The sequence below is a fragment of the Pinus tabuliformis genome, chromosome 5_2, assembly GCF_031772625.1.
Source record: "Pinus tabuliformis cultivar Carrire ecotype Pingquan chromosome 5_2, CPIR1, whole genome shotgun sequence".
Taxonomy (NCBI): domain Eukaryota; kingdom Viridiplantae; phylum Streptophyta; class Pinopsida; order Pinales; family Pinaceae; genus Pinus; species Pinus tabuliformis.
In genome coordinates this window covers 373,007,993-373,152,171 of record NC_142306.1, presented here as the reverse complement: position 1 = coordinate 373,152,171, position 144,179 = coordinate 373,007,993, and the positions used below count along the sequence as shown (strand labels likewise).

Below are 144,179 nucleotides of genomic sequence, written 5' to 3'. Positions count from 1 at the left end.
GACCTTAGTTGAAAACTTAACTGAAGCGTTAGCAGTAGAAAAACGCGTAGTTGCCCTAGAAAAGAGATCTGCAATAGAAGAACGCAAATCTAAGAAAATCTCTTTCAAAGAAGACACCAAGAAGAAGCAAATGAAAGATCCTTTCGATATGGAAGGATTACAAAAGGTGTTAAAGGCCATGTCCAATGAGATGATTGACATAAGAAAACAAGTAGCAGAAACTTCTTCAAAAAAGCCCTACAGGTCTTTTAAAAGAAATCCTCCCATGGAGGTGAAACCACCCAATGTTGTCTCAAACGTCGAATCAGAAGAAGAAGAAGAAGAAGAGAATACCACTGAAGGGCAGACCGATGATGAAGAAGTTGTGGAACTACAAGGAATGTGGGATTTCATCCTCCCACAAGAAGAGGATCAAGAAGCATTTCTGGTTAGCACACGAAGCAAATATCAACTTGATCCTCCCCAAACTACCCCTAAACAGAAGGGCGCAAGCCCTGCAACAAAAGATAAGGTCGCAACAAAGAAAACAACTGCTAGAGCGACCCAATTTAGCCCAGTCCAATCAGATCAAGCACCTCCATCAAGAACACTGATAGTGTCGGATGAAATGGAGTATAACATTATCGATGACATGAAAAAGACTAGGGCTAATATCACTCTTTACGAATTGAGCAAATTGAAACATCAACAGAAAATAATGATGAAAGAATTACATGCCGTGCCTACTACATCTTTGCCTACAGCTGTAGCTTCCCACAACATGGGAAGACCTCCAACCAACATGATCAATAAGATTGATCCGAATGACATTGCTTTGATTGGAGGAAGGTCAAGATCCCATACTCCTCCTTTTCTTCTCACTTATGAAATTTTCAATAAGAACGTGCACAATTGCTTGGTTGATTCTGGTGCTTCAACGAATATTCTACCCAGATCAATATGTGCCAAATTGAATGTTCAGCCTCAGAAATCCGCAGTGCGCATAGTTCAACTTGATCGATCTCAAGTCGAAGTGATTGGTGAACTTAACCTGGTGACCATAAGATTGTCGTCTAACCCGAAAGTATGCCAGGTTATCGACATTCTAGTAGCTGATATCCCTGAATTTTATGGTTTAATTCTTAGCAGGGATTGGTCCGAAAAACTCCACGGATATTTCTCAATCGACTGGTCGCACATGTGGTTACCCTACAACGGTAAACCCAATCAAATAAAGGTTGAACGAGAGTTGCACCAAAAGTACATAGTGACAGAATTGGAAGGAGAGAACGAAGCAATAGCATACAACAGCAGTATCATAGGCAATTACTCGGTAGATTCTTTCCTCGGCAATTTCAATGCTCACACTTCACCTTACTTAGAAAATTCAGTTGTGTCCCAAGTTGAAAATTTTTCCCAAACTGATGATTCAAAGTGTTTTAATTTTTTAGATAACTCTGTAAATACATCTTTATTTTGGAAATTATATTTTGATGGCTCTAAATCTAACGAGGGAGCAGGAGCAGGATGCGTTCTGATTAACCCAGACGGAAACAAGATCATGCTTACATGCAGACTTGAGTTCGATTACACAAACAAAACAGCGGAGTACGAAGCCTTGGTGCAAGGCCTATACAAAGCAATCGGGTTGAATGTTAAGTATCTTCAAGTCTTTGGAGATTCCGAAATTGTCGTCAAACAGGTACGTAACACCATACATTGCCTGTCAAGTCATTTAAAGCACTATCAATCTTTAGTTCAAGATCTGACTTCACATTTCATAGCATTCAATATTTCGTCAATCCCAAGACTCCAGAATGCGAGCGCAGACCTGTTAGCTAATGTAGCCTCTAGACTTATTCCCTCTGAAGATTTTAGTCCCGATAGGTTTTCAATAGAATTAATCTTTAGACCATCCATCCCTGACAACATCACCAACTGGAGAGTATTCAACGACGATCCAGACATTGTAAGTTTCCTCACTTCTGAAGGATCCTACTCAAATCAAATAATTGACGAAGACCATCATGATTACCAAATTCACCAAAATAGCACTGATAATGCTATACCTAAATCGGTGGTTAAGTTAGAAGATTTATATGATTTGAAAAGTCGGTTTACAAGGTCTGCCAATTCTAAACTCCACAGTTCAACTCTGAATTATGAATTAGTGAACCTAGGGACCAATCAGAAGCCGCAAAACGTTAATCTGGGCCACGGCCTAGCCCCTGAAGAAAAATCAGCATATATCCATCTTCTGAGACAATACAAAAACGTTTTTGCAAAACATACAACACTTCTATCATTCAACACACTATCCATATGATTGACAATGAAAAACCTGTCCAGCAGAAGCTCAGAATAATCCACCCCAACTTAGAAGATCAGATAAAGACTGAGCTAAATAAATTGTTGAGAGCCAGAATAATTTTCCCCTTCAGACACTCCAAATGGGTATCCAATATGGTGCCTGTTAGAAAGAAAAATAGAGATATTAGAATCTGTATTGATTTCCGGAACCTCAACAAAGCCTGTCAGAAAGATAATTTTCCCCTCCCACCTATGGAGCAAATACTACAAGCAGTAGTGGGCTCAGAATTAATGTCTTTCCTGGATGGATTTTCAGGATACAATCAAGTGTTGGTACATCCCGATGATCAGTTGAAAACCACATTCCGAACCAAATGGGGCACATACGCATATCGGAAGATGCCATTTGGTCTGATCAATGCCGGCGCTACCTTTCAGAGAGCCATGGACATCACGTTTAAAGGTTTAGTCAATAAATCGGTAGTGATTTACCTGGATGATATAATAGTGTACTCCAAGAAGCGAAGCGACCATCTCAAAGATTTGAAACAAATCTTTCAAAGATGCTTAAGGTATGGAATTTCACTTAACCCAAAGAAATCTTTTTTCGCATTAAGTGAAGGGAAATTGCTTGGATTCATAGTGTCGAAATCTGGTATTCACATTGAACTTGACAGAATCAAAGAAATTTCCGAAATATCCATACCCTATAACAAAAAGGCCATGCAATCATTCCTTGGACAGATCAATTTTGTAAAAAGGTTTGTCCCGGATTTTTCACGTATTATTTCTCCTTTACAAAAAATGATAAAAAAGAATTCAAATTTTAAATGGGGTCAAGATGAGCACGAAGCGTTCAACTTGATCAAACAAGCTATCATCAACGCTCCATCTTTAGCTACCCCAAATTTTTCAGAATCTTTCATCTTATACACTTTTGCCTCAGAGAAATCTTATGCCGCGATTTTAACTCAAGTAAATCAAGAGAAGGCGGAAGCTCCAATCGCATTCTTTAGCTCGAACTTACAAGGTGCTGAACTCAATTATTCAGACGTGGAGAAACAGGCATATGCCGTTTTCAAAGCGATCAAATATTTCAGACCTTTCTTACTTAAATCCCATACCAAAGTCGTAGTACCGTTTCCAGCGGTAAGAAACCTTTTGATACAGAAGGACGTGGGCGAAAAGAGAGCAAATTGGATTACCGCCTTACAAGAATACGATCTTGAGATCAAACCAGCAAACATCGTAAGAGGTCAAGGCTTCTACAAGATGTTAGCTGGAGCGTCGCAAATTCATGAGAACTCATCTGAAGAGGTACACACGTATGAGGTAAGCCTAAACGACACAGAATCATTATATGCGGACACCATTTATTATCTTAAGAACGGGTATGCTCCATCACACCTGGATCACACCAAGAAAAGAGCTCTGAGGTTGAAAGCTAAACAATACCAGCTCATAAATGATGTTCTGTTTAAAAGGAATTACGATTCTGTACTTCTTAGGTGTCTTGAGAAAACTGAAGCCGAAAAGGTTTTGCAGGAACTCCACGATGGACCAGCAGGTGGACACTATGCTGGAGAAGCTACTGCGCATAAGATATTACGTGCAGGATATTATTGGCCCACGCTGTTCAAAGACTCATACAATTACGTAAGGAAATCCCAAATCTGCCAGACTGCTGCAGGGAAACAAAGGAAATCGTCCATGCCACTACAACCGGTTAACATCGAGCAACCATTCAGCCAATGGGGCTTGGACATAATAGGTGATATCGTTCCTCACTCTTCTAAGCAGCATAGGTATATCCTCACTGCAACAGATTATTTTACTAAATGGGTAGAAGCAGTTCCTCTCAAGACAGTTAATTCTGAAAACATTATTGAATTCATAGATCAATTTATCATCACTAGGTTTGGATTGCCAACGGCCTTAATGTTTGATAATGCATCATACTTTTCTGGAAATGCAATGACTGAGTTTGCACTAAAAAGAGGGTTCAAACTGAAATATTCTTCCAATTACTATCCGCAAGGTAATGGGTTGGCTGAATCGACAAACAAAAACCTAATCAGGATTATCAAAAGAACAGTCGACCAAAACCAAAAGAATTGGCACAAAGCGCTGGTAAATGCTTTATGGGCAGATAGAATTACGAAGAAAGCTTCAATCGGCACTTCTCCCTTTAATTTAGTTTATGGGAAGGAAGTGGTTCTTCCAACTCACTTAATCATTCCCTCTTTGTCTTTAGTACAACACATCGATGAAGTATCTACTTCCTCTTTGCAATTGAGACAAATGGAGATAATCAAACTAGAAGAATGCCGAGAACAAGCTAAGAAAACCCATGCTCATCACCAAGCGCTAATAAAATCCTCTTTTGACTCAAGCATCATAACCAGAAAGAACTTTCAGATGGGAGATTTAGTTTTGAAATGGGATAAGGCTCATGAAGAAAAGGGCAAACATACGAAATTTCAGAAGCTGTGGCTTGGTCCTTTTCAGATTGTAGAAGTCATAGGCCCATCGACGTTTGTGTTGCAGGATTCGGAAGGTAGAAGAGATTCTTTGCTTGTGAATGGACAGATTCTTAAAATGTATTTTCCATAGAAGATCATTCTTCTATTTTTGTAGGATAGTTTTAGTTTCTTTTATTTTGTTTTTCTCTTTCTTATAAATAAAACCGGTTGTAAATGATCATTGAAAAAGATTCATGAAAGAGCACACCAACTCTCTATCAGATTTTGATTTCACTTGTACAAATAGCAAAAGTTTTCGAAAAATCTGATTTTTATTATTGACAAATAGAGTTAACTTTAACCTGAATATGATATTAGTTTCAACCTCTCAAAAACTTTGATGAAAGCAACCTTTGGTAAAAAATTGTTTTATGCCAGCACAATGAAAGGTATCATCAATAATAAAATAAATATTCTCTGTAAAGCTGTTGTTTTCAAACTCTATTATTGTCGTCCAGAGCTTTCTTAAGGAAAAACAATGACTTCCTCCCTGCTAAAGGAAACCGCAGCATTCAGAGAAACAATCCGAGAAAACACTATATCTCAAAGAATGAGAGGTCTCATCACGAGTCGGCTTATCATGATCACAGATATTATAACTTGCTGACTTTGCCAATACTGTCTATCAAAACAGAGCAACGACTCAAGATTGTTGCAATCAAAAAACAAGGGGTCTCATCACGAGCCAGCTTGTTCAGCAAAAGTGTAAATCAAGTGAATGACTGTGTCATAATTTGGCCACCAAACCAAGACATTGTTCTTTAGAGAGTAAAAAAAAGGAAAAAGTAAAAAAGGATTTTTCTCTGAAATGTTGTAAATAACCTCAAGTAGGAAAAATGATCATTGCTGGATAACATGGTAACCCTGTCGAGGCTATGGACGCTTGCGGGCAGCAGAGGCTCTACCTACGACAAATGAGCATATTTTAAAGCCAGTACGCAGAGAAGACCTTATTTTATCTTTAAAAAGGACCAAGTAATGTCTGGTATGAATGCAAGAACTAAGCCTAAGGAAGCAGACAATTGGAATAAAATAAAGGTTGAGACAAAGTATCATTGACAGGATAAGGGGTAATCTACTCTATTTGTCCATAACAAAATTTAGACATATGAAAATTTTTCTGTTTCGGAAGTGGAAATGTCAATAGAAAAGCAGAGATAACTGGTTCTTCACAGTGAATCGCCATTGTTGTGGTCACCAACAACCCCCCTCTTTGTTTGGTATTAGCAATAACATCAAGCAAAGGGGGACCCTTAACTAAAAATCCCAAAAATATTTTTATCAAAATTTTGTATTTAACTCCCTAAAAGCTATATCGCATCGCAAAGAGAGAGTGAAGCGTTTTTATATGCGCATAAATTAAGCTGCAAAGAAGCGATGCGACATTCATCGCATCGCATATTTTTGAAAGCGCCTTTAAAAGAAAATCTAAGGAATCGCCGACGGCCGATATGCGACGTCGCATATCGCAACGTCGCATAAGCAGCGCACAGTGATCAAATGAAAAATGCGATATTGCGATCTGCGATCTTACAAATCTGCGATCTTGCGATTTGCGATCTGCGATGAATGAGACTATCAATTGCTGCGATGCGAATCGCAGAAACCACTCATCGCAAAGTTTCTTCGGCATGATCTGTAAACCCAAAATTGAGCGTGCACCTTAAGGAAAATTAATGATTGCACGCCTGAGTATCCAAAGATGATCGTGTTGCGTTTTTCGAAGAGTCAAGTCATTATGAGTGTCATGATTATGCATTCATTAGAACTTAAAGCTTTCATGTCAATCTTTTCGTCATTTTCTCTTTTCCTTTGCGTAAACTGCAAGGCAGCAACTAATATAAATCTATATGCAGGAAACATCTAAGGAAAAGGGGAAAGCGCCAATACTAGAAGAACATAGAGGAGATGCCTTCGCAGATGGATGCCGCATGCAGCAGGGCCGCGGATTCCAGAGTATCACTCAACAGACACTGATGAAAATAGACTATCCAAGACTCAGAGTCAAAGGCGCACAAAAGCAGCATGTTTGCAAAAGATCCTGGAGCTCAGATTGGATAAAGCAAAAAGAAAAACGCTGAAGAGGGAGGACGCTCCAGAAAAGCCTGGAACAAAGAACGGAAGCAATTTTCAATACGGAAGATTGTCCAGGCAATGAAATCCCTAACTCATTGAGTCATTCGCACGGCCGGAAACTGAAATAGCAACAACACAATCAGTTTGAAAGAAGTCTGGGTTATACTAAGTATACACACAGCAAATACACCCAGCCAGAGGAAGATTTTCAAAAATATCTTCTAGTTTGTCAGAAAGAGGTGCCAGCTTTTGTTATTTCTACTTTTATCGCTCGAGCAAAGGAAAAAGACAACCAGCCGACTCTTTCCAGGCGAACCTTGCATTGCTTACAGCACTAAGGAGCAGATACAGAAACGGTTAGAAATTAGATTCAATTTTTAGCAATAAATTTGTTTTAGTAAAAGGGCGGTCATTTAAAGCCGTTTCCTAAATTTGTGTAATTAAGATTAGTTAGTTAGTAGTATTTAACCCTTCTCATGGAATTTGGAGAAGGGCCCGGAAATTTGTCAAAAAACTTGTCCTCAGAACATGCACTTTTGCACCCTCGGAGGGGGTTTTTGATGAATGGATGGATCGAGGTTTATTTATGTTTGCATTTTAATGTCTGCTACTGATGTTGCACTTATGTACTCTTAGTAGATGTTAGAAGTAAGTAGAGATAAATCGTTATTGCTTGAAGTTTGTGAGTGAAATCAGTCATAAATGGTACTTTTATCTCTTGATTAATTTCTGCTCATATTCTTAGAGTGATATACAGCTGACTTGTTTATATGTTAATGTATGAATGTGTGGGTTACCATTTGGCACTTTTGTACGATGGATTCATTTGTTTGTGCTTGACATATGAATAACTGATTATGCGATATGCTATTCACAACTGTTTTGCCTAACTTCTTATGCAGAATGGTTTATCTTAATTGATTTATATTCTTATGATAGCTGAATGATCTTTATTACCAGTTGTTGTATGAAATCTTTTTAGATCGCATAATGAAAGAATTTTACCCCGGGTTAGTATAGATTATATGTGCTGTTTTTGTTAGATTACAGTAGCATAGAGTCAGTTTAGAGTCTAGAATTAAATTAGCTTAAAATTACCTTTAGATTAGCATCATCAAAATCTACACACACACATCTTTTAGATTGGGAAGCTGGTCCCATTATCCCCAGTCGGACCCGCTACACCAAACGGGCAAGGAGCCGCCAACTAGGTTCCCGACCGGGTGGGTATCCCCCTTGTTGTTGACCCGATTTCGGGGCCCTCAACATTTCCTTCCGCACAAAATTTCATGAAATTTTCTTGAAAATTAAAAGCTATTGTACCCAAGGATTGTAGCCATTGGACTCTTAGTATAACATCAGCACCACCCATTGGAATGGAAAGCATTGGGCTATTCAATACATATTCTCCCATGGATAGCTTGATATTATAGCACTTTCCAGAGAAATTTGTGGTTCCTCCACTTGTAACCATCACTTGAGATTCTGGTGCTGGATATAGGAAGCAATTCAACTCCTTGGCTATTTTACAATGAATAAAATTATGGGTACTTTCCGAATCAATCAACACTATTATCTTTTTCTTCTTGATATGTCCTTCTATCTTGATAGTTTGAGGAGTGGTAATTCCACCCAATGCATTACAAGATATAGTCAGATCCATTTCTTCTTTATCTAGGGTTTGTTCCTGGAGTATATCCTCTTCTTTTAACATTTCTTGTTCCTTCTCTTCCTCCTCTTCACAATCTATGTAGAATAATTTCTTCTCAGCACACTTATGACCTTTAGTGTATTTGCTATCACAATTGTAATAGATCCCTTTTTCTCTTTTTTCTTCCAATTGTTGTGGTTTCAACCTTGTAGGTTGTGGAAGGCTAGGGGCAACAACACTTCCATATTTATAGTTGTGAGTGGTAGGCTTCCTGGTTGCCATAATTTTGCTTTCCATTTGTCTTGCTAACCTGAATGCCTTCTCCAATGAATCAGGTTCCCAAAGGCGAACCTCATGTTGGATATTATCCTTTAAATTCCCTATTAACACATCAACCCTATGCTCCTCTGGAATATCTTTTACCTTATGTTCAATTTTTAGAAGTCCTCAATGTGCTCCATCATTGAACCCTTTTGTTTGAGATTTATCAATTGGCTAAAAAAGGTGTTGCTTTTTGTATCCTCATAATGTGCTATCATTTCTTCTGTAAAAATTGTCCAAGTGACAATTTGTTTACGAGAGCAAAGCCATCGATACCATACAAACTGATTTGGTTCCAAATATAAAGTTGCAATACGTACCTTTTGTGTGTTTTGCACATTATGGAGATCAAAAAATTGCTCCATTTGTAGTATCCATGTTCCGAGATCCTTGCCATCAAACTTCCTCATATCAATTTTTGGAACATGGTGGGTCTTCAATTCAACATGAGAGTCTATGAAATCATGATTAACATTTCTTTTGTTCTCATCATGAGTTTCCTTTACTACCCTTTCACCATCAGTAACCATTTCTTGTAGCAACTTATTCAAATTTATCTTTCATTCTTCCATCTTAGCATCCATGCCATTCATCTTAGCGTCCATGCCATCCATCTTAACTTGCATGCCATGCATATTAGTTTCCACACCATTCATCTTGGCTTTAGTTACCTTTTGTGAGAGTGAAATTTATTGTACTTGGTCTTGTAATTTTGATATATCATGTTGCATTTCTTCCTCTTCTTCACGAGTCATGCTAGAGCTTTCAGATTTCTTACTAGGTGTTTCCATTTTCCTTCTTTAGGGCATCAATAATGCCAATAATCCTTCATTATTCCCTTTGAATTCCTTCAAACTAATTTTTCAAACTAATCTTATGCAAAATTTAAAAAAAACTACACACATTTTTTCACTTTGTAAGAGCTCGATATTGAATATGTTCTATCTCTGTAACTGCAGATCTAGAATATCCAAAATCACGTCCTCCAGTAGCCCTTTGAGTCCTCTTTCTAACCCCGCAAGTCTGATCAATATTGGATTCTTCAAGGAAGAGTTATGCCAAATCTCCCACGGTGACCTGATTATAGACTAGTTTAGTAGAGCGAACGTGTACAAAGTGCCACATGTCACTGTTTCGACCTTAGTACCTAAAAATGATATACATAAAACTACAGGTCATCCTATTTCTAAAACTTCTTATGAAATTTCAATCTGATGCTCAAAAAAAAATTTATGATAATTTTCCCCAGGTCACTTGTTTGGAATGTAACTTAGGAGTCTAGAAAAACCCTAACTTCCTCAGATCATATCTCCGAAAATATAGCGAGACAAGCTCTGAAATGTGGACCCAAAGTTCAGAACTATTTCGGCTCAAATGGTTTTTTTTTTAGCTTCTGAAACATTGCATAAAAATAGTTATAGAAAAAATTCCATGATGACCTGTTTGGAGCAGCGAAACCCTAGAATCCAAAGCTCTAATACCAAATGTCAGGAAACTAGCTCACAAAAAGATAGAAAAGATAGATCAACACCTTAGAATTCAGCCTCTTCGAGGGGGAAACCTCCTTTACATTACACAAATGAACAATTCTTGGATGATACAAATGATTAAACCTCCCTTCTATATATAGGAGTCTGGGGTCACAATATAATCAAGTTGACCTAACAGTAATAACATAAGGGCACAACAATAACAATAGTGGGTTTCTATGGGGCACACTAATAACAATATGGGGACAATAATAACAATAAGGGATATAATGACAATAGTAATGGGGGAATCACTAGTATTATAGGGACCTAACAGATTCACTATGGTTGTGGGTTGGGATAGAATCTCTAGAGCCCTGGAACAACTTGGGTTCCCTAGAGGTTATGAATTGAGATGGCAGTTCTCTAGAGCCCTGTAACAACTTGGGTCCCTAGAGGCTGTGGGTTGAGATAGGAATCTTTGAAACCTTGGAAAAAATGTGAAGATATTGATCTGGTTTGGTATTAGTGATTTCTGGACCGTTTAGGTGAAATCACTATGGTTGAGGGTTGAGGTGGTTTGGCCTCTGGAAGCCCTGGTTGGTTCTATTTTGGTTTAACACATATGATCCCACGTTCATGCTTGGAATATAGCACGGGGGTGATTGGATTGAAGAGAGATTTGGTTCAGCCCAAGCTATGGTCAAGTGGTACATGGAAGTCCCTAACTTGGTTGGAATTTTCATATGTTAATATGAGTTATTTCCTTATTGTGATTAATGAGCACATGTATTGGTTATTATGTTGATCTTATGGTTGATTTTTCATGGTTTCTATTTTGGTTATATGCTAGTTATATGCATGGTTATATGATTTTATCTAGCTATAGATGGTGTTCGTGATTTGATAAGTGATTGAATGGTTGATGAATGCATAGGATAACAAGTGTTGCTTTAGCTACCTTGAGAGGGAATTGGACCTTCTTGATAATTCTCTAATGAAGTTCAAAAGTTTATGATCATATATGCATTCATGACTTGTAGTTTCTATGCTTACTATTTGTTTGACGAAATTTGTATCATGTATTAGGCATGTTTGGTCAATATCTTGCTTGAGTATTGGTTGTTTAGACTTGTTATTACCTTAGACATGATTCTGGAAAGTTTTGGGCACTTTTGGGCAGTGGTCTATAGGCCAGCCCTGAAAAAGTGGCACAAATCTCGCGACCATTGGCACAAAACAAATAAATTTCGGTCATAACTGCATGGAGACAAGCTTGTGCATGTGGTTGTAGCCTTTCAACTGCATGCACAACTTGGAAAGGGTATGGATTGTTGAGAAATATAGGGCATAGAAATTAGGTGATTTCTCTTCTATTGATATCTGCCTATGAATTATTTTTACTTCTTAGATTAGGATCTTATTTTACTTATGTTATTATAGTGTTATTCTGCATCAAATAACTACCAATGCATAAACCATAAAGAGACAAGAGACACACAATATAGGTTATCAACAAGGGCCAAAACCTCTCCCACTTGAGAGGAAAACCTATACAAATTCTTCTTCTTATAGAGACTCCAATTGACAACTACCAAGACCCATACCCTTAACCTATTTTCCACTCCAGGACCAAGACACAAGATCCTTCCTTCTCTTTTATTCCTTCTTCTTAACCAAGTCAATACTAGTCCAAACTTCTTCTTTCTTCTACACTTCTCGGCTACCTTGAAACTTCGACCTCTTTCCCAAAGATCTGTAATTCATATTGTTGTGATTCCACACGTGTGAGGATTAGGACCAAGATTAGAGGTGTTTCCTTCCTTCGTTATACTTGGAGGATTCTCTAGATGAACTTGGTTAGAAATAAGACTAATTTGGAGACCATTTTCTCATCCTTTACTACAACATATGTACCCACTGCAAAAACCCTAGTTTTTGCCACGTGTGTGAAGGAGTTTACCCAAGAAACAATTCCAAATAGGCTTGATCTTCCTCTTCCCTTCCTCACTTATTAATAGGTTGCCTTCTTGTGAAATTCACACTTTTTCTATTTCAAAATTTAACTGAAATTCATCACTGAAAATGTCTCTGAAATAAGGCTGAGTTGCCCTATCTATAGTTGTTTCCCATGATAATAAACCTACATGACATGTAGGTGAGCCAACGTGTCCTTTGGTGAAGATATTATTCTTCTTCTTGAAGCCAAATTGAAGGAGGTGATTTTACTTGGTTTCGGAGGGCCTTCTTATATATCAAATGACTTATACAAAAATGTAACATGCCCAAGAAGGGTCATTCATACATGAAATTGACTCAAATTGACTTATGACTAGATGAAAAAACCTAAAGGTTCACAATGGGAACCTTAATTAAAAACAAAATTCCTTGATCATGAAACCCGTGATTCAAGTACTATAAAAATAATTTTATTTTCTTATTTTCATCAATTACATAAAATCACAATTTACATATGTCATTATGAAGACTGAACCTAGTTACACTTTTCAACGTGGTTGGGGTGTTAAGCTTGTGAAAAGAAGTTTTAGCTCAGGATCTACTCATCAAAGGTTGTTGGCTGACTTATGGGTGATTTGGTCTTTCTAAGAAGTATCAGTAAGCTTTAGGTTTATAGGCCCCACTTCCATAACTGGAACTTGGAGGTCAGGTCATGTCATAGTAATAATTAGCTCATGTTTACCTTGGAGAGCTTGTAAAAGCGGGTAAATGTGGGAGGAGGTGTTACAATATCATCTCCAAAACCCAATAGTTTGAGAAGATCAATTCATATCATCTCCAAAACCCAATAGTGGGATGAGATCAATTCATAACATATCCAAAACATAACACTAGCCTCACAATCCCTCCACCTATAAGCTACCAAGATTGAATACTTTCAACTCTCTAAGTACAAAATACAAATCTAATTTCTAACCTAACTTAAGTGCTAAAAGTCCCCTTGAATGAGGCACAAGGGAGCATTTATAGACGTGGGAGGTGTTCTTTTATCTTCCTCATGACCTTCCAATGCCCCATGGCTCTTCAACTTCTCTAAGACCCTTTAGAATTCCTCATGACCTTTCATGTTCCCTAGGACCTTTGATGCTCTTTTGTCCTTTTCCATGATTTTAATATTTGTCATTTTTGTAATAAAATAATATATTTACAATATGATATGAAGAAATTTAACAAGCTTTGACGTAGTATCTTGTAGGAAGGCATTAGACTTGAAGAAACTAGGTGATGTCTTTGTCAAATCCTAGTATAACCCTAGTGCTAGTTGAATCATCCAATAGTTGTCATGGATGGAGATCATACATCATGCAACATTTAAACCAACAATCTTTATGTAGCCTCAGTCCTGAAAACCCACAATTAATAGTCACATCAAAATATTATAAGATTCTAACTTAACAAGATAAGAAACTAGTGATATTTATACTTCATTTATTATAAATGAAATTTCCCGATATAAATTAGTAGTGAGAAAATTTAATCCTTATTAGTCCCTGCCGAGGACTATATGCGATCGATAGATCGCTGACCGCGCGTTGACCTAGCGAATTTTGCGAAATATTAAGGCAATTTCCTAAGTCGGACTAAGGTTTTGGGCGAGGAAAGGTTTTGGGGTCTTATTGCTGGCTTCGCGTGGTTCGAGGTGGAGGCCACATGGTCGCGCGGCTCCCACGCGGACGGCATGCGCTATGGTGGTCTTATGGGCGGACACCTGTCGCAGGTACGCGGATGGCATGTACTGTCGCCTTGGGTTTTACCCTGTTCGCGGCGTTTGGGTTGTTATTGTTACTTGGCTGTTTATTGTTTAGCTCTGCAGTCTCTGCGATTTTTCCTTTCTGTCTGTTGTATTGTCTGCGGTGAAAACAGAATGCGGTTAACTGTGTAGCAAACGTTTGGTTGTGGTTCTGTTTTTCCAGGTCCGGCTTGTATCGCTCGAATGCCTGGTGTCGCTTCGGTAAGTTCGGATACTGTATTGTTTAGATGTTTGTTCCTCTGTCGTTTGGCGTTTTCCAGTGGTTAGTCCCTGCCGGGGACTATATGCGATCGATAGATCGCTGACCGCGCGTTGACCTAGCGAATTTTGCGAAATATTAAGGCAATTTCCTAAGTCGGACTAAGGTTTTGGGCGAGGAAAGGTTTTGGGGTCTTATTGCTGGCTTTGCGTGGTTGGAGGTGGAGGCCACGCGGACGGCATGTACTGTCGCCTTGGGTTTTACCCTGTTCGCGGCGTTTGGGTTGTTATTGTTACTTGTTGTTACTTGGCTGTTTATTGTTTAGCTCTGCAGTCTCTGCGATTTTTCCTTTCTGTCTGTTGTATTGTCTGCGGTGAAAACAGAATGCGGTTAACTGTGTAGCAAACGTTTGGTTGCGGTTCTGTTGTTCCAGGTCCGGCTTGTATCGCTCGAATGCCTGGTGTCGCTTCGGTAAGTTCGGCTACTGTATTGTTTAGATGTTTGTTCCTCTGTCGTTTGGTGTTTGTCACAGTATTGAGGGTTTATGTTAGCTGCATGGGTTTTATGGAAATTTCCGTAAATGTCCTGCAAAGTTACTCGGCTTGGGTTTTACCCTGTTCGCGGCGTTTGGGTTGTTATTGTTACTTGGTCGTTTAGCTCTGCAGTCTGTGCGATTTTTGCTTTGTGTTTGTTGTACTGTCTGCGGTGAAAACAGAATGCGGTTAACTATATAGCAGACGTTTGGTTACGGTTTTGTTGTTCCAGGTCCGGCTTGTGTGGCTCGAATGTCTGGTGTCGCTTTGGTAAGTTCGGCTACTGTATTGTTTAGATGTTTGTTCCTCTGTCGTTTGGCGTTTTCCAGTAGCGTTGATGTTTGTCACAGTATTCAGGGTTTCTGTTAGCTGCATGGGTTTTATGGAAATTTCCGTGAATGTCGGTTTCGACCACCATGTGACTTCGTTGTCATTTGGGCCGAGACGATGTTGCAGATTGAGCGGCACGTGGTCCCGCGACTTCCAAGCGGACGACATGTACTGTGGTGATGTGCCTGCTCGAGATCCTGGAAAGCTATTCAACTTGGGTTTTACCCTGTTCGCGCCTTTTGGGTTATTATTGTTACTTGGTTGTTTAGCTGTGCAGTCTCTGCGATTTTTCCTTTGTATTTGTTGTATTGTCTGCGGTGAAAACAGAATGTGGTTGCTACCTGCTCGGTTAACTGTATAGCAAACGTTTGGTTGCAGTTCTGTTGTTCCAGGATCGGGTTGTATGCCTCGACTGTCTGGTGTCGCTTTGGTAAGTTCGGCCACTGTATTGTTTAGATGTTTGTTCCTGTGTCGTTTGGCGTTTTCTAGTGGTGTTGATGTTTGTCACAATATTGTGTGTTCGTTTTCCTCAAGCGTCCATGGTTATTTGAGCATTATAAGTTAATGGCATTTCTCTTACCTGCATGGGTTTTATGGAGATTTCCGTAAATGTCGGTTTCGACCACCATGTGAGTTGCGTGTCATTTGGGCCGAGACGAGCTGGTTGAAGTTGTGGTTCTTGGTACAGATTGGGCGACAGTCTTTTGTAGTTTGAAGGGTTTTTGCACATGAAGATGTAAACAAATTGAGGTTTTTGAACTATTTGAACTGTTTGTGCGGCATATTGGGTTTTTAATGGAATGTATTGTGGTTTGGAGAGAATTAGGTACTCCTCTGTTAAATTCAAGGTTCTGGTGCTGGGTTCTGCATGAATATGATCTAGACGAGAAGGAATTCGAACTCTCGGCTTCGTTGCAAGTACGACGTTGTTCTGCTAATTGGTTTTTGTCAAATTTTCTATTAATTGCTTTTTGTCAATTTGTTAGGCTTTTAATTTTTTCATTGTGTAGGTTTATGGTCCAGTTACTTTAGGTTTATAGTCCAGTTACTGCGTGGTCCCTGCCGGGGGCTATATGCGATCGATAATTTTTCCATATATTGACAATGTAAGCTAAGTCGAACTAAGATTTTGGGGATGGAAAGGTTTTGGGGTCTTATTGCGGGCTTCGCATCGTATTTGTTGTATTGTCTGCGGTGAAAACAGAATCCGGTTGCTGCCTGCTCGGTTAACTGTATAGCAAATGTTTGGTTGCGGTTCTGTTGTTCCAGGTCTGGCTTGTATGCCTCGACTGTCTGCTGTCACTTTGGTAAGTTCGGCTACTGTATTGTTTATATGTTTGTTCCTCTGTCCTTTGGCGTTTTCCAGTGGTGTTGATGTTTGTCACAGTATTGTCTGTTCGTTTCCCTCAAGAGTCCAGGGTTATTTGAGCATTATAAGTTAATGGCATTTTGGTTAACAGGGCGGACATAGGAAGAACGTTGGCATGTACTGTGGTGGTCTTATGGGCGGACAACTGTCCCTCCTCGAGATCCTGGAAAGTTACTCGACTTGGGTTTTACCCTGTTCGCGCACTTTGGGTTATTATTGTTACTTGGTTGTTTAGCTTTGCAGTGTCTGCGATTTTTCCTTTGTGCTTGTTGTATTGTCTCCGGTGAAAACACAATGCGGTTCCTGCCTACTTGGTTAACTGTACAGCAAACGTTTGGTTCTGGTTCTGTTGTTCCAGGTCCCGCTTGTATGCGTCAACTATCTGCTGTCGGTTTGGTAACTTCGGCTACTGTATTGTTTAGATGTTTGTTCCTCCGTCCTTTGGCGTTTTCCAGTGGCGTTGATGTTTGTCAGAGTATTGTCTCTTCGTTTCCCTCAAGAGTCCATGGTTATTTGAGCATTATAAGTTAATGGCATTCTGGTTAACAGGGCGGAGATAGCAAGAAGGCTGGCATGGTTTCTGAGAAGGACAGAAAACGAGAGCTTACCAATTGAATTGGCTTAGTTTGCTGTTGTTTATGTATTGGATCAAATGCTTCCTTTGCGAAAATTATAAGCTTTTCCCTGATACTGAGGGTTTTTGTTACCTGCATGGGTTTTATGGGAATTTGTGTAAATGTCGGTTTGGACCACGATCTGACTTCGTTATCATTTGAGCCAAGACGACGTGGGTGAAGATGTCATTCTTGGTACAGATTGAGCAGCAGTCTTTTGTACTTTGAACTGTTTTTGCACATGAAGATCTAAATAAATTGGGGTTTTTGAACTGTTTGTGCCGCATATTGGGTTTTTAATGGAATGTATTGTGGTTTGGAGAAAGTAATAAAGACCTGCAAGTATTTATGTGTCGCATATTGCCTTTTTTTTATTGATGGAATGTATTGTTATTAGTGGAATGTGTTACTGTGTTAAATTCGAGGGTCTGGGCTTGAGCAGACTGCTGTCCCTTAGGCGTGTATTCAAGGTTTTTCGCTTGTATAATTTATGTGTATGCTTACATTGGTGCATAATGTTATTTTAAGTTTGTAATTCTGTTATGGATGTATGAATATTCGACTCTGACATTACTCCTAGAGCGGAAGCAGACTGCTGTTCCTTAGGCGTGTATTCAAGGTTTTTCGCTTGTATAATTTATGTGTATGCTTACTTTCGTGCATAATGTTATTTTAAGTTTGTAATTCTGTTATGGATGTATGAATATTCGACTCTGACATTACTCCTAGAGCGGAAGGTTCCTTTGTTAAGAACTCTGTTAAGTTCATTTAGTTACTGTTAAGTTCATTTGCTTTGTTAAGAACTGCTGAATTGAAGGTTTGCTATACTGGTGCTAGATGTTCTTCGTTTGTTGTTGTTTATATATTGGATGAAATGTTTCCTTTGCGAAAATTATAAGCTTTTCCGTGATGCTGAGGGTTTCTCTTAGCTACATGGGTTTTATGGAAACTTCTGTAAATGTCAGTTTCGACCAGCATGTGACTTTGTTGTCATTTGGGCCGAGATGACCTGGGTGAAGCTATGATTCTTGGTACGGATTGAGCGCCAGTATTTTGTAGTTTGAAGTGTTTTTGCACATGAAGATCTAAATAAACTGCGGTTTTTGAACTGTTTATACTGTTTGTGACGCATATTGGGTTTTTAATGGAATGTATTGTGGTTTGGAGAAAGAAATAAAGACCTGCAAGTATTTATGTATGTGGTGCATATTGCCTTTTTATTAATGGAATGTATTATGGTTTCGAGAGAGGAATAAAGAGCTGCAAGTATTTTTCCAGGCAGTTCTGGAGACTTCGTTAACCAATTTCGTCATTTGCATATTTTCTCATGTACTGGTACAGGCTGTGTTGTGCATGAATATGGTCTAGACGAGAAGCGATTCGAACGCTTGGCTTCGTTGCAGGTACGGTGTTATTCTGCTAATTGCTTTTTGTCAATTTTTCTATTAATTGCTTTTTGTCAATTTCTTAGCATCCCCCCGGATGCGGGTGTCTTTGATGTGTGAGAGGCAGGTGGCTCGTCACATGGGCAGCTGTCAGCCCGGACAAGCCACGACATACCAGGACACTGGTGCATTAACTCTGACGGACGGTGAAGCCATCGGGATGATAAGTCTGGTTCAAGCGCCATTCAATGCGGAAGGTGAATTCAATGGGATGTTAAGTCTGGTTCAGGCGCCATTCAATGCGCAGCATCGGACGAGGAGAATGGAGCTCAATAAGCTCGAACCCTATGTCGCTCTCCCGCATTCATTCAAGCGGTCCGAGCAGACATTGGCAGAGACAGAACATTCTCTGGCTCATTGTAAGATTTCTCAAAGGGATTCTGTTACGGGAGTTAATCGACGGATGCCAATAGAAAGGCTCAGGATGAGTAGTCGCCACGACGGTTCAAGGGGTCGTTCTGCCACTCAGAGGCCTACCATTTCGCCCTCCTCCTCAGTGGAAATAACTTCCGAGCAGAACAGAATTCCGAGCGGACTAGCAGGCCGTAGAAATGAAAGAGGTAGGGGAGAAATTATGGACTGTGGTCATGTGGAGCATCCAACAGTTCGCTATAGGATCCCCTGCACGCTGGAGAACAACACTCTCATCGTCTCAGTCACCGTGGAGCATTGCAGCAATCTCAGGGGGCAACTTGAAGACCTGTCGGTGCCAAGGGTTGACATGCAAGTCCCCAGAGTTGATATGAGGCGACCAATTCAAGCTGATGAAGCTGGCCCCAGTGAACCGGTCCAGAGGTTACTGCGCTCAGAAACGGAGGATACCAAGAAGCTCAAAGGTCTTGCGACGGATGAGCCTCACACCACCGATGAGGAATAGCTCAGAAGCCACTCTGTTTTCGCGGCCAGGAATGCTACTCTCTATCCAACTCTTTCTGCTCACTTTGTATGCCTGTTATTGGGTCTATGTCCACCGTGAAGGTCTATATGTCCACAGTGTCAGTTTACGTGTCATCTATGTTAGCTTATGTGTCCACCGTGTCAATTTCTGTATCCACTGTGTCGGCTCAAATGTCTACTGTGTCGATTTAGATGTTGGTTATGTCGGAAGGAAGAAAACCTGGTTCCTTTTTGCACCAGTGTTGCTCTGAATGGTTAATCATGGGGAAAATCTCTCTGGAGATGCAGGGCCACGGCCCTGTTGTAAAATCTTGCTGTAATTTTGGCTTTTTTGTAATATAAATTAGCGTAGTCTTATGGAGAAAAAAAAATTTCTTAGCATCCAACTAGCTCCGTATAGTGATGTATCAAGACATTTTGTCTATTTAAACCTTAGATTAAAATCTCATGTTAGCTAGTTATAACCAAATTGATTCTGATATCATGTTCAACTACGTTATTCTCCTCAGAGAGAAAAAATAATTTTATTATGAAAACAAAATTACACTTACTATATATGTTTTTGCATTTCACACATATCCTTAAGCATAGGAAGTGATAAAAGTATTGCTAGCAACATATCTTGCTTCATAAACAGTTTTCAAAAATGTCAATATGACAGCCCTATCATAGTCATTCTAACATATATCAGAGCTTTGAAGCCAGTTTTGTCTCATAAGAAATTAGCTCCTAGATATGTCCATAAACAGTCCCATAAAAAAATTTAGATATAGAGATATCAATATGACAGCTCTATCATGGTCATTCTGACATATATTGCAGGTTTGAAACCAGTTTTGTGTCATAAAAAATTAGGTCCTAGATATGTTCATAAACAGTGCCATAAAAAAATATAGATATAGATATTCACATTTAAACAGTCCCATGATTATATCAAAAGTGTGTCAAGACATTCCATGAGCTGCCCTTCCACTTTCTCTTGAATGATCCAAGGTCGTGCTACCAAGTGTAATCTAGCTTTTGACAGTCCATCAGTTTCCATGTTCATGTCTTTGTAAACATGTTAAAATATAATGTGTTAAATACTCTGTTCAAGCAAGTTGAATCTGCTGAAATATACGGTGAAATTTATAATTATCCAATGAATTTGTTCCATTCATCCAATTCACCACAATTTGTGAATCATCAAAGATCTGTAATTTTTGGGCATCTTTTTTCACGTGTCACAATTGGCAACAGTCTTTGGACAATTTTCTCAAGCAGACTGTTGTTGTGTTTGCCAAAGCTGTCCTTTGAACATATTACATGTTCATCATTCATATGAATCATACCTCCAGCATTGTATAATAATGGATCTTCTTGACAAGGCTTATGGAACTATGCTTATGCACTACTCATATCTGGTTCTCAATGGCTTGTTTGGGTTCCTTGACCCTTGAATTCTGTTTAGATCCATATACTATAACCATACTGTGATATCGAATAGCAGGAAACTTTTTACCTTGAAGTAGCCTCACAATTATTTTATTTCACAAATGCAATTGACAATGATGTTAACTTTCAGAAATATTCTTAAACTTATGCTGCATTTTTTCATTTTGTCTTCCCATTGCTTCCTTTTGTTAACTTCATTTTGTCTTTCCATTCCTTGCTTTTGTTAACTTGCACAAATATTCTTAAAATTATGCTCTTGTTTTTCATTATGTCTTTGTTTGTTTCCATTTCCAGCTTCTTTGTTATTTATAAATATGGCTTCTTGGTAGAAATTTGATATTTGTTTAGCAACATAATGCAATAGCCTATTTTTTTAATATACATACATTTTGTTCAAAATAATCATGTTCAGTTTTTGCTAACTTCATCAATATTTTTTGCAAAGTTGTACAAGACAATTGCAAAAGGCAACTCTGGTAAGCAATTGCAAATGATGGAAGAAATAATAGATGTTGACAATTACAAATTCAAATTGCAATGCATTTTGCCTGAGAACATTGATATTGTATTAAAAAGAAATGGTCTTTATAGACTAAATGCATTTTCATATACTGTAGGAGATTGTCTATTTGACTCATTCGAAATGCTTCTACATTTTCGTTATACTTCAAATGAATTGCGAAATGGGTTAATAGACCACTTTCTTTTTTGCTTAAAGAACAATGACGTTGAAGCAATACAGTCATATCAGTATGAACTAGCACCTGATTTCCTATACGAGTTACATGGTGTTAATGATATTGGTACATATCTTCATAAAATGCGTTATTCTGCATCTACAAATATAAAGGAGTCTGACAGAGGTTTATGGGGTGATACCTTTTGTATACGTTGGTTAGCTAAATGACTAGATATATCAATTGCAGTTTGGTCATTGACAAGAAAAACAAGATATTTGCTCTTTAATCAACATGAAAATGCAATTCCATATTGCATTCTCTTTCATGATGCAAATCCTGTTAGTGGTCATTATGAACCATTGGTTTACCAAAAGTTTCCAATTTGCATTTCCAACCAGTCTAATATCTACTTGTCACCTATTTGCAAAGATATTGAAAGCCATTGGATGCAAATTGCAAATAATATGCTTTTTAATGCACTAACAATTGCAAAGCAAGTGACATCTAATTGTGGTGACAGTCTCTTTAATGCAATTTTCTATTTAGTAGCAACAGAATTCAATGCAGAGTCTTTGCGACTTTACATTGTGCAATCTTTTTGCAATGCACTTATGCATAAGGATCAAGAGGCATTGCATTGTTTAGAGAAATACCTAGTAGTTGACGTGCTACACTATACAATGAATAGCAACTGGCAATAGTATTTGATAAATATGGCAATGCCATATGAAAAAGGACAAGTGGAAGGCGGACCATTTTGTCTACAATGGATATCTGTCATATTCAAAGTCAATATCCAAGTATGGTCCTCTGTTGCTAATAACTTTGTCAATTACAGTTCCGCTTATTCGAGATGCAATGATATTGTTAACATCTTGTCATTCATGACAAATACATCACATATTCACTACCACGCATTGATACAACAATATGTTCACAATTCTCAAGAACTGGACATCGAAGCAAATGACGTTTCTAGTCAATTGCATCATAAGCATATAGTAGAAAAAGAGCAATGCATATCTCAAGTACATTTTAGCAATAATATTGCATTTGAGATAGCATGTCATTTAGATCAAATGCAACCAACTAAGGATTGTAGGCTGAATTATCACAAGCTAAAGCAATTCATACGTACAAAACGCATGATACAAGAATATGTTCACAATTCTCAAGAACTGCACATCGAAGCAAATGACGTTTCTAATCAATTGCATCATAAGCATATAGTAGAAAAAGAGCAATGCATATCTCAAGTACATTTTAGCAATAATATTGCATTTGAGATAGCATGCCATTTAGATCAAATGCAACCAACTAAGGATTGTAGGCTGAATTATCACAAGCTAAAGCAATTCATATGTACAAAACGCAAATGCAATGACAAATGCAAAAAGCGATTTTCTAATAAGAAGTCAAGAATTACAAGCAAGAAAAATGCAATACAAATTTATATGGAAAAAGTTGAAGACACGCCTAGGAATACATGTGCAGTTTGCAACAAATTGCATTTTGCAAAAAATACTAGATTCTTCAGTACAGATTTGCAACAAAAGCATATGAATTTGACATTGAACAATAGGACCTTTAGCAATGAAAACATATGTGTTTCTTGCAAGAAAGCGCTCGAGAATGGAAAGCTACCACAATTTGCAACACCTGAACAAATAAGACGTAACACTTCATTGCCAACTGTAAATATACTTTCAGACCTAGAAGAAAGACTTGTGTCATTGAGAATTGCATTTGCACAAATCAGACAATGGGGACATAGACGATCACAAATTGGCTTAACAGGATCAATTATCAATGTACCAGTTCATATGGACATCGTGCAAAGAGCGTTGCCACAATATCTAAATGATACAATGACAATTGCAGTTGCATTGAAAAGACGATTGCAATACAAAAATGCATACCAAACAGGTAAAGTACGTCCAATTATTGTCATGAAAGCACTGAACGAACTATGTTCTAGAAGTCTTTATAAAGATAGCAACATTTGTATAAATGAGAATTGGGCCCATGTTTTACAAGAGAATAATGAATACATTGTAGAAAATTCAAACAGTGACAATGAAAGTAATACAGATAGTGATGCAAATAATGAGACAGCTACTGAAACATTGGTACATGGATTAATAGAATCACAACGCATCTACGATTTGCAAGACAGGATTATTGAATTGGCACCTGCTGAAGGACAACGACCATTAGGCATTTTCAAGGACAAATATGCAGAAGAAATGAACTTTCCAACATTATTTTATGGCAATGCACGTGATCATGACATCACAAATAGGTTTAGTTACCAAAAAATTGTGCAATGGGAATTGTTACAAGCAAGTGGTGACTTCCAATATCATACAACAAATTTGTTTTTCAAGACAATGCGAATAATAATTGATAAAGTGCTTTCTTGCATATGGGTGCGAATAAGAAAAGGACAACTAAAAGGCAGGAAAATATTGGCAAAAGATGTCAATTATCGAGCAAATTTGGAAAAGTTATTGAAGTCTGACATTGGATACATAGATTTCAAAAACATTCGCATATCTTCTGACCATTTGGAACAAATTAGGAAAAACATATTTGCAATGATACGACAACTAGGGCCTCCAACTTTCTTTGTGACATTCACAAGTGCAGAACATCGATGGAAACCATTAGTAGATACACTTGTCACACTGTTTAGAAATAAAGGAAATAAAAATGCTATTGACATATTAGAGGATGATGACATTGACTACCTTATAAGAAAGTATCCAGTCACATGTAGCCAATACTATAGACATAGAATTAATGCTATAAAGCAACTGATATGTCAAGATACTACATTCTTTGGCAAAGTATCTGATTACTATTTCGTAACAGAATTCCAAAATAGAGGAACTGAACATGAACATGGACTGTTATGGATAGAGAATGCTCCAATATATGGAAAAGAAAGCAATTCAGAAATTGAGAAGTTTCTTGACAATTACATCAGTTGTAATACAGATCATCTGGAGCCAGATGTCGCTAAATTGCATAAACATCACCATACAAGAAGTTGTAAGAAGCGAAAAAATTCAAATTGCAGATACAACTTCCCCATGCCGCCAATGAAATCAACAATGATCATTGAACCAACCAATGCAGAAAATAAAAAAATCATAGAGAAATCAATATCGTTCTTTGCATTCTTGGAGGAAACAAACTACAATGATTCAACAACACATGACAGTTTCCTCCTAGAAATAGGGCTACTAGAAAATGAGTACATAAAACTATTACAACATACAATAAAGCAACCAACAATTTTCCTAAGACGAAAACCTTCTCACATTTGGAATAACAGTTTTGCAAAGGCTATTCCTAGTTTATGGAATGCAAATACAGATGCACAGTTTGTGCTAAATGCATATGCTGCAGCGTCATATTGTAGTTCATATATGACCAAAATCGACAAGTCTATGACAAATGCATTTAGAAGAATACGCAAAGAGCATCAGAAACATGAAATTGATGCTATGCAAATGATTCGTAAACTCGGAAATACATTACTCAATCTACAGCAAATGTCAGCTCAACAAGCAGTGCATATAGCACTTTCATTGCCATTGAATTCTAGTTCAAGGGAATGTATATTTGTAAACACGTCTCCAGTCGATGAACACACATTTATGCTTAAACCACCTATTCTTTTGAAACAAGAACCTGATGATTCGGAAGATGTTATGTGCCATTCCATTGTTGACTACTACATTGGACGACCAAGTTCCATTAGCAAAATTTGCCTTGCAGAATTTGTATCAAATTACAAGAAAGATGACAGATCCATATCTAAAAGGAAAAAACCAAATGTTATACGATTTTTCAAATATAACAAACACAATGATATTGAAAACTTTTGTCGAGAGAAATTATTGTTATATATGCCATTTGAAAATTGTGAAGATACGTTGAAACAAGAATTGCCTACATGGCTCTCTGCATATACATTACATGAAAAAACAATCCAAGTCAATGAAGTCAAATTTACATATAGCATCAATCCAACATGGGGTGATTTAGAAACTGCAACAAATGAGCAAATTAGTTCTTTGAATAATAATCAAATGAATATGCAAAACCAAGAGAACAATTCCCATTATGCGGAATATGATTTGCAATCGAACTTGCAATTTGCAAAACAATCTGAAATGAAGAAAAAAATCAATCTTGGATTTCAAATTACTGCCCATCCATTTTTAATGGAGAACAATGAATATTACAAACTTAGAAGAATCTTGAACAAAGAGCAACAAGCAATTGTAAAAGACATTGCAATTAAAAAAAAAAAAACTCGAAGGAACCGATTTACCTTTTTATTACAGGTGGAGCAGGTGTAGGTAAAACGCTCACAGCAAAAGCGATTTTCCAAATGCTTATACGAATTTATGATTCACAAAAGACAACTGATCCTATGAAACCAAAAGGTCTAATATTAGCATACACAGGAAAAGCTGCATATAATGCAGGTGGAACAACAATCCATTCTGCATTGCTAATGCCTTTTAACAAGTCTCAACTATTTTCACTAGGCAAAGAAGTATTGGACAACTTGTCAAAGCTATATCAAGAATTGCAAGTAGCTTTCATAGATGAGGTCTCCATGATTGGAAGTCGGTTCTTATATTCTATTGACAATAGACTCAGAAACATAAAACATGTCCAGACGAAATAATTTGGGAACATTGACATGATATTTTGTGGTGATTTCTATCAAGCACAACCTATTCAAGACTCTCTTATTTTTGAACAACCAACAATCAACAATCAAAAAATAACACATGATTTCTAGAAGGATAATGTCAAGTGCTTCCAATTGCATACGACGATGCGACAAACAAATAAGAGATTCATATCAGTGTTAAATAGAATGCGAACAAATTGTCAAACATCTGACGATATACCATACATGACTACAAGTTGCATGCCCCCTGTACCAAATGATCCAACATTTCCCTATTTATTTTACAAAAACAAAGATGTTGCAATGCATAACAAGAAAATGTTGATGCTGATGCCTGGCAAAGAAATTTTAATTAATGCAATTGACGAAAATGAGAAAAATAACGACAATTTCCCAACTCATCAACATACAGCTGTTTTGCCACCGCAGCTTTTGATAAAGTTGAACATGTTAGTTGAAATGTATGCTTGCAATTATGATGCACCAGATGGGCTAGTGAATGGTGCAGATGGAATAGTTAAAGCATATACCCGTACAGATAACGTCGATGTTCTATGGATTAAGTTCCATGACCCTAATATTGGTCATCGACAATCTAGAAAACTAGCTCATTTGTATAGTTCAGACATAGCATATGATTGGACACCAATATTGCGAATATCAAAACCAATGCCTATGACATCAAAGATGGTGCCATTGAAAATACGAAAACAATTTCCAATTCAACTTGCATGTGCATGCACAATACATAGATCACAAGGATTAACCTTGGATAGGGTTGCATTCGACCCTACTGGAGTACAAGTGCATGGCCTAGTATACACAGCACTATCACGTGTCAAAAACATAGAATCATTGTATTTGCTTAATCCTCTTAAACATAATAATTTCAAGGTCAAGCAAAAAGTAAATTGTGAGATGCAACGTTTGGAAACCACTGCAAAATGGCAATTAGAATATGACTCTTCATCAATACAATCATTGCAATCCATCTTTATTCTTTCATTGAACACTCGCAATCTTCATGCGCATCTTGCTGATATATGCAATGACTATGACACAATGCAATCTGATATCTTGTGCTTACAAGAAACACATATGTTGCTGTGTATGGAAAATGAATGCTTCAAAAATTTCAATTGCATCTCAAGTTGCATTAAGCATGGAGTAATGATATTGATAAAGAAAAATATCATTATCCTTGAACATACCCATTTTGAAGACTGCTTTGTAGAAGCATTGCTTGCAAAAATAAAAGTTCACACATTACAAATTGCAATACTCAATATATATGCATCGCCACGTGCAAACCTGAACAATATCCTCGATGTCATTGCAAAAGCTTTGTACCACTCAGATCTAAACAATATCATAGTTATATTAGGGGACTTCAATATTGATATGGTACATTGCAATCAAAAAACAAAGCAGCTAGAAACCTACATGCAAAACTACAATCTGCATTTCCAAAACTAATAGCATGCACAAATCATTGATTGACCATGTTTGGGCAAATCTGGATAATATAAAATATACAATTTTTGTATTGGATACATATTGGTCTGACCATGATACAATATCTCTTGTCCTTCAGCTATGATAACCAATTTCGCCATTTGCACATTTTCTCATGGTACTCGTACAGGCTGCGTTGTGCATGAATATGGTCTACACGAGAAGGAATTTGAACCCTTGGCTTCATTGCAGGTACGACGTTATTCTACTAATTGCTTTTTGTCAATTTTTCTACTCATTGCTTTTTGTCAATTTGTTACGCTTTTAATTTTTGCATTGTCTACGTTTATGGTCCAGTTACTCTAGGTTTATACTAGAGTTACTCCGTGATTGTTTTAAAAAATATAGATATTTAAGCTGTATTGGCTCATTTATATTTTTTCTCTCATTCAATTATATTGCAATTCAAATGTGGAATCGTCATTGTTTATTCTGTGTTTACATTAATATTAATATTAATATTATTAATTATTCCCTGCAACATTTTTCAACATTTGCCAAGAATTGCTCTACTGTCCCTCTGTTACATACTATGCATTCTATTGTACATTTATGGCTGCTGCAGTTTTAAATTTTTTGGTCAATGACTTAAGACTTTGAACGTAACAAGTTCTCGGAGATGGACAATGGAATGAAGAACATGCAGCAATGCTTGTTCTTGGTGACATAATCAGCATCAAACTTAGAGATATTGTTCATGCGGATGCACGTTTTCTTGAAGCAGATTGTTTAAAGATTGATCAGGTCTTAATCCAATCCTTTTCTTTACTTCTTATTTCTGATTACATTTCTTTAGAGATTTGATGATTTAGGGTTTCTTCTTCTGTAACGATAAAATTTACAAAGCTTTGCTATAATCCTTTTGAACCTCTGCGGTCTTTTGCAGGTATTCAGCTCACCTTATCTCAAACGCATTCCCTCCCTCAAGCCAGAAGCTAATTCAAATCTTTTTCTTACTGAGGTTACAACGTTTTTCATGTTTAATAAATTCCGCTAATCAACAATGAAATGCCCTCTGCAAATTTTGAGAAAATGAACCTCTCGAATCTTAAAGTCATTTTCTCCATGAAATTTTCCATTTACTTTACTTAAAGGATGTTATAATTTGTTCAGGACAGGCGAGGAGATCAGGCGAAATACGATGCTAGGAGCAAACGATTATGCCTAGTTCCTGTGTCGTGTACTCTCCATGTAGCCAACAACAATGGGACAGATTTCTCGACATCTGGTATTTGCTTTCTTCCTATTTTCTTGTCTTTATTTAATATCATCTTCGAACAATAATAATTTGCAGAAGAATGCTGTAAGTCATCACCGTATTATCTGCTTTGTTACTATTTTCTTGCATTTTTCGTGTCTTTATTTATATCTGTTGATGCTTCCGCAGGTTGATGAAGGATTTACTGTGGCTCTGCTTACAAACAACCTGAACTTGAACATGTTGTCATTGCTACTGGGATCCATACCTTTTTTGGTAAACCAGCACATATTGTCAACAGTACAAACCAAGTTGCCCACTTCCAAAAGCTTGGTATTTATTCTGGACTTCTGATTCTTCTTTTTGTCCTTTCTCTTATTTCATAAATACATAATTTTTGCCGATACTGCACTTGTACCAAATTGCCTAGTTAGAGTTCGTGGTAATATTCAATGATCCACTACTGTTAGCTTCCTTCCAACAACTATCAATTACTAATTGTTCTCATGAATAGGTTTTCACAAAAGGATATGACAAGGATGCTGTTGTCTTGCTGGTTGCAAGAGCATCCAGAACAGAGAATCAAGATGCCATTGATGCAGCAATTGTTGGGATGCTTACAGATCCTAAGGAGGCAAGTATTTTATTTATGTCATCATATTAAATTTTAGTCAATAAGCAGGGCTATCCTTATTTTACTGATTTGTATCTTTTGTTGTGCCTTTTAACATCCATGCATCTAAAAGACACATGCAACCATTCCAGACCTCCATTTTCTTCCTTTCAATCCAACTGACAAGAGGACAGCTCTCACTTATATTGACAATGAAGGGAAAATGCATCGAGTTAGTAAACATGCTCCAGAGCAGGTATTGTTCTTTGGATCAATTATTTTTATCTTTCACACACAAGTAATGAATAATATAAATTTTCACAGCAATGCTGAATAATATTCTTCTTTTTATAAAAAAAATCAATGAATTAGGGAGATAGATTTAACCCGAAGGTCAGTGTTTGGCTCTGCAGTTGTCGCTGTCTCCCACTAGAAATTTGTAGATAACATTATACATAAAACTACTAAGATTCATAGTACGTAGCTCTCTATTTCAGGTGAACGTGCAATGTTTGCATTACTCAACCATTAGATATCAGTTCCAGTCTTATTTCTATTTTTGCCCTAAACAACATAAATTCTCAACTGGGACACATGGAAATCTATTGGAATGCATACTTGCTCACCAGGATATCCAAGTCCTATGCAATAAAAACGGGCACTGCTCTCTATTTCAGGTGAACGTGTAATGTTTACATTACTCAACCATTAGATATCAGTTCCAGTCTTATTTGTATTTTTGGCCTAAACAACATAAATTCTCAACTGGGACGCATGGAAATCTATTGGAATGCATACTTGCTCACCAGGATATCCAAGTCCTATGCAATAAAAACGGGCACTACACAACCCTTTCCTCTATGCTGTCCTTGGCACATCCTAATGAAGCGGTTCCATATCCCCACTCGTGGAAGCTGCATTGTCTCTTACAGATCGCCTGATCGATCTCTCTTTCGACATTCCCTAACTGTTGGTTGGTATTTCTTTCCACACCAGCAAGTTTTTTTTGTCTTTTCCACCAAATTCATTAAACAGACCTTGTCTTCCGCATTTAGGGTCCTATCAAGAAACTACCTTTGGAGTTCTTCGGCAAGGGGACTTAAACGTTTTTCTGAAACCCATGCCTACAATTTCTACTTGGCTGTTTGCATTTTCTTGCACCATTTTGCCCATTTGTTCTATACTAAGACAATGGCAATGACATGGTGCTCGAAACCGACATTTACGGAAATTTCCATAAAACCCATGCAGGTAAGAGGAAATTTCCATAAAACCCATGTAGCTAACAGAAACCCTCAATACTGTGACAAACATCAATGCCACTGGAAAACGCCAAACGACAGAGGAACAAACATCTAAACAATACAGTAGCCGAACTTACCGAAGCGACACCAGGCATTCGAGCGATACAAGCCGGACCTGGAACAACAGAACCGCAACCAAACGTTTGCTACACAGTTAACCGCATTCTGTTTTCACCGCAGACAATACAACAGACACAAAGGAAAAATCCCAGAGACTGCAGAGCTAAACAATAAACAGCCAAGTAACAATAACAACCCAAACGCCGCGAACAGGATAAAACCCAAGGCGACAGTACATGCCGTCCGCGTACTTGCGAGCCAATGTTCGTATTAGATCTCGTTAAAAAGCATTACCTAGTTAGCGTGAATCTGAAGTTTGATGACACATACAGATCTGCAACCAGTAATAGGATTGCATCTGATAAAGTACCTTTGAACAGCTTGATCTTATTTTGAAATTTTGTTATCTAATTAGCAGCGCTGCTGCAGTGACTTCTGAAATCATGCACACAACAGCTGCCAATATTACAATATTACCAGGAAAAGACCTTTCTCGGTCTGCTTTCGAAACTGATCAATTGGTTCAGGTATATAGAATACTCAGTTTCTAATAAATTGTTTTTGCAAATTAAAAGAGATCTCGTCAAGATTGCAAAACTGCAACAAGTCATGTTACAGATCTGTTTTACTCTTATACAGCTTTAGTCAATCAAATACTGTTTTTAATGTTAAACAAGCTTTTGACACATTGTACATGATATAAGGACTGCACAAGAAGCTTTAGTTCACATAACTCCTTAAGATGTTTTGTCTCAAATATGTCCTCTCTTCAATTTACAATGTTATCATTTTATTCTAACTAACTGTTTGTTATGCAAATTACAAAATGCAGGAACATGATGGCCTTCACGTCTACAACAAATGCAAAAGTAATATGAATATGTTTCTTCATATTATGCTCTTACTGCAATACACGTATTATGGCTTTGTAACCTCACAGTTTTGGTGTCTCCTTCTGCATTGTCATGTTTAGCTAGTTAGCATGACTCTAACCAGTAATAGAATTGCATATGATAAACTACCTTTCAGCAGCTTGATCTTATTTTGAAATTCTGTTGTCTAATTGGCAGGGCTGCTGCACTGACTTCTGATATCAGCCACAGAAAAGTTCCCAATATTACAATATTACAAACATAAGACCTTCCTCGGTCTTCTTTCGAATCTGATCATTTGATTCAGGTATATACAATACTCACTTCCTAATAATTTGTTTTTGCAAATCAAAAGAGATCTCGTCAACATTGCAAAGCAATGCGAAACCCGCAATAAGACCCCAAAACCTTTCCACCCCAAAACTTTGGTTCGACTTAGCTTATAATCACTTGCTTATAACAATGTGTTAAATCGCTAGTGATTGATTGAAGCTCAATTGTTGATACCTTGCTATGAAGATCCTTTATTCATCAATCCCATTCATCATCAAGCTACCCGACTATGCAGTCTTCACCAGCCCCATGGTCATCAAAGGTCAGCTTTGTTTAAACATTTTTATTTATTTCAAGTGCATCCATTTTCTATGCAGTTCTTGATTTCTCTCCAACATTTTCTAACATTTGCCAACAATTCCTCTACTGTTCCTCTGTTACTACTTTTTCATTTTGATTTCTTAGAATAAAACCCCTGTAGTACTAACTATATGCTTTGTTTCAAAATTCAGTCAAATCGCGATATAAACAGTATTGGCAATTTCTCTGAGTTTGAGGAGCCAATTCTTCGTCAAGGGAGTTCTGCCAGATTTGGAAGGTAGACAAAATTTGCAAAACTTTGTCAATTGCTGCTATCATGGGGGGTTTTGCTGATCTCCATTTCTGTACTAATTTCCCTGGCATTGTATATCACCTTTGCCAGTGTCACAGCAGCTCATCAGCTTATCACAAAAACTACAGTTCAAGTTGTAATATCTGAACGCACAGTCGCAACCATTCTAGCAAAAGTCTCAAAATGCCGTTGTTAAAATTCAGCAGCTAAGCTCGTATAAAGAAGCATAAATTTCTGCAAATTCCATGGGATCCCCTTCAACTGAAACTTTTGAAACATGGAGACTTGGAATGAAGTATTGTCATTGCTGACAAAATGACATTGTGTTACAGCACAAAATTTGAGTGCCATTTCTTTGACTTGACATAAATGTATTTTGATAAACATGAATTACATTATATTTTGAATTTGGATTCTACTGCCACTGCTTACGCTCCAAAACCAATGTTCTCTATGTAAAAAATATATCTTTTTATATATATTCAATATATCATTACACAATGTATTAGCTTATCATTTTAAATTTTAAATTATATCTTTTAATTCGATTACTATGATATTGCAGAAAGCAAGAGTATAGAACACCAAAACATAATGGTGGATTTTTTCTTGGAGATCATGATCAATTTACATTTCAACTCGTAAACTTTAAATGTTTTTTTAAATTTAATTTGTTTATTTTAATTTTTATTTTACTAATTACAAATTACATCAATTACTAATTACAAATTACATCAATTACTAATTACTAATTACAAATTACTAATTACAAATTACAAATTACTAATTACAAATTACATCAATTTACATTTCAACTCGTAAAGTTCAAATGTTTTTTTAATTTTAATTTGCTTATTTTAATTTTTAATTTATAAAATAAACTTATCAAAATTAATTTATTATTGTACTTAGATGCTATATTTACTAACCCAAAACTATAAAACAGGCCAAAAGTCATGTCCTTTTGCATCACAACAAATCATTAATTAAATGCAACAAATTACTAATTACAAATTAGATGCATTTCAAGTCATAAAGTTTAAATGTTTTTTTAATTTTAATTTGTTTATTTTAATTTTTAATTTATAAAATAAACTTATCAAAATTACTTTATTACTGTACTTAGATGCTATATTTACTAACCCAAAACTATAAAATAGGCCAAAAGTCATGTCCTTTTGCATCACAACAAATTATTAATTAAATGCAACAAATTACTAATTACAAATTAGATGCATTTCAACTCATAAAGTTTAAATCTTTGTTCAATTTTAATTTGTTTACTTTAATTTTTAATTTATAAAATAAACTTATCAAAATTATTTTATTATTGTACTTAGATCCTATATTTACTAACACAAAACTATAAAAAAGGCCAAAAGTCATGTCCTTTTGCATCACAACAAATTATTAATTAACTGCAACAAATTACGTCCTTTTCTTTGCTAATTGGTAATTGGACAAATTTAAAGTTCACACTAAAGTTATGATAAACAATATTTTTAAATAAATAAATCTTTTGTTCTTTTGACCATGGAATAATTCCTCAATCATTGAGATTAACCTGAATCATATCATTTATGTCCAAATATGTTACTAGATATGTAATCTTTCAATCATGGCTTCAAGACTCCATAACTATAATTTTTAAATGCTTAAGTCCTTCTAATTTATATTCATAATAATGTTTATTTGGTCATCATCATTTTATCAATATTTCCATAATATTCAAATGTAAAAAAATAAGAAAATTCTATCTTTTCTGCACCATGGTTATTAAAATACATAACTTGCTTTAACACCTTCCTATTATTTTATTATATTTTAATTTTATTATATTTTAAAATAATGGTTATAAAATTTTTATTATTATTTAATTTTATTATATTTTAATTATTAATCCAAGCATTTTTTTAATCATGAGACATTGGAAAATTATATCTAAAACTAATCTTATTTTAAGAAATACAAACTCAACATTATAACAAGATATATCGCAAGTGTCTTTTGAAAATTACTTTTAATCATAATAACAAAATATAGGACCAATGCCTTTTAAAAATTACCTTATAATTGAAAATAATAAAACAAGTGATTATTTTAAATATAAATGTTAATGTATTAACATACAAATTAAATTATTATTTTAAACAGATGGATACATTTGTAATATCAAACAAAAAATTTGACATATAATAAAATTGTAACAAGCATTTATCAATTCAATGACATTTCTGACAATTCTTACTTAACAAAGCCAAAGTTCATTGCATTTCACTCTTCGCATAAAGTCAAAAAGTTCATTCAAACTCTCATGATAACACAAATTAAACCTCATAATAACAACACACCAAACTATTTTGTTAACCGACAGGGACTAGCGCCACAACAGTGGCTCCTTGTTCTTATAACACACGCGCGATTTTGTCTCTTTTTGATGGTGTGTGCAAGCTTAAAATTTTCCACTGCTCGACCAAGCCTTTAATATTATGCAATATGGCCTCATTTATCAATGTCTTCATTACATGCATTATTGTGGTCCTTCTTTAGCGTGAAATACTTTGTGGTATGCACCAATATGTATACTGTATTATCACCTTATATACATAACCTTTCAATGTTCTTCGTATGGTTCCCAACATGACAAATGCATAGTTTGTGATGGCCTTCCATTATATCATTTCTCGCATTTTTGGATGTTGCCATCGCAACACACACATATATAATATGTCGTGCATCAATCTTCCAACGAAACTTCTTATTATTTTACCATTGTGCATTATGATGCATATGTCGACACAAGATTTTATTGTAATTCTTCATCCCTTGTCTTATTGCATGGTTCCTTTTGCACATATTCTATAATGTGATTTCCCCCAGTGTACCAGCATTTTGATATTTCAATGCACCCTTTGGAAACAATATTAAGATATCTTTTGACAAAGTACCAACCTTATTTTGATTACCCCTCTCATAATTGTGTCATGTCAACTTCTTTGATTACCCCTCTCATAATTGTGTCATGTCAACTTCTTTGTTTAGTGCCTCATTGGAAGGTGAATCGACATCATATTAGTCGCAATTGGGTTGTGCAAATATGTGCTTGTCATTACAATCTGCGTTGGAATTTAATGGGCGACGAGATTTTTAGCAATGGGAGGTCTCCATTTATAAAATTAATTTGCGCTAGTGCAATGTGATTTAGAGGGGGTGGGAGTTTTTGCAATAGGAGGTCAAACTATGTTGCCTTAAATTGTGTGATTAGTTATAGGCCAACTATCTCTCTATCATGCAATTGTGCGATTATTCATTGTTTGCATTTACTTCGCCATTTAGTAACTCAGCACATGCTTTGATTATAATGTTATCACATTTGTTTTGATGGTTTCAATCACTCCTTTTGAGATACCTCTCATATCCTTATGCCAACATATTAGAAGGTTGGCCACAACGTTTATATCCAGTATTTAATATTTCCTTAAATCATGGTTCTATTGGATCCCAGCTCGTAGCATGCCTTGTTTGCATACATCGCGTCCTTTCCTGCACTTAACATAACCTTGGCATACACCAATGTATATGATCCTCTTCGACATAATTTTTGGCATCGCTTTTAATGCACGTATCATTTTTCTATTGCAACGCATGGTCCCAGTTGTCATTGTTTTGTATAGTGGTACATTATTGCATAGTCTGCATTATATTAATAAATGTTCGTCAGCTTTATCAAATCGCCGGTGTTATCAAATTCTCTTATCATTCCCTGATCACATAGTTTGTTGTATTCTTTTGAACGCACCTTAGAAATATCCCTTCAATGCCTTGTTATAATATCCCATCATAGGATTTAAATAATTGGTCAAGGCTCCCTTTGAATCAGTACAACACATCTTTTAAATTTTCTTCAATGCATGTACACAACTATCAATGCACTGTAATGCGATTTCAACACTCGTTTGATCTCATCACATCCTTTAAATGGTTTATCGCAATAATTCTCCAACGTATGGGCATGGTTAGGATTGTACCGTAGCCCTTTAACTTGGCGTCATCGAAAAATTTATGATCTCCAGTGTATTATCACATTCTCTCTTCAGTGTATTGTCGCATTCTAATAGCCTTTAACACCTGCGCTTTGTCATGGTGTGCACCTTCAATATATTCCCTTTATGATGGACTTTATTGGTAGCGTGTATATATTGCAATGAAGCGTTTGCATTTACACCATTTGTATACATCTCCAGCACATTGTAATATTACTATTCGCAACAAAGATATAGCCTTAGTATCATCAAACTTCCCAATGATGATGTATATGACTCTCACAACATTTTGACATGCACCATTGCAATGTTTTGTATTACATTGTCCCTTTTATATATATATATATATATCCTTGCAATTTCACATTGCATGTATGCTTGCAATGCATTTGATATAGTTGTGACATATGTCACTAACCTTTCGAATCCTTGCTAAATGGTGTAGTTTGAAATATTTTCTTACATGTCATAATTTATAATATAATATAAATTAGTGAGCTTATGAGTTTGTACAATAGATAAGGGAATCAAAAGTACGTCACTAACCTTTGGAATCCTTGTTAAATGGTGTAGCTTGAAATATTTTCCTACATGTCATAATATAATATAAATTAGTGAGTTTATGAGTTTGTACAGTAGATAAGGGAATCAAAATCACAATCTAATCAAACTAACTGGTTTTAATGCATTAGGTTTTGCAAAGTTCAATAGAAATTTATGTAATTTTACAAATATAAATAATAAGAATGCTTTAAAGATATTTCTAAAAAAAACAATATGTAATGCAAAAGATAGAGATTTGAAGACCTAATCTGGCATGCAATCAAACCTTTTCTTCAAATAAATTAACACTCGAGCATATGAACACTTAATGGGATTAATACACAATTCATCTTCTAATATAACAAAAAACGTTATGAAATGCTAATGATGGTCTCAGAGAGGCAAATCAAAGAACAAGAAACTAGATGGAATATGTCTAGCCACACCATATATATATATCTTTAATTTGAAATGCATACCATATGGATATGAAGCTTTCCAAAGATGTGAATGAAACAACACCTATGAAACCCTAATGTGCTGAGAAGAATGTAAACCAAGATGAAGTAGGTAGGAAATGTCATGAAGACATGATCATTAATAGGGTTTGATGATAGCTAAGTGATTGAAGTATCTTACCAATATAGAACACAACCATAACCCTTGGAACCTTGAAAAAGAAGAAGGGGGCACCCAAAATTTGAGTGCTAGGCTAAAATTTTGGGTGTTGTTGTAACAATTACAACACATGGCAAACCACTGGTTAAATCCAACATCTCTACCTTAGTCCCTTCAATAAATTGAATCTTAAGGTGATATTGAATTAAGTACCATGGGTACCACTTGAGTTACACCATTTATAAAAATTTCCATTCAGTTGTATTCATCCCTACGTCTTATTAATCTATAAACACTACATCAACATCTCACACATGTAAGTCTTCAACAATGACATAGAGAACATGATAGAGAGATTATTATATTTAGAATTTTAAAGTGATTTTCTCGTGTTGTTGCATTTCCAGCAAGCCTATTGATCTCCTCGGTGGAGTCACTCAAGAAATCACAAGCATCGCTTCGTTGTAGGCATGCCTATTCATTACCTCATCGAAGTTGCTTGCATCACTTCTTTGTGCAGGAAGCCTTTCTCTTCCTTTACCCTTTGTTTGATTATTTTTCTTTTAGATGCACTTTGGCATAATTTATTAAGGCGTTCATTGTTCCAGGGTAGAAGAGGGATCTTGACTTACTTTATGGGAAAGAGAGGTTTTTTCTTGTTTTACATAAACCGAAAGACATTCTGAATTAGGTTTATCCTCATCCTTATTTCCACATCACGTCTCCAACCGATAAGTGGACATTAGAGCATAAAATGAAATATCATGACCAATTCAAAAACAAACTTCAGGTTATGAATATAGGCCATAAAACTTATTAGAGTTCCCCATAGGTATTAAATCATATTTTCCTTGTTAATAAAGTAGACTCGTGTATAAATGATTGGGACCAGCTTTCAATACTAGGTCGACAAGATGTTACCTCTTGGAGTGACCACAAAAACCATACACGACCATAAATGAGATTTCTTGCAAGAACATGCCAAGAAGAAGGCTCAAATGGGAAGCGAATGCATTACACAAGGAAATGATTGAAAGGAAATAAAGCTAAATGAAATGTAATGCAAATAAGAAGCATATGTAAATCAAAGAGAAAATAATGCTAAAATGCAATAAATGAAAACAACCCAACAAAGAATGAAAAGTTTATGCAATGAAATGTAATGCAAGAACGTGTTAGAGTCGGTCCTTACAGCCCTCCGTCAGAGATCTTTTCGCTTTTGCATATTATTTTTAGGTGTCTCGCTTGTTCCACTTCGTTACATTCCGCTAGGGGCATGTCATTGACTGACAAGAGGGTCTCGTTGTCTTGTGTTTCCTCATGATTGTACCTGCAGGGTTAGTCCAAATTCCTAGAACAATCGCCAAAGTTCATCGTCATAAATAATTGGTTTCGTTAAAGAAGAGTCTTAGTCTTAGAGTCTAGGGTTTTTAGTCCTTTGCATATATGTAATAGAAGCCTGCAGGTCATGAGGTTTTTCAAAGATTTTCATTTTATATTCTTTCTCAAAAAAGCATTTAAGGGCATTTTTAGTCCAAAACTCTGTTTTGGAACTAAAAATTGATTTGTTTCATCATAAGAAGATTCAGATGCAAGCCTCTGATCTTTTCCAAAGCCAAATGCCATATCCCTGCAAAAAATCAACAAAAATGATCAGTCCAACCTCAGAAAAGCATGAAAAAATCAAAAAGCAGTGTTGTATGGAAAGACCAAAAGTGAAAAGGCCAAACCTTACAAAGTGGGTTTTGAAATCAAATTAAATCAAATGAGATATTTTGTTTACTTATAAAAGGGGAAAACAAGTTCATTTACTCACAAAATCCCAAAGCAACATCAGGGCTAGGTGTTTGAAGGCCAAATCCGTGAGTTGCATACTTGTAGACTGTTTTGGAGGGCGCGCTACGCATCGAGACAGTGCGCTACGCACCGGGCAGTGCGCTACGCATTGGGTTAGCGCGGCCAGTGTAAAAATACACGGGCGCTACGCATCGGACCGTGCGCTACGCGTTGAGATGGTGCGCTACGCACTCAGTCCAGCAAGTAATTTCTCTATGTTCATGCGCCCAGATCGTGTCTAATTGCCTCCAAATCTGCAAGTAGGTGTTCTATGTCCGGTTTAATCAATTTCATATGGTTTATAATGGGTTTGAAGAGAAATATGATGTGATGAATGTAAACAAAAAAAATTGAAACCCTAGGCCTCACCAAAATCTGCCTTAAGGGTATTTATGGATGATTGGTGAAGATTTTTCTGCCTTCCCTTGGTGAAACATAGCCTCATATCCATATGTAAGCTTTGAGCCAAACAATACTTCATATTTTGGTTCATTTGTCAAACTGTCCTTATGATTGTTTTATGCCCAATACACTAAAACAGAATGTCCATTATGGCATAAGTCTTATGATGTTTAGGTTGGCTTTTGAGTATGTGTTAAACTTGTGATTTCACCATAGCTACAACATACATCCTACATTTTGCAGACCTCCTATATATTGCAGTCATTGTGTTTTCAAAGTCATGTCAGATACAGATTCAGCTTATGAGCAGGATAATGATAGTGATTCTACAACCGAGGGTAATGTGCCTCAGAGGTCTCGCAAAGGTGGCAAAGGTGGAAAGCATCTCAGAGAAGAGCCCACTTCTTTAGCTCAATTGCAGGCTTGCCCGCTTGCAACGGATTGTTTTTGCCATCAGTCATGCTATCACTATTGCGAGCTAATTTCACAAATTCACCATCATCGTGAATTAGCTCGCCTGTTCGTTCTACATTTACATGATGGCCATGTAAACCTTGCTGGAGTTAATTTCATTTTGTCACCGGAGACTATTACAGAGGCCACCGGGATACCAAATATTGGAGAGCAATGGAATAAATGTCAGCAACTAGAGAATTCCTATTATGAACCATACATCAAACCTGGGTATATGAGGCATTTGAGTAGAGTTTTTCCTTTCCAGTACCTGAATGATCAATTTGCACCTTTGATGAAGCTCATCATTCGCTATTTCAGTTGTGAGGGCAGATTTTCCCGTCTTTATGCGTACCATGTCGGTTTGTTGATGCATTTTACAAGGGTACGTCTGATGAACATTCCATACTTCATGTTTCGTAACATAGAGAGGATGGTTGTATTAGTACAAAGGAAGACCCCAGTACAGCAGCACAGGAGTATTTATCATTATGCGCTGATCAAGATCGTAGTGGTTCATCAGCTGGCACAGCAGGGTATTACTTGGGAGGATTTCATTTCTCGCGACCTCTTCACAGTGCCACAGCCACCTCACGAGATTTTTCATGATGAGGGAGGCCCTTCACATCAGTTTGACATTCCTCAGACCGAGCATGTCAGCGCTCCAACATGTGTGACATATCAGCGAGGCCACAGGGCCTTATTTGCAGCTACACGGCGAGTATTATCTCCACATGGTGTGTAAGGGGTCTCGCCTTCTTCTTCAGTACAGGTACAGGTTCAGGACAGAGGCAAGGAGCCAATTTATGAGGAGGGCCATTCCGGTGGTCATGATATTGATGTTGCATTGAGTGATGTGGATAGGAGCTCTCCTAGCTCGAAACAAAAGACCGAGATTGATAGATTGAATGAGAAGTTGCTGAAGGCAGAATGTCGGATCAAATACTTGGAGCAGCACAATAAACAGTTAGAGGACGAGCACACACTTATAGAGCTGCAACGAATCCGTGAAGACCGTAGGTTGGCTCGTAAAAGACCGGGCGATTTGACACCTGTTGCACGGCAATTTGTGCTTGAGAAGGTCAACTGACATTTGGAGGGGTTGTTGGCAAAGGCCAATAGAGACAAAGACTTTCTTCGTCACATGAAGAATCATTACTGGGCTCGCATGCATGTTTGTAAAGCAAAAATGAAAATTTTGCAAAGGAGGTTGAGCAAAGCACTAAAACGGCGAAAGAGGCTAGATCCGCTTCGAGTTTTGGCCGAGGCTTTGCTGGTTGAGCATGAAACATGATGGAGGGTCTTCGCTCCGAATTTGAACAAATTTGGAGAAAATTTTGTCATTTTGAAATTTTTGGTCTCAAAAAACAGTTTTTTCCGCTCAATGGGTAGCGCGCCCGCGCGCTCGCTTTTGATTGGGTCACTTGCTGGAGAAAAATCTTATATTTTTGGGTTTTTCATGATGAAATATACATGCTCAGTTATTGCCAAGGCATTTCATCAGGTTCTGGATGATCAAAAGGCCTAAAAACACCATGAAAACCACCTTGCTGCCACCTTTTGCAACAGCAGGAAGTACTTCTGAGAGAACTCAGTTTTGGAGGGGCAAATGAGCTCCAAATTGGAAAATTCCACTTGGGTTGGAAAGTAGACATCCAGGGCTTTCCAACGAGCTATCATGAGCTCAATTTGGATGTCGGGAAGTGCCCCAAAAACAGGCTGAAATGTGCGCTACGCATTGGGATCAGGGCGCTACGCATTGGGGTTTTTGGTCCAGTTTTCATCCTCGAGCTCAGGAATTCGGCTACTTTTCACCAGTTTCACTCCTTGATGTAATTTTTGACCCAACATGATGTAATTTGCTGTATGCAAGGTAACATGGCACTTATCTACCTTCTTCTAGATGATTCATTCACAAATTAGCAAGCAATTAATGTAATGAATCAGTTTCTTTCTTTTTAGAGGCAGGTTGTTTTGGTCACCTAGATTCCTGCTCCATGTTTAGAATTTGTTGAAACTGCTCTTAGAAGGAGGAGCTCGACCCCTAGAGGGTAGGGAATGAGGTTAGCTTGATCTATATATGTAAATTTTCATTCAGTAGCACAGGTTGGACTCTTGGGAAGATTTTGCACACTGTTGTACATATTTTCATATTTTGGCTAAGGGAAGATCATAGATTTTGCAGCACCTGTTGGGATCCTTGTGGCTTTGTGTGTTGATGGTGTGTTTCTTTTGTAATTGTAAGTTGTTAATGTGTATCATTTTCCTTCTTTCATCTTCTGCAATTGAACAAATGAAGTGTTAAGGTAGAATCCATAGATTGTTATGCTCTGCCTTTAAGTTTGTTTGATTTTCCATGTTTTCGTCAGTTTGAAGAGGATCCAAATTATCTTTGCCCTCTTCAACTCCTTGTCAATCTAATCTGTCCATACACCTGATCAAAAGACATCAATACTATTGCCTACCTCGCCCCAACTCGACCTCTGCAAAAATCTGACCTCAATCCCCGCACCCAAAATTGGTTTTCCCATTTCTCCAACAAAAACTCAAAACTCTAAATCAAAAACTTTCCCATCTCTTTACTAGCCTAAAATCAGTATTCCTTATTAGTCATCTCAGTTCCATTTGAAAACCTTTTGCCGAGATAGACCCGGAGAGAGCCCTCTCCTGTCCTCGTAGGGCTAGCTACGAGGCTGAGCGTGGTTTGATGTTGCCTTGAGTTTTGCCTTCTTCAGCCTGAGGCAGATTCGAGCGATAACATAGTGGCGACCATACTGGGGAACGATTAGAATGGTGTGCCCGTTGATGTCATTTCTCTCATAAGCTACAGATGGAGCCTGAAGATTAGCCAGGTAGCCTTCGAAACGCTTTTGCTTTGCATTAGCGCAAGTAGATCAAAGCTACTTCAGTCAATCTCTGGTTTAGCTTTTGACCGTGACGTTTGAAACACCCCAGTACATTTTCAAACTCTGAGATTTTGGATGATTAGTTGAGAGTTTTCACAGGCTGACTAGCTCTTTGTTCCTTGATATTTCGAAAATAACAAGCTGGCTTCAGATCCTAGTCTCATATTTAAATCTCATTCATGTCCAGCTATCTTTAAGTATTTTGAAGAAATTGATTTTGACGAGAGGTTTGAACTATCACTGTTTAAAACTAAGTCTGAAAGTGCACTTGATTCTCTAGTTCCTAATCCTGATTTTGTTGTTGCCCTTAAAATTGAAAGAAACAATAAAGTGGTTGAAAATTTTATCCTACGACAACTTCAGACAGATATTCAAGCTGCAAATCTGGTTGATTTTCTAGAAGCCGCATCTGCCAAAATTGGATCTACTATCACGGCTTCTGCTTCGCACGAGCAGACCGAACCCCCTTTCATCTCCATTTCTCCCGTAATTACCTATCCAGAATCTACAGTTAATTCCCCTTCTTCATCCCACGTGGTTTCTCCTCCACATACACCCCTACATACTGCACATACTTCAGCTACACCCACTCCTCCGACTACCCCTAGACCAAATCCTCCAAAAGCAATGGCAGCTCGGTTTGCACCCCTCGCTTTGCCTCAAGTTTTGAATGACATGCCTGCAGATTATCAAAGTAAAATTCCTTTGTTTGATGGCACACCTCAAAATATCACAGCTCAACAACATGTGGATAAGATGGAGGATTTCTTTGATCTTCATGAAATCGATGAAGAAAATGTGACTATGAGGTTATTCGTGCAGACTTTTAGTGGAGAGGTAAGGAAATGGTTTAGAAATCTGCCAGCCAGAAGTATTCCTACATTAGATGATCTCAAAAGGCAATTTCTAGAATGCTGGGAAGTGAAGAAAGATCCGCTGCAAATCAATTCCGAATATACTAAGCTTAAAAGGAGTGCTGGAGAGTCTGTTCAAGACTATTGTATCAGATTCAATGCAGTATACAACGCAATTCCGGATGATTTAAAACCAACCAGAAAATCGGCGCTGCTCAAGTTCCCCGATGGTTTTGATCCAGATATGGCATATCAACTAAGGGAGAGAGATCCGGCCACCTTAGAGGAGATGCAGAAAATTGCAGTCAGTGTTGAAGCAAATTTGAATGATAAGAGAGCTAGAATGAAAGCTGAGAGGAAGGTTACTATAAAGGAAGAAGCTTCTACATCAGATCAAGTTCTTCGCAAGGTAGAAAAGATGATTGAAAGGTTAGCTATTGACAAGCCCGAAACGCAGATTCGGAATCCTAATTTTCGTGGTCAGCAACAACCACAATTTATGATCAAACAGTGTGAGCAACGAACACAAGACACACCATCACAACAGCAGCAAGTGAAGACACCTCTCCAACAGAATTTTGTTGGTCCAAAGTCAGATGATGATGATCAGGTAGTTGGAGAAGAAAATCATTTTTTTACTCCTGACGATATGCCTACATTTATCACTGAAGATGATGAAAAGACAGCAAGATCAACAGTTCAAGATGATGTAGATTTTATCTTAGCAAATGAGATCGCTTTGGAGGAAGAGTCAGATGAGTATCAGAGAGGTTATATGCATGCATTGTCCGCTCAGCAGCGCCAATTATCACTAAGAGGCAAAAATGTTCCCATAAATCCCATCCAAAAGAGAAAAGAAGTTCCAGCATCTGAGGAAACATCAGTAGCATCAAAGAAAGGTAAAGAGAGTGTTGACCCTATGACCATCAAGTATATTCCAGCAAATGAGATCCCAGCAGATGAAAAAGTAAATCAGGTCAACAGACCAAAGGATAACCCTGAAAAGAAAGATGTTCCAGCCAAAAAAAATGGACAAGATTTCTTCTTTTAATTTGGGGAATGAAATTTCTAAATTGAAGGTGTCTATTCCATTAACTGAACTCATGAAGAACAGCAGCTATAGAGGACAAGTTTCCAAAATTTTGAATTTTGACCCAATGTCTGATATGGTCAATGTTGAGGATGATCAGCCGGAATTGATATTTGGACCAGCATTAAGTGGTGAGTCGGAAGTCCCTCCTTTTTATATAAGTTTAAGGCTGCATGAGTTTGTATTGCATAATGCTATGTTTGACACTGGCGCTTCCCACAATCTTATGCCGAAGGCCATCATGGAAAAGTTGGGTTTGGATATCACCAGGAAATATCATGATCTCTACTCCTTTGATTCCAGCAGGGTGAGATGTATTGGGTTGATTAAAGATTTGGTTGTAAGTTTGGATCAGATCCCTGCAAAGAATGTCTTGATGGATGTTGTCGTGGCCGACATTCCTCCTCGCTTTGGTATGCTCCTTTCTCGATCTTGGGGGGCAAAATTGCAAGGAACAATTCAACTTGATTTCTCTTATGCAACGATTCCCGTGTTTGGCCAAATGAGAAAGTTGTACCGGGAACAGAAAATGAAATATATGATCACCAGCAAGGAGAAACCAATCAATCATCCTGTAAATTATGTACATACAGCTTTGGAGTCGTTTGTTTTGTTTGCTGATAGTTTTAATGAGATAGATAGTCAATTAGTTCAGGCAGAAGATATACCAGAAATCACTGAGAATTTTAGAGAAGTTCTGCAGAAAGAAAGAAGTAAAAAGCAGGCTATTATGGAGAAAACAACTAAAGATAATGGGCAGCAAACAGGAAAAACAGAGATAAAACATTTTCAGCATTTGGAGGAGGATGAAGATGGTCTTTGGACCATGGATTTTGATGGCGCCGTAGGTAGTGATGGTGCTGGAATCGGTGTGTGGATTCGAAGTCCATTTTCTGCTCAAGATAAGGTTCCAAGCAAGGTGAGAGTATGTTCCTACAAACTAGCATTTGATTGTTCTAATAATGAAGCGGAATATGAGGCTCTCATTGCTGGCCTTAAGATTCTTCGAAAGCTGAAAGCGAAAAGAATTGCAGTATACGGTGATTCTGAGTTGGTGATAAAGCAGGTGAAAGGTGAGTTTCAAGCCAAGCATCCTCGCATGAGAGCCTATCGAAATGCAGTTTTAGATATTTTGAAACTCTTTTCTGATCATACATTGACATGCGTGCCTCGCATACAAAATGGTGTTGCTGATGCACTGGCTAAGGCAGCAAGTAATTTAAAAATTCCAATGAATTCCAGCAACAAATTCGAAATTCATGTGAAACACCGCCCCACAGTTCCAGATAATCAGCGATGCTGGCAAGTCTTTCATGATGATGAAGAGATTAATGATTTTCTGTGGAATAAGGGTAAGTTTAAAGATACCTCCATAGATACGGAACATGATGATGGTACTATTGATATACAAGTAAATCAAATGGATGTGCTGCAACTTAAAGATAACATTATTCCTAAGGGATTGATTCCTTTGGAGGAGCTGTTCGATCAAGACGATGTGGCCCGCAAACCAACATTGAGACCGACTGAAAAAGGTGTTGAGGAGGTAAACATTGGGACAGTTGAGAATCCCAAGATGGTAAACCTATCGAAGTCATTGTCACCAAAGGTAAAGGAAGAGTATGTTAGATTGTTATATTCATTTTCTAAAGTTTTTGCATGGGATTACTCAGATCTGAAAACATATGACACTAATATCATTCAGCATACTATCCCTATAAAACCAAATCAGAAGCCTTTCCGTCAAAAGTTGAGGAGAATCAATCCTAAGCTGTTGCCTTTGATAGAAAAAGAAGTGAACAGGTTGTATAAGTCAGGTATCATTGTGCCTATCAGATTTTCCGATTGGATATCAAATTTGGTACCTGTAAGAAAGAAAACAGGTGAGATCCGTTTATGTATTGACTTCAGAAATTTGAATAAGGTGTCCTTAAAGGACAATTATCCGCTGCCCAAAATGGACCATATATTGCAGCGAGTAGTTGGAGCATCAAGGATGTCAATACTCGACGGCTATTCAGGATACAATCATATTTTAGTGCATGAAGCTGATCATGACAAGACTGCGTTCACCACTCCATGGGGAACGTTTCATTATGCAAAGATGCCATTTGGTTTGAAAAATGCAGGCGCCACTTTTCAGCGTGCGATGGATATGGCTTTCGCCAACGAGAAGGATATATTTTTGGTTGTTTATCTTGATGATTTAACCGTGTTTTCAAATTCTGATGAGGAGCATTTATATCATTTGAAAATTGTTTTCCAAAAGTGCAGCAAATATGGCATTTCATTGAATCCAAAAAAGAGCCTTTTTGCCATGGATGAAGGCAAGCTCCTTGGCCACATCATATCAAAAGACGACATTCATGTGGACCCTGCATGTGTTGAGGCCATCCAATAGATTGAACAACCCCGGAATAAGAAAGAAATACAGTCATTTAATGGAAAACTGAATTTTCTGCGTCGTTTTATTCCAAATCTTGTCGAGCATCTTAGAGAAATCACGAACATGATGAAAAAGGACAGTCAATTAAAGTGGACAGAAGAGGCAGTGAAATCATTTAATTTGGTAAAGTTAGCTCTTTCTTCAGCCCCTACTTTGATTAGTCTGGATTACACACAAGACTTCATTTTGTTTTCATTTGCTTCTGAGCACACTTTAGCAGTTGTACTAATGCAAAAAAGGGATGGAGTTGAGAAGCCTATCGCCTTTTTCAGTCGTATTATAAGGGATGGAGCATTGAAATACAACATCATTGAAAAACAAGCTCTTGCGCTTGTAAAAGCCTTGAAAGATTTTCGTGTGTATATATTGCATTCTCACATTATAGCATATGTTCCTAGCGCAGCGGTAAAAGATGTTTTGGTACAGGCAGATCCAGAAGGAAGGCGGGGTAAGTGGATTGCTGCGTTGTTAGAGTATGATGTGGAGATTAAACCAACCAAGCTGATCAAAGGTCAAGGACTTGCCAAATTGATGGCTAAAACAAATCTGCATGTTCTAGATATAAATTTGATTGCTGCTATGTCCGATGAAGATGAGGAGGGTCTGGCAAATCAGGTATCTAATATCTTTGTTTCTTCTCCTTGGTACGCTGATATTATATATGTACTTCAAAATTTGTCTTCAACTCCCGGGATGCCTAGAAATAAGAGTAGAACATTGAAATTAAAAGCTGCCAAATTTTGCATCCTCAATTTTGCATTATATTGGAAGGACCCTGGTGGAATGTTGCTGAATTGTTTAGTAGAGGAGGAAGCCAAACGAGTTGTGGAGGATTTTCATAGAGGTGACTGCGGGGGTCATTTGTTTTGGAAAACTACAGCGAATAAGATTCTAAGAGCAGGTTTTTATTGGCCTTCGTTATTTTCAAATGTGTATAAGGTTGTTAAGAATTGTCACGAATGTCAAATTTTTCAAGGGAAGCAGAAATTACAGCCATTGCCTCTCAAACCAATTGAAGTTAGTGCACCATTTCAGCAGTGGGGCTTGGATTTCATCGGGGAAATTCATCCGGCATCGTCAGGACAACACAGATGGATATTGACAGCTACAGACTACTTCACAAAATGGATTGAAGCAATTCCCACCCGCCAGGCCACGGATGCGGTAATTATTTCTTTTCTTGAAAATAATATACTGTCACGTTTTGGGTGTCCTAGTAAGCTAATCACGGATAATGCAGCGGCATTCAAGTCGAAGAGAATGGTCGAATTTTGCTATAAGTACAATATCAGCTTGGGGCATTCAACCGCTTACCATCCGCAAGGAAATGGGTTGGCGGAATCGTCAAATAAGTCCTTGGTAAATATTATTAAAAAGTTGCTGGAAATCAATAAGAAGGGCTGGCACAAGAAATTAGTGAATGCACTGTGGGCTGATAGGGTAAGTCAGAAAAAGTCTATTGGCATGTCTCCTTTCGAGCTGGTGTACGGGACGGACACGATTTTTCCTACTTCACTTGCTATTCCGGTAGTCAAATTGCTTCAAGAAGCTGATAGTGAGGAAGATCCCATGCAGCGGCGGATTAATCAGATGATTCATTTACAGCAGACACGGGAGGAAGTATTTCAAAATACTATTAAATTGCAGGAGCGCATAAAGAAGATTTATGATAGGAAGGCAAAAACAGATAAATTTCAGCTGGATGAGGTAGTTTTGAAATGGGATGCCCGTAATGAAGATAAAGGAAAACACGGCAAATTTGACAATTTATGGAAGGGTCCCTATAAAATTGCAGCATATCATGGTCAAAACGCTTTTCTTCTCAAAGAAATGAATGGAGATGATTGTTTTGGAGGGCCGGTCAATGGTCGGTTGTTGAAGCGATACCATTTCTGATGTATTTTCTGCTCATTCCATCATCATTGTATATACCGTTTTACTTCAGTTCTATTGCATGTGTCTACTGATCTCTCATCTTCAGTCTGGGGCCCGCAGCGAAGGCTATAATTCTGGACATGGAGGTTAGTTGGTTTGAGATTTGTCAAGTTATTTATATCAGTCCTTTCAAGTTTTCAAAATCGAGTCAGTATAGGTCAGACTTGTATTCAGTTTTCAGTCAAATCAGCGGTCAATAATTGTGTCAAAGTTTGAAATAATGACTCCATCGCCCAATGGATGAAAGCACTGGTCTACTCTCCAGAGATCTGTCGTTCTTGGCGTCTCCAAGGAGTCACCATCCCCATTGGAGCCAATGTTAGAGTCGGTCCTTACAGCCCTCCGTCAGAGATCTTTTCGCTTTTGCATATTATTTTTAGGTGTCTCGCTTGTTCCACTTTGTTGCATTCCGCTAGGGGCATGCCATTGACTGACAAGAGGGTCTGGTTGTCTTGTGTTTCCTCATGATTGTACCTGCAGGGTTAGTCCAAATTCCTAGAACAATTGCCAAAGTTCATCGTCATAAATAATTGGTTTCGTTAAAGAAGAGTCTTAGTCTTAGAGTCTAGGGTTTTCAGTCCTTTGCATATATGTAATAGAAGCCTGCAGGTCATGAGGTTTTTCAAAGATTTTCATTTTATATTCTTTCTCAAAAAAGCATTTAAGGGCATTTTTAGTCCAAAACTCTGTTTTGGAACTAAAAATTGTCAAACTTTATTTTTGTAATATTTGTATTTGTTTCATCATAAGAAGATTCAGATGCAAGCCTCTGATCTTTTCCAAAGCCAAATGCCATATCCCTGCAAAAAATCAACAAAAATGATCAGTCCAACCTCAGAAAAGCATGAAAAAATCAAAAAGCAGTGTTGTATGGAAAGACCAAAAGTGAAAAGGCCAAACCTTACAAAGTGGGTTTTGAAATCAAATTAAATCAAATGAGATATTTTGTTTACTTATAAAAGGGGAAAACAAGTTCATTTACTCACAAAATCCCAAAGCAACATCGGGTCTAAGTGTTTGAAGGCCAAATCCGTGAGTTGCATACTTGTAGACTGTTTTGGAGGGTGCGCTACGCATCGAGACAGTGCGCTACGCACCGGGCAGTGCGCTACGCATTGGGTTAGCGCGACCAGTGTAAAAATACACGGGCACTACGCATCGGACCGTGCGCTACGCGTTGAGATGGTGCGCTACGCACTCAGTCCAGCAAGTAATTTCTCTATGTTCATGTGCCCATATCGTGTCTAATTGCCTCCAAATCTGCAAGTAGGTGTTCTATGTCCGGTTTAATCAATTTCATATGGTTTATAATGGGTTTGAAGAGAAATATGATGTGATGAATGTAAAAAAAAAAATTGAAACCCTAGGCCTCACCAAAATCTGCCTTAAGGGTATTTATGGATGATTGGTGAAGATTTTTCTGCCTTCCCTTGGTGAAACATAGCCTCATATCCATATGTAAGCTTTGAGCCAAACAATACTTCATATTTTGGTTCATTTGTCAAACTGTCCTTATGACTGTTTTATGCCCAATACACTAAAACAGAATGTCCATTATGGCATAAGTCTTATGATGTTTAGGTTGGCTTTTGAGTATGTGTTAAACTTGTGATTTCACCACAGCTACAACATACATCCTACATATTGCAGACCTCCTATATATTGCAGTCATTGTGTTTTCAAAGTCATGTCAGATACAGATTCAGCTTATGAGCAGGAGAATGACAGTGATTCTACAACCGAGGGTAATGTGCCTCGGAGGTCTCGCAGAGGTGGCAAAGGTGGAAAGCATCTCAGAGAAGAGCCCACTTCTTTAGCTCAATTGCAGGCTTGCCCGCTTGCAATGGATTGTTTTCGCCATCAGTCATGCTATCACTATTGCGAGCTAATTTCACAAATTCACCATCATCGTGAATTAGCTCGCCTGTTTGTTCTACATTTACATGATGGCCATGTAAACCTTGCTGGAGTTAATTTCATTTTGTCACCAGAGACTATTGCAGAGGCCACCGGGATACCAAATATTGGAGAGCAATGGAATAAACGTCAGCAACTAGAGAAGTCCTATTATGAGCCATACATCAAACCTGGGTATATGAGGCATTTGAGTAGAGTTTTTCCTTTCCAGTACTTGAATGATCAGTTTGCACCTTTGATGAAGCTCATCATTCGCTATTTCAGTTGTGAGGGCAGATTTTCCCGTCTTTATGCGTACCATGTCCGTTTGTTGATGCATTTTACAAGGGTACGTCTGATGAACATTCCATACTTCATGTTTCGCAACATAGAGAGGATGGTTGTATTAGTACAAAGGAAGACCCCAGCACAGCAGCACAGGAGTATTTATCATTATGCGCTGATCAAGATCGTAGTGGTTCATCAGCTGGCACAACAGGGTATTACTTGGGAGGATTTCATTTCTCGCGACCTCTTCACAGTGCCACAACCACCTCCCGAGATTGTTCATGATGAGGGAGGCCCTTCACATCAGTTTGACATTCCTGAGACCGAGCATGTCAGCGCTCCAGCATGTGTGACATATCAACGGAGCCACAGGGCCTTATTTGCAGCTACATGGCGAGTATTATCTCCACATGGTGTGGAAGGGGTCTCACCTTCTTCTTCAGTACAGGTACAGGTTCAGGACAGAGGCAACGAGCCAATTTATGAGGAGGGCCATTCCGGTGGTCATGATATTGATGTTGCATTAAGTGATGTGGATAGGAGCTCTCCTAGCTCGAAACAAAAGACCGAGATTGATAGATTGAATGAGAAGTTGTTGAAGGCAGAATTTCGGATCAAATACTTGGAGTAGCGCAATAAACAGTTAGAGGATGAGCACACACTTATAGAGCTGCAACGAATCCGTGAAGACGTAGGTTGGCTCGTAAAAGACCGGGCGATTTGACACCTATTGCACGGCAATTTGTGCTTGAGAAGGTCAACCGACATTTGGAGGGGTTGTTGGCAAAGGCCAATAGAGACAAAGACTTGCTTCGTCACATGAAGAATCATTACTGGGCTCGCATGCATGTTTGTAAAGCAAAAATGAAAATTTTGCAAAGGAGGTTGAGCAAAGCACTAAAACGGCGAAAGAGGCTAGATCCGCTTCGAGTTTTGGCCGAGGCTTTGCTGGCTGAGCGTGACACATGGTGGAGGGTCTTCGCTCCGAATTTGAGAAAATTCAGAGAAAATTTTGTCATTTCGAAAGTTTTGGTCTCAAACAACAGTTTTTTCCGCTCAATGGGTAGCGCGCCCGCGCGCTTGCTTTTGATTGGGTCACTTGCTGGAGAAAATTCTTATATTTTTGGGTTTGTCATGATGAAATATACATGCTCAGTTATTGCCAAGGCATTTCATCAGGTTCTGGATGATCAAAAGGCCTAAAAACACCATGAAAACCACCTTGCTGCCACCTTTTGCAACAGCAGGAAGTACTTCTGGGAGAACTCAGTTTTGGAGGGGCAAATGAGCTCCAAATTGGAAAATTCCACTTGGGTTTGAAAGTAGACATCCAGGGCTTTCCAACGAGCTATCATGAGCTCAATTTTGATGTCGGGAAGTGCCCAAAAACAGGCTGAAATGTGCGCTATGCATTGGGATCAGGGCGCTACGCATTGGGGTTTTTGGTCCAGTTTTCATCCTCCAGCTCAGGAATTCGGCCAGTTTTCACCAGTTTCACTCCTTGATGTAATTTTTGACCCAACATGATGTAATTTGATGTATGCAAGGTAACATGGCACTTATCTACCTTCTTCTAGATGATTCATTCACAAATTAGCAAGCAATTAATGTAATGAATCAGTTTCCTTCTTTTTAGAGGCAGGTTGTTTTGGTCACCTAGATTCCTGCTCCATGTTTAGAATTTGTTGAAACTTCTCTTAGAAGGAGGAGCTCGACCCCTAGAGGGTAGGGAATGAGGTTAGCTTGATCTATATATGTAAATTTTCATTCAGTAGCACAGGTTGGACTCTTGGGAATATTTTGCACACTACTGTACATATTTTCATATTTTGGCTAAGGGAAGATCAGAGATTTTGCAGCACCTGTTGGGATCCTTATGGATTTGTGTGTTGATGGTTTGTTTCTTATGTAATTGTAAGTTGTTAATGTGTATCATTTTCCTTCTTTCATCTTCTGCAATTGAACAAATGAAGCTTTAAGGTAGAATCCATAGATTGTTATGCTCTGCCTTTAAGTTTGTTTGATTTTCCATGTTTTCATCAGTTTGAAGAGGATCCATAATTCTCTTTACCCTCTTCAACTCCTTGTCAATCTAATATGTCCATACACCTGATCAAAAGACATCAAGACTATTGCCTACCTCGCCCCAACTCGACCTCTGCAAAAATCTGACCTCAATCCCCGCACCCAAAATTGGTTTTCCCATTTCTCCAACAAAAACTCAAAACTCTAAATCAAAAACTTTCTCATCTCTTTACTAGCCTAAAATAAGTATTCCTTATTGGTCATCTCAGTTCCCTTTGAAAACCTTTTGCCGAGATAGACCCGGAGAGATCCCTCTCCTGTCCTCGTAGGGCTAGCTATGAGGTTGAGTGTGGTTTGATGTTGCCTTGAGTTTTGCCTTCTTCAGCCTGAGGCAGATTCGTGCGATAACATAGTGGCGACCATACTAGGGAACGATTAGAATGGTGTGCCCGTTGATGTCTTTTCTCTCATAAGCTATAGACGGAGCCTGAAGATTAGCTAGGTAGCCTTCGAAACGCTTTTGCTTTGCATTAGCGCAAGTAGATCAAAGCTACTTCAGTCAATCTCCGGTTTAGCTTTTGACCGTGACGTTTGAAACACCCCAGTACATTTGCAAACTCTGAGCTTTTGGATGATAAGTTGAGAGTTTTCACAAGCTGACTAGCTCTTTGTTCCTTGATATTTCGAAAATAACAAGCTGGCTTCAAATCCTAGTCTCATATTTAAATCTCATTCATGTTCGGCTATCTTTAAGTATTTTGAAGAAATTGATTTTGACGAGAGGTTTGAACTATCACTGTTTAAAACTAAGTTTGAAAGTGCACTTGACCTACAACCTAAGGCTGAAAGAGTGACCAGGGCTCCAGAGCGTTTGTTCCAATCGCATCTCCAAGGACTAGTAACTCAACCCACCAAGGGCTCCAAAGTGTTTGTCCCAACCTACAGCTCCAGGAACTAGTAACTCAACCCAAATTGTTTTAGATCTTCTAGAGCGTTTGTTCCAACCCACAACCATAGGGAACCTAAGCACTAACCAAAAAAACAAGTGGAAAACCCAAAACACCATGGATATTCAAGAAATGGCAAGGCAAGGCTAAAACCACAATCAATCCAGGCAAATATCCATGCCAATGACAGAACATAACCAAGGAATCATATGCATATACCAAGCATCCAAAAATCAACAAGGAAATCACACATGCAACCTATTACCTACAAGGTATTCCTATTGATCCAACTATCTCCTTGCGCTCCCTTGCTTTCCTTTGATTTATTTCTTTGAACCAAGTGAATACTAGAATGCTCTGAGTGTGCAAGGGTATGAGAAAATGAATGAGAGAGCAAAAAAATGAACTGACAAAAGCTGTGAACTAATTCTCTGATGCTTTTTTATCATTCATGCCTCTATTTTCTTCATTTTCCTTCATTTTTCCTTTAATTTCCCTTGCATGCAAATATGTGTCTCGTCACCTTCCTTTTCTCCTATATTCTTTTATTTTCACAACTAAAATTCCAATTATTGCCTCTTTGCCTTTGCCAATTTCCATAGCCATAAATAATCCACAAGTAATTCCCACTAAAGTGTATTGCCCAACATTCAGCTTGGAAAACGTGTCCCATGACCTTGGTCTTATTTTATTTACATAAAAAATCAACTAAGGGTTGTTACATTGACATAAGATTAAAATATTCTCTAAAAGAGACATGCATCAAATCATATTCAATATTCATATCAATTTGAGGAATGAATTTGTCAGCTAAGTTTTTCTACGCAAAAATATTTGAATATTCATCAATGCTCAAAAGAATGCATTTTGCCTAAATAAAAATAATTAGCTTCATGACAAGCAAAAGAAAGATGAGGAGCCAATTTTTCATGGAAGAGTTTAACATAACGAAATATCCTAGCTGATGAGCACTTCTATCTTGATAATTGAAATGACAAGTCTTGAAACTATGTGCATCCCTCAAAGATATGCATTCCAACCCTAAATTGACTACACTAGGAATGAAAGGTTGTTTGCATTAACCAAACAAGATTATTTTATGTGATCAAAGACTTTATCTTGAAAATTAATAAAACTAACATGCAAACAATGAAAGTCTTTCAAGAATGAGCTTACATCCATTAAGATTATGATGATAAAATAATCTTGTGAGAAAATCATGCCCTGACCTAGTTCAAGGATCCCATCAGGATTGCGAGAACCTATCATAACCATCAGCAAAAGTTGAAGTGCCTTGACTTCCTGACAAGTCCTTGAACCTTCAAATGTTAGATGAAAAAAATTTTAGGGCTCGGTCATATCAACATTATTTACATCAACCAGATCCTTATTAACTAGATAACTATTGTTGGATTCACTAATTTGATTAGTTGTTTCAACATCGACAAACAAATTACTCAAGTCATAAGATTATTTTGGTCTAATATCTAAAGATGTATAGATAGTAAATTTTTCATGAACAACTAAAGCTAATGAGTTAACTCCATTGAGTGCGGGAGATTGTAAACCATAACAAGAATGTGTAATAATTCCATTGTTTTCTTCTTCCAAAGATGAAACATTGCTACTGCATGTTAGCTTGGAATCTAATTTATTTGATTTAGAATTTGGATAATTTGACATAATTTCAATATCAATTGATTCATTACATGCATCAGGACAAAAGGGATTATGAGTTGAGGAAGAGGAAGATTTAATTGCGATAAGAAATTCTTATATGATCGAATCAAATTATAGATCTAAATTTTGCAAGTCCAAATCTTCTTTATCAGTCAAGAAATCGACAAATATATAGGGATATTCATCGTCACACACACTAGTGAGGTCATTTTTAGTAGGATGGCGATTTCCTAAGCCTTTATTTTCATTAAGAGTTTCAATTTCACTACACTAATTAGTGAGAAAACCTGATTCTTCATTACTCGTGAGTGGAGAGCCATTAACCGAGATATTATCTTGAATAACCTGAGAAGGGAAATCATTGCCTTGACATACTTGGATTTGTGAGAGAGGCAAGATGCGAGATATGAGTTCATTCTTTTCTTCCTCTATAGGTGATTAATTTATAACTTGTATATGGTTTCTATTCAACCCAACATAATGAAATCACAAGCATTTGAAGCGATTGTTGGCATAACGAATTGATCAAGTGAATTGAGGCACAAGGAGTTATGAAATGTGAAAGATAGAGGAAGAAAATAATCCCTTAAAGAAACAATACTCACAATCAAATTTGATTCAAGATTTAGATTATGTTCATTGATGTCATCCCGAAGAATCGACGAATCAACCTTCTCATTAGGCTCCATGAAATTATTCAAACATTCAGAGTCATTTTGGATAAGATCTTGACATTTGAAAGCAGATAAAGGTGGGAGCATATGATGAAGACATTCATGAGTGAATTATAAATGATGTTTAATGGGATAAGGTTGAATCTCATCAATACGGATAGGGATTTTACCGATTTGATTTTCGGATTTCCATTTTGAAGTAATTATAATAGTTAGTATCATAGGGAAAATTTGCTTCTTTTTATCTAAGATATCTTTATTACCTAAATCATTGATAATGGGAAATTCAGTATCGGTGCAAGATATCACTTCATTTGGTAATGAAACTCTAGGATGATAAGAGACATTAGGGGTAGCAAATTCTTCCTTTGAGGGTTGGGGTCCTTCATGACTCAAGTAGGTTGGAAAAATAAATTTCGGATAAGATATGGCTAATTTTGGATTTGAAGATTACTTAAACCATTGAAGGACTGATTATCAGCATGGAATTTATATTCAAATTGTTTCTGAGAGATGTGAACCAATCATCAAATTTTTTCATCCAATAAATCCCAATCCACATATCTTTTAGGAAATTCATAACAAATATGAAGAAATCTATCAACAAAATCTATCAACGATTCATCGGGTTTCGCTCTAAGCTTATTGATCCTTTTATACACACAATGATAATCGTACTTGTCAAAAGCTTGACGAAGATCCTTAATGAGCTACTTGAAAGAATGAATAAATGTAGTTGGTAAGGTTTTGTACAATTCTTGACGCGGCCTTCAAGCGTGAGGGTGAACAAATTACAAATGACATCTCCACAATTCACTTCATTAGAATCACAAAATTTAAGAAACTGAAGCATATGTTCTACTATAGATATTCTACCCTCACCATCAAACTTATTTTGTGACAAGTGATGAATTATTTTCATGGGGATTGTAAGGTTCAATCTTTTAGAAAAGCATCCCAGTATTAATATTTGGGGATGAACCATTTTAGATTACAGATTTAAAACCGAACTCCAAAGACTTAGCATGTCATCTTTCCCTCCTTCTAGCACCAAAATGTGTTAACGGTGTTGGACATTCCACTAAAATTAGGGGATCTCCCTGGTGTAAAGTGCCAACTAGACCCTACACCATTTGGAATAGGAGTACCATCCGGGATACCGACTCGAATGCCATCGTGTGTGTGCTTTACTCTTACATATCAAATGCAGAAAGATAAGTGTTAGACTCAATGTGATATTGAAAAATAAAGAGGATGAGATCAACTCTCCATTGATGGCTTGCAGGACATGATACAAGAACACAACAACATCATAATGAGTGAAAGCATGCCTTGGGAAAGGATCATATAGCTGAGACTAACTAAGACATACACAATGGGAAAGTGCAAGAAATCAACTAAAAATTAGTTCACAATCAATTACTAACATTAACATCGAATGAAGAGCATAGATTCAAAGGACACACACAAGGTACGTGCAATGAATTAGTTCATAAACATGTAACCAGTATGTAAACACACATGGATGCATGATTGGAACACCAAATGGCTAATATAACTAATAGAGGAATGCACAAGAATAAATGCATGAATTGAAAATATTTTCATTAATAATGTTTCCCATCCAAATACATGTACCACAAACTCGTCAAAACCCAATAGTGGAATGGAAACAATTCATATCATCTCCAAGAGATAACACTAGCCTCACAATCCCTCCACCTATAAGCTACCAATAGTGAATGTTTTGATCTCCCTAAGCACAAAATAGAAATCTAATTTCTAACCTAGCTTAAGTGCTAGAAGTCCTTTTGAATGAGACATGAGGGAGTATTTATAGAAGTTGGAGGTGACTTTTCATCTTCCTCATGAATTTCCAATGTCCCATAAATCTTCAACTTCTCTAGTACCCTTTGGACTTGCTCATGACCTTTCATGTTCTCTAGTACCTTTGATGCTTTTTTTTCCTTTTCCATGATTTTAATGTTTGTCATTTTTGTTAAAAAACAATATATTTACAATATGATAAGAAGAAATTCAACGAGTTTTGACATAGCATCTTGTAAGAAGGTATTGAACTTTAAGAAACTTGTTGATGTCATTGTAACATCCTAGAATAACCCTAGTGCTATTTGAATTATTCCAGCATCTTGTAAGAAGGTATTGAACTTTAAGAAACTTGTTGATGTCATTGTAACATCCTAGAATAACCCTAGTGCTATTTGAATCATGGAATAATTGTCGTTGATGGAGATCGTACACCATGCACCATTTACACTAGTAATCTTTCCTTGGCTTCAGTCCTAAAAAAACACAATTAATAATCACATCAAAAGATTATAAGACTCTAACCTAATATTATAAGAAAAACCAGTAACAATTATCATTCATTCATTATAAATAAAATTTCCCAATATAAATTAGTAGTGAGAAAAATTTATCCTTATTCTTATGACACACGATCGTGATTCTGTGTCTTTTTTATGGTGGGCACAAGGTTAAAGTTCTCTATTGCTCGGCGAAGACTTTAACATTATCCATTATGGCCTCCTTTATCAATGTTTGCATTGCATGCGTTATTGTGGTCCTTCTTCAATGTGCAATACATTGTGGTATGCACCAATATGTATATCGTATATCACATTATATACGTAATCTTTCAACGTTCTTCATATGGTTACCGACGTAACCATTACATAGTTTGTGATGATCTTCCATTGGATCATTTCTCGCGGGTTTGAATGTTATCATTATAACACTGATATATATATAATCTTTCATGTATCAATCTTCCAACACATCTTCTTATTATTTTACCATCGTGCACTATGATGCAGATGTCGACACAAGATTTTATTGTAATTCTTCATCCCTTATTATTCAATGGTTTCTTTTGCACATACTCTATAATAGGTTTTCCATTGTTTACTGGATCACTTTCCGAAACAATTAATACTTTCCCTTTCAACTGATGCACTCTTTGTAATGGCTCCACCAACATATTAACATTTTGATATTTCAATGCACCTTTTGGAAACGATATTACGATATCTTTTGACAGAGCACCATAGCAGAGCACATTGGCTCATTAACAATTCTTAAGCGCAATCTTCTATGGTATTCAACACCAGTCTTATTTTGATTATCCCTCTCATACATGTAAAAACTTCTTTGTTTGAATATGTGCTTGTCATTACAATCTGCACTGGCATTTAATGGGTGACAAGAATTTTAGCAATAGGAGGGCTCGACTTATCAAATTAATGTGCGCCAATGTGATGAAATTTAGCCGGCGTGTGAGTTTTAACAATAGGAGGTCAAACTATGTTGCCTTAATTTGTCCCAATGAAACCATGCTAGTGTGCCAATGTCTCTTTTCGCACTACTCCATTTCGCTAATATATTTATAGGCCAACTATCTCTTTGTAATGGTATTGTGTGATTATTCATTGTTTTCATTTACTTTTCCATTTACTAATTGAGTGCATGCTTGATTACAATGCTATCACATGCATTTCGATGGTTTCAATCGCTCCTTTTGAGATACCTCTCATATCCTTACACCGACATATTAAATGGTTGGCCACAATGTTTATATCCAGTATTAATATTTCCTTAAAGCATGGTTGTATTGGATCTTGATTCAAAACTTGCGTTGTTTGCATATGTTGGGTCCTTTCCGGCCCTTAACATAACCTTTGCATGCACCAAAATATAAGATCCTCTTCGACATAACTTATGGCATCTGTTTTAATGCGTTGTGATGTAATTTTTCACAGCACATATTGTTTTTCTATTGCAACACATGGTCCCAGTTCTCGTTGTTTTGTATAGTGGTACATTATCGCATAGTTTGCATTGTATTAATAAACGTTTGTCACCTTTATCATAGTGCCAGTGTTATCAAATTCTCTTGCTGTGCATTGTATTATTCACTGCGCACGACATATCATTCTTTGATCACATAGTTTTTTGTATTATTTTGAATGCACCTCAGCAATATCCCTTCAATGCCTTGTTACATTATCCCATCACAGGATTTAAATAGTTGGTCAACACTCCTTTCTAATTGGTATAACACATCTTTTAAATCGTCTTCAATGCATGCACGCAACTATCAATGCAATGCGATGCGATTTCAACACTTTTTATATCTCATCGCACCCTTTAAATGGTTTATCACAATAATTCTGGGCATGTTAGGTTTTTACTGTAGCCCTTTAAATTGGGATTATTGCGGCCTTTATGATCTCTTCAGTGTATTATTGCATTCTAATAGCTTTTAACACCTGCACTTTGTCACGGTGTGCACCTTCAATATATTCCCTTTGTGATGCACTTTATTTGTAGCGCATATATATTGCAATGAAGCGTTTGCATTTACAACATTTGTATATCTCTCCAGCGCAATGTAATATTACTATTCATAACAAAGTTACAGCCTTAGTATCATCAAACCTCCCAATGATGATATATATGACTCTCACAATGTTTTGACACACACCATTTCAAAGCTTTGTATTATATTATCTCTTTTTCTTATGTATGTATCCTTGCAACACATTTGATATAGTTGTTCTTTCGTTAATTACTGATGGTTTATGATCTAATAGAATTGATAATGAAGTAACTAAATAAAGCAGAGAACATGTTAACTCAAATTTTAACATGGTATCAGAGTTGGGATGAGGACAAGCGCAAGCAAGATAATGGAAGAAAGCAATCACTTTGTCATGTTGATCTTATGAAGTTATCCTTGGAGGCCAGGTGCAGAATGACTACTCTTATGTTGGAGGTTGAATCTCAGAGATCATTTCTGGGCTTAGTTGCTAGCTTCTTCTGTGTCGATCCGATTTTATTCTGAGGCATGAACAATCTCCTATGATGGACAGATCAAGAGGCATACCTGGGCTAAATTGTCTTTCTCTTCTGTGTTGATTTGAGTCTATTCTGAGGTATGTTACTCTGAGTTTTTGGGGTTTAATCTTTCATCTTTCTGAAAGGCTCTTCACTGAATAAACACTGCAATTCTATGATTTATCTCGCACCGCTAAAAGAGTTAATCATTGATGTATGCCTGAAGCTTGAACCTGTTCTCTTAAAGATGTTACTCTACTGTCTTTTAAGGAGGTTTCCTCAGGATCATATCTCTTTTCCTAATAAACCGAGACTGCTTTAAAATCTACCATTAAGGGTTGTTCTCGGACCTATATCAAGGTCTCATTATGGACATGATTTATAGTCATAGTATCTGTGACTATGCTTAAATATTATCTAAAGACAGCAAAGATTTTTAAAGGGAATATTCCCTGATCTGGAGGTCTGAGGGTCTAATCTAATAGCCCTCACCAAGCCCAGTTATCTTTCAATCAAATCAGAATTCTGGGTTCAACATGGGGATCAAATCAAATCAACAGTATTTTATCATAGGCTCGAATTTCTGTTTGGAAATATTTTTGAAGTTGTCCTTTGATTCCTATAGAAATAAAATATTCAACAATTATGAGCTCTCGCCCCAAGTGAAGAAAGTATAATATTTAAGGATTTCTAAGTCTTCATCCTTGATTGAGAAGGAACCCTTACCTCTGCGAATTGAAGGACCGACAAGAAGCCAATTATCAATTTCTAAAGTTTTCTCCAATATTATTTGATCCATTTAATGAGTTTTTTTTTTTGAACTATGAAATCTACGCGCACTTATTGCTGCTTTGTAAAGATCTGGTACATCTCGTAACACTTCAACTTTTGGAAGGCAACTTGAAAAGCGACAGACTTCAAGCAGACATCGTGTTACGTATGACAACACACTTATTGGTGCTTTGTAAAGATGTGGTACATCTTGTAACACTTCAACTTTTGGAAGGCAGTTTGAAAAGTGACAGACTTCAAGTAGACATCGTCTTAAGTATGACGAAATCATACGTATGACAAGCCATTTAGGTTCAAATTTGTGTATTATCATCCCAATCGAGTAAGTTGATTCACATTGTATAGTTATAAGAAGCCATATTGACATGACGTCTGCAGTATAAATTATTTTGGCATTTAATTTACAGTTAGGTTAACATTGGCATCATCGCAGATACATACTTATAGTCAACATTAGGAGAAGTATTGGTATGACATACTTACAGTCTGAGCCAATTATGATATTTTGAAAAATTATTGACGACAGTATCATATTGAAATTTTGATGTCAAGACTGGCTATGAACAAGTCACGGGCAGAGGTAGTTTGAATTTCTCTTTTCTCATCATTGAAATAAAGTCTAGAAAATAAGAAGCAGTGTTCTATTACTCCAATCAACGACATTCAAACCTATATCATAATGAAAAGGGAGATGAGTCTCCTATACTAAAAGAAAACCTACGACGACGAATCTCCAGTTTTGAACAATAACATAAATTTTGATGTCAAGACTGGCTATGAACAAGTCACGGGCATCGGTAGTTTGAATTTCTCTTTTCTCATCATTCAAATAAAGTCTAGAAAATAAGAAGCAGTGTTCCATTACTCCAATCAATGACATTCAAACCTATATCATAAAGAAAAGGGATATGAGTCTCCTATACTAAAAGAAAACCTACGACGATGAATCTCCAGTTTTGAGCATTTTATTATATTTCAGGGCATCATGAAGAGGTGTGTTGCAGGCACATATGCTACAAGGAGTCAAAGATCAGAAGCAATCTTTGTAACCATACTTCCCAGTGTTGGAAAGGTCATATGCATTCGCATAAGGTGCCTGACAACTAATAAAGAAGTGTAAATCCTCTAGAGAAAAGGAACATATCTAAAGACTAAGGGTGCTCTATCACTGTCTCATCTTCCAATAAGTCTGGTTCTCTTGAAGTATTGTAACTAAAATAGAAGAAATGGCAACTGTTGAAGGATAATACATATGGAAAGGATCTTTCTTAGTGAAGTCTACAGCTCTAATCTGAGCTTTCTTCGGAAAGTCTGAGGTTCTAATCAAAGTTCAAAGACTATTAAAAAGGGGCAGTATGAAGAAACCTAGCACCTGATGGAACTGTGTTAGTAGCAACTTGGACGTATGGTCATTAAGAGAAATGCATAGCATCTTGAAGCAGTTTCTTGTAACAACCCTTATGTGCAAGAAATCATAGGTACCTTGAAGAAAGATGTAGATGCCTGAATAAGAAATCATGAATTAAGTAATTTGATTAATCAATCTTACCTGAAGCAAGGCTTCAAAGGGAGCGATAAAAATCCCTGACGACTTTTCCTACCCAATAATTTTTTTAAGTTATGGCAGTTGGGTATGATGACTCCGATGATCTATGTCGCCTCAGGAGGATAGGTTGCAGTTATCTCGAAGTTTATGGATGGAAGAAATATGTCAATTAGAGTATAAATATATAGTAACCGATGATGTTGATCCTCATGTGAGTTGTCTCTTAAAGTCAAGGTGGAAAGACCTTACCATGTTGCATGGTTCCCTGCACTTAAAAGTTGCTGGTCTGCATTCATATATCTTGTGGATCCTTGTTTACGCATATGGATAAGCCTCATATATTGGACAATTGTTTGCTGAGATATCCTTGTGACTCTAGCGCATTATAAATCATTGCTAGATTGAAGTCTGTGACTCTAGGAACTCCATTAAGACTGAATTAATAAAGCATATAACATGGACATCTAAGTAAACTCCATAACAGTCATTTATGCACACATTGTTGTATATTTCATAGTAGGATTCAGAAAATCTTGTATCTTACATATTAACAACATATACCAATTTATATGATACAACAAGGGACATTTTTGTTTATGGAAGAACATTACCAAGATTATGGCATGCTTAATTACAAAGTGGATGGATCTTATTGAGATGGACACTTTGCACGCTTGAAAGACAAGCTTAGGCCTGTGGTTTCCCTCAGTAAGAGGTAGTAGGAACAGTTAGATATTTCCTTCATCAAGATACCCAAGAAAGGATAGCCAATTGTTGCTAATATCTCTGTTGTAAATCAGCATGTTTGTAGAGGGTTGTGTATGCATCTATATGTTGCTCCGATCATCAATATCATCTTCAAGATCTAATCTTGATTTCTAGAAAGCAGCCTAGCACTATTCCCTTTATGAAAGGATCTTTGGTTAAGATGGAACATTGAGCTTTGGGAGCTCCTAAAGACTTTGGGTACTTATTGAGCTATGAGCGACGATAGAGTGAGTGGTTCACCTTCCTCTACAAGTGGGTGGTGTACAGGGTGAGTGGTTCACCTTCCCCTGTGACAAATGACGTGTGTAGGATGAGTGGTTAACCTTCCCCTACTATTTATGACACATGTGTGTAGGGTGAGTTTTCCACCTTCCCCTATGATTGATGACACATGTGTAGGGTGAGTTGTTCACCTTCCCTTACTATTGATGACAAATGCATAGGACTAGTGGTTCACCTTCTCCTATGGCATATGAGAAGGATGAGTCATTCACCTTCTCCTACGGATACCCCAGTGAGAGATAGGCATCTGCTTTTGGACATGTTGGTGGGATGTGGTTCATCCTTTCCCCACATGTAGGATTCTCATTCCCTACCATCGATGGTTGACATGTTGGTGGGACGTGGTTCATCCTTTTCCCCGCGAGTAGGATCCTTCCTACATTTGATTGATTGGAATGCATGTAGGAAGTGGTACATCCTTTCCCTACTCTCAGTGATTTGCATGCGCGTAGGATGTGGTTTTTCCTTTCCCTATGATGATTGTGATATGTGACTGTAGGAGGTGGTTCGTCCTTTCCCTACATATGGTTATGACATGTGTTTGTAGGATGTGGTTTCTCCTTTCCCTACTTGTGGTTGTGAGCGGGATGTGATATATTCTTTCCCTACTAGTGTTCCTGCATCATCCTACCCATGTAGTCCAGGATACATGGGAAGTATCTCTCATCTAGCCAATGAATTGGGAAAAGTGGTTTGGGACCATAGCACTACCTATGGACACATTGTGTACTGTCATACTCCCTATGTCTAGGATGTTGATGTTCAACAAGCTTGATCAATTCAGATCAAGTATGATTCAGTTCCTCACATGGTTATGTGGACTCGATGGAAAGTTGTAAGGTTTTGGGACTCACTCTCGATCGATTCTTCTTCATTATTCATATCAATGTTCAGCAGAGCAAAGATGAGATGAGATTCAAAGATGATTCATGGTGACAGGATGGCATGATGATTGGTATAAATGGTTGATGGTTTGACAAGTGGAATTCTCCCTAGTTGAGAGGGAGTGTTAAAATTAGAAAATAGGGAAAATTTCCACTTTGGATTTCTCCTTTGAAGAAGATAGTAATGGCATTGAATTCCTCTTTTCAAGAGGACCAAAATAGACCTAAATATCGACAAATTTGGATAAGGAGAAATAGGTTTTGAATTTATGTTCTCTCACATGTAAATTACCAAGGTCGGCCTCTCCTCTATGTCGTCTCATCAAGCCCAATATACATGTCCCTTGACCACATCGAATTGTATAAATAAAGGTGCCTTTGCCCTCATTTGTATACATCCATTTCTTATTATTCTCTCTGAAATGGCTGAGGAAGATCTTTAGAGAAGGTATCAAGGTCAAGATTGGGACTTGTTTAGTCTTCTTCATGAACCATGTTCTTCAGGAAAAAGGCCAAGGTTAGTATGGAGGAAGTCTGGGCTTATCTATGAATAATTTTAGGCTCATTCATCATCTTTTTCAGGACCGAGTTAGAGCAGATAGGGAGCCGCACTTGGCAAGGATTATTGGATGGTATTTTTGGTATATATTTGTATGGGTATCCTCTCCAACAATAAGCCACACTCCTATTAACATGGTTCAGATAAACCACAATACTTGTCACAGAAGGCCGAGAGATTGGTTGTCATCACAGCTAGGCCGTGGGCCTAGTATCCATGATCAGGTGATTGGAAGGCTTATACATTAGTCACGATCTACTATCTGAAGTGCACAAAATATTGTGAAGGAAGGCCCTAAAATGGGAATTAAGGGTGAGTAAGTGAGTTAAATCGACATGAAGTAAAACCTAACCATAACTCAGTCTTGAAGAGGAAGTTTCCTTGAAATTTGGACAATGGTATTGATACTCATATTGGAAAATCTATGGTTGTACTCTCTCTTCCTCTGCTAAACATTTGATAATAATAATAAGAATAATTGATCAAGGGTTTCCCCCATCTTGGGATTTTTCCTTGGCTTGTGCCATATCTTTGTGTTCTTTTGGCTCGGTTTGTCTTCTGCATTTACATTTAATGTTCTTTCGTTAGTTACTGGTGGGTTATGGTCAAATAAAATTGATAATGAAGTAACTAAATAAAGCGGAGAACATGTTAACTTAAATTTTAACAATATAACTATATAACTTAAATAATACTAGCAATAAGTTATGTATTTTATATTATTTTGGAGGACCATTCTCAATATTGATAATGATCCCTCAATAATTAATTAAATTAATGATGCAAAGATAATTATGTATTGCATTAACTGTAAGTAAAATTTTTTGATAAAAGTGAAGAATATCTCTAACATATTATAAAGTTTTTTGTGTGAATTGCAATAATTAATATTCATTATCAAAACATAGAATACATGGATTACATCATAATCATTACCAACTCCCTCTAGCACTACAAAAGAGGCTGAAGAACCCTGATCACCCACATTACAGATCCAGAGCCCAAAATGCTCATGAGTGCAACAATTTCCAATACTATAGACCATACATAGATTGTATACATGCCAATTTTGTCATCAATACATACCATAGTTCTAGTATCACCGCAACCAGAATGGAGAAGCAATAAACCTTTGCGCCAAACAACCAACAAGTATACTTAAAACACCCAGAATCATGAAGGGCTAGAGTTGCGATCTTGCGATCACGAGAGAAGGCGGTAAATAACAAGAAATTCAACAACAGAAACATTGGGCTATGCCTTTAGAGAAAAACAACCAATAACCTTCCTTGTGACCAATACGCCCCTCGCTAGATAAAGGGAACCCAATCCACAATTCATAGCAAAAGACATCCATGATGAGTTATTTTACATAGTGTGTGTGAGCCAACTACAACCCATAAAATAACAATATGCATTGAAACATATAATTGTACAGAAAATTAAAAACAATCATAACACTCCACAAAGAAACGTTGAAATAGTGTCACCAACATAGCAATGAGGACCATAACCATCCAATTGTGAACCAAAAATAGAGTGCCCATAATAATAGTCCTTCTAAAGATCATATAAACAACAAAATGTCAATTTTACAATTGAAATATCCATAAGAAGAGTAGCAAGGGACTAGATATTTTTCTATACTGTACCAAATTGTCAACATGCAAAATATTCTAGTGCATTGTACTTCAGAGCCAAAACACGAAGATAACTGCCATGGCAATTCTATACCTGAAGGATGCGTATCAAAATTTATAGCTAAACTTCATGAAACCCACCATCTATAGTTGTGATAAGAGGAAATTATAGTAGGAGCTAACACACTATCAACCAAAGGATTTGTGAGGTCACCAAAGGGAGAATCACTCACAAGGAAGCCTTCTACTTGAGCAAAGAGAGAATCCACATTATCCAAGAAAAACCTACATAAAACATGAAAGCGAAGACTAGAATGAAATCTCACCCGCATACAGGAGGATGAGGAGTTGTCATCGCCTCCACCCACACAAATCTTATACCATTGCCTTGCAATCACCATAACTGCCAATTTATATTGGCGAGCCCACTTGTTAAACATCATTCACTCCACAACTAACCTCCGCCATGCCATTATGGAGACAAGACATTTGGGAGGATGGAACACCTTTCAAAGAAGACTTGGTATCCAAAGCAACACCCCCATCAGGGTTAACATAGTATAATGTTATAACTCGAAGGCTATGGGCAATAAATTTGGTATTTTATATTATTTTGTAGGACTATCTAACTTTATAACGCAAACACTACTAGTAATAAATTAGGTATTTTATATTGCTTTGAAGGACCATTCTCTATTAAATTTATGATGCAAAGAGAATTGTGCATTGCATTAAATATAAGTAAAATTATTTGATAAAAATGAAGAATATCTCTAAAAAATATAACTTTATAACTCAAACACTACTAATAATAAATTAGGTATTTTATATTGTTTTGGAGGACCATTCTCAATATTGAGAATGGTCCTCCAATTATTAGCTAAATTTATGACTATAAGAAATTATTTGATAAAAATGAAGAATATCTCTAATGGAGTATAACTTTATAACTCAAACACTACTGGAAATAAATTTGGTATTTTATATTGTTTTGGAGGACAATATAACTTAAACACTATTAACAATAAATTAGGTACTTTATATTGTTTTGGAGGACTATTCTCTACTAAATTTACATTGAAAAGAGAATTATGTATTGCATTAATTAAGAATACCTCTAATGGAGTATAACTTTATAACTCAAACACTACTAGCAATAAATTAGGACTTTTATATTATTTTGGAAGAACATTCTCAATATTGAGAATGGTACACCAATAATGTTAGTATTTGTAGCATCAGATGTGTTCTAGCCATGAAATTTTGTGGAGAGGCTAGAATATAGGAGATCTCCAAAACCCAGATATCGTTTCTAGAAATTCCGCCTAGAAGTGTCTCAATTAGATTATTAACCGATTTTTAAATATTTCCTAAGTCTAAACTTAGGGAATATGATTAATTAATCAATATTAATTGAAATAAGGCGTGAATCATCTAGAAACACACACGAATAGATCTAAAAATAATCCTAGCCATTGATTAAGTTTTAATATTGGCCATTGGTGCTCCAACAATGGATTATAAAAGGAAGTCGATGTGGTGATGAAGATCATCCAGTGCAAATACTCAGTTGCCCAAGCAGTTTGATTTTCTCAGTATCAGCAGCTCAATAGAGAAGAAAGAGCCATAGGGTGAGTAGCAGGTGGAAGAGGAGAGTAGTAGCAATTTGGGAAGAATATTTCCAGCTCCTGGAAGAGTCGAAGGAAGGAAGATCGAAATATCTAGAGGGCCAACGTAAGCTCTGTGGAGAGGGTGACGTGAGGAGCTCAACGCAAAGACTAGGGAAGCTATTTCAGAGGCAGAAAATAGTTGTGGGGTGAGAGAAAATTTTCACGGTATTTTTGCCAGTATTTTTTTCCTCAAATTAGATTGCCAACTGGATATCTAAATTATTGTACTCAGAATTGTTGCTGAATACTAATAATAAAACCCTCATTCGCTGCACTGGTTTTCCCAAGTTGGATTTTTCTTGGGACAATTGTCCAAAAATAGCTATGTCAAAATTATTGTGTGTGTGCTAGAATTTCTCAATTTCTACTATTTTATTTTCTGCATTATTTTTATGGTGAATCTTCAGAATATATAAATCCCATCTATGAGTCTTGGACATAGGGGGAGGAGTTGTGTGAGTGTCTATAGCAAATCTGGAGGCTCTCTTCATAACTGGATGATTGTGTCTAGAACAGATATGGACACTCCTAGGTGAACTAGATGAGGGCGTCTGGGGTCAAACATACCCAAATATTCCTCAAGCCCTGGACGCTCTCATAAGGCTTATGTGGGAGCATTTATGGCAGCCCAGACGCTCTTAAGACCACTCTGTGCAAGCATCCATGAACTAATATAATTGATCTGTCTCTGAAACCTTGAACGCTCCCATAACGCATTGTTCCAGTGTCCAAGGCTCCCTGAACATTGTGAGGACCACTGTGTGCCAACATCTAGGGACTAAAATGTCTAGTTTTGTGCCAACATCGGAGATCCAGAAAAACCTATATCAGTGCGAGCTTCGACCCTGATATTTTAGACCCTTGTGTGAACTTTCCTCTGACAGACTTGTGTGAACCAAGACAATAAGAGAAGAGAAGATGGTTTGATCAATGTGTGTCCAAATAAGCTTGAGGTCTCTTCTATTTATAGGCTTTCATGAGGGTCCACTAGGGGTTGAGGCCGACCTGACCAATTTAACATGTGCTTAGGTCCAACCTAACCCAATATGCATGAGTGAATAAATAAATTCAAAAACCTACTTTCGCTTCTTCGAATAAGGTGATCTTTATGTCAATTTTGGTCCTCTAGAAAAGAGGAATCTAATGCAATCATCATCTTGGTCATCTAAGTTGTCCAAGGTGGAATTTTTCCGTAGTAGAAAAAATTAACAAGTAGAAGAGTATAGCTATATCATGACAGATGATGTTTGGGAGGTAGTGCCTAGGCCAAAAGACAGATGAGTTGTAAGTTCGAGATGAATCTATAAGATCAAATATGCGGCAAACAAAAGTGTGGAAAAGTACAAGGCTAGGTTCATGACAAAGGGGTATGCACAAAAAGAAGGGATAGATTATGAGGAGACCTTCGCCTCAGTTGCCAGATACACTTCTATCTGGTCAGTTATATATCTATCAGCTCAGATGGGATGGAAAATTCACAAGATCAACGTCAAGACAACCTTCTTGAACATGATGATAGAGGAAGAAATGTAAAGAGAACTACCAAAGGGCTTTGAGACGCATGAGAGGCACACACATGTGTGCAAATTGAAGAAATCCCTATACGGACTCAAGCATGCTCCCAAGGCATGGTATGGTAGAATTGACACCTATTTGCAACAGATGGGGTTCGTTAAGAGTGATGCAGATCCCAACCTTTACTATTTTATGGTAGAGGATGAGCCACTCATTCTAGTTTTGTATGTGGATGATCTATTTTTGACATGATCATCAGGGTTCATAAAGGACTATAAGAGGAACCTGGAAGCATAATTTGACATGAACGATTTGGGGTTGATGCACTATTTCCTAAGATTGGAAGTGTGGCAGAAGGATGGGGAAATCTTCATTGGGAAAGGAAGATACACTAAAGATATTTTGAAAAGGTTTAGAATGCAGGATTGCAGACGTATGTCTACACCCATGATTACCAATTGAAAGAATATAAACGCATCAGATGACAAGGATGTCAAACCCACCTTGTATAGACAACTCTTTAGGTCTCTGATGTATCTGATCAACACTAGGCTAAACATCTGCTTCACAGTCAATACCCTTAGTCAGTTCATGGTAGAACTGAAAATGGTACATTGGGCAGCAACAAGGCATGTTCTGAGGTATATTCACAACACAATTGAGTATGGGTTGAAATATACTCGAGAGGATGACGTAAGACTTTGTGGGTACATAAATGCAGATTGGGCAGGTCGTTCATTGGACAGGAAAAGTACCTCTGGGTACTGCTTCAGTGTTGGATCAGGGATGGTTTCTTGGTATAGCAGGAAGGAAATGTCAGTAGCACTAAGCTCTGCAGAAGTAGAGTATATGGCATCCAACACAGCTATGTGTGAAGTTATATGGCTTCGAAAGCTGCTTGTTCAAGCAGAGGATAGAGGTGACCAATGTCTATTGTGATAATCAGAGTTGCATAAATCTCTTTAAGAATTCAGTGTTTCATGACATGTTGAAGCACATCGATATTCAGTGTCACTTCATCAAAGATTGTGTACAACGAGGAGCAGTTCAGCTACAATATGTTCCCACAGAAGAGCAGGTTGCAAATATATTCACAAAAGCTTTAATAGGGAGAGCTAATTTCATTTATTTCAGAGAACATATGGGTATGGTGGCGAAACCATTTTAGTAGCAGGGACAGGCTATTTAGGATGCTTCTCAGTTGCAGTTGCAACAACAACAAATGAGAGGGAGTTGTAGTGCAGATGCAGTGTTGGCAACAATTTAACAGGATCAACAGCAACACAGATGCAACACATATCAGAGTTGTGCAATGGTTGGTGGGAAGCAGCAACCAAACATCATCAATGTGACAAGAGATGATGCAAAGACAGGGTGTTGTCACAGGATGTGCAATAGAGCACTAGAACAAATTCCTTGCTAAGAGAGAGTGTTAGTTTTTGTCGCATCAGATGTGTTCTAGCCACAAAATTTTGTGGAGACTCTAGAATACAAAAGATTTCGAAACCCAAAAATCGTTTATGGAAATTCCGCCTAGAAGTGTCTCATTTCCTAAGTCTAAGCTTAGGAAATATGGTTAATTAATCAATATTAATTGAGATAATGTGTGAATCATCTAGAAACTCACACAGATCGATCCAGAAATAATCCTAGCCATTGATTAAGTTTTAATCTTGGCCATTGGTGCTCCAATAGTGGATTATAAAACGAAGTCGATGTGGTGATGAAGATCATCTGATGCAAATACTCAGTTGCCCAGACAGTTCGATTTTCTCTGTTGCAGCAACTCAACAGAGAAGAAATAGCCATATGGTGAGTAGCAAATGGAATAGGAGAGCAGTAGCATTATGGGAGGAAGATTTCCAGTTCCCAAAAGAGTCGAAGGAAGGAAGGCTGAAATCTCTAGAAGGTCAGCGTAAGCTCTTCGTAGAGGGTGACGCATGGAGCTCAGCGCAGAGGTTGGGAAAGCTATTTTGGAGGCAGAAAATAGCTGTGGGGTGAGAAAAAATTCTTACGATATTTTTGCTAGTATTTTCCTCAAATTAGATTGCCAGTTGGGCATCTAAATTATTGTACTCAGAATTGTTGTTGAATATTAATAATAAAACCCTCATGTGTTGCACCAATTTTCCCAAGTTGGGTTTTTCCGGGGACAATTGTAAAAAGATAAGAGTGTCAAAATTATTGTGTGTGTGCTAGAATTTCTCAGTTTCCAATACTTTATTTTCCACAGTGTTTTTATAGTGAAAATTGCAGATGTGATTTTATTCGTTATTTGCTGTAGCAAATAAAATGTATATTTTTTTGAGTTAAAAGAATAATTTCTAGCCATAGATAAAATTTCACAAATAATTAATTATATTTATCATGTAAAGAGAATGGTATATTGCATTAACTACAAGTGAAATTATTTGATATAAATGAAGAATATCTCTAATATAATATAACTTTATAACTCAAATATTACTAGCAATAAATTATGTATTTTATATTATTTTGGAAGACCATTCTCTATTAAATTTAAGATGCAAAGAGAATTATATATTACGCTATAAATAAAATTATTTGATAAAAAAATATTTTTAATAAAGCATAATTTTATAACTCAAACACTAATAATAAATTAGATAGATCCATCTTAAGCATTGATCTAACATGAGCCGAGAAGGATCAAAGGGCCGAGACCTAACATGAGCCGAGAGGAATCAGAAGGAATCAAATTTCTTCACGTGGAAACTTCTTTAGAGTGTAAAATAAAATGTGTTATTTTTCATCGTTTAAATTGTATTTTTGAATGCTAAAAAGACTATATATAAGACCAAATAAATAAAAACTTAATTTTTTCATGATATATACATATTTTTCTTAAATGATATATAATATATACACAAATGATATTAAAATATTTTACATCACATGTACATAGAGACATTTTATGATGCAAATTATAATGATTTTTTTATTATTAACATATTTTTAAGTATATGTCAATATTAATTTGTATTAAAATATTTTATCAATAACCAAATTATAGATTTAAACATTTTACACATTTTTTTTTATACTTCTAATTACTTTACAACATATTTTATTTATATTTTGTTATGCCAACATTATTTTTCTATTTAAAACATAATGTTTAACTTTTATTTTTATTTTAAAGGGAAAAAAAAACAAATTTACACATTCTTATACTAGACTATAAAACCCCTCCTATTAAACTATAAAATAAACGTTTCAAGTCAATAAATTAAATAAATGAGATATAGTGTTTTGAAAAACTGATTTTCCAAAACAAAATGATAATGACGTATAAAATAATATATTACAAAATTATTTAAAAAAAAATTAACCTTAAAACTTGAAGCATAACCATATTTCGTCGTTACATGCATTGTTTGTCGTTTCTTAAAAACCCGCTTAGTCCTTTTAAAACTAAGTCTTAAATATACTTCGCTGTTCACCTACGATTTTCGTTGTATTGGGTTTTAAATATTCACCAGGAACCGAAGCTGTCAGATATTAAATATGAGGTATATTTCACCATTCACATATTGTTCTGCTTTTCTTAAAAATCAGCTTAAGACAGGGTCCCAACTCCATAATTTAAGATAAAATGCTGTTACGATGAATGCATTCCCGGTCAAAAATCTCAAAATTCAGGCATATGAATGAGGAGGATAAATATTGAAGTCCAGGAGGCAAAAGATAGTAATCTATGCCCAATATCTTATCTTATGCCTATGGGACAAATCGCTTCACAATTTGCTTTCTTTATTCAATGTTACGATGAACGCTCTGTTCTCGAAAGTCTTCTGCCTAAGTCAGCTTATGCAACGTGACAATGAGCTCCCAGCATATTTACATAAATTATTTTAAGAATTAGCTATCAGCATGTTAGTCTTCTGCCTAAGTCAGGTTATGCAACGTGACAATGAGCTGCCAGCATATTTACATAAATTATTTTAAGAATTAGCTATCAGCATCTTTATATAATTATTTCAGAACGTGTTTTTGAACGCGTCACACTCTAAAATAATATGGGGAAATGATTTTATTTTTCAAAACGTGTTTTTGAACGCTTCACACTCTAAAATAATATGGGGAAATGAAATGGGGAAAACTGTTTTTAAGGCCTCTCACTCTGAAATGAAATGGGGAAGTAGGCTGAGCCTAGGCCCCAATATACATGTCACACAAGGATTAAAGGTTAGTTGCTGTAGAGGAATTTAGTGTTGCAACTCATCTATCCTATTTAAAGCGTGCTCTTTTTCCAGGTCTATGTTCCTCTCGAATTCATGATCCCAGGGTTATCTCAACGGCATTGCTAGCCATCAGAAAGAAGCCCATTTAACGAGGTATGCACTGACATTGAGGATACCCAGATCACATTAGAAATATTATAAATATAAGAGGAGAAATTCCTGCCCGGGGATCTCACATCACATTTATCTGTGATTGTTAAATGAATATTGAGTCCGGGTGATTCCAATGTGAGGAAGTTAATATACAATTTCATTCACTTCTTATTCTTCATTTAATGTTGGAATGCGAGGAGAAATTGCTGTCTGGTGTTTCACATATCACCTTTAACAGTATATGGTTTGAATGAATGCTGAGCCCGGGTAACTGCAATGCCGAGGAACTTAGTATACAAAATTTGACTAACTTCGTATTCATTTAATTTTGGATGGCGTGTGACAGAACAACATCTATGGAGAACGACGAAAGAAGTTCTAAGGACCATACGGTGGGAAGCTGGTACTCCGTGCCAGAATTGAGTCTTCGTGATCATAGATTTAGTCTACCTCTCGATTACAAGTCCCCTGCAAGCTCTGTAATATCTGTTTTTGCAAGGGAAGTTGTTGGTGGTATGTTTCATTTTCCTCTCTTTCTTATCAAAAGTTTTGATGTTTATATTTTCAAGTGCTAGGAGAAACATGCCTAGAAATATCAGTTTTTGCAAGGAAAGGTGTTGGCGGTATGTTTCATTTTCCTCTCTTGCTTATCAAAAGTTTCGATGTTTATTTTTTCAAGTTATAGGAGAAACATGTCTAGAGGGGCAGCACTGTTAAGATTTGACTTGCTTGGATTACGTGTGAGGGGTAGATATTTTGCCAAATTACTTGTGACCTTGCACCCTGCCTCATCCCTTTCTAAATTCATGCCGTTTGGTCAGGACAAACCACAGTGAAAATGGAATCTTGGTGGATGGATTAACACTTTATCAACCTGTCCAGTGAACCAATGCCCTGTAGGCGAAAGTTTCCATGTTTGGATGCTTCATGTATATTATTCAGGTTATTTCAGATCAATGTTCTAAAACTTAGACGGATGTGGCATCGGCTGACGGTCAACTCAGACTGGGCCATGGCTCAGACTGGTTTGAATTAAATGACTGGGTTTATATATATACATATGAGTTGTCTTTGGTGTGACTTTTTGCAAGTTTTTCCGGTCTAATTTGTTTAAAATCCTGTCGGAATTTACTGAATCACAAGCTTGATGGGTAACCTTTACGTAATCGAAGTGCCCTAGGGGTTTTCAAAGTGTTGAATCCATATATACAGTCAAAAACCCAGTTTAAATAACACAAATCAAGATTGCAGCTCAAATTTTCCCGCCGGATTCCGGCACCGGAAAGTCCAAAAAGTTGCACTAAAGACAACTACTATATATATAATGCTTAAATTTTAATGAAAAAATATATTTTAAAGATTCCAAACCTATATATATATATATATATTAATGAAAAAAATACATTTTAAAGATTCCAAACTATTGGAGACAAAATTACAAAGTTTACTCATGCATATATCATGTAAGGGTGAATATATCAAAATGGCACAAAGTGTAATCCATATCAAAAACAAAATACGTAATCAATGATGGTCTAAATGACATCCATGTAAGGGTGAATACATTAAAATAGCACAAAGTATAATACATATCAAAAACAAAATACATAATCAATGATGCTCTAAATGGCCTATGGAGTCCAAAAAACATGCTGCAAGCTATTAGTCTAATGCAAATCACCCATAAACATGATTAAATATCAATCTCATCACCACTGCTAGAAATGGGATCCTTAGCATGAGCTATAAGGTCATCCTCTGGTTCAGAGTCTTCAACCTTGTTGAACTCCTCAAGGACATCTGCAATTGTAGTAGTAGTACTAGTATAAAAGTGAATTGCATGACTAGTGCTTGCCTATGTCATGCTTGTTGCTACGCCTACTGCTACTAGTTTATCTAGATCCAAATCAATCCACCCGAAGTCATCAACATCATAATCAAGATCAAACTCTATTGAGTGAGACGCCTCTACCCATTTTGATGTTGGATAATGTTAGGGTCCGACTCTAACCCCTTTATTAATGTAATAAGCCCAAGGGGCCTCGTAAGGGTTATGATTAGTTAGTTTAATAAATAAAGCCCGTAAGCATTGTAAGTGGTTGACCCACATTATAAAAAGGGACCACAATTGGTTATGGTTAATTTTTCTTAGGGCTATATTGTTCTTTGCTTTGATAATTGCATTTCATTATTTCCATATTTAAATTCACCCCATGGCATCATATCATTATTCATATTTACATCATTATTCAACAACATATGCAACTATGTAGAAAGAACAATATCATCATCAATGCAACAGAACATAAAGGAACAATAGAAGAAAAACATTCACACATAGAGACACCAGGATTGGTCAAAGACCAGGGCAAAACCCACTATGGGGAAAACCCTTTCAAATTATTCTTCTTATTAGATTGTCATTGAATGATTCAACAAAGAGAGAGTACAATGATCCATATCTTCAACCATAAACCTATCTAGCAAAAATCAACTAAACAATATCCATGAGATGAACCCAACCATGCCAATAATCAAAAACCCTGATTCAGGAGCCTGTAATCAACTGTCACTGTCTGCGGTCAACTGGCAAAAACTTCGGTCAACTAAAAAATCAAACTTTAGATTCTAGTCGCATGGAGGAAGAGACATGCATGTGACTGAGAGCTTCTAGTCGCTACCTTGAGCCTGCAAGCCTACGACTACAGTCGAAAATTGCCTTTGACAAGCTTGCGATTGTGACCCAAAACCCTAGAAACATGCGCGAGTTTCGGACCCTGTAATCTTGGACTTGTACCAACCAATTTCCATGAACTTGCCTCAAACCTGCGCGAACCAAACCAAGGGAGAGGATAGAAGAATGTATCATGATGATGTCCAAATGAGGTTGAGGTCACTTGTATTTATAGCCTTCCAAGGGTGTCCAATTTGCTTTAGAGACAACTGTGAAAATTCCGAGAACCGAAATCCTATTGCAACAACTTGGAAATTATTCTCCTAATTGTTAATTTAATTTAACAATTTATTTATTGTTTGTTACAACAAATACTGAATAAATCACACTGCAACCTACACAAATCAGACTGCGGAAGAATAAACGCTAGAAGAAATGATAGCACACACACATAAAATAACACAATTATTTTTGGGCAATTCTATCACTGGAGCAACTGATTTACTTTTCCTACTTATTTCATCATAAGTTATTCATGAAATTACTTCAACAAACATTAAAATAAATACTGCTGCAGATATCACACTATAATACAGAAACAAACATATGCACACATTGACATAGTTATTTTGGACTAATGTCCTCGGAAAAACCCAATGTGGGAAAACCGGTGCAGCAAGGGAGGATTTTATTATTCAGCAAATTTTCTAGTACAACAGGGTGCCAAACTGGCTTACCCACAGATAGTCAAATTTTCCAGCATTTCTTCTGAACCTTGCGTAGGTCCTACTGACCTCTGCGTCAGCCTGAAACCCTTTGCGTCAGCCTACTGAGGCTCTACGCAACCTCTTTGGCCTTCTACGCCACTCCTTCAACGTTTGCGTGGATGACGCAGGCCTTGTTGGCTCTACGCAGTCTCTGCTGCCTCTGCGTGGCTTCCTCTGGCCCTGCGTCTGCCTCGGCGTGGCTTCCTCTGGCCCTGCGTCTTCGTACTTGCTGCCTCCTGATTGCTCTCCAGACCATTGGGTCAATTTCTCAGCAAACCCCGCTCCAGAGATTGAACTGACTGGTCTCCCTCAGTGTGTCCTCCAAGTGACCCTCAAGCCTCCTCTTATACTTTTCTTGTTGACAAATCAACGACCGAGATTAAGTCCCTAATTAATGGCTAAGATTATATCTGGATTGATCCATGTCTTTTGGACCATTCTAACACAATTTCATATTAATACACATTAATATTTTATTTTCCCTAAGTTTAGACTTAGGGACTCCATTAAATATTAATTATTTTAATATCTCATGAACTGTTTAGAATATGCTCAAACTATTTCTGGGTATTGGAGATCTCATGTGCCCCAACCTCTCCACCAAATTTCGTGGCTAGAGCACATCCGATGCTACCCCAAATCAACACTCCCTCTTAGTGAGGACTGTGCTCTAGTAATACTCCTCACTGAGTGTTACCCTGATCATCCGGCATCGGTCCCTGTGCTGATGTTAAGCCTCCTTGCCCAACATCCTCTGCACTGTTGCATCCTGTACTACTACCCATGACTCTGCTACTGCCACTGCTGCATCTATACGACAGCTCCCTCTGCATCCGTGCTGCTGCTGGTCCTTTTCTCCCAACATTGCATTCGCACTGCAACTCCCTCTGCATCTGTGCTGATGCTGGTCCTTTCTCCCAACACTACATCTGCACTGCAACTCTCTCTTCATTCGTGCTGCTAACACATTACTTCTGAAAGGGGTTCTTTACCATCCCCATCTTTTCCCTGAAGTAGTCAAATTTTGACTTTCCATGGGCCTTGGTGAGGATATCTGCCACTTGTCCTCCTGTAGGAGTGTAGCTTAACTGTACAACTCCTCGTTGGACACAGTCTCTGACAAAGTGACATCGGATATCAATATGCTTTGACCTATCATGGAATATTGGATTCTCAGAGAGTTTGATGCAACTCTGATTATCACACATGATCCTAGTCGCCTCCATATTTCTTCCGAATTGGTTTACCAACAATTTTCTAAGCCATATGGCCTCACACGAAGTTGTGCTTAAGGCCATATATTTTGCCTCAGACGAGCTCAGAGCCACAAACTTTTGTTTCCTACTGCACTAGGAGGTCATTCCTGATCCAATGTTGAAACAATACCCAGAGGTACTTTTCTGATCCACTGAACTTCCTGCCCAATCCGCATCAGTAAAACCACTCAACTTGATACCCTTTCCCTTGATGTATAAGAGCCCATAATCAACTGTTCCCTGTAAATACCTGAGAATGTGTTTGGCTGCTGCCCAGTGTGCCCTCTTTGGTTCCACCATGAACTGACTGAGGGTGTTGACAGCGTAGTAAATATCTAGCCTGGTATTGACCAGATACATCAGGGACCCTATGATTTGTTGGTATAGGGTGGGATCGACATCCTTGTCTTCTGATGCATCAATCTTCTTCCAATTGGTGATCATTGGTGTAGCCATAGGTCTACAGTCTCCCATCTCGAACCTTTTCAGGATTTCTGTAGCATACCTCCCTTGCCCAAGGAAGATTTCTCCTTTCTGCTGCCAAACTTCCATTCCTAGGAAGTAGTGCATTCGTCTCATATCCTTCATATCGAACTGTGGCTAGATTCTTCTTACAGTCCTCAATGAGTCTGGATGATCCTGTCAGGAAGAGATCATCCACATATAATACTAAGATAAGTGGCTTGTTCTCTACGACTAGATAGTAGAGATTCTGATCCGTGTCACTCTTGACAAACCCAATCTTCTGCAAGTAGCCATCTATTTGACCATACCACGCTCTCTGTGCCTGCTTCAGCCCATACAAGGCTTTCTTCAGTCTGCATACATGAGACTTCTTCTCATGAGTTTCAAAGCCCTCTGGTTGTTCAATGTATACCTCTTCTTCTATTACCCCGTTTAGAAATGCCGTCTTGACATCCATCTGATGGATCTCCCATCCCATCTAGGCTGCAAGAGATATCACGGTCCTAATAGATGTATACCTGGCTACTGGGGCGAAGGTTTCCTCATAGTCAATCCCTTCCTTTTGAGCATACCCCTTAGCCACAAACCTGGCCTTGTATTTTTCAACACTGCCGTCCGCAGCATATTTGATCTTGTAGATCCATCTTGAACCTACCACAGATTTGTCTTGAGGCCTTGACACCACCTCCCAGACATCGTTCACCATTATGGAGTTATACTCAACCATTGCATCTAGCCAGACCTGATGCTGAGCTGCCTCCTTGAAACTGGCAAGCTCCCCATCCTGAGCTACTAACGATTGATACCTGTTTGGTTGTTTCGCTCCCTCTTACTGTGCCTTGGCTCTCCGATGAAGTTCTTTGCATCCCGCAGAATCTGACGAAGTTCCCTGCTGGTTCTTCCTCTGCCAATAGGTGCTTCTGTTCGCTCCTCCTCCTCATCCTGAGAGTCTTCCTAACCTGAGGAAGAATTCTTCACTTCCGTTGGTTGAAGAGGCATAACCAATGGATCCTCTTTCGACTGCTCCTTGGAAGGCATTTCGCGAGATCTTCTGAAAGCTCTGTCCTCCATGAACTTTACATCTCGTCGTACTACCACCTTCCTGCTCCCTGGAAGATAGATTCCTGCTCCCTGGAAGATAGATCAATGGAGGTCATCCTAGTGTTCTCGCTATATCCCACCAAATACCCCTTTTCTGCAGTCTAATCCAGCTTCTTCCTCTTTTCTTCGGGTGTGCGGCAATATGCTAAACTCCCAAATATCTTGAAATGACTGAGTTCAGGCGTCTTCCCAGTGAAGACTTTCTCTAGACTAATCTTGCCCAATGCCTAATGAGGAGCCCTGTTCTGAACGTAGACAGCTGTGTTGCATGCTTTTGCCCACAGAAATTTTGGCATATCCTGATCATACAACATGGCCCTAGCTGCTTCTATAATAGTCCTATTTTTCCTTTTTGTCACCCCATTCTGCTCCGGATTGTATGGAGTTGTCCACTCTCTTCTGATGCCCTCCTTAGCGCAATAATCAGTGAAGTCCTTATCGACATACTCTCCACCATTATCCGAGCGCAAGAATTTTATTCTCTTACCAGTCAGATTCTCCACTAGAGCCTTGAACTTCTTGAATCGACAAAAAACTTCATCCTTGGTTTTCAGAAAATAAATTCAAGTTTTCCTCGAGTGGTCATCAATGAATGTAAGGAAATACTTGGCACCGCTGAGAGCTTTGACAGCCATAGGCCCGCAGATATTTGAGTGTATCAATCCTAGTACACTCTTGGCCTTGTGTTTGCTCCTAGGAAATGTCGCCTTGGCATACTTTCCTAGAGCGCATCCCCTGCATACATCATCTCGTTCCGTACTCAGATCCGAAACTCCTGTTACAGTGCTCCTGAGAATTCTCAAAGCTCCATGTTGCAAGTGACCCATCCCTCTGTGCCATAGTTCATTCAAGTCCTTGTCCCCATGACTGCTTATTAGTGCCATTCGAGATTCTAGTTGTAATCTATACCACCAATTACTTTTGATCCCGATCTGCACTTTCTTTTTCCAGCTCGGGTGTTTGACTACCTTTTCCTTGATGAAGTAGACGTCATAGCCCTTGCCTTATAGTTGTGACACGGAAAGTAAGTTCATCCCTAATCCTAGTACATGCATCACATTTGTGGCACGGAACCGCTCTCCCAATTCTGTCTGAAAAACTATGGTACCCTTTCCTACTGGAGTACACTTTGCCTTGTTCCCCATGGTGATCTAAAAGTTCATCTTCTCTTCTCGATATTCTGAGAAACACTCCCTGATTCCTATCATATGCCACGAGGCTCCACTGTCTATATACCATACTTTTGATGATGCAGCACTAGTCATGCACGCCACTTCTTCTTCCAACCTGGAAGCCAACATAGAGAAATCGAGATCTCTTTCTCTTGTGCAATCTTCTGAAAATCTGTGTGAGTCCCCTGAGGTGGATGCCTCTGCATCGTGGTCTCGACCCATAATTGATTTTCCCTTTCTGTATCTGATTACTTGCATTGATACCATGTGAAAATTCTATCAAAACAACAACTGATTTACTTTTCCTACTTATTTCATCATAAGTTATTCATGAAATTACTTCAACAAACATTAAAATAAATTCTGCTGCAGATATCACATTGTAATACAGAAACAAACATATGCACACATTGACACAGTTATTTTGGACTAATGTCCCTAGAAAAACCCAATGTGGGAAAACCGGTGCAACAAGGGAGGATTTTATTATTTAACAAATTTTCTAGTGCAACAGGGTGCCAAACTAGCTTACCCACAGATAGACAAATTTTCCAGCACTTCTTCTGAACCCAGCGTAGGCCCTACTGACCTCTGCGTCAACCTGAAACCCTATGTGTCAGCCTATTGAGGCTTTGTGCAGCCTGTTTGGCCTTATGCGTCACTCCTGCAACCTCTGCGTGGATGACACAGGCCCTGCTAGCTCTGCGCAATCTCTGCTGCCTCTACGTGGCTTCCTCTGGCCCTACGTCTGCCTCTTCTGCCTCTGCACTGATCTCCCGTCTCTCTGTTCTGTACTTGCTTCCTCTTGACTACTCTCCAGACCACTGGTTCAATTTATCAACAAACCCCGCTCCAGGAACTGACTGGTCTCCCTCAGTGTGTCCTCCAGGTGACCCTCAAGCGTCCTCTTATACTTTTCTCGTTAACAAATCAACGGCCGAGATTAAGTCCCTAATCAACGGCTAAGATTAGATCTTGCTTGATCCATGTCTTTTGGACCATTCTAACATAGTTTCATATTAATACACATTAATATTTTATTTTCCCTAAGTTTAGACTTAGGGACTCCATTAAAAATATTAATTATTTTAATATCTCCTGAACTGTTTATAATTTGCCCAAACCCTTTCTGTGTATTGGAGATCTCATGTGCCCCAACCTCTCCACCAAATTTTGTGGCTAGAGCACATCTGATGCTACCCCAAATCAACACCTAAGATCTGCGCAAACCAAACCAAGGGAGAGGATAGAAGAATGTATCATGATGATGTCCAAATGAGGTTGAGGTCACTTGTATTTATAGCCTTCCAAGGGTGTCCAATTTGCTTTAAAGACGACTATGAAAATTCCAAGAACCGAAATCCTATTGCAGCAACTTGGAAATTATTCTCCTAATTGTTAATTTAATTTAACAATTTATTTATTGTTTGCTATAACAAACACTGAATAAATCACACTGCAACCTACACAAATCAAACTACCGAAGAACAAACGCTAGAAGAAATGATAGCACACACACATAAAATAACACAATTACTTTTAGACAAATGTCCCTGGAAAAACCCAACTTGGGAAAACCGGTGCAACAGTGAGGGTTTTATTTTATTATGCAGTAATGAAATCTGAGCACATCTATGGAAGCCCAACGAGCAATCCAAACAAGAAGAAAATATGGGCAAAATACTGAAGGGAATTACACTTCTCCCACAAGAAATCTCTGGCTTGACTTTCCCTACCAAAACTCGGCCTCCTGGAGCTCTGCGTTAGCCTCTGTGCTGCTCTGTGTAGCTGGCTGAACGACTTGCCTCAGACTGGGCTTTGATAAAGTCGTTCTGTCTTTGGATGCTGAGGAAATTGTCTCTCTGACCCTCTGGGCTTTCTTCCCGACCTTTGGAACTTAGAACAATTTTTCTTCCCTCGAAATCGAACTGCCTGGCTGAAGCAACTGCACTCTCCCTCAGTGCTGCCTCTTTGGGATAACTTGGCTCTCTTGCTCCTGCCTCTCCGGATATCTAAAATCTTTCTTCCAGATCACTGTCCTTGCCCCTCACACTGCTTTGATCTCACTGTCTCTCTCTACGACAACTAACTACTGCTACTCTGGAAATCGATCTGCTCATGAAATCGAATCTCTCACGTGTCTTCTCCATCACCACATCGACCTCCTCTTATAATCCTTTGTTGGAGCACCAAAGACCAAGATTAAAACATAATCAATGGCTAGGATCATCTCAGAGTCGATCTGTGTGAGTTTCTAGATCATTCACGCCTTGACTCAATTAATTCTGATTAATTAACCAGTTGTCCTAAGTTTAGACTTAGGAAACATAAAAAAAAATAGGTTAATAATCTAATTAAGTCATTTCTATGAGGAATTTCCAGAAACAATTTATGGGTTTTGGAGATCTCGTGTATTCTAGCCTCTTCACAAAATTTCAAGGCTAGAACACATCTGATGCTACAAAAACTAACACTCCCAATTAGCAAGGAATGTGTTCTAGTGCTCTACTGCACATCCTGTCTCTGCATCATCTCCTGCCATGATGCTGATGTCTGGCTACTGCTGCCCACCAACCACTGCACAACTCTGATATTTGTTGCATCTGTGTTGTTGCTGACTCTGCCATACTGCTGCCAACACTGCATCTGCACTACAACTCCCTCTCATCTGTTGTTGCTGCAACTGAGAAACATCTTAAATACTGAATCCACTGTGATCAGTATAATGCATCCGTCACCCGAGTCTCTGAATGCTGCTGGTATTTGCACTGTCACTGAAGAATCTGTGTTGCTGCTGACTCTGCACTGCTGCCAACTCTGCACTGCGCTCCCCAACATCTGACTGCTACTAGTCTTTGCAACTGTCACTCTGGCATATGACTACATCAACTGTCACTGATCCATCCTGCTACTGAATTGTCATGTCCTTTCCCAAATAAATTTGTAACAGGTTTTTGTCTCTCCCCAATTTTGTACAAAATTTTGTTAAGTAAAGGACCCAAGCAATTTTGACTTAGGGACTTAGGAGAAATGAAGGTTGGATTAATTTGCTAGTGGAAGGTGGGGGCCACCCACGTGGGAAAATGCATTGGGCAATTCGAATTGCCTTGGAGGGGAAATCGTATGGCTGGTGGAGGGGCCCACATGAGGAAAAGGGAGGCCCATGAAGTTATAAGGAGGAAGAGCTCCTCACTTGGGGATTCATTCATACTTGCACATCGAAATCACTTGACTATTTGCTCGAGCTGCTTAGCCAAGTCAACTGGCTGTTTAGCCACGAATCTCTCAAGCGGGAGATTCAACCTTACCTTCGGGGGACTACGAGTGCTACTCTAGGAAGGTATTTTCAGAGCACCAGGGAAGATTCATAGCCAACACACTCAGCCCACAAACCAATAGTGCGTATTTCTGGGCCAACAGAGAAGGGAACACGCAGTTGTGATCAGAGCTTCATTGGGCCAGCACTTGCCAGAGAAACTTGGAGAGTTGAAGGATATCAGGAGGCCAACCTTGGGGAGGAGTTTTGGAGCAGGTGGGTGCAGCAATTGGGCAGTTCGAAACTCAGCCTTGGAGGACTGCGTAGAGGGCCAAACTGGGCATCACGTGGGCATTGAGGGAGAGAGCCACAGCACCGGGATCACATCAGGGAAGGGAGGAAATTCATAAGGGATCACATCTCGGTGATTTGGGGCAGTTTTGGAGAGCTTTCCCAACATCATTCAGACAGGCCGAGTTTGCAAGCTTGAGTAGAAGGACTGGCTCCTTGAGGGTCGAATTTCAGGAATCTGAACTAGGCCAAACCCATCATCACTATGTTGCATCTCATCACGCTTCATTAATCATGACTGTACCCATCACTGTACTGCATTATGTGCCATTGCTGCACCATGTTGCCATCCTGACCTATGTGTTGGCTGCACCTTGCTTGCTTGTTGTCCTTAGCATGCTTGTTGTTGCATGCTAGTTGTCCCTTGCATGCTAGCTTTAACATTGCATGCTTGGTGTATTTGTTGCTAAGTACAATACAACTGTCCCAATGTTAGTTAGCTGTCCCTTGCATGCTGCTCTCCTTCGGAGACAGATGCTCCAGCTGTTTCGGCAGTTCTGGCAGTTCCTGTTGTTCCCGGCAGTTCTGGCAGTCCCGATAGTTCCGGCTTTTCCGGCAATTCCGGCATTTCCGGCTTTTCCAGCTTTTCCGGCCTTTCTGGCAGTTCTGGCTTTTTCGGCATTCCTGGATTTTCCGGCTTTTTCGGTAGTTCTAGCTTTTCTGGCTTTTCTGGCAGTTCTAGCAGTTCCGGCTTTTCTAGCATTTATGGTTTTTCCAGCTTTTTTGGCAGTTCCGGCTTTTCCGGTTGTTCCGTCTTTTCCGGCCATTATGGCAGTTTCGACTTTTTGGCTTTTCTGGCAGTTCCGACTTTACGGGCATTTCCGACTTTTCTAGCAGTTCCAGCTTTTCCGGCTTTTTCGGCAGTTCCGGCGTTTCCAACAGTTCCGACTTTTCCTGCTTTTCTGGCTTTTCCTGCAGTTCCGGTTTTTCCGACTTTTCTGGCAGTTCCGGCTTTCTGCCCTCTGGATCAGGGCAATGTTATTCCTTAGGATCTCTCCTCCTACTAAAACCCAAAGACAAGTAGAGAGAGGAAGAGATCCCAAGTGTGTTGAAATGACTTGAAGGCCACCTCTATTTATAGTAAAACGTTGAGCACATGTGGGGTTTATTTGGTTGCTGGCCGACCTTGACGAATTGTCTTATAACGCAAATAAATTCATAACTCCATGAATACTTATCAGAATCGGATGATCTTTAGATCAATCCTACAGCTCTCGATGAGAGGTATCCAAGAAAAATATCAGCTGCCATAAATAAGATGACCCACATGGAGTTTGGCCCTAGTTGCCAATTTTAGCAAACACCCTCCTCCTTGGCCTTGCCCTGATAGATACTGTTCTAACTACAATACCCCACCATCTCCACTCTGCAACTTACCCATAACCTCCTAAACCCCAACAAACTGAAGGTTAGAGCTCCTAGGCTCTGCGCAATCCTAACACCAGCAAATCAGCTTCCTCAACCAACTGTGTCACCCCTCTTGGCCTCTGCGTGGCTCTACGTGAGCCTGCTTTTGCCTTCCTCAGCCTTTGCGCTGCCTCTTCTTGGCTCAATCTTGATGACGCAGGCGTTGCGTCACCCCTTCCTTGCTGCTACTTTGCTAGGAACAACTTTTGTCACTCGGGACAATTGTTTTCTGTTGCTGCTGCTCTGCTCGGATGATGTCCTCATTTCTCCTGTGATCTGCAACGACGCTTCGATACCATGTTGGAATATCTAAGTCTAACCCATTAGAAACCCTTCATGTACTTTCTGATGTATTCCTACCTACTTGTTCCATTAATTAACAAGTTATTTACCATGTAAATACTGGAAATAAATACAAGTGCATGCTCAACATATTACAGATCATCAACTGAAGGAAACATGAACAAGCACACGAGTGACATCGTTGTTTTTGGACTAATGTCCTCGGAAAAACCCAATGCGGGAAAACCGGTGCAAGTATCTGAGGGTTTGATTTATTAAGCAGTTTCAGAATATAGTCTAGGTGCCAAATCCGGCTCACCCATCAGAGAAAAATTTCGGCAGTAGTACCTCTCTACTCGGAAGCAGATATTCTGGCCGAAACACCGATAAACACTCCGGCAGCTCCATAGCTCCAATCTGCCCCACGAAACCCCAACGCCAGCCTTTAGAGACTGCGTCAGCCTCTCTTTGGCCCAACGTTAGCCCAATATCACTCTGGCTCTGCCCGCGTCAGCCTCTGGAGGCACTGTGTCAGTCCTCTGGCCCTCTGAGGCACTGCACATCTCCTAGCTGCCTCTGTGTGAACCCTTGGCTGCTTCTGCGTCCCTCTCTCCGGCTACTGCATTGATCCTCCTAGTGCTATCTCTGCCTCTCTGCTTCTGTATTCGCTGCCCCTCAGCTCCAACTCTGATCACTTTCAACTTTCTCAGCAAACCCAGCCCCAGAAAGTCGAAATCTTGATCTCTCGGTGTATTCTCCAAGTGACCCTCAAGCCTCCTCTTATACTTTTCTCGTTGATAAATCAACAACCGAGATTAAGTCCTTAATCAACGGATAATATTATATCTGGCTTGATCCATGACTTTTGGACCCTTCTAACACAGTTTTATATTAATTCACATTAATATTTTATTTTTCCTAAGTTTAGACTTAGGGACTCCATTAAAAATATTAATTATTTTAATATCTCCCAAACTGTTTAGAATCTGCCCAAACCATTTTTGGGTATTGGAGATCTCATGTGACTTAGCCTCTCCACCAATTTTCGTGGATAGAGCACATCCGATGCTACCCGAAATCAACACTGCCGAATATTTTTCTCTGTCGGGTGAGCCAGTTTGGCACCCAGTTGTACTCAAGGATATACTGCATAATAAATAACCCTCAGAATTGCTCCACCAGTTTTCCCAAGTTGGGTTTTTCCAGGGACGAGTTGTCCAAAAATAACGGTGTCACTTGTGTGTTTGCTATTCTTTCAGCTGTTGATCTGTAGATGGTTTAGACTGTATTGTGTTTATTTCAATGTTTATAAGTTTAAATAACTTGTTCGTAATTAACAAGTAGGAGAAATAAACCAAAAGAATATAGATAAAATTTCTAATGGGTAAGGCTTAGAAATTTCAACAAGTGGATCTATTGATCCCCACTCCCTTAGCCATCTAATCTCTTAATTACCAAGAGATTCCTCATGCTTGTGCACTTGCGGTGGGGAGAAATCTTTGTTATTATTATTTGTAATATATGGTAAAATTTACTATCTTTTCTATTTCTAGTTCTTATTCAAAAACATAAATTTATATTTTCCTTAAAGCTAACTTGTATTTTTAACTTAAAGTCCACTTGTTTTCTTTCTTTATTTATTTTTTAAATTATTTCTTAATGTAGCGTTATCTAATGGTACATGACAACATCTCCCCCATATTGGGCTGTACAGCGTCTCTCAGCACAATAGTGTAACATTGTCTCATGCTACGTGACAACATCTCCCCTACAGAGGGATGTGGAGCCCCTTGTGGCACAATATACCAAATCTGAAAATTTACTTTTACAGCAGTTATAATGGCAATAATACAACAAATATAGCAGCAGCAAAACAACACTTAATTTCTTCAATGATGATTTAAAGTCACTCGACAAATTTTACCTTTTATTTATGTCAAATCATCAAGAGATATATAGCTGCAAATAACAATATATGGACAACATAGATGGCTGTAAATCAAATTTGGAAATTGTACAAGTTTTGGACAGCTAGAAACTTTATTAATATGCTCAAGATGAAGTTCATGTACATATCATTGCTTTCTCTCAAGTCTAGTACAAACTACTAGATCTCGAAAACCCTAGCTGGGGAAATAATGGAAATTCTAGCTCAACCAAGGAGCTCCAACATTTAAGAATCACTCCAACAAGTCTTGCAAGGGAAGATGCCCTCTTCTCTTCTTCCTTTTCACAAAATATACCCTAGGGTTTTATTACAACCCAAATCTCAAACCTTCAAGGGATCATCCCTAACCCTAGAGTTCCAAGATGCTCCAAGATACTCAAAGATAAAACAACCCTAACAACTTGAGAGATGGAGAGAGAGGGAGAGAACAAATGAAGACCAAGAGATACAGAGAAGATTAGTGTCCATTCCTCAAGATCACTTCTCTACAAAACAATGAAATATATGATAAGAAAATGATATGAATGAGAATTACTCCTTCCCCTCTATATATATGAGAGGTAAGGGTGTCAAACAATACAATGTGGGTTCAAGTCTTACAAGTGACCTGCAATAAGCTCATGTAGGCCTACACAAGTGAAGTGCTCCTCTCCAAACCACACTTGTCACACTACAAGGTGTTGTTGTAAACAATAAGGACTCCAAGATGATATAGCTACAAAATGGTATGTCCACTCCCGTCTATCACAAGCTTCCATGGACTCCATTGATCCTCCTAAACCATGCAATCTATCTGTTAGGTGCCTTTGCAAGAACACTATCACTGCCTAGGCATCCCCTGGCCAGCATGAATCTAGGCTACCCCATGCTATCTATGGCTTGATACCCTCCTCTAGGATGCACTATGCTCCTACTTCCCAAGTAGGGCATTCTCTAGGCAAGTGAACCTTTCCATGTGGCCATCATGAAGGACGTCCCCAAAGTTGTCAAGAGAACTCCAATGCCCTAAGGAAGAATACCAAGTCAACACCAACTCCAATGCCCTATGGAAGAATACCAAGCCAACACAAATAGAACCCAAGCCATCATTGAGCAAGTTGTCACCATTGTCTAATTCCATCATGGACCATCTCCCATGTCTCAATCCATCTCAGACCATCTAGGCTCCGGTCATACACCATGTGCGCCAAATCTCATGAAGCACCCCAGAAAGTTGTTTAAATGCTTTTAAAGTAACCCCAAAAATTGACAATAGAACTGGTAAAAGATGAGGTTGTTAGATTTCTATGATTGTGATTTCTGTAATTAGATTTCCTAGAATATACTGATTTTAGCCAATTCTCAACCAATATGATTATCATCAGTCACACTCTATTCTCTGTTATAAAAATATGCAAATTTTTAAAGTAGAACAAGCCTAAGAGATCACTTCCCTTCAGAGTTTGATCCAGACAATTTCATAATTTCATAGTTTTACAGCTTAAAACAATTGTTTTCTAATTTTTCAAGTATGTTCAATGTATCTTCACAGCTGGGAATGAAGAAAAATCACTTCCATACCTTCTTTACTTACAAGGTGGACCAGGCTTTGAGAGTCCATGTCCACAAGGAGCTAGTGGATGGCTGATGAAAGCTTGTGAAGAATACCGTGTGATTCTGTTAGACCAGGTAGGGTAGTGTGGTTATGATTTCAAGCTTACTAGTGCAAGTGTGTGTTGGATTTCGTGATGATATCTGTTTCTGGGGCAAATGACTTTTTCTGTTGTGGCAGCGGGGAACAGGCTTGTCAACTCCTTTAACAGTATCTTCACTTTCTCAGTTCTCATCTGCATTGCAGCAGGCAGATTATTTGCAACATTTTCGTGCAGATAACATAATAAATGATGCAGAGTTTATTCGAGTTCGTATAGTACCAAATGAAGAACCTTGGACGGTTCTTGGAACGGTTAGAATTTAGAGCATATACTTTTTTTGTCTTCCCAATTTCATTTTGATTTGTTATAAATTTTCACATTCAAAAATGAAAAGTACTATTACATTGGAAGCTGGGTGGAGAATCATTTTCACTAATGTGATGAGTATCCGGTTTTTTTTTCCTATCACAACAACTGATATCCCATGACAATAACATATATTGAAGAAAAAAGGAATCAATAAAACATTGCAGCTAGAATTGTGAAGCAAGCTTTGTAATCCATTATGGCAAAACTTATTTGCTATATTACTTCCACGGACAGGGAAATTTGTAGTATTTGAGAATTCTCCTTGCTGGGTCTTGTACTAAAAAAATGTATTTTTTTGATAATGCTGAACCCCCACAGTTTGAAAGTGTTAAGTCAAAGCCAAAAGGAACACAAGTGTAATGTTTTTCACATCTGTTTACAGGCTGTCTCAAGGACATTATTGCAAATAATCATCGACTATAGTTACTACAAATAATTTGCTGTAGTGTTATTGTTCAAAAAATCTGATTGGAAACATGTACAATGCCTTTTGACCTTATGCAGTGACCTACCTACTGTACTTGGGCAGAGAAGGCCTGACAGGCATACTAGAGTTTGTATTTGCTGGCTTCTGTTGGAGAATTGATGACCTGTTTTAATGTCTATATTATTATTAAATAAAAAGCGTCTTTTAACTATTGATATTGCAATATGTACATAGGGGGTTCACGCATGGAGCCACCACTAACACAAGCTCAAAATTGAACCTTCTTAGCCACCAAAACTGCCCAAGAAACTAAGCTCTGTAAGCAAAAGTAGTCAAAGTCCAGTTCAAAGAGACAAAATTACAGACCATGTCTACATTATAATCCCTGTTAGGAGGGTATTGTGCCATATGGCTTCAACTATTACAATCTTCATCTTAGCATAGTGTCTTTGAGTAGCTAATCAACTAATAATCTGATTCTATACGGCACAATGTTATAATGCCAGTCAGAGGCATACTGTTAAAATTGGCAACTAGGGCCAAACTCCATGTGGGTCATCTTATTAATGGAAGTTGATATTTTTTTGGATCCCTCTCATTGAGAGGTGTACGATTGATATAAAGATCATCCGATTCTAGTAAGTATTCATGGAGATATGAATTTATTTGTGTTATGGGACAATTCGTCAAGGTCGGCCAGCAACCAAATAACCCCCTCTTGTGCTCTACGTTTTAGTATAAATAGAAGAGGACTTTAAGTCATTTGACACTCACTCACTCTTGTGATCTCTCTTCATCCTGTTTTGGGTTTGATGAAGATGAGATCTAGAGGGAGTGCCCTAGGATATACGCTGCCCTAAGATAACATGCCCTAGATCTAAATGCAGTCATGGGAGAATAGGCTCTACGTTGCTCTAATGGAGAAGCCTAATGCAGCCATGGAAGAAGCCCTTCTGTTATCATGAAGAAACGCCTACGCTGGCATGGAAATAAAGTCTACACTGCCCTAATGAAGATCAAGCTTCAGCCATGGAGAAACTTATACGCTGCCCTAAATTACAGTCACGGAGAAGCCCTAGACGCAGTGAAGGAAGGAGCCTAATTGAGACCTATACGCTGTCCTAAAAGGGTTCTAACCACTATACAGAAGAGCCCTAATCCGCTGATCAAAGGAGTCTCCTTATATGCAGTCAATGAAGTTATCTAGCCACAGGTAAAGGAGATGCCTAGCTGCAGTTTGATAAGAGATCTATCAGCTGTCTAAGGGAACATCTATACGCTACAAAAGAAGTCCTAAAGAACCCTAGCCGTAGTCCTAGGAGGAGACATCAAGCCGCAGTTCATGCCCTAGCCACAATTGGGATGTGCCCTATCCACTGTTTGGAGGAAGGCTCTAATCCGCAGTTGAGGAAGCCTGATCCGCAGCTAAGAAGAGCTCAAATCTGCTGTCCCAGGAGGAGCCCTAATCTGCTGTCAAGCCGCTGTAAAGTGCAGCCATAATCCGCAGCATATGAAGGACAATGAAGCCCTAGCTGCAGCAAGAGGAGCCTCATCATAGCATATAGAAGTCTAGATGGACAACATTGATATCTTTGGTAACAGCAAGATAAATAAGGCAGTCTTAAGTAACTATAGCCTAGCTGCTCTGCTAGGCTGCAAGCCATAGCAAGCAGCTAAGGCTGATATACATTTGCAGCAAAGTGGACATTGTTTGATAAGAGCAACAGAAGTATTGCAGCAGCATGATTGTAATATCCCTTATCAGAGATATCCCTCAAACGCAAGCAAACTCCAAACAGAGAAATGCTAAGCCATTTTATTATACTGAGTAATGGAAAGAGTACAAGAGGTGATCAAAAAGATAGCACCTCGGCTTGCACAAGGCAAGTGAAGAAATACACTCAGAATGGTAAGGAAATGGCCTCTCTTTGAACTGCGTCCAAACTGCTGGAGAACTGTTGTGCTGCTGCTACTGCTGGAATCAAATGAGGATTTGGGGTTGTTCTCCTTCTCAGAAAATGCTGAAACTCTGGAATCAGTCTCTGCTCAATAAACCCAGAAAAGCCCAGAAAGCTTTTCTAAAATCGCTGACCCCCGAAAATCACCCCCTTGGGGATCTATGCAATCCCTCAAGGTTCTGCGCTGCCCCTGAAGAGAATCCTCCAAAACTCCACCCGAAACTCTGCCAAGATCCTCCAATATGCAAGGGCTGATTCCTTGCTCAATCTCCCAGCTCAAATCCTCCACACAAACCCAATTCAGAGTTCCTACCAAAAGAGACTGCGTCCTCCCCTCTCAAGACTGCGCAGTCATCAAATGCTCAGCTCCTCCTCAACTCCAGAAATCGCTCCTCTTGCAAAATACTGATGAAACTACCTTGCTCGAGCAGGCACTCGAAGTCCCCCGGGGCTAAAGGTGAGATCTCCGAACGGAGACACTCAATGCACTAAACAGTGTTGCAGACATGCTAAACAGCCAACATGCTCTAAGTCGAAGTGACTATCTCAAATGCAACATAATCGAATCATCAAAATGAGGAGGCTCCTCTCTCCTTTATAGCGTTGGCCTCTCTCAAAACCCTAAGGCCCACCTCCTCCAACGTAGCCTCTCTCTTGCCACGTGTTCCTTCTCCATCTGTGTAGTCCCTCCAAGTGTCTACATGGGCCCCTTCTCTACGTGGTCCCTGGGCCCCCTTGGCTCCCCTCTTAAGTTACAACGTTGTGCTATTAGGGAGTGACTTTATTCATAAAGTGAGTTATGTCCCCCTTTCCTCACCTTTTTATTTATAAATAACTATAGAAGACAAAATTGAGCAAAATTGAATATTCCAATTAGCCATGGCTAATTAGGAATATTACAGTCTCCCTCGGCAAAATGTTGCTTGTCCTCAAGCAACTGAAGTGATGGATGCTGCAAAATTTTCTCACTCTCCCAAGTGGCATCCTCATTCGGTAAATTCTTCCACCTCACCAAGAATTCCCGGACCGTCCTGCTCCATAGCTGCCTCTCCCTGGTATCAATAATAACCTCTGGCTGCAACACCAAATGCCCCTCATCATCCGTGGATGGTAGCTCATCTGTCACTGTCACCTGCTGCCCCAATGCATTCTTGAGGCAGGATACATGAAAAACGTTATGAATCTTGCTGCCTTGGGGCAGCTCCAATTCTCACGCAACCTGTCCAATCCTGCGTATCACCTTGTATGGCCCATAAAAACGAGGCTTGAGATTATTAGCTCGCTTCTGCTTCAGTGACGACTGTCAGTATGGCTGTAATCGTAGGTAGACCAAGTCCCCTACCTCAAACTGTCTCTCCACCTGACCCCTGTCAGCATACAACTTCTGTTGATTCTGCGCTGTAGCCATATTATCCTTGAGAGCTCGGAGGATATCTTGACTCTCTTGGATCCAAATCTTGGCTCTCGGAGCCTTGCTAGCACCAAACATCACGTCAACAAAAGATAAAGGATGATATCCATACAAATCATAGAATGGTGACATACCAATGGACATGTGATGTGTAGTGTTGTAACGAGACTCCCCCATATGCAGCCACTTCATCCATGCTCGCTGCTGCCCACTGACATAGTTATGCAAGTAGCCCTCCAGCCACTTGTTAACTATCTCCGTTTGCCCGTCTGTCTATGGGTGATAACTGGTACTCGGTGTCAACTCCGTCCCCACCAACCGGAAAAGCTCCTGCCAAAACCTGCCCATGAAATGGTTGTCCCTGTCACTGATGATGGTCTTAGGAAGACCATGTAGCCTGAAGATCTCTCTGAAGAACAGCTCGGCCACCTGCACTGCTGTGTAGTGTGCGGATATGGCGAAAAAATGTGCGTACTTTGTCAGTCGATCAACGACGACAAAGATACAATCTTTGCCCTACCCCATGGGCAACCCTGTGATGAAGTCCATCGAAATATTCTCCCATTTCCCCTCCGGAATGGGAAGAGGCTGCAATAATCCTGCGGGATGGTTCATCTCCCCCTTGTTCCTCTGGCAAATATCGCACTCTCGGATATGCTGGAGTACGTCCTCCTTGAGGCCCTTCCATGAGAACCTCTCTCTAATGGCCCTGTAAGTTTTGGTAAACCCCTGATGGCCGGCCATTGGTGAATCATGTGATGCCTGAAGTATCTCCTTCTTGAGCTGAGATCCCTCAGTCAAGAAGATCCGGTCCCTATAGTAGATGACCTCATCGATTACCCTGTACCTGTCATCTGCCACCTGCCCATCCAGAACCTCACATGCAAATCTATCCTTGGAGTACTCTACTAAGAGTGGAGCCCTCCAGTCTGTATCCAAGCTCATAAGAGACAACGTGGCTGGTCTACGTGAAAGGGCATCTGCTACCACGTTGTTCCTACCCTTGACATACTCAATGTCAAAGTCATACGCTTGGATCTTACTGATCCACTCCTGCTGCCTCTCCTGTAGCTGTTTCTGCTCCAAAAAGAACTTGAGGCTGTTGTGATCAGTCCTCACCCTGAACCTGTTACCCACTAAATACTACCGGAATTTGGCCAATGCATGCATAATGGCCTGCATCTCCTTGTCGTATATAGAATACAACCTCTCATGTGGAAGGAGCTTCCGGCTCTCAAAGGCTATAGGGTGACCTCCCGGCATCAACACTGCGCCGATCCCCTCTCCCGACGCATCACACTCCAAAACAAATGGCTGCGAAAAATTTGGCAATGCAAGCACTGGGAAGCTGCTTATAACCTCCTTGAGCCTGGCAAAGGCCCGCTGCGCTGTATCTGTCCAACTGAATGCCCCCTTCCTCGTCAGATCTGTCAGGGGTGCAGCAAGCTGTGAGAAACTCTTGACAAACTTTCAGTAGTAAGTACAAATGCCAATGAATCCCCGAAGTTCTGTCACGTTCCTCGGCTCCGCCCAATCTCTGATGGCCCTAATCTTCTCCTCATGGACTCTCACTCCGTCCACTCTTATGATGTGTCCCAAGTACAACATCTCCGTCAACCCAAACTCACACTTGGGGAGCTTGGCATAGAACTGCTGCTCCTCCAATATGCGCAACACTGTCTCTATGTGGTGGAGATGCTCCTCCCAAGTCCTGCTGTAAATGAGAATATCATCAAAGAACACCAACACAAACTTCCTCAAGTGACTGCGAAAGATGTGATTCATGCAGGACTAGAATGTAGCTGGGGCGTTGGTTAGCCCGAAGGGCATCACCAAAAACTCAAAGTGCCCATAGTGACACTTGAAGGCGGTCTTGGGAATGTCCTGCTCCCTCACGCGAATCTGATGGTACCCAGATCTCAAATCATCAACTCATCCATCAACTCATCGATCCTAGGTATGGGGTACCTGTTCTTCAGGGTATTCTTGTTCAGGGCCCTGTAGTCAATGCACATCCTCAATGTGCCGTCCTTCTTCTTCACCAACAACACGGAAGAAGCAAAAGGACTCGTGCTCGGTCGAATGTGCCCAAGAGCCAGCAACTCCTGAATGGCCCGCTCAATCTCATCCCGATAGGCCTTGGGATGCCTATAGGGGGTATTAATTACTGCCTGTATGCCTTGCTCAAGCTCAATGGTGTGCTCAAACCCCCGGTCTGGTGGCTGTCCCGGCAGAATCTCCCCAAACACTGTGGCATACTGGTTAAGGATGGACTGTATCTCTTGGTGCACCGTCTGCCTTGTAGTCCCTGCCTTTGATGCACGCAGCTCCACTGCCCACTCTACGTCTCCCTCCTGGAAGACTGCCTCCATCCGATGAGCTGAAACAGTCTGAGGCGGATATGTGTGCTGTCCCCGTATCTTCTCATGCCTCCCTGTCTTCTCATCTTTCCACTCCATCTCTAGGGCCTTCCAATCTGTCGTGACCTTCCCTAGAGTGATAAGCCACTGAACACCTAGTATCATGTTGGTGTCCGGAATATCGACCACAAAAAAGTGGTCAGTCAGTGTGTAGGTGCCCATCGTCATTGATAACTCTGGAACATAACGAGCACACATCATGGTCTGATCTCTTGGGACCAAAACTGAAAAGCCATCAAAGCTCTTTGTTTGTATACCTCTCCGCTCAACCATCTGTGCATCAATGAAGTTGTGGGTTGCCCCACAATCAACCAAAACTGATACTCGCTGGCCATGTACTATCCCTCGTACGCGCAACGTCAAATACTTGGGAACTCCTCGCAACGTTGCAAGGGCCCCTCTGGTAGGTGCAAAAGCTGCACCACCTGCTGCTGGTGGTGGAGGTGGCAAAGGATCCTGTGCGGCATGACTATCTCCTACCTCCACATCATCCTCCTCATCCTCTTCCCCGCTGCTCTTGGAGAAGACCTCAATAAAATGTGCTTTGCCAGCAGCACATCTATGTCCCGGTGCCCATGGCTCCAGATAGGTAAAGCACAACTGCTTCTTCTTCAACTCCCTCCTGGCATCATCATCAATCTGTGCTCGTCCTGGATTCCCCTTTGGAGGTAGAATCCTCACATCCTTCCCCTTAGGCTAGAAAGCCTGTCTCTAGGGGTGAGGTGTCCGGGTCCTGGGTAAAGCATCCTGTAATTCCCGGGTCCTGCTAATAGCATCCTGGAGTGTGGCTGGTCTAGTGGACCTGACTAGACCCTGAAGTGGCTCTGCTAACCCCTCAGCAAACATGTAGATCCTCCGTGCTGTGGATAGATCTGGCACCATCACTGAAACCCTCAAGAAGTCTGCAATGTAGGTCTCTAGGTTCCCAGTCTGTTTGAGCCTCATCAGCTCAACAAAGTGCTGTTCCAGATCCCTCCAGTCAAACCTCTCTATCAGTCTCCTGGTGAACTCGGCATATGTCATCACTGTGGAGTGTCCGAGTGTAACCAACCCATGGAACCACCAGTCCTGGGCCTCACCATCCAAATGTAATGTCGCCACCTTGATGGCCTCTGTCTCCGACATCTGGTTAAGCTGGAAATAGATGTCCAGCTTCTCCACCCAAGACTTTGCCGAACTGTTTGATGAGCCATCAAACGTAGGCAAGTGGAATCTACTAGCTGTGCGGTGGGTGTCTCCATCATGATAATGTCGGTACCCTCTGTGATGGTTGTGGGGTCTACTGTCCTGCTGGAGCTGAACAAAGTCTCTGAATGAGAGAGCATCCCTGAACTCCTGCCCATAGGCTTGGTACTCTACAAAATAATCACCCATATGACCAGGCTCTGCCTCCTGCTGGGCTCCGGCCCCAGTGTCTGCTCTTAAGAAAGTGGGCATGGTAGAGCGTGTAGGGGCATGTGAGGCCATCTGCTGAGTAGTATCATGTTGAGTGGCACCCTGCTCTAGAAAATGTTGGGATGTACCGGATCCCTCACCAACCTGGAAAACCCGTGGGTTCTCCTGCTGTCTAGCCTCCTCCGCTGTGAATCTCTGCCCCATCACCTCGATTTGCCTCGACAGATCCTGCACTGATTTGAGGAGCATGTCTGTAAAGCTCTTCCCGTCCTCATCTGCCATCGGATCCTCTTGCTCTGCGTCCACCACAGGGTCCTCCTGTTCTGTGTTCACCACAGGCTCCTCCTGTTCAGTGTCCACCACCCGAACACAGTCTCCCTCTCCGTAGGTGTTCTCCAACCTACGCTCAATATCTCTGTATTTCCTACCTCTGTAATAGATGTAGGGTTTCTCCCTCGGTGTCATAGACTGCTAGCTCCATAGGCTGAGCTAGATCTATGCTCTGATACCACTGTAATATCCCTTATCAGAGATATCCCTCAAACACAAGCAAACTCCAACCAGAGAAATAATAGTAATGCAACATACAATAACGTATACATGGAATATAAGCAGAAACTCGAGAAATGCAGAGAGAAATGCTAAGCCATTTTACTATACTGAGTAATGGAAAGAGTACAAGAGGTGATCAGAAAGACAACACCTCGGCTTGCACAAGGCAAGTGAAGAAATACACTCAAAATGGTAAGGAAATGGCCTCTCTCTGAACTATGTCGAAACTGTTGGAGAACTGCTGTGCTGCTACTACTGCTGGAATCAAATGAGGATTTGGGGCTGTTCCCCTCCTCAGAAAATGCTGAAACTCTGGAGTTAGCCTCTGCTCAATAAATCCAGAAAAGCCCAGAAAGCTTCTCTAAAATAGCTGACCCCCGAAAATCACCCCCTTGGGGATCTACGCAATCCCTCAAGGCTTTGCGCTGCCCCTCAAGAGAATCCTCCAAAACTCCACCCGAAACTCTGCCAAAATCTTCCAATATGCAAGGGCTGATCCCTTGCTCAATCTCCTAGCTCAAATCCTCCACACAAACCCAATCTGGAGCTCCTACCAAAAGAGACTGCGTCCTCCCCTCTCAAGACCGCGCAGTCATCAAATGCTTAGCTCCTCAACTCCAGAAATCACTCCTCTTGCAAAATACTGATGAAACTACCTTGCCTGAGCAGGCACTCGAAGTCCCCTGGGGCTAAAGTTGAGATCTCCGAACGGAGACACTCGATGCACTAAACAGTGTTGCAAACAGGCTAAACAGCTAGTGTGCTCTAAGTCGAAGTGACTAGCTCAAATGCAACATAATCGAATTATCAAAATGAGGAGGCTCCTCTCTCCTTTATAGCGTTGGCCTCTCTCAAAGCCCTAAGGCCCACCTCCTCCAACATAGCCTCTCTCTTGCCACGTGTTCCTTCTCCATCTGCGCAGTCCCTCCAAGTGTCTATGTGGGCCCCTTCTCTACGTGGTCCTTGGGCCCCCTTGGCTCCCATTTTAAGTTACAACTTTGTGCTACTAGGGAGTGACTTTATTCATAAAGTGAGTTATGTCCCCCTTTCCTCACCTTTTTATTTATAAATAACTATAGAAGACAAAATTGAGCAAAATCGAATATTCCAATTAGCCGTGGCTAATTAGGAATATTACAATGATGTAGCAACAAGGTATTGCAACATGATGATGATGATGTATTAAGCATGCCTTGAGTGTATGATTGGGTGAAACACAGTGACAGGAACAACAACATGAAGTGCATAGCATGGTCACTAGGTCTAGCACTGTGATGATGAGTGCAACATGGTATGGCACGATGAGGTGCAACATATGGACGAGATGCTGCACATGACAGGTGAAGGAGTCACCTTGGAGAATCAGTTGAAGTAACATGTCTTCAACTGATCTCATGTAGAGATGATTGATTCACTTATCTAGAAAGTCGAAGTGTTGACTTCTGTTGTAAATGTACTATCTCTCTCTCTCTGTGTTGAACTATTGAAGAACATATAAGAAGAATTGATCAAGGGTTTCCCCACATTGGGGTTTGTCCCTGGCTAGCGCCACATCTTGTCTCCTCTTGTCTTGGCTTGTTTTCTGCGATTTATGTTTATGTTCTATCTGTAGTTTATTTTAATGCTGATGTGATTGCTAATCTGGAAAAGATATTGAACTAACTGTGAAAATTGAAATAAATTGCTCTAAGCATAGAACATACCTAAATTTAACATGGTATTAGAGCTAAGGTGAGGACAATGCCCAAGCAAGAGTGAAAGAGAAATCACCGAAGACAGTTGGGAAAGGACAAAAGGATCAGTGGGTTCCTCATCCCTCTTCAAATTCACCGAGGGTGAAGTCGAAGCAGAGAATATTATCAGAATACCGCAGCGGAAGTTTCCGATGGCCTACCTAAAGATCACTTCATTGGGAAGTCTGGATCTAAGGGTGGAAGGAAAGGCATATGCCTTGGTTGCAATAAGTTTGGCCATTATGCGAAGGAGTGTCCGAATGGCAGAGACACATCCCTTGATGAAGATAACAATCATTCCAGGGGCATTTTCAATGATCAAAGGAATGATAGGTAATGCCGGTCATCAAGGAAATGGCCAACTCTTCAAAGAAAGCAAGGAACCCCAGGTATGAAGAATCAAATGTTGTTTTTGATAAGATAAAGAAGCGTTATCTTGTATTGGCCCTCTCCTTCAGATTCTTTGGGAATCTGGCTTATTGATTGTAGTGCTTCAAGTCACTTCATCGGATATAAGGGTGCACTCTCTAATTTGGTAGAGATGGAAACAATCGTGGGATTATACTTGGAGCCGATGCCACCTATCCCGGAAAGGGTGTAGGGAATGTTACCCCTCAATTGAATGAGGGTAACTCGATTCATTTACATAATCTCTTTTATGTACCTGATTGCAAGAAGAACTTGGTGTCCATTTCAGCAATGGAAGTCAAAGGTTATGAGGTGGCACTCATCGATGGAAAGGTACATGTTTGAAAATAGAATTTTCAAAGATGTTTCTGAGTTCAGGGTTGTATCAAGTTGCAGGATGGTTCATTGGGGATCATGTCAATTGACATATCACATCTATAACACCGGAGGTCTACCTATGGAGCCCTACCCGATGTGAGTCAGATGGTGATAGGGATGCCTGAATTCAAGAAGAGCATGAAGGTACATGTCTGAGATGTACCAAAGGAAAATCTTATAAGGGGACCATTCCCCTCATGCAGTAGGTCCACAAGTTTGGAACAACCTGAGGAGGTTTGAGATTCATGATCGGAAATCTCATGTATACAGGAGGAAAAAAGCCCTCCATGGCTTAAAGCAAACCACCCCTGGCATAGTATGAGAGGATTGATAGCTGCCTGATGAAGCTGAGATTCACTAGGAGTGAAACCGATCCAAACCATTACTCAAAGGTTGTGGATGATAGATCTCTCATACTGGCACCTTATGAGGACGACCTATTTATGACAGGTGCAGACCCTCTCATTTGCAGAAGTAAGAGGGAGTTGGCTTCCGGATGTGGAATGATAAACTGCAAACCTGTGACTACATCGATCTCAACTTTCAGAAGTTATATGGTAGTGATGTCGGACCAGATTTGGGAAATGCGTCTGAGTTTCTTAAACTCTTTCGCGTTGATGTTCTTGGTGAACTTCTGTCTGGATATATGTTTTGCAGTTAGCATGGTGAGCTCATATTTGGGTGAGCCTCACTGGGTTGGTGCCAAGAATCTTCTGAAATATCTTCGGGGCACAATCTCTCATGGATTGAGATACATTGTCGGAAATATGAAACTGCATGATTATTCGAATGCTGACTGGGAAAGTAGTGTGGAGGACCTCTAGAGCACTTCTCAAAGTTGGTTCTCTTTGGATTCTGCTTCGATATCATGGATGAGCAGGAAGCAGAAGTCGGTTGCGCCGAGACCGAATACATAGCTACGAGTATGATCTTGTGTGAAGCTACATGGTTGCAGAAGCTCTTAAGTGACTTGTTTTTACACATGATGAATACCACTGTGATTCTCTGTTACAACCAGAGGGGGGATTCAATTATTGAGGAATCCCGTATTCGATGATTGCTCTAGCAGATAGACATCAGATACTGCCTTATCTGGGATATGGTAAGTCGATGAACAAGGAGGCTCCATCACATTGAGACTGATGTACAAGTCATAGACATTTTGTCAAAGCCTCAGGAAAGGTCAAATCTACGACTTTCCCGAACAACTTGGAGTCGTTGAGAGACCTTCTTATAAGGGTCCTGCATGTTGCATGCATTGAGCTCTGGGAGCTCTGGGGGGCTTGGGGTACTTACTGGAGCAACATACGACCACAGGGCGACTCACCCTCCCCTGGTGGTGCACTATGGAACAGGGTGATTAATTCTTCTGTGGGCCAGGATGATTCATTCTCCGTGGTGACTATGGAACAGGATGATTAGTTCTCCTATGGGCCAGGATGATTAATTCTCTGTGGCATCCATTGGACAGGATGATTCATTCTCCTATGGACAGGATGATTAGTTCTCCTGTCGAGGCATCCTACCCATGCAGTCTGGGACTCATGGGAAGTACCTCTCATCCGATCAATGAGTAGGGAAATGAAGTTGGGGACCATAGTAGTACTATCGATGGACGCACCGTTGTATCTACCGTACTCCCTATGCTAGGATGATCTCCATTGATTTGGGATCAATGGAACTGATCTGGGATTAGTATGAGTGGTTTGAGACACTCTCTTGTGATATTGATCTGGGATCAATAAAACTGATTTCGGGCCCGTAAGAGTGATGTGATACACTCTCTTCAGATGAAACTGACTTCGGGTCAGTAGATAATGGTATGAGATATTCTCGATCAATTCTTCTTCTTCATGGTTTTGCAGAGCAGAGCGGAGCAGTGTAGGACACCGATGGCAGAGATAGTATAGTTGGACATATGGATCAGCGGATGGAGTTCTCGCTAGTTGAGAGGGAGCGTTAAAATTGGCAACTAGGGCCAAACTCCATGTGGGTCATCTTATTAATGGAAGCTGATATTTTTCTTGGATCCCTCTCATCGAGAGGTGTAGGATTGATCTAAAGATCATCCGATTCTGATAAGTATTCAAGGAGATATGCATTTATTTGTGTTATGGGACAATTCGTCAAGGTCGGCCAGCAACCAAATAACCCCGTCTTGTGCTCTACGTTTTCGTATAAATAGAAGAGGACTTTAAGTCATTTGACATTCACTCACTCTTGTGATCTCTCTTCATCCTGTTTTGGGTTTGATGAAGATGAGATCTAGAGGGAGTGCCCTAGGATATACGCTGCCCTAAGATAACATGCCCTAGATCTAAATGCAGTCATGGGCGAATAGGCTCTACGTTGCTCTAATGGAGAAGCCTAATGCAGCCATGGAAGAAGCCCTTTTGTTATCATGAAGAAACGCCTGTGCTGGCATGGAAATAAAGTCTACGCTACCCTAATGAAGATCAAGCTTCAGCCATGGAGAAACTTATATGCTGCCCTAAATTACAGTCACGGAGAAGCCCTAGACGCAGTGAAGGAAGGGGCCTAATTGAGACCTATATGCTATCCTAAAAGGGTTCTAACCACTATACAGAAGAGCCCTAATCCGCTGATCAAAGGAGTCTCCTTATACGCAGTCAATGAAGTTATCTAGCCACAGGTAAAGGAGATGCCTAGCTGCAGTTTGATAAGAGATCTATCAGCTGTCTAAGGGAACATCTATATGCTACAAAAGAAGTCCTAAAGAACCCTAGCCGCAGTCCTAGGAGGAGACATCAAGCCGCAGTTCATGCCCTAGCCACAGTTGGGATGTGCCCTATCCACTGTTTGGAGGAAGGCTCTAATCCGCAGTTGAGGAAGCCTGATCCGCAACTAAGAAGAGCTCAAATCTGTTGTCCAAGGAGGAGCCCTAATCTGCTGTCAAGCCACTGTAAAGTGCAGCCATAATTCGCAGCATATGAAGGACAATGAAGCCCTAGCCGCAGCAAGAGGAGCCCTCATCATAGCGTATAGAAGTCTAGATGGACAACGTTGATATCTTTGGTAACAACAAGATAAATAAGGTAGTCTTAAGTAACTATAGCCTAGCTGCTCTACTAGGTTGCAACTGATGATGAGGTGCAGCTCCGTGATGAGAGCAGCACAGTGACAGGAACAACAACATGAAGTGCATAGCATGGTCACTAGGTCCAACACTGTGATGATGAGTGCAACATGGTACAACACGATGAGGTGCAACATATGGACAAGATGCTGCACATTACATGTGAAGGAGTCACCTTGGAGAATCAGTTGAAGCAGCATGTCTTCAACTGATCTCATGTAGAGATGATTGATTCACTTATCTAGAAAGTCGAAGTGTTGACTTCAGTTGTAAATGTATTATCTCTCTCTCTCTGCTGAACTATTGAAGAACATATAACAAGAATTGATCAAGGGTTTCCCCACATTGGGGTTTGTCTCTGGCTAGCGCCACATCTTGTGTCCTCTTGTCTTGGCTTGTCTTCTGCGATTTATGTTTATGTTCTATTTGCAGTTTACTTTAATTCTGATGTGATTGCTAATCTGGAAGAGACATTGAGCTAACTGTGAAAATTGAAATAAATTGCTCTAAGCATAGAACATACCTAAATTTAACAATCTTCATCTTAGCATATTGTATTTAAGTAGCTAATCAACTAATAATCTGATTCTATACGGCACAATGTTATAATGCCAATCAGAGGCATACAAATATAAAGAGTGCTACCACCCAAAATCCCACTTCTTGTGATAAAGTCCTAAAGCACAAGTAGGACCTTGGATGAACTAACAGAGGCTACCAACTGTCACCACAGTATCTCCCTCTCACTTTATGATGGTTGTCCTTTGGCACAAGGGAGGTATTCCTAGAATAGGATTGCTATAGTTATTCAATGGAGGTTCAACGCTAAATGAAGAGTTAACTTTAGCAAAATTGAAACCATAGTATAGACTTTATGATTAGCATCATGGGTGGACCAAGACTAGTTCTTATACATTGGGCAAGTGGAGGCAAAGGATAAAACTAGGAGGGCTGTTTTCTCAAGTGATCAGGAAAGAAAGTAGCTGCAATGAACAACCTACATGTGAAAATTTGGAAGATCCAAATTTCTACTGCAAAAATTGATTAAATTCCTTCCATTTGTTAATTACTGAACAAATTATTCACTGCATCCTACAACAAATACCAAAACCAATACACTGCAGCCTTCACCAATTAAAATTATATGTGGAAACAAGAAACTAAGCAAGAAAGAAATACACAACACATTACACCGTTATTTTTGGACAAATGTCCTCGGAAAAACCCAATGTCTGAAAACCGGTGCAACAACTGAGGGTTTGTATTATTAAGCAGTAATTTCTGAATACAAAATTTGGATGCCTTGCTGGCTATCCAATACATAGAATTTGACTGACAGAGAGATTCGTGAGAGATAGCTCACACTATCATTGGTGATCCAAGACTGATCCAGTCACTTAATGGCTAGTCCCTAGCAGCCTCTACATAGTTTTTGCGCAATCAATGCGATGTTCTGCGTCACTGCTTCTGGGGCCTACGTCACTCCTTTTCGCTGATCGTTTTGCTTCTAGAGCTTCGACTTCTGCCCTCCCGGTCTCACACCCCGGCTTCAGGCTCCAGAACTCGACTTCTCCAGCAAAATACAGATCTCCTCTTAGGCTCTGTGCTACTTCTGCATCAGCCTACGCTGCTCCTGCGTGGCCTCTATGCTGCGTCTTCTGGATCTCTCTCTGCCTTCTCAGCGATGTATTCCCAGATCAGGAACCTCTAACCGGAAAATTATTCCTGCCCCTCCCTACAATAAATCACTTCGACGTTCTCTCTAGCAACTGTTGCACTACTCTCTCTGAGAAATTCGATCTTTTGATCTCTCACTGATTTATATTCCAAATGCCCATCAAGCCTCCTCTTATAATCTTCTCGTTGAGAAGCAACGACCCATATTAAATTCTAAGCAATGGCTAAGATCATTTTGGCTTGATCCTCGTCTTTTTCTAGAAGATTCACCCTCAATTTGATTAATACCCTTTAATTATTTTAATTTCCTAATTTTAGGCTTAGGCACCCATTAAAAAAATTAATTATTTTAATAAAGTTGTCTCCGGGTGGAATTTCCCAAAACAATTTTTGGGTATTGTGGAATACATTTGTCCTAGACTACTTGCAAATTTTGAGGCTTAGAGCACATTCGATGCTACTAGAAATCAACACTCCCTCTTAGCGAGGAATGTGCTCTAGTAATGCAACTTGCTAAAGCATCACCCTTCTTTGTAACATCTCTCTCTACGCTGCTGATGTCTGACATTGCTACCCACCAACTACTGCGCAAATGTTGTATCTATACTGCTGTTGACACTGTCACTGCCAACATTGCATCTGTACTGCAACCCTCATAAGTTCTGCATTTGTGTTTGTTGGACACCTAATCCTCTATGGGCTAGTGTGGAAGCGGAATAGACTAAGGAAGTCCAAGATACCTTGGGATGTGGAACCCAATGGTCAAACCATGTACTATAAATCTATATGTTTTGTTAATAAAAAATGTACTCTCATGTTTTATCTTTCATATTCTGTTGCTACCATGTGTGTGTTTAACATGGTATCAGAGCAGGCGTATTCCTGGCCTGCATAATTACTTTGAGCCATTTGTTTTATGGCCTTTTTGTGCAGGTCATTTCTACCATCAGTTCTGCTCATGAATATTTTTCTCAGCGAAATTCTAGCTGCAACCTCTGTCATTTCTCCAACGCCATTTTTGGCTTCCCTCTACTTTGTAACTCCCTATTCTGCCTATGTTCTGCCTTGCATACAAAACACTGCTCTCTGTCTATTATTCACCTGCATATAAAAGCGCTGCTCCTCTGCTCTGCTCTGACATATAATACGCTGTTGGTATGCTGCCCATATCGATTTAGTTTTCCATATAATACACTGCCCATGGTAAACGTTGTGGTGTCTGTTGCCTGAAGCCTGCTCCATGCAGATGGTGTCAGTATACGTTTTATTCTCTCTAAATAGTCCGCCCTCCAACCGTTATGCTCGGTGAATATCGCTGGTCTGACCTGTGATGACTAAATGTTACCATTCTCATGCCATGTGAATGATGATGCGATGTGACCATTCTCATGAGGTCTTGTAGATGATAGTCCCATGTTACCATTCTCATTTTCATCCTTGATATAAAAAGAAACCAACAAACAACGGTGGTCCAAGACTGTTCATCTAAGCAAAATCTCTGGTACTGAAGTTGTCTGGTGAGATGGGCCGAGTTATGGGTTGTCCTGCATTTTGCTTAAACAAGGTGAAAACCATCTTAGGGTACGATTGCCCCTGGGCGGATCTAGGCCATCATCACGTCCAACAGTTACAATATCGATAATAAGCCAGTGCAAGTGCTAGATCCCAGGAAGGACAAGATGTGGCTCCGTCATAACCTGATTATTTGGATTTATGAAAAACCCATACTAATATGGAGTGCCGAAAGATTTCTTGCTCTTGGGGATTAATATTTGTGTCGTCATAAACAAGATATTTGGGTGCAGATTGCACATCATCGGCCGATACTTCATCGCCGAGGTCGATTTGCTTTTCACTATAGAGCGGCCAGAACTTCATAAGAGGATGGAAATCGTCCACAACTTCTCCGATAATGCTTTCTCTCATCAGTCGCCGCCTTATTTCCTGCATTCGGTAAGAATGGAGGAAAATGACAATTGAAAGCAAGTAGAATGAAAGGATCGAAGGCGCTTCAGAATGCAATGAAGATACCGAATCGGCACGCCATTGTTTTCTTTGGTATATATATAACGCTGGTATATAAAGGATTTCTCCAAAATGCAGTGTTTCATATACATAAATGCTAAATATATCAATCTATTCATCATCAACACAAGTTTTAAAGAGGAGTCACAATTGTGTATTCTCTGCGCAATTGGAAAGTGATTGTGATCCGGCGAAAGCAACTCTGCCAAAAGACTATGAGAACAAGGTTGAGAATGATCCGATGAGTTTAAACCACAACTTCAATGCGATGATTCACAGATTTCAGGTTTCAAAAGCCCAATTTTGAACTAGTTAGGCATAAGTATTCATCCAAAGCGAAAGCATTCATTTGAAAGGAAGCGAAGCAAACTGATGGCTGGAAAGCTGCCGTTGATGCTTGGAACGAACGCATTCTCAGTTATGTTTCCAGCAAAATGCCAGATAAGTGTTGGGCTGGAATATGCATGCTAGGAGTGACTTGCCAGGAGTGTAATCACCAACGATTTTTGGAATCTTACTCCACTTGGTTTCAAAAGCTTCTTGTACTTTTGATTCAACTTTTCTTAGAGTGGCTGCATGTGCTTCGCTTTCAGACCTTTTAACTAGATTGGGAAGCTTCCCCAGTGTCAAGAAAGAAGGAACCTCTTTGGCTGGGAAACTTGTGCAAACAGTTTTGCAATTACTTGGTCAAGATGATTCAGAAGATGTGTCGAATGATACAGCTTCCACACTCTGCTTAAAATGGTAATGGATTTACATAATGATGTGAAAGAGCTTCCTCTGCAGTGCAACGACGTTCAGGGTTGAACTGAAGCATTCGAGAGAGCAGTGGCTCCAATTCAGAATCAGGTAATTTCTCCTGAGCTTGAAGATATTTATCCATGGTGTGCTTTTGATGGAAGATATGCTTTATTTGAAGTTTTCCAGGAGAAGACAACTAAAAATGCAGCGTGCTCCCCATATGTCTATTGCTGAGCCGTAGTTTCCAGGTGACATGATAAATTCTGGAGGATGATAAATAGGTGTCATGAATAACATCTGTAAATGTTCACATCACTGGTTACCTCTTGGACTGGGCGCGAAAGATTGAAGTCACAAATCTTGATAGTGAAGGGTAACATTACCAATACATTTCCAGCTTTTATATCCCTGTGCCAGTCATTGCAGAAGGCTTAAAGTTTGTATACTTGCAGTATTTTTCAATTAACATAATTTTGTGGCGCTTGTGTGTCATGCGAAATACAAGCAACCTGTAGATTTGGAGGTCAAAGGGATATAGACACAATCTACATATTCCTTGGTACTTCGACTGCTGCATAAGAGTTTGGTGGGCTCTATAAAGGCAATGATTGTTTTGACAATTAAAAGTAGTCTTTTGTGGAGGAAAGTTTAGTCGGTTGTATTGTGAGAACATAGTGTTGGTCATGAGTAAACTCTTATTTTTATGTAATGGATTGTAATTGGTGCTTGTTGTTTGCACACTAATCATTTGCTGCACATTTATAAAGGATATTGTTGTGTACTGTGAGTGGGTATTACTTTTCTGCATTGAGTAGTCGCTGTGATCAATTTTTAAGGTGTAATTCTGACATTGAAGAAAAAAAATGGCCAGAATCAATGAAGTATTAGAGTTTCTCAAAACTCTGATATTGTTTACTACTCATGATACTTTAAAAGTCAGCAAAGTTTCTCTCGTAGACATTCAGGTCTGTCTACAAAATGCACAAGAAAAAATTGATTTTTTTCAGCTCGAATCTCAGCTACAACAAGAAGAATTAAAACAGAGGAGTCATCATTCTGAACCTGTTTCTGTTCAGAAGATTGAAACAGACTCCCATAAAGCAGCAGTTGTACATGCAGACGCAGAAGTTTAGTTTGCACTTCCCAAGCCCATCGTCAGACCTTGGGAACAGCTTGTCCACAACAATCACAGAATTGGTCTTGGATATGACAAGGATGTGTCCTTTCATATTCCAGACTACTCAAATCCCATTCAGTTTCAGAGTGCTGGATTTCTTCATGAAAATTCATCTCCAGCTGTTTTAGACTCTTCCCCTCTTCCACAGCAACAACAACAACAACAGATTGTGAAATGCCAACACTGTGACCGAGTTGGCCATCTGAAAGATCACTGTTTTGATCTTCATCCATGTAAGCATTGTCATAAAACCAATCATTCTTCAAACAGATGCTTCAGAAACAAACCTCCTGCAAGAACAAAGATTCATCTTGGATGGATCGCTTCTTGGCAATGGGCATCAATAGCCAAGAAGATATTTCAGTCACATGTCAGAACTTGTTCAAGAGTATTGAGCAGTCTTGCAGTTGAGTTTTCTCCATCATCTCACCTCGTATCTAATAGGGGGGGAAATGATGGTCATCTACAAGCTTCAAAGCCACATCAAGCGAGCCTGAGCCGCAACTTGCCACACCCGTTTTTGAGTTGTAGTAAGAGACAAAGATGCCCTTGAGCATGCCTTCTGTTGGTAATGCCTTTTCAAAGAATCTGGGACACTTCCTCTAGCAGAAGACTTTAGCTTCTTGCTAGTTTCGGAAGAATTCCAAGAATAGAGTTGGGGACACTTCCTCTAGCAGAAGACTTCATCTTCTTGCCAGAGTTGGAAGAGTTCCAGGAATTGCATTAAGCATTCCAGAGTTGTTGGTCATCCTTAAACCATCATAGGTTGAGACTTCTCTTTTCAGGTTGAAGTTCTCCCTTTTATGCGGGGTGAGACCTCCCTTTCATGGTTGAAGGTTTCCCTCTTCAAAACATCAGGAGCACTTCCTCTAGCAGAAGACTTGAGCTTCATGCTAGACTTGGAAGAGTTTCGAGAACTGCACTAAGTGTTCCAATGTTGGTGGTCATCCTTAAACCACTGCCCTTTATACCAACATTTCAGAGAGCACATTCAGCCTAGTGCTGCCATGCATTTTTGCACATTTTGTATTACATCTCTCTTCTTGGACTCATACATAACCCTTCGGATTAAGGGGGGGAATGTTGGACACCTAATCCTCTATGGGTTAGTGTGGAAGCGGAATAGACTAAGGAAGTCCAAGAGACCTTGGGATGTGGAACCCAATGGTCAAACCATGTATTATAAATGTATATGTTTTGTTAATAAAAAATGTACTCTCATGTTTTATCTTTCATATTCTGTTGTTGCCATGTGTGTGTTTAACAGTGTCGTTGCTGTCACTGCCACTGCCAACACTACATCTGCACTGCAACCTTCTCTAACTACTGCTGATACTGCATCAACAACAGAAAAGCATCCAAAAATGATTGAACAGGTGTTCAGCATGATGCATCTGTTGCTGGAGTTTTGACTATTTCTAGTATCTGCGTTGACCTTCTGAAGCGTCTGTGTTGCTACTGACTCTGCACTGCTACCAATTCTGCTCTGCGTTGCTCAGTCTCTGGCGCTCCTAGTCACTGCAACTGTCACTCTGTCATTCCTCTGCACCAACTAACACTGGTCCATCTTGCTACTTCTTATCTGGGCTCTCGTAGCAAGGTATTGATCCGAGAGGTGGACTCCTCAAGGATCTTGCCCATCTGCAGTTTGTTGATTTTGGGTAGCATCGGATGTGCTAGATCTCCAAGGCCCAGAAATCGTTTGGAGAAATTCCATCTGGATGAAGAGATATTAAAATAATTAATATTTTTAATGGGTTCCTAAGTCTAAACTTAGGGAAATAAAAGTATTAATGTGTATTAATATAAAATGGGTGAGAAAGTTCTAAGTGACGAGGATCAAGCCAGTTCTAATCTTAGTCGTTGATTGGGGACTTAATCTCAGCCATTGAATCGTCAACAAGAAAGTATAAGAGGAGGCTTGCGGGTCAGTTGGAGATACACCAAGAGAGATCAAGAATTCAATTTTTTGGGGCAGGGTTTGCTGAGGAAATCGAGTTAGTGAGTTGTAGTGAGCGGCAGTTCAGCAAGGGATTTTTATCCAAGGCTGAAGAATACATACTAGAGAGGTAGCACAGTGCCGGGAGAGATGACACAGGCCTAGAAGGGCTGACACAGACGCTGTAGGCCGTAGGGCTGACGCAGAGGCCGTAGGGCTGACGCAAAGGCCGTAGGGCTGACGCAGAGGCTGTAGGGTTGATGCAGTAATTGGTTGAGCTGTTTCAGGCCTGCTCCTCCAAAGAGATGTACTAGCTCTGTGCAGTGGAGAAGCCAAGGCGTGTTATAATACTGTCCAAGCCTTCTTCGAAATAGTCTTAGTAGAAGCTTGGCTGACCAAAAGCCTATACAATGAGTTATGAGGGACTATTTATAACAAAGGGTGGGGTGACCCTTGACATTCCCCTTTGTGACCATTCAACTACCCTCATGACTTTTCACCTACTCTATGACTGTTACATCCACTATTGACACTTGACCTACACTTGACATGACTCAACATTATAATGCACATGTACTCATGTGAGACAACGTGGCTTGAGCAAGCCTTGCAAGACATCTCTAACACTCGGTCCGCTGTGGTGAGACCAACTCTTTGACATGCTTGTGATGGTGAAGGTGGTGAGCTAATGCCAAGCTTGGTCATCCGTGATGGTGTGCATGCACCTCATGGTGACATCTTGCTGAAGCAAACTCTTGCCTCCGTTGCAACTGGTGCATTGGTTCGGCCCCTTCATCCAACTCGTCTGCTAACATGTGCATGGTCTTCTTGGGTATGGTTGAACCGACAACACACTGATGCATAGTGTACGTGCCGATCTTCAAGGGTGTGCTGGTGGTCATGAGCATCAACTCGACGAAGTACATGTTCAGCTCCAGTTGAACTTGCTTCTTGTCTCCGCCTTGGTGAGTGTGCTGAATGGGTTGGGTTGCATGCATGCGTACAATGACATGCATGTTGCTGAATCCCTTGCATGTGATCAACAACACTGCTCACCATGTCTGCTCCGTGTTAGCTATTGGGATGGATCTTTATCTTGTACGGGCACAGTTTCATCCGTGAGTGCATGTTGCGCCCACTGCCATTCCCTGATCCTACTGCAACTCATTCATCTATTTGTGCAGCTTCATGTTCTTCCTTGAGATGCTGCTTCGGCACATGCAACTCCTTCTTTCCATTCTCTGTATCCGCGCGACCTTCATGTCGCGTCGTCACCTCATAACTCGAGTCTCCAAAGTTGCCTTCCATTATCAGTGGATTTGCTTGATCTTGCAACTTTGTTCTGCCTCTGTGTTGTCAACATCCTTCCTCTTGCATTCGCTGCATTCGGTATGCTGCCTTCAGCTGTTGTTCATGATGCTGCTTGTTGTGATGTTGTTGCTTGATGTCCTTGTCTACGAACAACTTGGTGTCTTCGTGAGTAGGCAAGCTCATAGACACTTGATCGACTGCATCCCCAAGCTTGCTCTGAATGGTGTCTTCATCTCATCTCCCCTGGAAACCATTGTACCTGTACTGCTAAGAGGCAGATGAACACCTGGGATACATGAAGACATGGAAACACTCACGGAAAGCAATCTGTTAGTCGAAAACCAAAATGAACATGAGAACTAACTTGCAACATACCTGGGTGCATGATCACGAAGGTTGCGCAATTTCGCCTGGGAGGTCGGGAGATCGACTGCCAAGACTGCATAAGGCACAGTCTGGGCTGCTGGGAGACTGACTGACCACTGGAACTGCACAATGCACAGTCCAGTTTGGCTGCTGACTGTTGGGATTGCGCAGTGCGCAATTCCAGTGTGAGCCTTGGATGAAAATCCCTTACTGAACTGCAACTCTGATCACTAACTCGATTTCCTCAGCAAACCTCGCCCCAGAAAATCGAATTCTTTGATCACTTGGTGTGTCTCCAACTGACCCTCAAGCCTCCTCTTATACTTTTCCTGTTGACGATTCAATTGCCGAGATTAAGTTCCTAATCAACGACTAATATTAGAATTGGTTTGATCCTCGTCACTTAGAACTTTCTCGCCCATTTTATATTAATACACATTAATATTTTTATTTTCCTAAGTTTAAACTTAGGGACCCATTAAAAATATTAATTATTTTAATATCTCTTCATTCGGGTGGAATTTCTCCAAACGATTTCTGGGTTTTGGAGATTTCATGTGCCTTAGCCTCTCCACCAAATTTCATGGCTAGAGCACATCCGATGCTACCCAAAATCAACACCAACTGCACTGCTTCCAACTCTGCATTGCGTTGCCTAGTATTTGACTTGCTACTAGCCACTGCATCTGTTACTCTGGTACTGATTGCACAAATTGCCACTGATCCATCCTACTATTGAATGCTATGGGTTCCCGTAGCAAGGTATTGATTCATGAGGTGGACCTTCTCAAGAATCCTACCCATCATGTAGCTCTATGGGACTACAAAACCAAGTCACCCCACCTCACTACTGGAGGTATGGCTACCAACATGGAGAAATATGATATACTCATACTGCGGTTCCTACTGTTCCTCTAATGCTTCTGAATTGTTGCTGCAACTACTGCAATAATGAGTCCGAACTCCCTAGATCTAGAAGTACTAGCCTCCATAGGGTTGCTCCCTTTGAAACTAGACTCCCTCTGAGTCTCGATCTCCCTATGGGAGATCTCTCTACTCCCTCCTGGCAATTCACACAGTCCTCCTACACTGGAAACTAGATTGCGAAGCTCTGCGCTGGGAATGCCCTGGCTAGAACTGCACTTGCATACTGCAACTGGGCAATTCACACTACCTATGTCACTGCAACTAGTTCTACAACTGTCTTCTAAAAACTGACTGCAACTAGCTATGCAACTATCATTTGAATGACTAGCTGCGTCTGTTGACACTATGATCCTCCTGCTACTGATTTTGTTGGGCTCCCATAGCAAGGATATTGATCTATGTGAGAAATTTGGAGCAACTGGATCTAATTTTTTGCTCTTCCATGGATCCTACCCATCTGTGGCCATCTCTGCAAATGTCGAATTCCTCCTCTTCTCCTCTACGCAATTGCTAACTAGATCTACGCACTCCCTGCTGGAGTGGGCAAATCTCCTCACATCTACAGCTACTCTGCTAGGAAAATTCGAACTTCTGGGCTAATTTGGAGCAACTGGATCTAATTTGTTGCTCTTCCATGGATCCTACCCGTCTGTGGCCATCTCTGCAAATGTCGAATTCCTCCTCTTCTCCTCTACGCAACTGCTAACTAGATCTACGTACTCCTTGCTAGAGTGGGCAAATCTCCTCACATCTACTGCTACTCTGCTAGGAAAATTCGAACTTCTGGGCTAGAAGTCCCTTGAGAAAAGAATTCCCTCAGTGTGTGCTCTTCCTTCCACTTGACGCTATTTTTCACTAGCAAATTGCTGCAAAATAACTGCATCCCAAATGAAGATTTGCTTAGCAAGGGAAAGACACTGCGTCTCCCTCTGCCTCTAGTAATCTCTGATCTGGAAATTCTAATTTCTTTGTCGATTCTCTTAGAGAAATAGACCTTTCCTCAAGAAACTCAACCCTCTTGGCCAAAGCACTGTGCTGCCTCTTGAGGGTTTCGAACTGCTGCCTCTGTAGAGATTCGAAATTCCTCCTCCCTTCTGCTACTGAGCTCTTTGGCTTACGATCTATGCTCTGATACCATGTGAAAATTCGGTGACCCCGAATCCTACTGCAACAACTGATAATGTTTTTTCTATTTGTTAAATTGATCAACTAAATTATTTGCAGTTTCTTGCGGCAAATATCAGAAGATATACATTGCAGCCTTCACAAATTCAATACTGCGGAAGAAATAAAAACACTGGAAGAATAGATACACACACATAATAAAACACCGTTATTTTTGGACCAATGTCCCTGGAAAAACCCAACTTGGGAAAACCGGTGTAGCAGCTGAGGGTTTTATTATTATGCAGTGGTAAATCTGAGTACAAATCTATGGAAGCTCAAATCTATCTTTCCATACAGAAAAAATGACTGGTAGAAGTCTAGTGAGAAAAATATTGCTTCCACTAGTGATCCGACACTGACCTTAGCTCAAGATGAGCTGCTCCTTCTTGCCTCTGCATCACCCAGCTCAAACTAGTGTCTCTCTCACTCTGGTGATTAGTTGCTGCTCTGGAAACTTGATCTTCTGGCCTCCGGGCTCCCACTACAGCTCCTACCACTGAATCTAGACTTCTCCTCGGCAAAATACGGATCTCCATCTGAAGCTCTGCACTGTGTCAACCTCTCTGTGGAGTATGTTGTCTCTCTGCTATGCACTCACCAGACTGAAAAAACTTCCTTCCAACCTTACTATCCCTGCGCCTCTCTCACTGCTTCGAAACTATTGAAACACCTCCGGCAACACACAACTGCTATTTTGGAGTTCAATTTCCCAGCAATATCGAATTCCTTGTTCCTCAAGTGTGTTCTCCAACCCCAATCAAATTTCTTCTTATAATCTCTCGTTGAGGCTTCAACAACCAAGATTAAAACATAATCGATGGCTAAGATTAACTAGAATTCGATCCATGTCTTCTTCTAGAAGATTTCACCATGACTTAATTAATACCCTTTAAATAATCAGTTTTCCTAAGTTTAGACTTAGGCACCATTAAAAAAAGATTAATTATTTTAATTAAGTCGTCTCTAGGTGGAATTTCCATAAACGATTTCACGGTTTTGGAGAATACATCTATTCTAGCCTCTCCACAAAATTTTGTGGCTAGAACACATCCGATGCTACAAAAAGCAACATGCCTTGCACTTTGGGCAACCCGGTGATAAAGTCCATCGACACGCTCTCCCACTTCTCCTCAGGAATAGGAAGAGGTTGTAGTATCCCAATAGGGTGTGTCTACTCACCCTTGTTCCTCTAGCTTGTGTCACACTCCCAAACATGCTGTGAAAATTCCTACACTGAAGGAACCCCTACTACAACAAATCTGAATATACTTCACCTACTTGATTTTTTAAATTACATTCATGAAGTTATTCTTCTGAATACTGAAGCAAATTACTTTTGTAGCCTACACTAATTAAATATTTGATCTCATGAAACAAAAAACAAAGCAAATAACAAGATACATAGGACACACTTATTTTTGGACACAATAGTCCGCGGAAAAATCCAATGCGGGAAAACCAGTGCAATAGTTCTAAGGGTTTATTATTACGTAGGAGAAGTATCTTATACAAATCTAGGATGCTCATCTAGCAATCCTTTACTGAGAAAATACTGGAGGAAAATCTGAGTGAGTTTTACCTTACATCACCCGGCAGAATTCTGACTGATCCGAAAACAAGACTAGCTAACCTTGGCTACTTCTGCGTTGGCCCTGCGTAGGCCCTGTGTCAGTTCTTTTGCCCTCTGCATCAACTATCCCAGTTGTTTTAGTAGTTCCCAACAATTTCGGCTTCTGCATGACAGGCAACTTTCCCCTCTGCACTAGCCTTTCTGGCTCTGCGTCAAGGCCGCGTGGACCCAGACTGGCCCAACTTCAGCGCTCCCAACTACTGCGCTGCCTCTTTGCAAGCTCTCTCCACCTCTCTGTCAGTATTCTCCCGAAAGTCCTCCTCCTAGATTCTCACTGCCCCTCTGCTACTGAATGATCACTTAGTTCAAATTTCTCAGCTTCCTAGCCCCAGAAATCGAACTCCAGATCAATTCATTCTCTCCGTGTGTGTTTCCAAATGAATCCCAAGCCTCCATCTTATACTTTTCCTGTTGAGTCTTCAACGACTGATATTAAGTCTCTAATCAACGGCTAAGATTAAAACATGACTTGATTCGCCTTCTAGATCATTCTCACCCATATTTTGATTAATACCCATTAATATTTTAATTTTCCTAAGTTTAGACTTAGGAACCCCATTAAAAATATAAATTGTTTTAATAAAATACAATTTGGGTGGAATTTCAACAAACAGTTTCTTGGTTCTTTAGAACTCGTGTCTTAGCATCTCCACCAATTTCCAAGGCTATAGCACTTCCGATGCTACCGAAAACTAACTCCCTCTTAGCGAGGAAAGTGCTCTAGCAACAATGTCCACCTGCATGTTGCTCTATTTCTGAAGCACCTCCTTTCTGCATTGTTGTTGCCACCAACACTATGTTGTTGCTGCTACCCTACTGCTTCCCATGACACTACCACTGCCACTGTTGCATCTGTACTACAACTCCCTCTCAAACACTGCATCTGCTATGTTGCTAGCACTGCCATTGCTAACACTGCATCTGTACTGCAACTCAGTTGCTGAGAGAAACAACTGAAAAACATCCAAAATTAATTGAACTTAACTATGTTCAGCATAATACAATGAATGTTGGAATCTGACTGCTATTCTCTGACCCTCTGAATGTTCTGCCCTGTGCCAATTGCACTGCTACCAACCTTGCTCTGCGTTGATCAGTCTTTGGTCCCAAGCTACTACATCTGTCCTCCAAACAATCCACTGCATCATCTGACAAAGTTCATCTCGCTACTGCTGAATCTCGGGCCCTCGTAGTAAGGAATTGATCCAAGAGGTGGACTCCTCAAGGATCCTGCGCACATGTAGTCCTCCTGACTACAGCTCAATATTGCCCCATCTCCCTCCTAGAAATGCGCGGGCACTCATGGCAAACTCATCCTCGTCAATCTTTGCTGAAGCAACCTTAGGATCATGTTTCTCATCCTTATCCTTTTTCTTCAAAGGACACTGGGATGCATAGTGGCCCATCTCACCACAAGTGAAACATTTAACCTTCCAAATGTCCTTCTTCCACTACGGCTTCTGCTGTCCCTTCGATGCTAGAGCTGCGTTTTCCTCCTCCTTCGTCTTTGTGCCACTCCCACTGCTGCCATTGAGGTTGACCTTCACTAGGTTCCTCCTTAACTCCTCCTGTTGAAGAGCCGCCCACATCTCCTCCCATGAAGGTAGTTTTTCCCTGCCCAATATGCTTTGGACAAAAACTTCCCATTCATCCGAGACTCCATTCAGGGTTATCCTCACCAACACGGTTGGATGAGGAGTGGACCCCTCTGCAACAAGTTGGTCTCTGGTGTCCCGAAGACGTTGAAGATAGAGGTTCACCCCTTCTCCTTTCTGCATCAAGGTCCACTGCAACTTCTGCTCTAAATACATATTCAGATGTTCAAAAGAGCCTTCATACAGTGACGACAAGGCTTCGCACATCTCCTAGGTTGTATCCTTGCCCTGCAAGTGTGGGACCACATGATCTCGAACTCCATCTAGAATGAGCCTCTTTGCCTTCCCTTGCTCAACCTTGTACTTCTTTTGATTGTTGTCAACGGGAACAACTGTTTATTTGTGGTAGCATCAGATGTTCTCGAGCCTTGAAATTTGGAGGAGAGGCTAAGGCACATGAGATCTCCAAGACCCAAAAATCGTTTTGAGAAATTCCATCCGGATGAGGAGTTATTAAAATAATTAATATTTTTAATACGTTCCTAAATCTAAACTTAGGAAAATAAAAATATTAATGGGTATTAATAAAGATAAGGATGAGAAAGTTCTAAGAGACAAGGATCAAGTCTGTTTTAATCTTAGCCGTTGATTAGGGACGTAATCTCAGTCGTTGATTCATTAATAGGAAAAGTATAAGAGAAGACTTGAGGGTCATTTGGAGATAAACTGGCAGATACTCAGTATCTCAAGGAAATTCGATTCTCAAGGAAGAGGAGATCGATTTTAGAGGGAGTTGCAGGGTGGAGGAAGAGGAGGGCTTCAGCAGCAAGCAGAGGTCGAGGAGGAGGTGATGCAGGGGGAATGGAAGACAGTGCAGCAGGAGAGACGTAGTCCAGAGAAGAGATGTAGGGCCTATGCAAGCTGACGCAGAACCACTCAGAGCCACGCTGGGTCAATCAGAGTGATGTAGGGGTGACGTAGAAGTGGGAGCAGGGTCTCCAAAGTGTCAGATAGTCTCAGAGGGAAATTATCAGGTGTTTTCTTTCAGTTCTCTGTAAAAATCATTCCTTGTAAAAGCAATTGCTGCTGAAGATTAATAAAGCCCTCATTTGCTACACCGGTTTTCCCGCATTGGGTTTTTTCAGGGATAATTGTCCAAAAATAATTGTGTCGATGTGATTAATTCTTGTGCATGTATTTTTCTCTAGGTAATTGTGTGATAACTGCAGTAGAATTTATTTTAATATTTGCTAAAGGAATTTCATAAATAACTTATTGAGAATAATAAGTAGATAAAATAAATTAGTTGTTGCAGTGATAGAATTTCAGTTTAGAAATTTTCACATGGTATTAGAGCAGAGATCCGACAACAGGATAGGGAAATCGATTATCGGTCAAGAGCATGATGCAGAGGCATCCACTCAAAGGGACTCGCGCATATTTTTAGAAGGATGCACAAGGGACGAATATTCAATGTTAGCTTCTAGATTGGAAGAAGTCACTTGCCTTGCAAGCTCTACCTCCTCAGAGGTTTGGTACATAGGCAATGGAGCTTCCTGGCATATGACAGGAATCCGAGAATGTTTTTCAGATTATCAAGAAGAAAGAATGAATTTTCAGATCACCGTGGGGAATAAGGCAAAGTGTACTCCAGTAGGAAGAGGTACCATAGTTTTTCAAAGCGAAGCAGGAGAGCGACTTCGGGCAACCAATGTGCTGCATGTGCCGGGATTGGGGATGAAATTAGTTTCTGTATCTCAACTTCAAAACAAGGGCTATGATGTTTTCTTAATTAAGGAGAATGTGTATGTCAAACACCCAAGTTGGAAAAAGAAGACTCATATTGGAATTAGAAGTAATAGGTTGTATAGGTTACAACTAGAATCTCCAATGGCTCTGATAGGCAGTAATGGAGACAAAGACTTGAATGAGCTATGGCACAGGAGGATGGGACACTTGCACCATGGGGCTCTCTGAATTCTCAGGAAAACATAATCAGGAGTTCCAAAACTAAGTACTGAACGGGATGATGTATGAAGAGGGTGTGCTCTGAGCAAGTATGCCAAAGTTGCGTTTTCCAGAAGTAACAATAGGGCGAAGTGTTTGCTAGGATTGATACACTCAGACATCTATGGATCGATGTTCACAAAAGCTCTTAACTGTGCTAAGTACTTCGTCACCTTCATCGATGACCATTCCAGGAAGACTTGGATCTACTTTCTGAAAACCAAGGATGAGGTTTTCGGTTGATTCAAAGAGTTCAAGGCTCTAGTGGAGAATCTGACAGGAAAGAAGATAAAAGTGTTGCGCTCGGACAATGGTGGAGAGTATGTTGACAAGGACGTCACTGTTTTTTGCGCTAAGGCATCAGAAGAGTGTGGACATCTCCCTACAATCTGGAGTAGAATGGAGTAGCAAAAGGAAAAACAGGAGTATTGTGGAAGCAACCAGGGCAATGCTGTATGATCAGGATATGCCTAAATTCCTGTGGGCAAAAGCATGCAGCACAATAGTTTATGTCCAGAACAGGACTCCTCACAGGGCATTGGGCAAAATCACTCCAGCGAAGGTCTTCACTGGGAAGACACTTGAAGTCAGTCATTTCAGGATATTTGGGAGTTTAGCATATTGTCGTATACTTGAAGAGGAGAAAGAAATTAGATCAAATCGCTGAGAAAGGATAGCTTGTGGGATATAGAGAGAATGATAAGGCATACAAAATCTATTTTCCAGGGAATAGGAAAGTAGTAGTTCGGTGAGATGTAAAGTTCATGGAGGATAGAGCTTTCAGGAAATCCCTAGAAATGCCTTCTGAGGAGCAGTCAAAAGACAAGCCGTTGGTCAGACCATTTCAACCAGCGGAAATTGGTATCAGAAATTCTCTTGAAGACAAGGCTTCAGAACAGGAGGAATCTCAGGAAGAAGAGGAGTTGATAGATATACCGCCTACTAGTGGAAGAATGAGCTGGGAAATCCGACAGATTCTACGAGATGCAGAAGACTTCATTAGTGCACCCAAGAATAGCAAAAGGGAGCGAAGACAGGCAGACAGATACCAGGCCTTAGTAGCTCAGGTGGGGGAACCTTCTAGTTTTCAGGTGGTCATTCAGCATCAAGTATGGGTATATGATATGGTGGAAATAATGGTCAATGATGTCTGCGAAGTGGTACCTAGGCCTCAGGACAAATTAGTGGTAGGTTCAAGATGGATCTACAAGGTCAAATATGTTGCAGACGGCAGTGTGGAGAAATACAAAGCTAGTTTCATGGCAAAGGGGTATGCTCAGAAGGAAGGGATAGACTATGAAGAAACCTTTGCCCTAGTAGCTAGGTATACTTCTATTAGGACCGTGATATCTCTTGCAGCGCAGATGGGGTGGGAGATCCATCAGATGGATGTCAAGACGACATTCTTGAACGGGGTAATAGAAGAGGAAGTATACATCGAACAACCAAAAGGTTTTGAGACACATGAGAAGAAATATCATGTATGCATATTAAAGAAAGCCTTGTATGGGATGAAACATGCACCTAGGGCATGGTACGGTCGAATTTATGACTACTTGTAGGAGATTGGGTTCGTTAAGGGTGACGCAGACCCTAATCTCTACTATCTAGTTGTAGAAAATGAGCCTTTAATCCTAGTGTTATATCTGGATGATCTCTTCTTGATAGGATCATCCAGGCTCATCAAACACTGCAAGAAGAACCTAGCCACATAATTCGACATGAAGGATTTAGGACAGATGCATTAGTTTCTTGGGTTGGAAGTTTGGCAGCAGAAAGGTGAGATCTTCCTGGGACAAGGGAGATATGCTACAGAAATCTTGAAGAGATTCAGGATGCAGGGCTGTAGACCTATGGCTACTCCATTGATCACCAACTGGAAGAAGATTGATGCATCAGAAGATAAAGATGTTGATCCCACCTTGTACAGGCAGCTCATAGGGTCCTTGATGTATTTGGTCAATACCAGGCCAGCCATTTGTTACGCTGTCAACACCCTCAGTCAGTTCATGGTATAACCTAAGAGGGCGCACTAGGCAATAGCCAAACATGTTCTCAAGTATATACAAGGAACAATCGAGCATGGACTATTGTAACCAGAGGCAATGATATTAGGCTGAATGGGTTCACTGAAGCAGATTGGGCTGGAAGTTCAGTGGATCGGAAAAGTACAACTGGGTATTGTTTCAACATTGGATCAGGGATGACCTCCTAGTGCAGTAGGAAACAAAAATCCGTGGATCTGAGCTCAGCTGAAGCAGAAAATATGGCAGCTATCATAGCTTTGTGCGAAGCCATATGGCTTAGGAAATTGCTTGTGAATCTATTCATGAGAAGGATGGAAGCGACTAGGATCATGTGTGATAATCAGAGTTGCATCAAGCTCTCTGAGAATCCAATATTTCATGATCGGTCGAAGCACATTGATATCAGGTGTCACTTTGTCAGAGACTGTCCAACGGGGGGCAGTACAGTTGAGGTACACTCCTACAGCAGAACAGGTGATAGACATCCTCACCAAGGCTCTAGGAAGAACAAAGTTTGTTCATTTCAGGGAAAAGATGGGGATGGTAAAGAATTCATTTCAATAATGGATAAGTATCAGAAGTTGCAGTGCAACAGTTAGCAGATTGAGAGGGAGCCGCAGTACAGATGTAGCAGTGGCAGTGGCAGTGTCATGGGCAGCAGTACAAGAGGCAGCAGTGCAGATGATGTAAGGCAGCAGGCCAAGCATCAGCACAGGTACCGGTGCAGAGGATCAGTGTGATGTTTCAGTGATGGAGCATTACTAGAGCACATTCCTCACTAAGAGGGAGTGTTGATTTGTGGTAGCATCAGATGTTCTCTAGCCTTGAAATTTGGAGGAGAGGCTAAGGCACATGAGATCTCCAAGACCCAGAAATCGTTTTGAGATATTCCATCCGAATGAGGAGTTATAAAAATAATTAATATTTTTGATGGGTTCTTAAGTTTAAACTTAGGAAAATAAAAATATTAATGGGTATTAATAAAGATAAGGATGAGAAGGTTCTAAGAGACGAGGATCAAGTCTGTTTTAATCTTAGTCGTTGATTAGGGACTTAATCTCGGCCGCTGATTCATCAACAGAAAAAGTATAAGAGAAGACTTGAGGGTCATTTGGAGACACACCGATAGATACTCAGTATCTCAAGGAAATTTGATTCTCAAGGAAGAGGAGATCAATTTCAAAGGGAGTTGCAGGGTCGAGGAAGAGGAGGGTTTCAGTAGTAAGCAAAGGTCGAGGAGGAGGTGATGCAGGGGCAGTGGAAGACAACGCAGAAGGAGAGACGCAATCCAGAGAAGAGACACAGGGCCTACGCAGGCTGACGCAGAGGGACACAGAGCCACTCAGAGCCACGCTCGGTCAATCAGAGTGACGCAGAAGTGGGAGCAGTGTCTCCAAAGAGTCAAATAGTCTCAGAGGGAAATTCTCAGGTGTTTTCTTTGGTTCTCTATAAATCATTCCTTGTAAAAGCAATTGTTGCTGAAGATTAATAAAGCCCTCATCTGCTACACCGATTTTCCCGCATTGGGTTTTTTTCGGGGACAATTGGCCAAAAATAATTGTGTTGATGTGATTGATTCTTGTGCATGTATTTTTTCTCTGGGTAATTGTGTCATAACTACAGTAGAATTTATTTTAATATTTGCTGAAGGAATTTCGTAAATAACTTATTGAGAATAATAAGTAGGTGAAATAAATCAGTCGCTGCAGTGATAGAATTTCAGTTTAGAAATTTTCACAACAGCTACAACACTTTTGACGCAGGCCTCGAGATCATATTCCTCCATAACAGCTAAGATTCTGGTCTTCCATATGACATAGTTGGAGGCTCCGTCAAACCTATCTTGATCTCTGAGCCCATGCGATGCCATCTCACCCAACTATCGAATTGACTCCTCTAGTCACTGCTTAGCAAGTGAGAAATTCGAACTTTTTGGCAAAATGTTCTCTATGGAGAAAATTCCCATTCTACGTGTCTTCGTTCTTTTCTAGTGGATTTCTGCCATGGCAAAAACTGCGCCCTTCAAGTACTGCGCTGAGGATCTGCATTACTCCCTTTGCCTCTGCAAACTCACGAACTGGAAATCGTACCTCTTTGTCGTCTCACTCAGAGGAAGATTTCCTCGGATCTGCTTCCTCGCAAGGATTGCACAATCTCTTCAAGGGGATTCGAATTGCTGTCAAGTGTAGCTTTCGGTCTCACTGCTCAACACTGGATTTGCTCAGGACACACTTATTTTTGGACACAATAGTCCCTAGAAAAACCCAATGCGGGAAAACTGGTGCAGCAGTTCTGAGGGTTTATTATTATGTAGGTGAAATATCTGAATACAAGTCTAGGATGCTCATCTAGCAATACTTTACCGAGAAAATACTGGCGGAAAATCTGAGTGAGTTTTACCTCACTTCACTTGGCAGAATTTCGGCTGATCCGGCAACAAGACTGGCTAACCCCGGCTACTTCTGTGCTCGCCTTGCGTAGGCCCTTCGTCAGCCTTTCAGGGTCTGCGTCAGCCCTGTGTTTGTTCTTCTTCCCTCTGCGTCAGCTATCCCAGCTGTTCCGATAGTTCCCGACAGTTTGGCTTTTGCATGACAAGTAACTTTCCTCTCTGCGCTGGCCCTTTTGGCTCTGCGTCAAGGCTGCGTGGGCCCAGATTGGCCCAATGTCAGCTCTCACGGCTACTGTGTTTCCTCTCTACAAGCTTTCTTCGCCTCTCTGTCAGTGTTCTCCCAAAAATCCTTCTCCTGGATTCTCATTGCCCCTCTATTGTTGAATGATCACTTAGTTCAAAATTCTCAGCTTCCTAGCCCCAGAAATCGAACTCCGTTCTCTCCGTGTGTGTTTCCAAATGAACCCCAAGTCTCCATCTTATTCTTTTCCTGTTGAGTCTTCAACGGTTGAGATTAAGTCTCTAATCAACAACTAAGATTAAAACATGACTTGATCTGCCTTTTAGATCATTCTCACCCATATTTTGATTAATACCCATTAATATTTTAATTTTCCTAAGTTTAGACTTAGGAAACCCATTAAAAATATTAATTATTTTAAGAAAATAAAATCCGGGTGGAATTTCACCAAACGGTTTCTGGGTTCTTTAGAACTCATGTGCCTTAGCCTCTCCACCAATTTCAAGGCTAAAGCACTTCCGATGCTACCAAAAACTAACACATGCCTCAGAACATCATCCTTGAGGCCCTTCCATGCAAAGCACTCTCTGATGGTCCTGTAAGTCTTGGTAAACCCCTGATGCCCTGATAATGGTAAGTCATGGGTTGCGTGCAGGATCTTCTCCCTCAAATAGGAGCTGGGTACCAAATAAATCCGTTTCTGAAAGTAGATCACCTTGTTCATCACCCGGTACCGGTCATCCACCACTGCACAGTCAAGGACCTCACGTGCAAAACAGTCCTTGGAATACTTTACCAGTAACTCTGCCCGCCAATCCGATGCAATGCTCATCAATGAAAGTGTAGCTGGACAACACATCAGCTACTACGTTGTGCTTCCCTTTGACATACTCAATGAAAGTCATATGCCTGGAGCTTGCTCACCCACTTCTGCTGTCTCTCCTGTTGTGGTCTATCTTGATCCTTAACCTGTTTCCCACCAAATACTCCCTGAACTTGGCTAGCGCATGCATAATGGCTAACATCTCCTTATCGTAGATGGAGTACAATATCTCGTGGGGCAGTAGCTTCCGGCTCTCGAAAGTTATTGGGTGTCCCCCCTGCATCAAAACTGCCCCTACACCCTCCCTTGATGCATCACACTCAAGCACAAAGGGTTGTGTGAAATCAGGGAGTGCCAACATTGGGCAGTTGCTCATGACCTGTTTGAGGTGTTCAAAAGCCTCCTGCGTCCCATATTTCCACTCAAACACCCCCTTCTTCATCAAATCAGTGAGAGGAGTTGCTAGCTGTGAGGTGCCCTTCAAAACTTCTGATAGTAGGTGCAAATTCCCACAAAACCCCTCAACTCTGTCCCATTCTAGGGCTTTGGCCAATCCCAGATGGCCTTGATCTTCTCCTCATGAACTCTCACGCCATCCTCCCCAATAATGTGCCCTAGATAGAGCATCTCTGTCAAGCCGAATTCGCACTTGGATAGATTAGCGCAGAATTGTTGCTCCTCCAGAATATGCAACACTATCTCAACATGCTGCAAGTGCTCCTCCTAGGTCCGGTTGTAGATCAATATGTCATCGAAGAACACCAACATGAACTTCTTCAATTGCCCACGAAATACATGGTTCATGCATGACTAGAAGGTGGCTGGTCCGTTGGTCAGCCTGAAGGGCATAACCAAGAACTTGAAGTGCCCATAGTGGCACTTGAAAGTCGTCTTAGGGACATCTTGGTCCCTCACCCTAATCTGGTGGTACCCCAAGCGCAAGTCAATCTTCGAGAAGAACTTAGCCCCCTCAGCTCATCCATCAGCTCATCTATACGTGGGATGGGGTAACGGTTCTTCATAGTCTTCTTGTTGAGGGCTCGAAATCTATGCACATGCGTAAGGACCCATCCTTCTTCTTCACCGGGACAACTAATGAAGCAAAAGTGTTGGAGCTAGGCCTAATGTGCCCAAGTGCCAACAACTCATGGATGACCCTCTCAATCTCATCCCTATATGCCTTGGGATGTCTGTATCGTGTAGTGATCACTGCCTGTACCCCCAGCTCCAACTCAATGGTATGCTCAAAACCCCAATCAGGAGGTTCCTTGGGCAATAGTCTCCAAACACCACCCGGTACCTGTCCAGAATAGCCTGTATGTTTGGGTGTGGTGGCTTGGGCTGACCCCTAGCCTCATAAATCCTCAACTCCACGGCCCACTCAATATCGCCATGCCTCAGATCAACCTCCATCCTATGGGCCGAAACATTCTGCGAAGGGTAAGAGTGCATACCCCTCAGCAAAACCAATTTGCCATCTAGCCCCGTGAACTCCATATCCAACTTCCTCCAATCTGTAATGACTCAGCCAAGTGAATAAATCGATTGGACACCCATCACCATGTTGGTGTCCGGTACATCTACCACAAAAAAGTGGTTTGTCACTGAATAGTTCCCCATGGTAATTGTCAAGGCAGGAACATAGCGAGTGCACTGCATGGTCCTATCTCCCGACACAAGAACCGAAAATCCCTCAAACTCCTCGGTTGTGATGCCCCTCCTCTGAACCATTTGTGCATCAATGAAGTTGTGAGTAACCCCATTGTCCACCAAAACTGAAACACGCTGCCCCTGCACTGTGCCCCTAATCCTCAAGGTCAAAAACTTGGGTACCCCTCGCAAAGATACAACGACCCCTCCTATTGGTGCGAAAGAAGCTTCCTCGTGTGGTGGTACATTGTTTTTGCAAATTACATGCTTGATTTACAAGACCAACTAATGACCCAAGCATCCCATACTTGCCACGAGTTTATAACACATACTCGGTTGTCAAGTTTACATCAAAATGGAAACAATACCCCAGCTATGAAAACAAGGCCAAAATATCATTGTTGCTTCAACAAGTGATGGAAAACACCTCATCATTGCAACACATGATTTACAAAAATAAGGCCAAACGCTATTGTTGCTTTAACAAGTGATGGAAAACACATCATCACTTTACAGTTTAAATGCATCACAAAATAAGACTAGATATCATTGTTGTTTAACAAGTGATGGAAAACACATCATCACTTTTACATTTTAAATTGCAACAAATGATTCACAAAAACACGGCCATGACAAGCTAACATATCTAGATTTGAACCATTTTTCACTTATCAATGTGAATGGGTCACCCCCCTCTGGTGGTTTTGCTTGTCAAATGTCTTTTTCAACTGGCTCATGTACTGACGCTTTGTCTTTAAGGCATTGCTCTGGATGGAGCATCCACCATGTGGCTCTTTGATGGCCACCTCTGTCATAATGACTGCAATAAGTCTTCTTCCTCCAGATCTGCTTAACCTGCTTCTTTCTCTGTTATGGAGAATGCCTTTCACGCCTCATCCTCTTTCATGTTGCCATTCTCTTCCAGCACTCATCAAATACAGGTTATGTAAACCACAAAAAGTACATGTTTTTCAATGCCATGTTTTACGTTCATCATTAACAAAATGACTGTAATCGAAATGAACATTTGAATATTGAGACTTGCTATACCTTTCCTTGTTGTCTTTGGTGTAATTATGGCGATGAGAGCTTGCCTCAGCTCTTTCCCTGCAGTGGGCACTGTCATGGGATGATGGTGATGTGTTCCCATCATTCTCTTTCCTCGACTATTTCAACGATGTCTCGGAAGAATTTGACACCTTTGAGCATTCTCCTTCGGTGTATCCCAAGCCTGCAAATCTAGGGCTCTGCACAACCTCCAATGTCTGAGTTATGCCTTGGTTATTAACACCAATTCCTTCTTCTTCCTTGTACCTCATCCTGGTAAGGAGCCTCATGTTTGTCCCTGTAATTGGTATCTCCACATTTCCAATAGAAATTATACTATGTGAAGATGAAACTGAAGGGAAATCAACATCTTTTACCTCCACTGTCGAGTTGGAAAGCACTAATGAGGGCTTCTCATCATCTGTTGTTGGTGGTTCGTTGGTTGTCTTAGCGCATTCCCTAACTTCCTTCCCGACATACCCAAGTCCTGCTTGACAGGGTAATTCCTCTACTTTGATAGGGTTGACAATGCCTTGGCCATTAATGCCCAAGCCTTTTCCTTCATACCCCATTTTCCTCAACAGTTTGGAGCCAATTCCTGTGGTATGATTTTCAAAAATAGCGAAATCATCATCAAGAAACATACATGAAGTCGGAGAATTACTTTTTACCTCACAGGGGTCACGCTGTAGCTTTTCCAAGGCCTCGTCCTTAGCTTGCAGCTGTCGTAACAACCTTTGTTTCTCCTCTTTCTCTTCTCATAGAAGCATCTTCAATTCAACGTTATCTGCTTGAAGACTCTAGTTGTTGTGCTTCAGTTCTTCCAGGGCCTCTTCTGTGGCTCGCAACTGAAGCTGCAATCGTTGCTTTTCCTCTGTCTCTTCTTGTAGAGCTTCATACATTATGTCCATCTTTTGGGACACTCTGAGCATGGTCTCGTACATCGCTTTGTCATCCTCCATCGCTACATGTTCCATTGTTCACGCTCGCAATTCACATCCACGCGAAGACTACTCTGATACCAAACTTGATCCGAGTTGACTCAACTTCTGGATTTAACCAAGATCTTTTGCTTCCGTGATGTCGTTAGAATTGCATTTTATAAGAGCATAAATGAACATATATGCATGCTTAATCAAATGGAAACATAATGACAATCAGCAAATCATAGACATGAGACGTTGATAACGGAGTTCGTCCAGTGTGGACTACGTCTCCGGGCCCGGTGTCAAGATGGTGTTGGTCGCTTCATTCAGTGCTGGAAATGGTGAAGATGTACATGGACTATGTTTTCTGTCATACAAGGATATGTTCCCTCTACATGAGTGGCAAAGTCTCTCCATGAGACGTTCCGCTACAAGAACTATCACTCACAACAGACCTCCTATCAGCATGACATAAACTTACACATGGTGACAATGAGTATCCCGCCATCATGGCAACAAAGGGATCTCAGTCAAAACATACATAACAATCCATGATGAATACATCTCACATGAAACAGACACAAAGATTCTGCGTTATACATCAAGCAGGAATCAAAACAACATAGTACATCTCACAGCGAATGATCAAAGAAGTACATGACAACAACACTCCATATACCTCAAATTTGCTGATGGCTGAAGAATAGAATACTCAGCTGCTGGATCTGAATGCACCATCGAAATTGTGGAGTCGAATGGCATAGAATCGACTGTCCACACTCTGAAATTTGACACCATCACTCCAATCTGGAAAATGGCCGAAAAATAAAAGGCTCAACTACAAAAACTGACTACACCACTGAATTTGTGTTTTCGAGAAGTGTAAAATTGACTATCCATTTTCTGAATTCTGACACTGACAAAATCTGGGCCTGTAGGAATATTTGAGATTCCCTCGCGATACTCCAAAGATTCCCTCCTCTAGGTTGACTGGAGATCTACAACTCAAATCAAAAAACTGATCTCGCCATTGAGATCCTTGCGAAATTTTGAGAAGAATGATTATAAAGTTGGTTGCATTCTGGATCTGAGAATTTTCAGCCTCCAAGGAATCTGGAAGATCCCCTCAAGATCCTCGAAGATTCTCCTCCGCTGGGAATCTGCAAATCCGCTGCTCAAAAGGCGAATGTGACCTCGCCGTTGCGTTCCCTGTGAAAATCTGAGAAAAATCACTGTAAACTTGATTACATTCTGACAAAATGAATTTTTACCTCCCAAGGAATCTTTTTAGCAGCTTAAGATTCTCTGCAAAAATTCTGTCTCGAAAAACGTGCCATCATGTTTCCACCTCTGTGGACTGTGTCATGGTTCCACTGCTTATCCGTTTCTCCGTTCCCCGTTCGGTGCCTCCCTTCTCTATGCAAATGAATTTGAAGGTTTAAATATAAATGGGCAAGGGAGTTTCCTAAGGAAAATGTCGTTGGCGTGTTGGTAAAAACGAACAAGTGGTTGAGGAGGGGTCGGCAGATCAAATCCCGCCCCTCCTATTTTTTAACATACTGATTTAAATTTAGGGGCGGTCAGCCCTTTAATTGTGGCATCCATTAACGTTTATGTTTGATATGATATGGTGTTGTGTATTAGCATTAAATGGGGTCACCGCATTGTGGTGGGCCAGCCCACGTGTCCCGCGCGGGTTCAATACCCACCGACCTCCGTATATTAAAAGTGTTATGGGGATGGGAGCGTGGGTCGGGTCCACCAGAGGTGGCCCGCCCAACCCAATATACATTTATGTTATGTTAGTTGGAGGTGTTGTCGCACAGATTGACACGACAACGCTCAGACCGGGAGCTGTCACTCCGATCCCCGATCTCTCTGTTTAAGCCTGTCTCCCGCGGCTAAGGGGGGTAGACCCTATGAGATGATGAAGACCAACTGTCAACCAGTTGGGTTGGGAGACACGAAGGAACAAGCACTAAATTGATTTTACTGAATTTAATAGACCAGTGCCTTATGGAGTTAATGTTTAAATGATTACTTGCCAGATGTTGTAGAAATATAAACCATGAACAACAATCATTTATCATCAAATAAATTGAACAATGCAAGATATCCAGTAAAACCACAATGTTCTTAGAATAATTAAAGATTAAGGACGATATCCAGCGATTAAAATTTTCGAAAGATAAATGCTTTAAACAACCACGCAATTATGAACATTAACCAGATATCATATTCATGCAGCTAATCTTCAAAATGATCATTCATGTGCGGACTCGCTTAACATGATGAACATTTATTCCACATCAAAAAAAATTGAATCTCAGCAGAAAAATGTGATAAGTCCCGGAGCAAAACTGAATCTGGAAAAAAATTTCCACAATTTTTTTTTTTTATGCTTTTCAAATACGGCAAAAAATTTGAAGCTAAGAAATAAAACTAAATAAAAAAAAAAACTAAGTCTACACTTCAGAAGAATTTTTTTTATTTTTTTTTTAAACACAAAAAAAAAAACTTTAAATATAATCTAAAGCTAAAACTAAAACAAAACCCGAAATTAAAATCTAATCTAAGACTAAATAAAAATTAAAGATTGAACCTTTTTATTATTATTATTATTATTATTTTTATTTATTATTATATATATATATATTTTTTTAGGTTTTTTGGTTTGATTCTAAAAAAAAAAAATACAAAATGAAACCTAATTCTAAATCTAGAACTACACCCTAATTTAAATTCATGAACAAAAATAAAAATATACACATATTTTATTTATTTATTTTTAAATCAAACAAGACTAAAAAATTAAATCTAAACTAAAACTAAAGCCTAAGATTAAAAAAAGGTAATCTAATCTAATTTAAATGAAAACGGATCTTTCAGCAAAACTTATAAAGTTCTAAACTATATAAAATAAAAATAAAATCAACGTTAAATCTAACTCAAAAGAAAATGGAGTCCGTTTTTTTTATATATACATATTTTTTTTAATTTAAAAGAAATCTAAACCTAAACTAAACTGATCCTAGACTAAGCTATACCTTAAAAAAAAGAAAAGCGAAGACGTGACTTATGCCTGAATCACTCAGCAAAAGAAAACGATCACCACACTTGCTGCGTAATATACTTGCTTACAGTTTAACTTACGTCAAAACCTGAAACGCAAATACCTTACGGCGTTCACCTGAAAAAAAAATTCGAAGTCTTGCTTACTGCTCTACTGCGCAGATGATGGAGAAAAAATTGACGACAGCAAATTCGTTCTTGCTCAGGCGGCTACGAGATATCGAAAACAGATCTACGATAAAAACCTGGAGCGAAATGGTTCACGCCGGAAAGCTTTCAAGCAACCTGGCATCACACGCAGTCATGCCCACGCATAGAAAAATGAAAATCGATGCCTCACGTCAACTGGTTTTTGCGTAGACCTGAAGCGTGCAGCCTCCAGCAACCAGGCGGCGGTGAGAAAAACGCGTGGGTATTTTTTCAAGTTTGACGTCTGACAGGCTGACCAAATCGTAATGCCTCTGAAGCTTATGATATGCTCAGGTGACGGTGGAACGCACGACAAGCCTGCGAGCTGATCCCGATTGCCCTTGCGAAATACTGCGGTTGCCTCACGTTAAACACCTGATCAACGACAACGCTCTGAGAGTATATCAACCAATGTGTGCACATGAAATTCGGCTCTGCGTCCTCGCTGTTTTGTGCAGGCGGAATATTGTATTTGCAATGCGATGACCAGTATATACCCCAGAAGAACGTGCTTCTTCGTGGTGGCAGACAGAAGGAAATTTGCAGGCGGGAAAAGGCACGATCTTTTGCAAGAGCTTGGAAATTGAAGGACGTGATGGTAGGCAGGGGGGATCAATAGAATCGTTTATGGATGGCTGAGCTGGAGAGGAAGAGGGTTTGAATGGCAGATTTCGCAGCAAATGGGATAGACGTGAGGCAGTTGGCAGCCTGGTAGAGAGGCTCAGCTGCGCTGGTTTGAGTTTGCTGAATGATGATCTGACAGTGAGAACTCAGGAGCTGATTATCAAATGGAACTGATGTGAAAATTTTTCCAGATCTGAAAAACCCCTGGACAGCGAAACAGTGACCCTGCAAAACTTTCAAAACTTGTACCTGCAACCTACAATAACAGAAAACCCAGAAATAAAATATGCTAGAGACAAAACCCTAAATCCAACTAAATAATTACAGTATTTACAGATCTAAGGCTCTTTAGTAGCCAGATTTATCAATAATCACAGTGATATTATCAGAATTTAATTTAAATGTAAAACGCTTCAGAAGACTCTGCATGCATTCATATAAAATATTTCGAATGATAAGCCCGGGATCAAGAACTACCTGGGCTCTTTCAGAAAACACAACTCGGGAGTTGGCTGGTTCAGCCGAGAACTTCCCCTAACACCCGGTAATCTGAAAAAAGGATTTCCTGCACAGCTTAAATTCAACCATCAACATAGAAGGAGAAAACAATAGTGAAACCCCGATCAAATGGAGATACCTGCCAATATATTTCAGAATCTGAACTATCATTCAAAACCTCAAAGATCAGACAAGATACCTGTGCCTAGATCAATCTTCATTAAGCTATCATTAATGGCTGAAAATAAAATCATGCAGAACAAATAGAACAATCTTACAGCATTTTCAGAAGAGTAACACCAGCAAGATTTTTAACCCCAAAGTCTTCTTTATTGCACCAAAAAAATGAACTACAAGAGAGCTTCTTCAGCACAAGACTCCCAGATCTTCTAATCTCAAATGACCCCTAGCACCCTATTTAAAGGAAATGATCCCAACGACTAGTTCGATTGATCCATGTCGAAATGATCTCGACCGTCGATGAGGATCAAGACATCTCTTAATCTCATCCGTCGAATTTGTTAATTCATTAAAAAATGAAATTTTGCATGTATTTACTCAAAATATTATTATTTTATTATTTTTTAGGGTTTTTGCTTTATTTTATAATTTTTTTATTATTTATTATTACTTTTATTTTTTTATTTTTTTATTTTATTTTTCAGTTATTTATTTATTTATTTTTAATTTTTAATTCATTTTTAAATGGATCCTCGAACTTAGCCTTTGGAAAAATCACCTAGGACCTAGGACTTAGGACTTATGAGGGGATTAAAACATTTTCTAACCCTCAAGACACTTTACATCATGACTTTTACAACTTTACATCTCAAGGGGGAAAACCCATTTGACATAGACCCTCATAAACCACCCAGTTCTGCGACACAACTATAATCTAGCAGATTAACACACTAGGATTCTCCTAAGATTCTAATGACAAAATCCATCCCGGCTTTGGGGTTAGGCTGAAGGAAAACTCTGCCGATCATGGATCGGTGAGACAAAAAACCTTCCGGAACGTAGATTATCACTTAGAAAATTAGGTCCACCTAGGCAATTTACATACATGACTCATATCTGCTAAGATTATTTACAATTTATACATGCAGACTGGGTTTACAACATAGATTGATCAAGCTGTCGATGACTGCAGAATGGCACGGACATGTCGATCAAGCGCTACCCTTTTTGCAAAGAAAAGGGGGGGGGACTGCTATGGGCAGTTGACCGGTAGTGGTCAACAGGAGGGTCCAGTGGGATCATGGCCGCCGACCCTTTTTAATGTATTTTTTTAATATGAATGCGGTTGGGGCCGGCAAGGGTCATGGCTCGCCTCCTAATTTAATATATTTTTTCTTATTTTTTAATAATAATAGGCTATTTTTTATTTTGTCTAATATAACGGATATTAGACAAATTAAAGAGGGAACAATTTCGTCCCCTCTCGAGAGCTAAGTTCCCACGCCGGTTGACGGTGAATTTGTTGGACACTTAACCCTCACTCACTGCCCAACTTTGACCACAACTTTGACTGGCTCTATCTCCTCCATACGAGCTTAGATTTGAGTACCGTTCGCATCGTTGGAATCAGGGTGATGAGCACTTCGATCTAGTGCTAGTTTGGGAGCAATCTAACAACTTTGAATTTTGACCCTTTTTTAGTCCCCTTGGACTTTTGCATGTGTCTAGAGCCATCTGGATCAATCCTCCCCACTGGGGAACTTTTGGTCCTCCAAAAGCATGAAAATAATCTGCAACTTCTTCGTACCCTGTCTGCACTTACAAGTGTCTGATAAGTCACCCTTCCTTCTCCTTCACCTTTGTCCTTCAAAGCCATAAGCGATGAGCCGACACCTGCAACCTTTGCAAATTACATGCTTGATTTACAAGACCAACTAATGACCCAAGCATCCCATACTTTCCACGAGTTTATAACACATACTCGGTGGTCAAGTTTACATCAAAATGGAAACAATACCCCAGCTATGAAAACAAGGCCAAAATATCATTGTTGCTTCAACAAGTGATGGAAAACACATCATCACTGCAACACATGATTTACAAAAATAAGGCCAAACATTATTGTTGCTTTAACAAGTGATGGAAAACACATCATCACTTTCACAGTTTAAAATGCATCACAAAATAAGGCCAGACATCATTGTTGTTTAACAAGTGATGGAAAACACATCATCACTTTTACATTTTAAATTGCAACAAATGATTCACAAAAACACGGCCATGACAAGCTAACATATCTAGAAACCATTTTTCACTTATCAATGTGAATGGGTCACCCCCCTGTGGTGGCTTTGCTTGTCGAACGTCTTTTTCAACTGGTTCAAGTACCGACGCTTTGTCTTTAAGGCGTTGCTCTGGATGGAGCATCCACCACGTGGCTCTTTGATGGCCACCTCTGTCGTAATGACTGCAATAAGTCTTCTTCCTCTAGATCTGCTTAACCTGCTTCTTTCTCTGCTGTGGAGAAGGCCTTTCACGCCTCATCCTCTTTCATGTTGCCATTCTCTTCCAGCACTCATCAAATACATGGTTATGTAAACCACAAAAAGTACATGTTTTTCGATGCCACGTTTTACGTTCATCATTAACAAAATGACTGTAATCGAAATGAACATTCGAATATTGAGACTTGTTATACCTTTCCTTTTTGTCTTTGGTGTAATTATGGCGATGAGAGCTTGCCTCAACTCTTTCCCTGTAGTGGGAACTGCCATGGGATGATGGTGATGTGTCCCCATCATTCTCTTTCCTTGACGATTTCGACGATGTCTCAGAAGCATCTGACACCTTTGAGCATTCTCCTTCGGTGTATCCCAAGCCTGCAAATCTAGGTCTCTGCACAACCTCCAATGTCTGAGTTATGCCTTGGCTATTAACACCAAGTCCTCCTTCTTCCTTGTACCTCATCCTGGTAAGGAGCCTCATGTTTGTTCCTGTAATTGGTATCTCCACATTTCCAACTTGGTTGTCTTAGCGCATTCCCCAACTTCCTTCCCGACATACCCAAGTCCTGCGTGACCGGGTAATTCCTCTACTTTGATGGGGTTGACAATGCCTTGGCCATTAATGCCCAAGCCTTTTCTTTCATACCCCATTTTCCTCAACAGTTTGGAGCCAATTCCTGTGGTATGATTTTCAAAAACAGCAAAATCATCATCAGGAAACATACGTGAAGTCGGAGAATTACTTTTTACCTCATAGGGGTCACGTTGCAGCTTTTCCAAGGCCTCGTCCTTAGCTTGCAGCTGTCGTAACAGCCTTTGTTTCTCCTCTTTGTCTTCTCATAAAAGCATCTTCAATCCATCGTTATCTGCTTGAAGGCTCTGGTTGTTGTGCTTCAGTTCTTCCATGGCCTCTTCTATGGTTCGCAACTGAAGCTGCAATCACTGCTTTTCCTCTGTCACTTCTTGTAGAGCTTCATACTTGTGTCCATCTTTTGGGACACTCTGAGCATGGTCTCGTACATCACTTTGTCATCTTCCATCGCTACACGTTCGATTGTTCATGCTTTCAATTCACATCCACGCGAAGACTGCTCTAATAACAAACTTGATCCGAGTTTACTCAACTTCTGGATTTAACCAAGATCTTTTGCTTCCGTGATGTCGTTAGAATTGCATTTTAGAAGAGCATAAATGAACATACATGAATGCTTAATCAAATGGAAACATAATGACAATCAACAAATCATAGACATGAGACATTGATAACGGAGTTCGTCCAGTGTGGACTATGTCTTCAGGCCCGGTGTCAAGATGGTGTTGGCCGCTTCATTCAGTGCTGGAAATGGTGAAGATGTACATGGACTATGTTTTCTGTCATACAAGGATATGTGCCCTCTACATGAGTGGCAAAGTCTCTCCACGAGACGTTCCGCTACAAGAACTATCACTCACAACAGACCTCCTATTAGCATGACATAAACTTACACATGGTGACAATGAGTATCCCACCATCATGGCAACAAAGGGATCTCAATCAAAACATACATAACAATCCATGATGAATACATCTCACATGAAATAGACACAAAGATTCTGCATCATACATCAAGCAGGAATCAAAACAACATAGTACATCTCACAGCAAATGATCAAAGAAGTACATGACAACAACACTCCATATACCTCAAATCTGTTGCTGGTTGAAGAATAGAATACTCAGCTGCTGGATCTGAATGCACCATCGAAATCGTGGAGTCGAATGGCATAGAATCAACTGTCCACACTCTGAAATCTGACACTGTCACTCCAATCTGGAAAATGGCCAAAAAATAAAAGGCTCAGCTGCAAAAATTGACTGCACCACTGAATTTGTGTTGTCGAGAAGTGTAAAATCGACTATCCATTTTCTGAATTCTGACACCGGCAAAATCTGGGCCTGTAGGAATCTTTTAGATTCCCTCGCGATTCTCCAAAGATTCCCTCCTCTGGGTTGACTGGAGATCTGCAACTCAAATTAGAAAACTGATCTCGCCATTGAGATCCTTGCGAAATTCTGAGAAGAATGAGTATAAAGTTGGCTGCATTCTGGATCTGGGAAATTTCAGCCTCTAAGGAATTTGGAAGATTCCCTCAAGATTCTCCTCCACTGGGAATCTGCAAATCCGTTGCTTAAAAGGCGAATCCGACCTCGCCATTGCGTTCCCTGCGAAAATTTGAGAAAAATGACTATAAACTTGATTACATTCTGACAAAATGAATTTTTACCTCCCAAGGAATCTTTTTAGCATCTTAAGATTCTCTGCAAAAATTCTGTCTCAAAAATTGTGCCATCATGGTTCTGCCTCTGTGGATTGTGTCATGGTTCCACTGCTCATTCATTTCTTCGTTCCCCGTTTGGCGCCTCCCTTCTCCGTGCAAATGAATTTGAAGGTTTAAATATAAATGGGCGGCGAAGTTTCCCAAGGAAAAGGCCTTCGGCGTGTTGGTAAAAACAAACAAGTGGTTGAGGAGGGGTTGGGGGATGAAATCCCGCCCCTCCTATTTTTTAACATACCGTGATTTAAATTTAGGGGCGGCCTACCCTTTAACTGCGGCATCTGTTAATGTTTATGTTTGATACGATATGGTGTTGTGTATTGGCGTTAAATGGGGCCGCCGCATGGTCGCAGGCCGGCCCACGTGGACGGCACGGGTTCGATACCTGCCGGCCTCCATATATTAAAAGTGATATGGGGATGGGGGCGTGGGCCGGGTCCACCGAAGGTGGCCTACCCACCCTAAAATACATTTATGTTATGTTTGTTGGAGGGTCCGGCGAGGTCATGGCCACCAGTGCTTTTTAATGTTTTTTTTAATATGATGTGGTTGGGGCCGGCAAGGGTCACGGCCTGTCGACCCATTAAAATTTGTTTTTTTGTTAATATATAATTTGGAGTCGGATGGAGGTGGCAGGGGTCATGGCCTGCCTCCTAATTTAATATATATTTTTTTATAATAATAGGCTATTTTTTCTTTTGTCTAATATAAGGGATATTAGACAAATTAAAGAGGCAATAATTTCGCCCACTCTCGAAAGCTAAGTTCCCAAGCCGGTTGATGGTAAATTTGTAGGGCACTTTCCCGACTTTGACCGCAACTTTGATTGACTCTATCTCCTCCATACGAGCTCGGATTTGAGTGCCGTTCGCACCGCTGGAATCAGAGCGACGAGCACCTCGATTTGGTGCTAGTTTGGGAGCAATCTGACCACTTTGAATTTTGACTCTTTCTGAGTCCCCTTGGACTTTTGCATGTGCCTAGAGCCATTTGGATCAATCATGCCATACAGAAAATGCAGTTGATGTAGTTCTAATGTCATGAATGTGGACATCTAAGTATTCTGTTCAATTCATGTTTGAATTACTAGAATTTTATGGCACATACTTACAAACATTGTGCACTTCAATTAGTGGTTGTGCATGATTATGAACAATACACATCATAGCCTGCCAAAAACACAAATTTTCTTTGTTCAGTGCAAGGGCATCATAGGCCCTGAGAGAAATGTTTTGGATTTAAGAAAACGTTGATATGGGGAAAGTATACAACTTCAAAAGTATCCCCATATGAACAGTGAAAACTGAGGCTATAAAACTGCTACAAAGACGCAAGTAAAATGGTCCGACAGTAGGGATAAGATAAGATGGAATCTGTAGTTTAAGGCTTCAAACCCCATTTCATTAAGAATGTTGGCGCTGTATTTCATATTTTGGCTGTTATATTGCTGCTGAATAAAAAACAGAATGAAAAGAGGGCGAACTGAACATAAAATGATGCACGTGAACAGGCCTCTAAAAAGTTGAAAACCTGGTTTAATACTTGCAGGTACCTGTTGCAGCAGCAGTATATTATGAAGACATGTATGTTAACATCCATATTTCTCAAGATACGGCTTCACAGATCGCTGGCATCAGACTTTGGATAACAAATGAATTCAGGCATTCTGGCATTCATGACAGTGGAAGTCAAGTATTTGATTACTTAATGGGAATGTTGAAAGGGAAAAAGCCTGTCTTCTAATACCTTTTCCAGCCATGTGTTGTTTCTCTGGAGCAATTATTTCTAATAAGATAGATACATACATCTTCATTTACAAACCATTTATTTGACTACTCTTAGCTGTCATGTCTGTTTTTGGCTTACCATCTTCCTTTCACTTGAAGTGTCACATTACAGGATGAAGTGGCAAATGTATTTATCTTATATATGACATCAACTGAGTGACAGAATTTGTTTTTTCAATCATCAGTATCACTATTTCATTCATGTTCTTCTTTATAAACTATTTGTTCAACAACTCTTAGCAATCATGTCTGTTTTTGGCTTAGCATCTTCCTTTTCACTTGAAGTGTTACATTGCAGATTGAGTGATACATGTATTTATCTTCAGAATGCAAATCCTCTGGAATTAATCCACAGTAGTTATTTTGTAGGTCAATTTGTAGGTATTTATGACATCAACTTAGCAACAGAATTTGTTTTTAGCCCTCGATATCACAACATTTTTTTTTATTTTATTGTTATTGCTTGAATATTTTATGCAGTCTGATACTTTATTTAACTTGAACATTATATGCATATTAAAATTCTGTAGTAAACATATTTCCTAGTGCCTTTCCGCCATTTGATTTGCATGTGGCTATACCATATTATTTTGGGTGCAGACCTCCCAAGTCACATGAGAAGGTGGGAATGTTCAAGGTCCAAGCTTCGACGGTTCAAAATACTTGAAATAGTTTTAATACCTAAAAATTTGTTTAGAAATTACAAAGTAGAACTCATTTACTAATGCTAAGAATGAATAAATACGCTTTGACACTACTTGGAAAACTTAACATTGGCTTGCATTAGAATAGACAATTGGTTAGAACATAAGAACTCACATAAATCAAACTC

The 144,179-nt window shown here is 39.7% G+C and overlaps 1 protein-coding gene across 1 annotated transcript; it reads left to right on the top strand.

Annotated features, from left to right (window-relative positions):
* The first annotated feature begins 76,602 nt into the window (after positions 1 to 76,602).
* Positions 76,603 to 143,505, top strand: LOC149159008 (uncharacterized). The gene is made up of 4 exons (XM_089434153.1): positions 76,603 to 76,783; positions 92,481 to 92,617; positions 92,721 to 92,894; positions 143,109 to 143,505. Exons 1-4 carry the CDS (start codon positions 76,603 to 76,605, stop codon positions 143,301 to 143,303), a joined length of 687 nt encoding a protein of 228 aa, XP_089290279.1. The 3' UTR covers positions 143,304 to 143,505.
* Positions 143,506 to 144,179: the final 674 nt, after the last annotated feature.

Coding starts and splice junctions, on each gene's coding strand:
- LOC149159008 (XM_089434153.1), top strand. CDS start 76,603: ATGGCGTGTGACAGAACAACATCTATGGAGAACGACGAAAGAAGTTCT. Junction 92,618..92,720: donor GTGTGATTCTGTTAGACCAG/GTAGGGTAGTGT, acceptor CTGTTGTGGCAG/CGGGGAACAGGCTTGTCAAC. Junction 92,895..143,108: donor CTTGGACGGTTCTTGGAACG/GTTAGAATTTAG, acceptor TAATACTTGCAG/GTACCTGTTGCAGCAGCAGT.